The sequence below is a fragment of the Haliotis cracherodii genome, unplaced genomic scaffold (assembly GCF_022045235.1).
Source record: "Haliotis cracherodii isolate W230 unplaced genomic scaffold, xgHalCrac1.p SCAF_3, whole genome shotgun sequence".
NCBI lineage: Eukaryota > Metazoa > Mollusca > Gastropoda > Lepetellida > Haliotidae > Haliotis > Haliotis cracherodii.
Genome location: NW_027266286.1, coordinates 58,069,724 through 58,213,902, shown reverse-complemented (window position 1 = coordinate 58,213,902; position 144,179 = coordinate 58,069,724). Strand labels below are relative to the sequence as shown.

The 144,179-nt window shown below is 42.9% G+C and overlaps 7 protein-coding genes across 7 annotated transcripts; 5 read left to right on the top strand and 2 right to left on the bottom strand.

Moving 5' to 3' along the window:
• Positions 1-8,637: 8,637 nt before the first annotated feature.
• On the top strand, positions 8,638-46,101 carry LOC139475090 (ras-related and estrogen-regulated growth inhibitor-like). Its single transcript, XM_071258336.1, has 5 exons — positions 8,638-9,331; positions 32,802-32,858; positions 40,598-40,671; positions 41,453-41,660; positions 42,759-46,101. The coding sequence occupies exons 1-5, from the start codon at positions 9,193-9,195 to the stop codon at positions 42,923-42,925; spliced, it is 645 nt and encodes a 214-aa protein (XP_071114437.1). The 5' UTR covers positions 8,638-9,192; the 3' UTR covers positions 42,926-46,101.
• A 4,918-nt stretch (positions 46,102-51,019) lies between these two features.
• LOC139474112 (tubulin--tyrosine ligase-like protein 12) lies at positions 51,020-66,382 on the bottom strand. Its single transcript, XM_071256983.1, has 15 exons — positions 66,304-66,382; positions 65,440-65,612; positions 62,428-62,567; positions 62,017-62,181; positions 61,169-61,205; positions 60,247-60,406; positions 59,750-59,883; positions 58,929-59,122; positions 58,537-58,755; positions 57,251-57,362; positions 56,227-56,378; positions 55,829-55,910; positions 54,871-54,939; positions 54,047-54,185; positions 51,020-52,958 (listed from the first exon to the last, which is right to left on the bottom strand). Exons 2-15 carry the CDS (start codon positions 65,575-65,577, stop codon positions 52,807-52,809), a joined length of 1,893 nt encoding a protein of 630 aa, XP_071113084.1. The 5' UTR covers positions 65,578-65,612; positions 66,304-66,382; the 3' UTR covers positions 51,020-52,806.
• A 72-nt stretch (positions 66,383-66,454) lies between these two features.
• LOC139474813 (kinesin-like protein KIF25) lies at positions 66,455-85,079 on the top strand. The gene is made up of 14 exons (XM_071257937.1): positions 66,455-66,597; positions 68,581-68,769; positions 70,423-70,561; positions 71,070-71,173; positions 74,825-74,913; positions 75,013-75,055; positions 75,536-75,588; positions 76,765-76,839; positions 78,074-78,223; positions 80,476-80,637; positions 81,125-81,306; positions 83,125-83,295; positions 84,089-84,244; positions 84,847-85,079. Exons 1-14 carry the CDS (start codon positions 66,529-66,531, stop codon positions 85,077-85,079), a joined length of 1,815 nt encoding a protein of 604 aa, XP_071114038.1. The 5' UTR covers positions 66,455-66,528.
• A 2,063-nt stretch (positions 85,080-87,142) lies between these two features.
• On the bottom strand, positions 87,143-109,967 carry LOC139474562 (lysosomal acid lipase/cholesteryl ester hydrolase-like). The gene is made up of 10 exons (XM_071257624.1): positions 109,617-109,967; positions 102,057-102,252; positions 97,988-98,102; positions 96,563-96,713; positions 95,262-95,348; positions 94,401-94,556; positions 93,313-93,384; positions 91,783-91,854; positions 91,111-91,197; positions 87,143-88,585 (listed from the first exon to the last, which is right to left on the bottom strand). The coding sequence occupies exons 1-10, from the start codon at positions 109,809-109,811 to the stop codon at positions 88,436-88,438; spliced, it is 1,281 nt and encodes a 426-aa protein (XP_071113725.1). The 5' UTR covers positions 109,812-109,967; the 3' UTR covers positions 87,143-88,435.
• Positions 109,968-111,176: 1,209 nt separating this feature from the next.
• On the top strand, positions 111,177-118,998 carry LOC139474422 (uncharacterized). The gene is made up of 5 exons (XM_071257434.1): positions 111,177-111,262; positions 111,781-111,977; positions 113,279-113,647; positions 114,082-115,859; positions 118,849-118,998. The coding sequence occupies exons 1-5, from the start codon at positions 111,177-111,179 to the stop codon at positions 118,996-118,998; spliced, it is 2,580 nt and encodes an 859-aa protein (XP_071113535.1).
• A 9,099-nt stretch (positions 118,999-128,097) lies between these two features.
• LOC139473913 (hyaluronan mediated motility receptor-like) lies at positions 128,098-137,892 on the top strand. The gene is made up of 6 exons (XM_071256719.1): positions 128,098-128,413; positions 131,333-131,458; positions 133,331-133,425; positions 134,307-134,415; positions 135,072-135,160; positions 137,242-137,892. Exons 1-6 carry the CDS (start codon positions 128,098-128,100, stop codon positions 137,890-137,892), a joined length of 1,386 nt encoding a protein of 461 aa, XP_071112820.1.
• Positions 137,893-140,134: 2,242 nt separating this feature from the next.
• Positions 140,135-141,589, top strand: LOC139475570 (rhodopsin, GQ-coupled-like). The gene has a single exon (XM_071258761.1). It carries the CDS (start codon positions 140,135-140,137, stop codon positions 141,587-141,589), a length of 1,455 nt encoding a protein of 484 aa, XP_071114862.1.
• Positions 141,590-144,179: the final 2,590 nt, after the last annotated feature.

Genomic DNA, 144,179 nt, shown 5'->3' with positions numbered 1-144,179 from the left:
CACTCGATTGTCTGATTTGCTTCCAAACGCCATCGCATGGCAGGAATCTACTGCCGTGCTGCGTCAGGCAACAAACATACTTTTTTATGCAGATTGTATGAATGTTGTGTGCAACCGGTAGAGCAGAACATGCTTACCCTTTGCGCGAACACCTGGTAATCCCTGATTAGCAGTGATGGATTCCGTAATTGATAATCACCGCTATTGTGCCTTTTGCGTACGGTGGAATCAGTTTCGGCGCAAGGTCGTGACTGGTTATTCTCTGGCGTCGTTTAATATTGACTTGAAGGATGTTATAAAGATATTACCTGGTTAGTCAATTCCTTAACCGAATATTTCTCTTAATTATGTTACCGAAAGTGGCCAAATTGCGAAATGCCTGAACGGAATGCGGGAATCTGTTGTCCACGAAGCATGCCTGGGGCGCTTCTCGCCGTGTGGCTGTCGAGTGGTAGACTGTAAATCTAAAGACAGGACTGTAGATAGAGGGTGAGAAGAGAGCGCTTGAATACATGCAATCACAGGTATGTCTCCGAGGTATCAGGTAGTCCGGAGCAGCTTGTAATCAATGGCTTCCCAACTGTAAACAACCATCTAAACACGATCGTTCACGTTAGTTTGAAAAAGTGGACAGAAGTGATCTAAAACGATTGTGTGTGGATATGTTAACAGGCTATGATTAGGCGATAATTGTGTTAGATATACACAAGCGCTTTAGGAGATGGAAGGCACAGTTATCTCCCCGTGGTTATAAAACACAAGCCTTCAAGTCCTCTTACACAGAGCAGGTTTCTGTTACTTTGATAGGGCAGTCAAATATGGCTCGTCTCTGCCACTGATGTTTATACCAGAAATTCACGTATACAAGTCCTAGGCTTAATTACCCATTCTTATTTAGTATCATTATACTTGGGCTTACAATGAAAAAACACACAAGAAGGACGTTAAAGATGATGAATTTGATATTTAGTGCATAGGCTTAAAAGCAATTTACCTTTCTGTTTTAAGCCCATGGGCGAAGAAGGGGTACATTAAATACCGGCAAGGTGCAAAACATATCGGTATTTCTGTATCTCAGTCGACACTGTCACGATATGTAAAGAGTGGACAAGGATGTTCTCTGGGTGAGAGACTTTATTGGTATAGACGAAGACTATGCAGCTTATATTGTGATTAGCAGATGATGAGCATAGAAAAATACGACGTTGTAGTGCGTCATGTCCCATTTTCCCCCGTTTTGACAGGATGTGAAATGCATTATGGGGAATGACACGCATCATATGACCGCCGTCATATTGTTTTACTTCATGAAAATATATAATCTTAAAAAAAAAAAGAAACCCCAAACCAGATTTGTGTGAGGTAGGAAAATACATTTATACGAGGAACCGTACAAGGTATTGAGCCAAAATGTTGTGGAGAGAACACATGGTGATTGTAGTCATCTCAGTTATCGGTACATAGGAAAAGTCCAAGGTGAAGGTCAGCTACAATCAATAACGTGTATGTCCCCCGTTAGAATCGATAGCGGCCTGACATCTCCTTTCCATGGAAGAAACGAGTATGCGAATCACATCCTGGGGAATGGATGCCCATTCGGTCTGCAACGCAGACGCCAACTTCTGCAACGTCTGGGGTTGTGGTTGACGTCGGCGTAGCCGTCTATCCAATTCATCCCACTGGTGCTCTATCGGGTTCAAATCCGGGGATCTGGAGGGCCAGGGGAGAACATCAACGTTGTTGTTGTGTAGACAGGCTCTTGTGATCCGAGCTGTATGCGGTCCTGCTGGAATACACCGTTGCCGTTGGCTGCAGTTGTGGGGACGTGTGGTAGGGGAATTTCGTTGATGTTTCATTAAGCGGTAAGATTGCCCTGGATATGGACCAAACCTGTCCTGCCATGATGAGACATCATAACGCTACCCCCACCAAACCTGCCCACTTCCTGTACGCAGTTTCCGGCGTAATGTTCTGTAGACCCGTGCTCTTCCGTCCCCTAGACGGAGGAGAAATCTTGATTCGTCGCTGAACCAGACATCTCTCCATCGCAGTTGAGGGCCATACCCTGTGTTGACGACACCAATGCAGTTGTTGTTGACGATGTTGTCGACTCAATATGACGCGTCGAACAGGACGTCTTGCTCGTAGACCTGCGGCTCTTAAACGGTTTCGTACGGTCTGGTCGGAGATTCTGAGCAGTCCGGGTATTTGGGATGCGGTTGAGGTGGCTGTGGTCGTCCTTTCACGTAGGTGGCGCAGTCGGATGTAGCCATCTTGGGCGGGGATGGTTACTCTTGGTCGTCCCGACCGTGGCCGATCACGTGTTGACCCATGCTGCTGAAACAGCTGATCCGGATTCCCCTGCCAGCAAGCGGCCTATTTCTTTGCATTTCTGTTAATCTTGGCATGTTGTTGAACTGTCACTGTTCGACTGACGCAGATGCCAGGCAATCAAAAACCCTGCACTTTAATACCGTTCAAAGTGCTGCTCCATGGCCCTTTTGTTAATACACTGGGTGCGTTTTTCCGAATCGTACTTGTTTCCCGACTAATGGTTTGCATGTTCCTGCTGTGATCATTTTGATCCGTGAAATTTGTCACTGACACTATTAAACACATTAAACCTCTTCACTTTGCACCTTTTGGTCCACTAATTTTGCTTTTATGGCCAAAAATATAGTGTTTTTTTCAGTGTAGTGACGCCTTGTCATACCCGAGAAAACGCTAATTTAACAGATTCAATCGATCGTTATATCTCACTAATTTTGCCGAGACTAGTACTCTGTCTAAACACAAGTGCATATTAGACAAGACAATTGTTCATACGCAGCACACAGCGAGTTCCAGTTCAGCTTCTAAACATTCCATTTAGAGATCACCGAGTGCATCTGCTGTACATATCAACACAGTCACGGCTTATGAAAGACAAGCGAGAAATTTGCCAGTACATACATATATATTTACTGTTAGAAATGTTTCACCGACCGTGGAAGGTTCCTAAACGGCTTGTTTATTCGTCGTCTTCAGTCTTCTCTGACGCTGCCAACTTGGCATCTCGATATCTCGCTGATGCGTGATGTAAACGTCTATGTGTGTCAGGACCATGCGATGTCGTTTATCGTTTGTCTCCTTTCTATCTTGACTAAAGTGCGTTAAACTTTCTGAAAACGTACTTTTTCTCTTGCGCACTTATTCGGTACGGTGATGCGGTTATCGCGCATCATAACCACTTCAAAGTTATTCAAATTAACCAATCAAATTAGATCTTCCGTCTGTCATGGTAGAATGGTCATAAAAGATTAATATACAAATGGGGGCGAAACGTTTACTGAACATAGAGCTCCGTGCTGGCGGGCATTAGCGGTGAGTGCCAGTAGGTAGTACCCAACACAATAATGTTACAGCACGTGATGCTCTGCGGTGCTCTTGCATTTTGGGGAAAAATTGGTTTCTAACTTTGAAGGTTTGTGATTTGTAATTAATTTTATTAGATGTGAGAGGAACTTTGAAACCTCATCATAAATTACTCCTTCATCCCGACAAATGTTAACTGGCACACGTTCAGCGAAATTGATAATCAGCTGCTAAAGTGCTTCATCATTTCATGATAAAATTACAAGTTAAAATGACTTCAGTTTTCTTTTACATTTCGGGCGTGTTCTTGTGATCGAAATACGAACGAATGAATGTAACGAAAGAAGTTAAGGTTACCAATCAGCCAATCAAATGCCTAGATGCTGTTTAACGCCACACTCAGCAATATTCCAACTATATAACAGCGGTCTGTAAATAATCGAGTCTGGACCAGACAATCCAGTGATTGACATTATGAGCATCCACGCATTTTGAATACGATGACATGCATCAACCACGTCGCCTGTTACGACAAGCATGGGTTGCTGAAGACCTATTCTAACCCGGATTTTCACGGGACTTCGGCGTGCCTAAACATACGTTCTCTTCTTTGACATGAGGATGTAGATTATACTGTACAGCATACAAGACGAGGGGGCAAACTGTTTTCTTTTCAATCCAGAAGAAATATAACATACAACATCCAAGCTTTGAGACAGTACATTAAATACTAATAGCTACACTAAAATATACATTTGACAATTTAATTTTCAGCATATACAACCATGGCGATAAGAAATATCTTCGATTAAAAAAATGAATTACATTTTGATGTCGGTCTAGTCGAACTTTTCGCTACTCGTTTCCATGGTAGGGGTTTCATACAAAATATCAGTCCGTGTTATCAGGTTGTTAGTGTAGTTGGGTTTAACGACGCTTTTAACAGTATTCCAGTCATATCGTGGCGTGTCAGCTTAATGTGGGAGGAAAGTCTGAAGTGATGCAGGTCTCAGACTTTAACCACTTCGGTGAAACCTACGAGCACGGGTATGGTGCTGGCAAACCTAGAAACATAATCGGGGCGAACCGGGCCCCCACAAGGTACGAAGCAGTTCATGACGGACCCCAGGTGACGACCGCCCTCTACAAATATGGCGGCAGGGGAAAAAAGTCCAATCAATTACCTCTCCGCCTGCACGAGCGTTTCAACTATTCTGGCACGATGCCAACAGTCACTATTTAACGTGTAAGACATAGTTTTACCTGGTAGAGATACTCGTAGCACTTCGTTTGACATAATCACACGATCCCGTGCTTAGCAGACATGGCTATCAGCGACGTGTTAAAGAGTCGGTAAAATCCATGCACAAAAACGCGTACTACGCATTGTCTTGGTGGGTAGTTCAGACTGAAATCCTCAAACTGAAGCTTGTGTGTCCGACATGCGACATTCGTAAATATAAATGCGCATGCGTGTGTATGTGCGTGCGTGTGTGTGTGTATTTGTATAGAATAAATGGCAAAATAATTGTAAAACGACTGAAAAATTTGGCATTTTTGTAAATTGCCTTAGTGAAAATTTCGGTCATTTTACACTTGGACTGACTTTACACCTTGACTTTAACATTGATATATTTACCTTTCTGTTTCACAAGACCAAAAGATCCGGGGTAACATAGATGTTAGCCACTCATGCTTCCCATAAAAGGCGACTGCTTGTGGTAAGAGGCAACTAAGGAGGTGATGCATGTCATCGTATCCTAACTGTGTGGATCGATGCTCATGATATTAATCACTGGGTTGCCTGGTCCAGACTCGATTACAGTAAACTACGGTTATAACGAACTCGAGGGGGCCGCTAATTTTAGTTCGTAATAACCGTAGTTTGTTATAAGCATACATGCAACATATATACAACAAATCGTCGGGACTGAAAAATAAGTTCGTTATATCCGTCAGTTCGTTCTAAGGGTGTTCGTTATAAACGTAGTTTAGTGTATTTACAGACCGCCGTCATATAGCTGGACTATTGCTGAGTGGGGAGTTAAACAGCAAACGAAGTATAGCACTCTACTATATAACATTCTGCAACACTGTATAACACTATACTGTGCTATATAACATCTCTTCGTAGTGAGTCTTTGTTTTGGGTGAGTGAGTGAGTTGGGTTTAACGTCGCTTTTAACAGTATTCCAGTTATATCACGGCGTGTCAGCTTAATGTGGGAGGAAAGCCCGAAGTGATGCAGGTCTCACGGGTATGTTGCTGACAAACCTAGTAACATAATCGGGGCGAACCGGGATTCGAACCCACAATCATGATAGGTTTTCTGGTAACCAAGGGACGCAACTCTGCGCAGCGAATCGTGGCGCCTTAGACGACTGGGCCACCCGTGCCTCCCTTTGTTCTGAAATGCGCCCAAGGCATTGCTGTGGATGAGAACAGACAACTACTAACCCAGAGAGCGCAGACTGTGGGTTTGCAGGAACATGATCTACATGATCAGCTCTACGCTCAATACAATCCCTGACAAGACATGCCCAATGCTCCCCTACACTGCATGACAGTACAGACAAAAACCCTGCAAAATGTAGTACACCCATGTACCTGTATGACACTACAACTGTACGTGACACTATGCTATTACACTCTATAACGCTGTTTTGCGCTCTGGTATGCTATGTACATTCTACAACATCTATAACGCTCTACAACACTGTATAAAGCTCTACTATGTTAACACTATTCCAGTTATACCGCGGCGTGTCAGCTTAATGTGGGAGGAGCTGTTTTGCACTCCGTGATATAACATTCTACAACACTGTATAGTACTCTGCTATATAACATTCTACAGCGCTTTATAACTCTGTATGTTATATAACATTCTACAACGCTGTATAACACTCTACTATGCTATATAACATTCTACAACGCTTTATAACTCTCTATGTTATAATATAATAACATTCTACAACACTGTATAGGACTCTGTTATATAACATTCTACAAAGCTTTATAACTCTCTATGTTATATAACATTCGACAACGCTGTATAACACTCTACTATGCTATAGACCCGTGAAGATCCGGGGTAGAAAAGGTCTTCAGCACCCCGTGCTTGTTGTAAAAGGCGACTATGCTTGTCGTAAGAGGCGACTAACGGGAACAGGTGGTCAGGCTCGCTGACTTGGTTGATGCATGCCATCGATCTCAGTTGCGTGGATTGATGTTCATGATGTCAATCACTGGACTGTCTGGTCCAGACTCGATTATTTACAGACCGCTGTCATATAGGTGGAATATTTCTGAGTGCGGCGCTAAACAACAAACCAGCAAACAAAGTATATCACTCTACTATACTATAGAACATTCTGCAACACTGTTTAACACTCTACTGTGCTATATAACGTTCTACGACACTGTATAACTCTTTTCTACGCCCAGCAATACGCATGGCGACTGTTCTGTTGTAAGCCCTGAAACGCTGTTCGCCCTTAAGCCTGTCCGTGTTGGCTACACATACTTACAATGGTTCTTGTGATGGGGAGGTACTGACTGACGGTGTACATTCGGGGCGTGTTCGATTAGATGGTACTGACTGATGGAATGGCGGAGATTCCAGGACCGCCGGCTGCGAGGGGATCATCTTTCGTGTTACGTGTAGGAAATTACTTCACCAGCTGATTCCTAGCGGTGTGGGCCCCCTCGCAGACACTATCCACCTGAGTAATCCAATAAACAAATTGCCGGGCCCCTAATATTATAAAAAAATTCAAAACAAACTCATTTAAAGGTTGTATACTTCTATAACCTGCATCCCTTACCTCACCGGGGCGCCACCTCCTGTGTCTACTCTCACGAGAAGGGACAATTGAGCGGTAATTCCAAAGATGACAATGGCGCCAATGTCAGTTCGATTTAACCGAATTCTGGGGGGAGAGAGAGAGAGAGAGAGAGAGAGAGAGAGAGAGAGAGAGAGAGAGAGAGAGAGAGAGAGAGAGAGAGAGAGAGAGTTACCCGACTTATATATCACGGCATGACAAACCTACAAACTTAATCAGCGCCACCTGGGATTCGAACCCGCGATCTCAGGTTTCTGGGACGCCTAAAAAACGAAATACCGCACAGTGAACCTTAAAGGCGATTACGTGATGAACCCACAAAGAGCTGGGGCTTCCCTTCAACAACTGTGCCCCGCTACCAAACCCTCAATAAAAGCGTTCGCTCGTCAAGCCAAAGGCCCTGGGTCGACTCCCCTCATGGGTGTATTGTGTGAAGGACTATTGCTAAAAGCGGCATAAAAAAACATACTTGTCACTCACTCATACAATCATTTATCATTATAATCATACAGAAGAGTGGGTGTGAGGGGGAGGGGGGAAGGATGGGGTGCCATTGAGCATGGTATCGCCTACATTTCCCAAATATTGGGGCGATCGGGTAGCCTAGTGGTTAAAGCTTTCGCTCGTCACACCGAAGACCCGGGTTCGATTCCCAAAATAGGTACAATGTGTGAAGCCCATTTCTGGTGTCCCCCGCCGTGATATTGCTGGAATATTGCTAAAAGCGGCGTAAAATCAAACTCACTCACTCCTAGATATTGATATTTTCAGATTTTTCCCTATGTGAACTTTAATTGCTTAACGCCATCGCCAGGAAACAAGTGTCAGTAATGTAGTCAGTAAATATACTTCAATTATAATTATAGACGTTTCCAAAACATTTACAGCTATCTAAAACACGTGCGTTCAAGCACCAACCCCCTTGAGGTGCGTCGGAGGGTTTCACGGTATGAAGTTAATAAGTTCAATTCATCAATCTTTATATCATACAAATTACATCTGTGCAGCGAAATCCGATTGAGTACACACGTGATGGGAGATGCGCTACGACCATGACAGAGATCTTTTTCTTCATGAAAAGAATTTAATTAGATATCCTGATTTCAAGAAAAACATTTTTATTAAATCTTCAACCGGCTATCAGGCAGCTTTGTTTTTTTATCTCTTTTTTTAAACGACATTTCTGATAATTGTCTGAACAGTACAGTCAGTGTGTAATAAGGGTAGCTAACTTGAATTACACGGGTTTATGAAGTCAGGAAATAATCACAAGAAGTAATGTTGCATACTGTCTTCCAACCTAATTATTTTAAAGCGTGTTTTCATTCCGTAAGCCTCTCAGGTCTACTGTAAGCCCGGACGCATCGTTTGCTGCAGACAGGATTTCGCGCGTTTTGAACGTGCAGACGTAACACGAGGTCTTCGCTCGTGCGTTCACGTGAGGCAGTAGACAAGAGCAGAGGTTGGCTGGATGAGCGGTATCACCTATTTACTCGACCACGCGCAGCTTCATAAATAGCCGGAGCAAGAAGATGTGAGTGTGGAGAGAAGGTCTGTTGCACGACAACGAAGTGCTCCCATCTGCGTGTATCACTACGCTACCTCTGACTGAGAGATGAACATTTCCTCAGTGTGATAGAACTCACTGGCTCCACCTGTGATATGATGAATGTCAGAATTGGAATAACCTACACCTGTGTGCACCTGTAGACAGACTTACCTGGATATACGGGAGACAGATTTACCTGGTTTAGTCCGCGATTGGATCATATGTAAATGTTATGTTGGGAGATCGTATATTAAGTATTATATTCAAATCATAACAGTTTTGTTTTATTAACATCATCAATAGTTGTGATGAGTTTAATCAACAGCGATTAACGGTGTCACCTGTGTGACCAGTGTGAAGGCATCCCCACAACTTATGTCAAGACTCTCCATGTGACGCGGGCCGTGAGTACAGCGAGCTACATATACAAGACTGTCTGACCACAGGATGAGTGCGTCCAGCGGAATGTCCGAGCCGACCACGGTGAGCACCGGCCCCACCCTCAGGCCCTACCTGAGGAGGAAGAAGTCGTCCCTGGGGGAGACCAAGGTGGCAGTCCTGGGCATGGAGGGGGTCGGAAAGAGCGGTGAGTACGTCGATGGGGGTAGGGGAGATTAACGTGACTGTTGGAGGCTGTCGTAAGGAGTACGCCAGGACCGTCGCAGGTGATGGCCGGAGGGTAGGAGAGACTAACGGTATTTTGGATGCTGTCACTGTCAAAAGTACGACGTGCTTACTGAAAGTCCAGTCTGGTTCTCTCTTCAGGGGACAAAAGCGTGGTTTATATCATAACTACTAGTAGTTAAGAGTGCATATCGGGTTTCGCCAGGGTTCACTCATTGCCCCATATTTCTTGATATTTGTTTTCTATATATTCTGTTCTATTGTAAGGTTAAACTATTATTAGTATTATTTATTCGTGTATAATATACATCGTAATGAACTTAAGTAATAGATCAATATGCTGGTAATCGTATTAACTACACGATAGTATTTTGTGCATTTCTATTAGAGAATTCCCTATTTGTATGGGGTTTTACAAATGTCATTTTTATATTATATATTTCATTCCCCGAGTCGTGGTGTTTTTCTCCTCGGCTACAACATGTCGTGTGTCGGGGCGGCGAGTTGCAGGAGAAGTATGTCAGGGGTAAAGGTAGTGACTATTGGAAACACATGTTCCCCGTGGAGAACACAATATATCACACGAATTCTAGCTGGCGTGTGTAGTGGACTGGTTTAATGTACATGTTATAACGGTGACCGGCCAGCTGGCTTTAAACAACGTTATTTCATGCCCCGTGTCGGAGGGTATACCGGAGTTACCGCACTCCTTGATATGAATAGCCGTCTTCGTTTTTTATTACGTAAAATGTTGACTTGTGAGACAAAATAGGAATACGGGCATATACATTCTTGTTGGAACTTGTGCATCGGGAACCCTTCACTTCTCTCTAACCCCAAAGACAAGACGGTTTTAGTCCTACAGTTATATCGACAATGCCTATACTGACCGGTACCCACCAACGTGATGTAGTTATCTGCCATCTATAACCTGCCTGTCACCTACGTCTCTACTTGTTGTTACCCTGCCTGGCGCTCGTCATTAAGGGCCTAAGACAAGAACCATATGGTCGGCTCGGAGTATACTGTGCCTGAGTGGGGTATTCATGTAAAATTGCGGCATTGTATCTCAGTGGACAAGCACTATAAATCGGCATCAGTCCGGACTAGTACAAGCACGCACGCACTAACGCACACACACGTGCATGCACGTCGCTCTATAAGTGCAATAATCTCGGACGCGACGTTAAACCCCATTTCACCGCACCCTATGTCTCTCTCCTATGTCTCTCCCCTATGTCTCTGCCCACCCAGCTTCCAGTTCCAGTGCGTGGAAGGGAGGCCGATATATTCTGTACGTTCCAGGGGATGCAAGGCGCTTGTGTATTTAACACAAACCATATTGACAGCCAGGCTGTTCCCGATATATACACGTGTGCTATAGGTTAGACTCACTGACTCAGCACATACACGTGCACGGCACACATCACCACGCCAGGGAGACGCTAGGCACATGTATAGACATGGCGGGTCAGCCTGCCATTCATTCAGCCCTACCTCACATCACAAACGTGACAATCATTGTTTTTTAACATTAGATGCATTAAAAAGATCCGGGTTAGAAAAGGTCTTCAGCAACCCATGCTTGTCATAAAATGCTATTATGCTTGTCGTAGGAGGCGACTAACGGGATCGGGTGGTCAGGCTCGCTGACTTGGTTGGTCCATGTCATGGTATCCCAAATGCGTGGATTGATGCTCATGATGTCAATCACTGGATTGTCTGGTCCAGACTCGACTATTTACAGACCGCGGTCATATAGCTGGAATATTGCTGAGTGCGGCGTTAAGCAACACACAAGAAAAATATGTATCTAAACGTTGATATATTTTTTAATATGTTGACCATTTAATATTTCGGGGGTTTTGAAGAGAGGGGTTTGAAGATAGGCGCGTCTAATTTATTATCTTATACAGCACAATAATAATCGGATCATCCAGCGCACCAAGCGGGAAAATTTCATTTTCTAGTACATGTACTTTCTCGAACAAAATACTTTTTCAGACACGTCTTCTGAAATCTCTTTGATACCACAAGTCATGAGTAGACTCGTGTTAAAGCGTTGGCCGACGACGCAGGTTTGATTCCCCACATGGACACAATGTGTGAAGCCAATTCTTGGTGTGCCCCGCCGTGATATGGCTGCAAAATAATTCCAAACGCACTCACTCACTAACAGGCAGTTAACTGCTGGAAGATAGTGAATGGCGCCAATGCACGTGCCAGTAATTTTGTTATGATGCCACTGACTTGCTACAGGTGTTTGACTCTGTAGAATCTAGAACGGGTATACCGGCCACTGATGAGATATACAGAAGTCTTTGAGGCAGACTCTCTGCATGACGACCGGACATAAAACCCGCATTGCTCCCTGCTACCATAATCTGGTATGAAAGTAAATCTTCATTAGCAGAAATAAACTGCCAAGCATCCCTGTTCGGAACCATGAAACATATCACTGCTTTTTCAATAAATTAATCGTGTGACCGATATGTGTATCATATAATTTTCTACGTAAGTAAGATTTTAATATCACTGTTAACATCAGTTGTATGTATATTTAACTGCGAACAGTTCAATTTTAATGACGAGAAACACGTAGAAGACAGATTATTACAAGGCCGTAAATTGTGCGATCCCCATTTCTGGCGATGTAGTAGGTAGATTGTTGGAATGTTGCAAAAAACAAGTAAAATCAAACAAATTCTTCCAAATTACCCTCTCGAACAAAACCTCTAAACAACGTCCCGCATTTGTACACCTGGAGAAGGTATATGCGTAGAACGCCGACCTTCCAGCACACATATATAAACACTATCTGTAAGTTCCCTGCCATTATGAATTGATACCAGCACACCCGGGCTAAAGCGTTCACAATGAGTAGGAGAGATGTATTTCTACTATTCACGATGAACGTTAATCGAGATTTCGGCCAGGAAGGTGCAGAATCCCCCCCCCCCCCCAACCCTCCCTCCTCTCTCTCTCTCTCTCTGCCTGTTGCCGTAGATATTGCGAGGTTAGGTTCAACAGAGGGAATGTCCATCACGCGAAGGATGTCTGTTTTTACCTTTCCTTCTTCAACACCGTCAGGGAAGTAAGCGGTTGCTGACAGCCGAGTCAAAAAACACCATCACTAGCTGCCTGTGTACTGCCCCGGGGGGACCACCCTGACATGGACAAATACTCCAATCATATTAACCCAGGTCATCCGCTCAAGCCATGTTATTACCCCGGTGTCATCTGAATATGGGCTTATAATCAAACAGAGCTTTCCCTCCATTACCATCTGAACATGGGTTAAAGCGTTGGCTCGTCACGCCGAAGACCCAGGTTCCATTCCCAACATGGGTACAATGTGTGAAGCTCATTTCTGTAGTCCCCCGACGTGATATTGCTGGAATATTGATAAAAGCGGCGTAAAACCATACTCACTCACTCACATGGGCTTACTCACGAACCAGTGTATTACTCCGGGTACCACATCCGCATGGGCTTACACACGAGCCAGTGTATTACCCCGGGTACTACATTCACATTGGCTTACACACGAGCCAGTGTATTACCCCGGGTACTACATTCACATGGGCTTACACACGAGCCAGTGTATTACCCCGGGTACTACATTCACAAGGGCTTACACACGAGCCAGTGTATTACCCCGGGTACTACATTCACATGGGCTTACACACGAGCCAGTGTATCACCCCGGGTACCACATTCACATGGGCTTACACACGAGCCAGTGTATCACCCCGGGTACTACATTCACATGGGCTTACACACGAGCCAGTGTATTACCCCGGGTACTACATTCACAAGGGCTTACACACGAGCCAGTGTATTACCCCGGGTACTACATTCACAAGGGCTTACACACAAACAAGTATATTACCACCACGGAGATAATGTGGACTGGTCTACATCTCGTAAAGTCGTTCTCAATTGAGATCCTATTTGGACGGCAACATAGGTGAGAACATGTCATTGTCGAACTCTCGGACACTCGGTATTAATACCTGTGTTTCCCCTGGAGAGGGTTATTAAACTCGCGTATACATTTAATGTCACGATTATACTGGATTACACTGGCTATAACTGCTCAGATATCTTGCCATGCTTCAAATTATTTAATAACCTTTATTATATTTATCCCACCCGTGAAGATTCCGGGGTAGAATAGGTCTTCAGCAACCCATGCTTGCCGTAAAAGGCGACAATGCTTGTCGTAAAAGGCGACAAACGGGATCGGGTGGTCAGACTCGCTGACTTGCTTGATGCATATCATCATTCCAATTGCGTGGATCGATGCTCATCACTGGATTGTCTGGTCCAGATTCGATTATTTACAGACCGCCGTCATATAACTGGAATATTGCTGAGTGCGGCGTTAAACAACAAACCAACCAACTATTATATTTATCTTATAACTTATTATTCCAGGCTATTACCTCAAAGATGTTTGTAGATACGGTTAATTTCACATCGCATTTGCCATCCTAAAAACTAAAACTTCTTTTACGAATGCTGTCAAACGGGGAGAAAATTATACTTACGTTTTTAGAAAAATGTTCCCTATATCTTTCAAGGAATAGTAAGGGGATATGCTCTTGGGTGCACAAGGATGTTAGGTGTTACGTGAAGCGTGTTACATACGGGTGCTGCAGCATCACGGCATCACCTTGGAGGTTTAGAAACCTAATGTAGCCCAGTAACATGAACTGTATTTCAAAGAAAGTTCAGTGAAGGATGTAATCGTTTTCCTTTCATAGTTAATATTTGTTGAATTAATTAATACGCGGAGCAAATGTAGAAGCGACCATTTATATAAAATTACAACACTCAGTTTCCATCAATACTAAATCAAGGTTAAAACCAACCAACCGTAAATAGCCGTTTCACTTTCGAGGCCGTCGATATTTGAGAATGATATTGCTTAGGCTTGCCGACCGAGGTCGACCTTTATTATGATCTCTGATCCGTCAGAATATATCCATGTTTCACGCAGAATATACCCATGCTCACTGAAGTGATCAGCGTCCATGACTGGTTTTCGCCATGTAACTGAAATACTATTCAAAGCGGCATTCTGGTATTGGCCTTCAGTTATCTTCGACTGACAGCTAACTTTGCCCCAAGGCTGTACTGAAAGAAAAGTCCATGGATGTGTAGTAATTCTATCCTCCTAATAGGCAAGTCTAGATATGTGGAAGGACACCAGTCTCTTATAGGGACAACTTGTTCTCTTTATTTACATATTCTGGAGACCCGTGAAGATCCCGGGTAGAATAGGTCTTCAGCAACCCATGCTTGCCGTAAAAGGCGACTATGCTTGTCGTAAGGGGCAACTAAGGGATCGGGTGGTCAGGCTCGCTGACTTGGTTGATGCATGTCATCGTATCCCAACTGCCTGGATCGATGCTCATGATGTCAATCACTGGATTGTCTAATCCAGACTCGATTATATAAAGACCGCCGTCATATAGCTGGAATATTGCTGAGTGCGGCGTTAAACAACAAATTAACAATATACAAACATAATCTAGAAATTGTGATTTAAACTAAAATGTATTGCCTTAGAGACTTGTGCAAGTCTAGCTTGCTGCGGGTCACTACAGAGGCTGGTTGGCGCGTGGAAACCACCTCAAGGCTATGCAGTTGTGTCCGGTGTAAGGGAATGCCATTCTCCGTGTAGCAAGATGTAGCCGGGCTCGTGTCTGGAGCAATACTGTCAGCTGGGGCAGCGCGTTATAGGGGCCCTGCCTGTCAAAAGGCTAGTTAGAGAGCAGGAACCGGGTAGTGATTAGGGATGCTGACCACAAACATTAGCGTCGAATAGCAGGCTAATGCCGAGCTGGAACTAGGTTAACGTGGTGATGGATGTTTGTGGTGACAGCTTCACCTTTTTGTGGAGGTGCGAGCTTTTTGTAGCTTTTTTATTTTGACACGTGGATTGAATGATTGCTACTGAACGCGTAGATTAGAAAGAGTTGCTATTCTTAACAATACGGCTAGGGCCTGTTGCTTATTCCTGGTGCCACTTATTTCGGCCATGTATTACCTTCTTTGTCGTGAGCCTAAAACTGCGTGTTTAAATAAACGTACTGATTATTCATTGATCTTATGTGGTCATGTACCGATTTTACAATTTAGTTCTGGGCGAACTGATCTCCTGGTTCACCTTGCATTTCAATATGAAAATCACCTCCTTGATATAACTGTAACATTGATGTTTATATATATATATATACACACACACACACACACACACACACACACACACACACACACACACACACACACACACACACACACACACACAGCGGCGTAAAACCATACTCACTCCTTTGGCAATCACTATTACAGATTATAAGACATGAGTATTTTGATCTCCCCAATGAACTAATAATTACCGAATTATTTTATGAAATATTCCTCAATGTTCCCCATGTGTTAACGTTTCCTGGGAGGAGAACGCCCAAGTCGCCATGATGAACGCACAACCCAGTGAATACGGGCTGTATACACCAGCACACGGGTTGATCTAGTCCTGTATATCACTGCTTGATAACATTTGGTTGTGCACACCAATATTCCAAATCAGCGTTCTGCTGTTTGTTTATAATAGTGTCACAATGAGGCTAATATGGCTGGGGTATTATAATGTTTAGTCCCGAGGCACGGCGCCACAAACTTGCCAGACACCCACAGGTGCATTAATAACACATGCTGTACGTGCAGTAACATCGCCATTCCGACTTCGACCTCGTTGTGGCTGCACAGTGAGTTACAGCCGCGGTTACTGTTTAAAACTTCCTTGTCATCTGACCCTTGAACATCCAGGGTAGAATGGGTCTTCAGCAACCCATGCTTGTCATAAATGATGATTATGCTTGTCTTAAGAGGCGACTAAAGGGATCGTGAAGTCTAGTGGTCAGGTTCGCTGATTTGGTGGATACATGTCATTGTATCCCAGTTGCGTAGATGGATGCTCATGATGTCAATCACTGGATTCTCCAGTTAAGACTCGATTATTTACAGACCGCCATCATGTAGCTGGAATGTTGCTGCGTGCGGCGTTAAACAGCAATCAACATCAAAATCCTAGTCATCTAAACGCCAGACGGACGTCGAAAAGGTTGATGATATTTTCCACGATGAGCGTGTTTTCTTGTACTTTATGTATACCAATGCAAGTTATATACTGCTCTACATAATTAAGAGACCCGTGAAGATTCCGGCGTAGAATAGGTCTTCAGCAACCCATGCTTGCCGTAAAAGGTGACTAACGGGATCGGCTGGACAGGCTCGCTGACTTAGTTGATGCATGTCATCGGTCCCAATTGCGTGGATCGATGCTCATGAAGTCAATCACTGGATTGTCTGGTCCAGACTCGATTATTTTACAGACCGCCGTTATATAGCTGGAATATTGCTGAGTGAGGCGTTAAACAACAAACAAACAAACAAACATAGTTTAGAACCTCCCGATTCTTTCACATAGTTAATCTGTCATTCTATGAATTAAAGAAGACGACTATTTTATTATGGACAATATTAATGTTTCCATGACAGATTAATTATAGTAATATGAACGATGCCATTGGTATTTTTGAGTCGTATAGAAAAAAATGTATCAGCTAAAGGAAACTCTTTGACCTTATTTAGCATTCAAGTCCCAGCCTAATTTCCAATACACTTCTAACAGTAATAGCCTTGCAGTAAATAGAAAATTGGTCCTTATGTTGAAAATATAACAAGCAGGCGTGTTTTCTGGTGCAAATTAATAAATACGAAGCGGTTTGTGTCAGTGTAACAGGAAGTCGAGATTGCCAGCGCATACCTTAGCGCTTAGGAAATACCTGTCATATAAAGAGTTCTTCTTCTGTATCTCTGCAGACAGGTACCCAGTACTTACCTGCCAATCAAATCCTCCTCAAGGTAAGAGTCCCCTCTTCAACCTCTTGTGAGAGTTATCTCCCTTTAGGCCTGCACTCGATTCAACTCAAGGGTAATAAATATGCCATGAATGTATATATCACTTACTCAAACGGATTTTTAATTGAGATGTTTTGTGGTTAACGTTTTTATAAATCGTTTTGGATAGGCAACTGAGTAGGACAACTAACTCTTGTAAGACATCTTGTAGCTCTATTTTACGGCACATTGTCAGACAGATAGTATCTGTCACTAGCTATGTAGGGATAGCGTTTTTTTTTATTAATGAGCGTTTTCCCTATAATATATGCGTTTGTTACAAAGGCGGTATGTTTACGGTTCTTGCATCTCTTATCACAAAAGGCTTGACTTTTCAGCACATAACAGGTGTAATTAAGCATGACCATGTAACCATTTGTAATGACAATTACAAGTAGACTTACACTTGTTCCCTGAAAGGTAATTATCTTTTTTAAAAATAGATATTTACAAAATTTAGAAAATAAATTGAGCCAAGAGCAATGGTTAATTTAATATGAGGCAACCGAAGCTTCCCAAATCATTCTAGACTTGAGTTGGATTCATGTTTTAATATATATTCTCAAGGGTATCGGAGAAAGGCTAAATTATAAAGGCCAATGGTAGCCTCGTGGTCGGAGCGTTCATTCGAGTACCACGTGTGATAACCATCGCTTGTCCCTGTGATACTACGTAAAACCATACTCACGAACTCCACGGAATGACGTGACGTCTCTGGGACTGCATGGAGGAAAAAGAACGCATTGACACAAGTTTTATATGGACTGTGATTTGGGTGACCACCTGTCTGATGCGCTCGCTCGCCTCGCCTCGCCGAGGAACCAGGTTCGAATCTGAATTTCAATATGTCTTTTACGATATGCGGAGCCCATTCATGACGCCCCCCATACGTGATAGAATATTGCCAAAATCGGCATAAAATCTAACTCACATGGTGTGAAGAAGATGAGATGGATGATGATCTATCATGGTAAACGCCAGACTTCTCTCAAGAGCATGTATAATCAATTTGATATGCGACCCGTGAAGATCCGGGGTAGAACGGGTCTTCAGCAACCCATGCTGACAGTAAAAGGTGACTATGCTTGTCGTAAAAGGCGACTAACGGGATCGGGTGGCCAGGATCGCTGACTTTGTATATGCATGTCATCGTATACCAATTGAGTAGATCGATGCTGATGTCAATCACTGGATTGTCTGGTCCAGACTCGATTATTTACAGACTGCTTTCATAAAGCTGGAATATTGCCGAGTGCGACTTTAAACAACGACCAATTGGATGTGCAAATAGTGTCAAATTTAATGACATTATCAAACTTGATTTCTGAGATACGAAACCTAGTGTGTGGATTAACAAAGTGCGTTGGTTGTATTAGTGGGCGTTTTGGCGTCCATCTATGAGATAGGGGTGTATGGGTTTACCTTAATTTGTGCCACGGTACATATCGAGTCGCGAAATAATGCATGGCCACAAACATATATACCGTATTCGACGTAATAAGCGCCCCGCTCTAATAAACGCCCACGTCGATATTTGCTAATATATTGGCTAGTGAACAATCCAATTAGCACCCCTTCCGATTGATTAATGTACACAAGACTTATTTATTCGCATATAATACGCACTCTTTATATGCACACTTAATTATGGGCAATTAAATTCGGGAAAAATAATCTTTCGTACATAAACATTTCAGGCTGTCAGCATAAACCACGAAATTTATCTTTCAACTCACCTTTTTTTTCACCAAAATAATAATTATTCTAATTTTGAGAGCGCCCTGGGCGCTTATTACGTCGAATACGGTAAGTGAAGATGTGTAAAGGATATGCAACGTAATGAACAAGGGTTCTCAAGCCGCGTGCTCAATTGTAATGGCGGTTTTAGGTTGGGGGTCTTCTGAGTACGTTTTCTTAACAGATAACTATTTTGTATCGCACCATTTATTGTATTGCGACCTTGCAACTGAGATGCCCACCGTATAGCGACAAAGTGCATCGCCGGAGCCTACTTTGAGATAACCACCTCCAAATGTCTCCTTCCACAACGTACATAGTGCTCGGTTATTAGTGCTGTCACGTCACACCATGAGCGTGCACTAAGAGCTGAGTCGGCATATCTGCCGAGTGTCGAGAAGAACAGTCCTCGCGATTGATGGCGCTATGCTCGAGCACATGTGAAGATGGGCGCGAGGTGTCTGGTTGCTGGTGTTGAAGGCAGCCTCTTTACGACTGGATGTTATTGGCGATGTCGTCAGACATGGTAACTAGGTCATGCCATGAATCGTTTCCCTGATATCCTCCATTTTTTACAGCTGCTAAGGTATTATGGGCGACTGGTTAGCTCGGCAGGTAAGACGTTCTCTCATCACGCCCAGGTCTCGGGTTCGGTTCTGCAGATGGCTACGATGTGTGAAGTTCTTTACCCGCGTCCAAAGTTGTTGTATTGATGCAGTATAGCTAAAAGCACGCCAGTGGGTTCTAATCCCGGTTCGCCCTTTTTTATGTTTCTAGGTTTGTCAGCACCATATCCGTGCTCGTGGGTTTCACCGAAGTGGTAAACGTCTGAGACCTGCATCACTGCAGTACAGGTTGAGTGAATGTTATATAACGCCGCAGTCAGAAATACTCTAGCTTTATTTCGGCAACCTGTAAATAATCGAGATAAGATAAACCTGTGACTGAAAACACGATCAACAAACCATACCATGTGTAGTGTATGTAAGATGACGTCAGCCAGGTCACAGAACCTGGTGACAGAACGATGGTAGTCGACTCTTCGAACTGCACAGAGGCGAATGCTAACGAAAGGCAACTCCTTATAGACGAAGTGTTTTTTCTTATGGATCTCATCTTCCTAAGGCAAGGGCGTTAACTGACTATATAAGTCCAGTTTCCACCCTTGCCGGACTCGGCTGGAATTTCTGAGTTAAGTTTTGGCTGGACTAACGAGTTTGTATATAGTACGGACGATTCGTTCTCTGGTCGTCGTAAACGTGATGCAGTGCAAATACTACGAGTACAAATCCTTATATCGAGGGCTTCAAATATATAGCAGTACATCCGGGACGACCTGGGTAGGTAATGGCCTATACCATACGGAAACTGAGAACACCTCTACAATCAGAGACGCAAAGATCAATGGGGCGTCTCAACGAATGGGGCGCCGTCGATGTATCAATGGACGCAACAGACCCTTCAGTCGTCAAAATCTATGAAGCAAACTGTATGTGTCGGTGAAATCACACCCTGACCTAGACATAAGGCCAGTTAATAAATGGGAAATTTTGCAGCTTTAAGGGTCGTAACAAGAATGTTTTTTGACCTCCCGTAAGGTCCTTCCGTGTATCTTATTAGTCCAATCTCCCCGTCAATCTGGTATCAGCATCTTCATCTTTGTTCAATACGATAATGTTTGTCAATCAACACAGCTGAACATAATGATTTCGACCCGACTCAGACAAAACGAAGGAACACAATATCCTATCTCGGGAACAGCTGTTAATGTGTTCTTCGACTGTTTATTGCGTCAGGCCCGGGGAACGTGTCAATGCTATCACTTGCTACCTCTATCAAGGGTGTAAAACAATATACAGGGGAGGCGGGGAATGTGGGCCTCTGCCGCACTGCTGTACTGCCTCCGTACAGGATATATGTGTCTCTAAACAAAGTCTTGTTTACGTTTTTAATGTCAAAACTTCTCATGCAATAGGTACACGGTCTCTTCCCGTAGTCTCGGTTTCATCTCACTAGGGTGCGCTGCGACAGATACTAATAGGGTTAGACTTGCACACGTCTCTTAGGCAATAATTATTAGTTTAAATCATAATTTCTAGAGTATGTAAATAAGTCGTCCCTACAAGAAACTGGAGTCCTTAGATGTAGTGTCCACATATCTCGACTTGCATATTAGGAGAATAGAATTACTACACATCCATGGACTTTTATTTAAGTGGAGCATTGGAGCAAGGCTATGATAGGGTATGCGGCAGTTATTGGTTGGGATTGGGATAGGTTACCCGAGTCGCAGTTCTTCGCTGGCCTTTCGGCTAGCGGCTAACCTTTCCAGTGTTGGCTTTAAAGGGAGAAGCGCTCGTCAAGAGTGCAGGGCATATCGCTGAACCTGGCACAGTCGGGCACATTGTTATGCTATCGCGTGTCCAGAGATCTAAAGGAGACAAAAACTACATTTTTATGTATAAAAAACGCCGGATTGGGGTGACGTATGTTTGTGGATTGTCTGCACGTATCCTCTGAGGTATGCTGGTGCGGAGTCGAGTTATAGAGAAGAGCTGTGCCTATGTCTGTGTTGTTACTTGGGTTTGTGGGGTGGGGACGTATAAACAACATGTGTTGTTGTTAGTGTTGTTTGTATCACGGTGCAGTCCCTGACGTCGCACCTGACCTATTCTTTCTGGAATAAGTGAGTGTTGATTTACGGAACAGTCTCCAATGCCCTAACTATATCATGGCGGCCCGTCAAAAATCTGTCAATAGTTGATTCAGTGTGACGATGCACGCAATCGGGGTACGAAGACACGCAATTAGCCGTTTGTCCTCAGGAGGTTGTATATTCAACTGTATCTCAAACTAACAATCCCGTCAGAACAGGTCTCCGTCTTTTACTATTATCTCCAAAGCTTCCAATCTTCGTGTCCATGAACCATACTGCATAGTTCTTAGAAAACAGCATGAGACATGTCTGCCATGGCCGCCTTATGAGTCCTACTTCTGGGCAAAAGTTGTCTTCAATCTTTTTCCAGGACTTCTACAGGTGTTGTTTTTTGGCTACAGAATCTTATCATGGACTTGAAGAACCTGTATTGTGTAGTGAGTGTGTGCGACTGATTTCTTCTCCCGGACTTTAAAGGTACATGACCCCGCGACCTCGGCGATCCGCTCTAGTGTCAAGAACGAGTTCTTGGTTGTATTTCTGCGATCCGTACAGTGTGAAACACCAATTCTGGATCTCAAATACACCGTTTTCCATCCACCTGATACTCAGAAACCAGTGGTCCGATTACGACAACATTTTGTGTGTGTTTGGAGACGATGATTGTCGACTGTAATCATCAACTGCAGCCTCATAGCCTAGTCTTTCTTACAGACCTTGATACAAATATATATCAAATACAGCAAGTCTAGATTACTGCAGTATCAGGATGAAGAGTCACTGTGCTCCCATTTGTTATATTTATATTAAGATAACTGAACAGCTGTTTTTTTCTGTACGATATATTCATTTCAGAGACTAGATTTTAGTCTACCTCATAGCCCTGAAGACGACTACAGAGAGAGAAATAAAACATAATTTATGTAAAATAACATCTTTTAACCTATCGTTCTTATGCTGCCTCGAGAAGTTTAACAGACAGGTAGGATGTACGATATGTATGTACCATCTGAGTGGATATAGTGGAGGTAGCCCTAGTCTGGTATGTACTGACCAACTTAGACCATAGACTGGCATGGATGGCCCCGTCATCTAAGGTGTCGCGCAGAGTTGCGTCCCAACCAAACTCATTCACTACTAAACCGTCAGTATGTATGCCAATAGTTCCTCCAGTGCGGCGTCGGGTTGTACCACCTGATAGTCCAGTTGAGGTAGTTCCCCGGCACTCCTCTCTATTGCTCACCTTGGCCAGGTATTTACTCTGAAATTCTAGTAATGTTAGGATCGGAAATATAGAAACCTGTTGCACTTTTTACACATACCAGTATTGCTAAACTGATACACACCGGCTGTTCTTGACTTAAGAGATGGTATCCTTGGGGTTCCAGGAATTCTCAGAGTAGTTCATTGGTAATCACGTGCCTGGAAATTAGGGTAATGCCTTTACTCGCTGTATAATGTGTATAGCGTTGTAATACGTTCATACCTGTGTTCCCCGTAACCTCTAACACAACGTATGTTAACTATAAAGCTACAATAAGTGGAAAAATAGATGTGAGTGATGGTAATAAGTTTTTGTTTGTTTGTTGTTTAACGCCGCACTCGGCAATATTCCAGCTGTATGACGGCTGTCTGTAGGTAATCGAGTCTGGACCAGACAATCCAGTGATTGATACTATGAGCATCGATCTACGCAATTGGGTTACGATGACCTGCATCAACCAAGCCAGCGTGTCTGACCACCCGATCCCGTTAGTCGCCTCTTACGGCAAGCTTGGGTTGCTGAAGACCAATTCTAACCCGGATTTCCACGGGTTGGTAATTAGGTGATTATCCTTTGGAATGTTAGGGCGGTCGGGTAGCCTAGTGGTTAAAGCATTCGCTCCTCACGCCGAAGACCTGGGTTCGATTCCCGACATGGGTGTCCCCCGCCGTGATATTGCTGGAATATTGCTAAAAGCGTAAAACCACACTCACTCACTCACTTTGGGATACTTATCCTGGATGAGGCATACCGCCAGTGTGGTATCATCGCCTTAGCAAATATTCTTGTCCTATTCTATTTCGTTTTAAAAGTGATTTAGATATTTTATAGATCATAGGAACTGGCTTGGACGTGACACTGTCGTTGCATTATTACACACGAGAATCGATACACTATCACACTACAGCTACTATATGACTTAACACTTTATCTACAGTACACGGTTACTGGTCAGTTACGACCGCCTCCGTGGTCTAGTGGTTGAGCGTCCGCCCGGAGAGCGGAAGGTCCGGGGTTCGATCCCCGGCTGCGTCATACCAAAAGACGTTAAAAGATGGTACTTGTTGTTACCCCTGTCTTGCGCTCGGCATTAAGGGGCTAAAACAAGGACTGGTCGGCTCGGAGTCAGTACACTGTGTCTGAGTGGGGTATTCATGTTAAACTGCAGCATGGTATCACAGTGTGCTAGCACCATAAATCGGCGTCAGTCCGACTAGTACAAGCAGCCACACACACAAGTGCAATAATCTTGGACGCGACGTTAAACCCAATTTTCTTCTCACCTCACCTACTGGTCAGTTACGATATTTTTCTGAGTTGCCAACTCTCTATAAGATCTACCCGTAAAGATCCCGGTTAGAAGGGGTCTTCAGCAACCCATGCTTACATAGGCGACTATGCTTGTCGTAAGAGGCGACTAACGGGATCGGCTGGTCAGGCTCTCTGACTTTGTTGATGCTTGTCATCGATCCCAACTGCTTAGATCGATGATATCAATCACTGGATTCTCTGGTTCTGACTCGATTATTTACAGACCGCCGTCATACAGCTGGAATATTGCTAAGTGCGGCGTTAAACAACAAACAAACCATTCAGATCAGATCAGATGTGACTTTTTGAATTAACTTCATACAGTTACGAGCTACGATCTTTCATCACCTATATGCCAGCACCACCAGACATCTGTTCAATAATTCCGGGTTTTCCTCTTCTCGCGAAGTGGGCGGGGTAGAGCACGTGGGTTTGTTTACAATGTCGTCTTTCATCAAGTGCTGTAGTAGTGATAACACAGGGTCTTCCTGTATACAGACTATCTACTCTACGTCTTGTGTTACAGTCAGATAGACCCCAGCTGGATAAAGATGTCGGCTAAGTGGATCCAACAGGCCACATCAGTGGTAATTATAAGCCTCAATATGCCCTGATAGTTGCAAATACCGTCTTTCTGTGGAGTCTGAGACACAGGCTTCTTGCTGGGTTCTGCACAATGCGCAGTCAAATTCTTCATCTTCTTATCATTATTACTCTCGATCTTAACCTTTATGATTAAGGGGCGGTCGGGTAGCCTAGTGGTGAAAGCGTTCGCTCCTCACGCCGAAGACCCGGGTTCGATTCCCGACATGGGTACAATGTGTGAAGCCCATTTCTGGTGTCCCCCGCCGTGATATTTCTGGAATATTGCTAAAAGCGGCGTAAAACCATACTCACTCACTCACTTTATGATTAATGTTATAGCTCACCGGATTGCATCTCATGACTGATTGAACGTCATGAGAGTTTATGTCGTGGCGCGTTGTCTGTTTTCCGTGCGTCGTTAAACTTGCATTTTAGACATCTCCTCAGATACAGGCCTGTGGAGCTGAATCAATATGTAAATGTTCCTAGCTGTGATGCATCATTGTTTGTTTATTTAACGCCACACTCAGCAATTTTCCAGCAAAATGACGGCGGTCTGGACCAGACAATCAAATGATTGACATCATGAGCATCAATCTACCGAATTGGGATACGATGACATGCACCAACCAAGTCAGCGAGCCTGACCACCCGATCCCGTTAGTCGCCTCCTACGACAAGCATAGTCGCCTTTTACGGCAAGCATGGGTTGCTGAAGACCTGTTCTACTCCGGAATCTTCACGGGACTTGTGATGATGTAGTAAGGCCATCAACACACCCTATTGAGATAACTGACTTTTATCACCTTGTGACAGCATGTAACTCTTGATAAGAAAGGTGATAAAAAGGTTAAAAATCACTCCCCCTTTGTTTAGACACATTGACTGTGTTTACACGAGCGCTGCACACGCCACAAACAACCTCTGTTATGCCATAAACAGGGAGGCATGCGAACCATTCTGTGCACCAGATGTGATGTGAAGGCACCGGCTCTGTGATGATACCAGATCTGCAGGACCTTAAACAAAGGGGTGGGGGTGGGGGTGGGGTGGTAGTGGGTGGCTCTGAGATGGTACTGGATCTGCATGACCTTATACCGAGGGGTTGGCTCTAAGATGATACTGGATCTGCATGACCTTATACCGAGGGGTCGGCTCTGAGATGGTACTGGATCTGCATGATCTTATACCGAGAGGTTGACTCTGAGATGGAACTGGATCTGCATGACCTTATACCGAGGGTTTGGCTCTGAGATGGTACTGGATCTGCATGATCTTATACCGAGAGGTTGGCTCTGAGATGGTACTGGATCTGCATGACCTTATACCGAGGGGTCGGCTCTGAGATGGTACTGGTTCTGCATGACCTAATATAAGGTATAATGATATAAGGTAACTGTGAAGCGTTTCACATAATCCAGCTACTTATCAGAGTGAATGAAAACGTGAAATGATCATGGATGACACCGCCTAGGTGCTACGGGGGCGGCGCGGTAGCCTCGTGGGTAAAGCGTTCACTCGTCACGTTGATGTTCCGGGTTCGATTCCCCACATGGGTACAATGTGTGAAGCCCATTTCATGATGTTACTGGAATATTGTTAAAAGCGGCGTTAAGCCAAACTCCCTCAATTTCACACTACTTCTTGCCCCTCACCGGGTGAATGGTGGAACATATACGTGTTGAGTCATATATAGTCAGGGGGCACGGGGTCCCAGTCGTCTAAGGCGCCGCAATGCGCTGTGCAGAGTTGCATCCCTTGGGCACGCCAGAAACCTATGATTGTGGGTTTGAATCCCGTTTCGCCCCGATTATGTTTCTAGGTTTGTCAGCACCATACCCGTGCTCGTTGGTTTCACTGAAGTGGTGAACGTCTTAGACCTGCATCACTTCGGGCTTTCCTCCCACGTTAAGCTGACACGCCGCGATATAACTGGAATACTGTTAAAAGCGGCATTAAACCCAACTCACTCACTTACTCATATATAGTTAGGTTGTGCTTACATGACATAAGAGTAATGTACACGGTTAACCCGATAATAGTCTTAACGAGGTTGGAACGCCAATGTGAAAACAGTGGTTGCACTGTGAGGACCAACAACAGACATAACAACATTGTGACAATAACAACAGGAGTGTCTGTTTGGCGGAACTAAAACTCTTGTTCATAACACCGTGGAGTATTTCCTGGTTGGGCAGCTGCCCTGAGGCCTGTTGATGTCTGGTTTGTTTCATGGAATCCTTTTTCTTCCAATGGTTGATGTTTGTGTGGAAGATTTCGGTTCCTTGCCAGGATATTTCTCGGCCGAGATTGTGGGTGTGTTGAATGAATTAAAAACAGATGTCTTGTGTACTTTTGATCCTTGTGTCCACGGGACGAAATGTGTTTCCAATATACAGAGTTTATTTCATGTGTCTCGTGAAATATCATGTTTCTCTTGTCATCATCATCCTTTCACCCGTCACGAAAAAATATTTGAGGTCACTAAAATTCATATCATATATTTAGATATGATTATATACAAAATCAACTTAAAAATATTCTTGAAAGCTAGGAGACCGCTTTTAGAAGCGAAGGAATACACGCTGGTCAAGTAACAAAAATGGCGCGTTGCGAAACGACCAGTGTCGATTGTCGAATAAAATGAGATATTTACAGTTTATAACAAAACATTTTCAGGAAAATAATAACTGCAAGAAGCGATATTAACTCCATAAATGACCATCTGTCATTATTTTGCCTTGTTATTGTGGAACTAACGTTAAAGGAACGGCAACAGTTTCTGTACGGGCCAGACACTTGCGATAAAGGGAGACAATTTGCGGGGAGGCAACTCTTGAATGAGAATAGTTCTGTCAAAGTGTTGTGTTCACTGCAGTGAAACATTAAGTGTTATGTTCACTGCAATGAAAATTTCACTCTTATCAACCTCAGAAAACTCATCTCTTTCACATCGAAGTATATAATAAATGTGTTCCCACAGTCGAGATGTAATGTTTCTTCAACATGTGTGTCCACACAGTCGAGGCTTAATGTTTCTTCAATATATGTGTCACCACAGTCCAGACGTAATGTGTTTTCAATATATGTGTTCCCACAGTCGAGATGTAATGTTTCTTCAACATATGTGTCCACACAGTCGAGGCTTAATGTTTCTTCAATATATGTGTCACCACAGTCGAGACGTAAAGTTTGTTCAATATAATTATGTTGCACCACAGTCAAGACACAATGTTTCAACAATATATGTGTCACCACAGTCGAGTCGTAATGTTTCAACAATATATATGTCACCACACTCGAGACGTAATGTTCCTTCAATATATGTGTCACCTCAGTCACTTCCGGTAGGGGGCGTGGCATGCAGGGCGGGCATTTCACCTGTGAGATGATGTACATTGTCTTGCCAGAGGTTAATGATGCTTAACCTGCTCTTTAAGACATTGGCTCCTTGTATTTCTCCCATCCACTCAGTAACCATGGCGATTGTAAACACATGTTAGTTCTTGTTTCTGCTAAGAGGCCTATCTTCAGGAACAAGCTGTGCATAGTCCGACTCATGAGTAGCATAAGTAGCATACACTTGAGGAACACAAACGTCTGACTGCATCCCTGTGATAGCCTGTCCATGCATCATGTAGAAACTGGTTAACATTTACAGCAGACTGGCTGACTGAAGTCACAAGATAACCAACGTATCTCTCTATAGTCAATATGTGTTATTCATAATACTGAGAGGCCATTGGCCTACAGTACATGTTATATAGTAATGGGTGCATATATATAAGGTAACACATTTGGAACTTCTTAGCCTTACAGCATGCAGTATGTTCATTGACAGCGTTTTCGTTGTCACTACATTCTTACTTGACATTAACGAAACAAATTTCTGTAAACTGGGATATCGGATATAATATTCATCAATGAACTGTTTTCTTAGGTCAGCATACAACGGACAAAGAAGTAAGAAATGGTATTCACTTTTAACATTATTGAAATCACAAATCTGACAAATGCTGTGCTCTAAAGAGTTCGTGTGGACCAAATCTGAATCTTGCAAGCGCAATTCGAAATGTTTCTAGCGTTTTTGATATTTAAGTACTGCTCTTCGCAGAAGCTGTTTTTAAAGAGGGAATAACATAATAGTTTTTTGGATACTGATAAGGAAAAATACCATTTTGAATGTACATATCTTTCAGGGTCGGAGTAAAATCATTAATTAAAATGATATGGTATATACGTGTCCTTTTCTGTCCATATATTACCAGAACAACATGAATAAAGCTGATGCTTAACAGATGATGCCCAGTCAGTCTGTCCGTGTTGGTCATAGAGTAATAACATGTTAGAACATTTCCATGGATATCTACAGGCATTTTAACTAATTTAATCCAGTATGTTATCGTCTTTAACTTAACAGAGTTAATGGGTATCGTCCACATTCTCCATAGACCGGGGGCACGGGTGGCCCAGTCGTCTAGGGCGCCGCGATTCGCTGTGCAGAGTTGCGTCCCTTGGGCACGCCATAAACCTATGGTTGTGGGTTCGAATCCCGGTTCACCCCGATTATGTTTCTAGGTTTGTCAGCACCATACCTGTGCTCGTGGGTTTCACCAAAGTGGTAAACGTCTGAGACCTGCATCACTTCGGGCTTTCCTCCCAAATTAAGCTGACACGCTGCGATATAACTGGAATACTGTTAAAAGCGGCGTTAAACCCAACTCACTCACTCTCCATAGACCATTATATTAGATGTAATGGGTTTCACACCAAGGAATCGTTTCCGTGTATATAAATGTACTTTTTCTTTAACATCAATCATTTCTAATCCCCAAGCGTCTGTTCCATATAACTTATAAATTGGGCTTAATTTTGTATTGGAAATCTTAAAGAACGTATTATAGGATAAATTTCCAAGAACTTTCCTATGTTGAAGACTTCCAATTAGGATCTTCTTAGCTTGTGCGGCAGCTTAATTAGCATACATCTTCTATGACAATCTATTTGTAAAGTATACACCTACGTACTAATAACGATACAACATCTAATGAATGTCCCTGATAAAACCATTCTCCCTTCCAGCTAGTGTTCCGCCATTTTTAAAAACAATAACTTTTCTTATTCTTGTTGACGGAAAAATACCATTCTTTGCAATAATATTCCAGCTGATTAAATTGCCTTTATAGTCCAGGTATTGTGCTTGAAACCATTACTATATCATCGGCAAGCAAAAGAAGAAATAATTTTATAGTTTCCGGGTGAAGTTTACGGGTGCCATCAGAACTGTTCTGCTGAAAAGGGTTGAGCCAATTCGTTGATAAAGAAGGAGAATGTACCCTTGTTAACGCCAATATTGCTTTCAAAGATGTCAGACACAATACCGTTATTTCGCTCGCAAAATTGGGGCGGTCGGGTAGCCTAGTGGTTAAAGCGTTCGCTCCTCACGCCGAAGACCCGGGTTCGATTCCCGACATGGGTACAATGAGTGAAGCCCATTTCTGGTGTCCCCCGCCGTGATATTGCTGGAATATTGCTTAAAGCAGCGTAAAACCATACTCACTCACTCGCTCGCAAACCTTTACACTCTGATACATACAGCATATTAACTTTCTAATTTTACTGCCAAGACATGTGCTTTGCAACGTGACCATAATTTATTTCTGCTCACATTAGAGAAATCTACAAAAAATGCGTATAACATACCACCCTTTTATGCTGGGCACTTTTGTATTATTGTTTCCAACATAAATATATTAAATTAAATCTCTCTAAACATGACACGCATCTTATTAAACTCTGGTAGTTAAAGGAGTACGATGATCTTATTTGTTTGTTTGTTGTTTTACGCCGAACTCAGCAATATTCCAGCTATATGACGGCGGTCTGTAAATAATCGAACCTGGGCCAAACTATCCAGTGATTGACATCATGAGCATCGATCTACGCAATTGGGATACGATGACATGCATTAACCAAGTCAGCGAGTCCGTCCACCCGATCCAATTAAGCGCCTCTCATGACAAGCATGGGTTTCCGAAGACCTATTATAACCAAGCAATAAAAAACAATTTGGGGAACTAAAGTTCATTCAAAGGACATATTTGCTACAGCCCCGGATGAACTTTTCATTTTCTGACCCTGCATAAAATCGCAAAACCATATATGTTGTTTGTTTGTTGTCGTTTGCTGAAATCTTCAGTCAATCAAACCTTGGCGGAAAGTGTTTTGTCGAAGAGCTGTACTAATTGTTGGTCTAACAACCCGGGGTCATAATATTAGCCACACATCTTGTTATACCTGGTGTCGTGTTTCTTGTTGGTCAAGCTGGTTCACGTCCGTGGATGTTGTGAATGTAAACGGCCGCTACATTAGGCACATTAGGCCCCGGCCTGTCTGCGTGACACTATCTTGTCTTGTACATCTTGATAATTTCTTGGCTCATTGCACTCTAGTAGAGTGTTAAAGACGTGGAAACCTTACTTTGCACCCCTCCCCAACCCCCAACCCCCAACCCCCAAACCCCCACCCCTAAATAGGGATTATAAGTACCCGTCGTACGTGGAGTGAGTGAGTTGGTTTAACGTCGCTGATTCCTCAGTATTCCTGTTATATCATGGCGTATCAGCTTGATGAAGGGGGGAAACCGGAAGAGATGCAGGTCTGAGACGTTTACCACCAAACTTGGTGAGACCCACGAGCACGGTTATGGTGCTGACAAACCTAGAAACATAATCGGGGCGAACCGGGATTCGATCCCACTATCATAGGTTTCCGGCGTGCCCTAGGTCCGCAGCTCTGCACAGCGAATTGCGGCGCTTCAGACGACTGGTCCACCCGTACTCCCGGTACTTGAATATCAGTTGGATATGTGGACTTTCTACTCGAGCTGCACTCGTTTGCTTACTGTCGTTATTCTAAAGCGTGCACAGGGTGAACCAATCAGCACTATTCCAGTGAAATGACATCCTACAAGTGACCTTGTCTGACCATACAAACCAGTGGTTGATAACACGAGCACCGACCCATACCATCGCTGTACTGACTGATCCTTCATTTGGCTCTTACGAGAATGACAATGTTACCAGGGATCTATTCTGTCCCGTGCTTTTCACAGACACAAGCAATTATCGGGTATTGAAATGTCATTTTTTCCCCATTGGCAGGGAGCGGTCGCGTAGCCTAGTGGTTAAAGCGTTCGCTCGTCACGCCGAAGACCCGGGTTCGATTCCCGACATGGGTACAATGTGTGAAGCCCATTTCTGGTGTCCCCCGCCGTGATATTGCTGGAATATTGCTAAAAGCGGCGTAAAACCATACTCACTCACTCACCCCATCGGCAGGTTTTGGGCGGTAGTCTGTGTATCCGTAGAAGAAACGATCGCCTGGTTGCAACTGTCGTGTTTGGAATCCAATCAGAAAAAAACACTTTATGTATTCGAATCTCAGGTTCTCTCCTGCCATGGCCCGTTTTCTCGAAAGAAATGTTTATTTGTTCCGTACATATTGTGGATGTGCAGAGTTGTGCCCCTTAGGTGTATCCGGATCTAATAATCGTAGCTTCGAATCCCAGATTCACCTTAATTACGAGTGTTGGTTTCTGAGCACCATACTCATGCAGGTTGCTTTCTCCAAAGTGGTAACGACATGTTGACCTTCTGGCTTTTCTACAGCTTTAAACTGATAAACTTAAACTTGATACAATTTAAGTACTGTTCAGTAAAACCTTACACACAACGCACTCATGCCATCCACCAGGCCCATAGCCAGATATGGTAAAACAGCACAGCACTACTTTGAGGTATTGATGGGAATCGGAAGACTGAAATTACATATGTTCCAATGTGATGTCTAAAGAGTATATTATGTCCAAACATTTGTTCTGACACTGATGTGTTTTCTTTGCAGCTCTGTCCGTGAGGTTCCTGACAAAACGCTTTATCGGGGAGTACGACCAGTCTATGGGTGAGTAGCATCCTCTCATCCTTGTCCTCTATACTGAAACTCACCGGAACCCCGATAGTCCGGAACCCCTACATACCGTACAATACACGTATATGCTTGTGACGTGGATATACTCAGTAAACATGACTAAATAGATTTGCAAGTGATTTAATTGGCTATCCAAGTATCTCTTTTTTCGAAACCGAAAAGGAACTAGGTCACACCCACTAGCGGACTTGTGTTTCGATCCTGCACGGCTGATAAAAAGCATGTTGTGTTCTTTATCGGAGGTCAAAGGTTAAGCCAGTTACTGAAACTGTATGATTGATGTATCGAGAAATAATGCATAATTTCTTTCACGTGATGGATTTTTTCACGGATTTTGTGCCGATACACCAATCAGACAGTTCAATAACACACAGATCCCACAGAGTTGGGAGGCGTGCGTGAGGAGAAAAAGACGAAGCATGATAAGGGCTTTGTTTGGCCGACTGGAATTGCATAATTCAAAACAATGAGCAAAACCTTTGAAAATAGTAAGACGACAATCAAGTTGTATTTTCAAGAAAGTATTTAAAATAATAATTTTGTTATTGTATTGACTATGTAAGTCAGCGTGTATGTAGAGACGGAAGGTCACCACGATTACTCAAGGTAGGATGTTAGGGTGATGAAGATAGAGACGAACAACTCATAATTGATGTGGCATGGCGGCCGCAGAGATATATCCCGATAGCACGTGTTTATTGGTATATTTCCGGTTCGTACTAGTCAGGTATAACAGTATCCAGACCGGGGATCATAGTGTTCTGTGACCTTGATGCACTAGACGTACTAGGATTGGTAAATCAAAATAACCGTGTGAGTTACCACAGTCCCCAGTAAACTCATGCTTGTAAGAGTCGACCAAATCTCATGTGTGACGTCACCTGTTAGAGAACGCGTTATCAACAAGAGTTTTGCCTGTCCAAGATTCCAAGATTTGTTTCACAGCCGCCATGATGTAACTTAAATATTCCTGATTCCGCAATGGTATAACTTTAATAATGCCAATTCCGTCGAGATAGAACTATGAAATTGTTCATTCCGCCTTGGGTGCGGTGGGGTAACGTTGGGTAGATATTGCTGGAATATTAATAAAATCGGCGTAAAACCATACTCACTCATTCTGCATTGATAGACCTTGGATATTGCTGATACTGACGTGATATAACTTGGATATTGCTGATACTGACGTGATATAACTTGGATATTGCTGATACTGACGTGGTATAACTTTGATATTGCTGATTCCGCGGTGATTCACTTGACATAGGTAGACAATACTATCCATAGTTTCCAGATACAAATGTAGATTGATGCAAAACAATTTGGCGATATCATCAAGGTCGGTAATTGAGGTGTTGTAAAAAAATGAAGATCAGGTCTCTCCATCAGGGTGATGTGGTCAGCACTTCTCAAGGGACAGCTGATAGTCAGGATGTGCTGGGTATCTCTGAGTAACCTTCACCGTCACATTTCAACACGTGGGATTCCGTGGATAACTTGATTTTCATCAGCGTTGCACCTCTGTCCGAGTCATTCTGAAATAACAAATCGTTATATTTGTGTTACAAGGCTTTATATTGAGCTGTGAAGGATCCGTGGTAGACTTACCGCCACTACAACACACTACCGCTACAACACACTACCACTACAACACACTACCACAACAACACACTACCACAACAACACACTACCACTACAACACACTGCCACTACGACACACTGCCACTACAGCACACTTCCACTACAGCACACTTCCACTACAACACACTGCCACTACAGCACACTTCCACTACAACACACTGCCACTACAACACACTACCACTACAACACACTACCACTACAACACACTGCCACTACAGCACACTTCCACTACAGCACACTTCCACTACAACACACTGCCACTACAGCACACTTCCACTACAACACACTGCCACTACAACACACTACCACTACAACACACTACCACAACAACACACTTCCACTACAACACACTGCCACTACAACACACTTCCACTACAACACACTACCACTACAACACACTACCACTACAACACACTACCACTACAACACACTTCCACTACAACACACTACCACTACAACACACTACCACTACGACACACTACCACTACAACACACTACCACTACAACACACTACCACTACGACACACTGCCACTACAGCACACTACCACTACAACACACTTCCACTACGACACACTGCCACTACAGCACACTACCACTACAACACACTACCACTACAACACACTACCACTACGACACACTGCCACTACAGCACACTACCACTACGACACACTACCACTACAACACACTACCACTACAACACACTACCACTACAGCACACTACCACTACGACACACTGCCACTACAGCACACTACCACTACGACACACTACCACTACGACACACTGCCACTACAACACACTGCCACTACAGCACACTACCACTACAACACACTACCACTACAACACACTACCACTACAGCACACTACCACTACGACACACTGCCACTACAGCACACTACCACTACGACACACTACCACTACAACACACTACCACTACAACACACTACCACTACAGCACACTACCACTACGACACACTGCCACTACAGCACACTACCACTACGACACACTACCACTACGACACACTGCCACTACAGCACACTACCACTACGACACACAATGCCACTACAGCACACGACCACTACAACACACTGCCACTACAACACACTGCCACTACAGCACACTACCACTACAGCACACTACCACTACGACACACTACCACTACAACACAATGCCACTACAGCACACGACCACTACAACACACTGCCACTACAACACACTGCCACTACAGCACACTACCACTACAGCACACTACCACTACGACACACTACCACTACAACACACTGCCACTACAACACACTGCCACTACGACACACTGCCACTACGACACACTGCCACTACGACACACTGCCACTACGACACACTACCACCTCAACACACTACCACTGCAGCACACTACCACCTCAATACACTACCACTACAACACACTACCACCTCAACACACTAACACTACGACCCTTTACGATAATAAATCTTCAGCGCAACCAGACTATAGCTATCTATCTACTATCTACAGATTAACTAGTCATATGAGAACAATCAAGTGTTCTTCAACTTCTTTTGAGTAGCATATATTTAAACACTATACATGGGGACATACATAGCGTGGGTCACTACTAAAAGTAATCAACCGCTGGTTATGCTTCTCTAGACGCATAAATCAAGTCGCATTGAAATTGCTGTTAAGTTGCCGGATGCTGGGTTTACAAGACTCTCCTCAAGACCATTAAACCAGTATTCGTATTTTCTATCTTGGATGTTAAATTTAATAAGATGCCTAATAAAGGTTGGCAGTTATTACCTTAAATTACTCGAGCTATGCATACCAATTCATGCAACAAAAATATGTTAAAGAAAACGCACCCTCCAACACTCCCCCGTAAACGTTGACAACGTCGTCAGACAGACAAATATGCCATAACACTTCCAAGAATTCATCAGCCGAACAACCACGGCTCAGATTTGGCTCAACATGTCAGATCATAATTGGGCCTGAGGCGTCTTTGATGTAGGTAGCTTTCGGCTGTCAGTTCCTATCAAACATTACTGTTTGATACTTACATGGTGTTGTCGGGGCGGTCGGGTAGCTTAGTGGTTAAAGTGTTCGCTCGTCACGCCGAAGACCCGGGTTCAATTCCCGACATGGGTACAATGTGTGAAACTCATTACTGGTGCCCCCCCGCCGTGATATTGCTGGAATATTGCTAATAGCGGCATAAAACCATACTCACTCACTCACTCTCGTTACAGATGTTCTTGAGTTCTATCTCTTCATGTCCGTTATGATAGGTCTTATTTCATGGATTTATGGCAAAAGTAACCTTTCCGTGTAATTTCTTTGTTGAAGATGTTATCGTGATTTCTATAAATTTCCCTTGGCAGCATGGTTCAAAGTTCACATGGGCAGGTCATGTATACTGCTCACAACAAGTAAAAGTACACCGACAATTGTAAGGTTGTTGCATTACCCACAGCGGATTATAGATAAATTTTAGTCATATGATAAAATCGAGTGCTCCTTAAGTTCCTTTGAGTAGTATACATGGTCGGGCGTCATTCAGCCGTCTTTGAATCCCGTCCCACAGGACTGAGGGCAGGTCACTGCATGGTTCTAATGCCATTCTGCTGGAGGAAGTCTCTTGTTGCTCTCGCAGTGTGGTCATGGGCGTTATCATGCTGAAACTCGTGGTTGCGGCGACGTGCTAAATGAGGTATGGCGTGTGGTCCCAAGACTTGATCATTGTACCGATTTGCTATGGCACCATTGCCTCTGTTCTGGAAGACCACAGGGCCGACTCTCTGTGCAAGACCAATTCCACCCCACACCATGATGCTCGGACCACCCCACGAGTCTCTCTCAACAACACAAGCATACGTATAACGTTCCCCACGGCGTCGCAAGACTTTCTCTCTCTCTCTGCCATCTGCAGTTGAGATATAGTAACGGCTCCTTCAGAGATGAGGACTCTTCTCCACTGCTGGTGGCGCCAATACTGGTGCTGTGTTGCCCACTGAAGACAGTCCCGGCGATGACGTGGTGTCAGAATGGGTCCTCGGTGTGGCCTGTGACAGTGGAGGTGTCTGCTCGTTAATCGTCGACGCACGATGTCCGCACTAATGTGTCGCTGGTGTGTCCCAATGGTCTGTGGAGCAGTTTCCGCAGCAGTAACAAAGTGATCTTGAGGATGCTGTCGCACAATCTCACGATTGACGTCGGGTGGTGACCCTTGGTCTTTCACTACGTGGTCGGTCATCTGTAGTTTTGGTGGTCTGGTACCGTTGCTGGAGCCTGTATATGGTCCTTACGTGGACTTGATATGCATTGGCTAGTTGCCGGGCGGTTAGTCCAGCTTGAGATTGACCAAGGGCTTGGTGTCGCTGATTTCTTGTCAATCTTGGCATTTGGTAGCAATTCAATAACGAATGAATGTTATCCGATCTGAGTGGATTTTTATAGGGCAAGAAATGGGGGAACGCCTGTGCATTTCAATTTGCACGGAACTCACGTGCATCGGGTTACCATGGGCGTTGCCGTGATCCGTTTCGGCGATCGGTTTTATTGTCATCTGCTGCTTTTTTGTCATCAAATTACATTTTTCCAGACAAGGTAATGTTAAATTTGAGGAACTTTAACAAAAATTACCCAGATATTTAAATGACAACTTTTCATGCAGTGTTATTTGGGGTGACGTTTCTTTTGCGGTTCAGTATATGTAGGTAAAACTGTACAGACAATGCTGAAACAATCATGCCCTCACTCGAAAACTCATCCTTTTCACTCATTCAACAATTCATTTGTAGTTGGTCATTTTGTAAGTTGAAGAATTAAAGTGAGGATAGTTGTCACTTGAACTTGGCTGATAATGTTAGCAACAATATGTCTGCAAAAATAGATTTTCCGGAACTTTGAAATTGACATTTCAAACGCACTAGTAATGGCCTTTAATTGTACCGACTGCTTCCCAATTAGGGCTATAAAATATCTATAACCTAATATTAGATAAATGTGAATATTGACTCGCTCGTGCAGTACACATCTGTATGATAGATAGTGTGAGATACGGACATGCGCGGAACAAAAACCTCACCATTCCATGCAGGGCACCATGTCTCTTCTTGCAGGAGAGCGAATTCAGGAGCATTCCATTGACAGCTGCAGCGATCAGCCCGATACCTCCATGGCTATCCATCCCAATTTTTAAAAAACCCTCAAGGAACAAAATACATTATTACATGCCAATCATGCCAGACTGGGTTTTAGACTAGGTGAAACTGATTGTTGCATGTAAACGTGTTTGAACTTTCAGCTGGGGTAATTAGAATGGCGGAGTATTCCCAGACTTCAGGGGAATTGAGAGTTAAACTTGTCTCACGTCAGTCAGCAATATTTCAGTTCTGTTACCGCAGCCCGAACATAACCTGGAACTTACGGTCAAACTAGTGGTCGAAAGCATGATCAATCCGTGTACGATGACACGATCAGCATGGGTCACAGACCCGTGAAGATTCCGGGGTAGAATAGGCCTTCAACAACCCATGCTTGCGCTAAAAGGCGACTATCGGGATCAGGTGGTCAGGCTCGCTGACTTTGTTGATGCATGTCGTCGATCCCAATTGCGTGGATCGATGCTCATGATATCAATCACTGGATTGTCTGGTCCAGACTCGATTATTTACAGACGGCCGTCATACAGCTGGAATATTGCTGAGTGCGGCGTTAAACAACAAACCAACAACAACAACCAACAAGCATGGGTCACACATTGTGAACACACGTGTCTCACATGTATCGTTTTTTAAGACAAGCACGGACCCCCTCGTTTTACCGATACATGACATCCAGTTTCCACCCTTGCCGAACTAGGCTTGAACTTCGGGGCTGGTTCGTAGCGCCACCAGTGGCGATTACAAGTTATGTCCCTTCTAAGTCCCTCCTATTTACCAATCAGATTCCACCTCTCATGTCGCTTTCATTTGCTTAAAAAAAAATGGCGGCGCCAAGACAATACGATCTGATCAATATTCAAGGTCTTTTTTGGGGATAAAAAAACAGAAAATATCTGTCCACACCCAGTTGACGGTACACATGCTTTGCATAGACTCGTTAATCCAGCCTAAACATAACTCCATAATTCCAGCCAAGTTCGGCAAGGGTGGAAACTGGACTTTCATAATCAGTTAACTCCCTTGCCTCGGGAAGATGTTCCATCGATAATATACACCTGGGTACCACCGATTATAGCGTTAGGGACCGACCATTTGATATTCTGACTGGTCTGGGATTTTGTCTATAGATAAGATATTTTGTCAGCTACAGTTACAAAACCAGATATTTAAAACTATGAGCCTCAATCTCATTAAAATCAGATCTTAGTTATCGCTACCGCTAAACAAAGATCTGAGGACATCCCATTACGGGTCACGTCAGACCGACCTTGCGCGAACTTTGACCGACCAATGGAATGACCAATCAGAAGGCAGCTTTCTCGTGCTTTACGGCACAAATTTCAAACTGGCGACTACGCTTCGAAACATATTTTGACAAATTCTCGATTACAAATTTGAAACCTGAACAAAAAACATTCTGGAATGGCTAACAGATGGTCTAGATTGTAAGGATTCAGTCGTTAAACCCGTAACTATCGTTCGGAATACCCCATGTTAAAGTTTTCGAGATTGCATGATTAGAAATCAAGTTCCCACTGTCACGTTCATAATGTAGTAAGCGACGCACTGATTGGTCGGATGAAAGGTCGTTCTGACGTGACCGCTAATGGGATGTCTTCAGATCTTTGTTATGCGGTAGCGAGAACTAAGGTCTGATTTTAATGAGATTGTATGAGCCTGAAACACGCTGCAACAATGTTATTTTTGTGGCGGGCAATTTCTCAATTGCCCAACAGTTTAAAGCATAATTATTTATTTCATATCTTTCGAGAACAATTTATTTATCGATAAAATCCCAGCCCATCATGCTGACCCGGTCGTGTTCCCCGTCATGCTGTTATTGGAATTAATAAAAGCGGAGTAAAACCGCCTTCACTCACTCACTATCACCTCATTTTGTTCTGCAGAGACCAAGTACAAGTGCACCACAAGCATAGAGGGGGAATCTATAGCATTTGAATTGCTGGACACTCGATCATTTGTAAGTAGACTTAATCGTTACGCCTGTGATTTCTTTTTTTTAAAAAGACCGCCTCCGTGGTCTAGTATATAGGTGGTGAGGTGAAATGGGGTTTAACGTCGCGTCGAAGATTATTGCACTTATATAGCGACGTGCATGCACGTGTATGTGTGTGTGTGTGGCTGCTTCTACTAGTCCGGACTGATGCCGATTTATAGTGCTAGCTCACTGAAATACCATGCCGCAGTTTAACATGAATACCCAACTCAGACACAGTATACTGACTCCGAGCCGACCAGTCCTTGTTTTAGCCCCTTAATGTCGAGCGCCAGACAGGGTAACAACAAGTACCATCTTTTAACATCTTTTGGTATGAAGCGGCTGGGGATCATACCCCGGACCTTCCGCTCTCCGGGCGGACGCTCTACCCTTAGACCACCTCTGTGGTCTATCTAGTATAAAGAGCGTCTACCCGAGGACAGAAAGTCTGTTGTACGCCCCCCTGGCCACGTCATAGTAAACAACGTAAAGATATTTGTTGTTACCCTGCCTGGAGTTCGGCACTAACTTTGTTGATACATGTCATTCTTTCCCAATCGCGTAGATCGATGCTCATGATGTCAGTCACTGGATTGTCTGGTCCACATTCGATTATTTACAGACCGCTGTCATATAGCTGGAATATTGCTGACAAAAACAAAACCTCAGTGGGGTAGAATGTATGAGGACATTCAAGTTAAAGACGTCAATAACGTGTATTCTGGGTACCATGTTTAAATGATTGTGTGTGTTGTATTCCCAGAACGATGACCACGGCGCGAGAGAGGAGGTACTACGTTGGGCGGATGGATTCATGTTGGTGTACTCCGTGACCAGCCGGAAGAGCTATGATATACTACAGGATGTGCGGAAGAAGATAGAAGAAGCCAAGAAAGCCGCCCACGCCCCTGTCATCGTTGTCGGGAACAAAGCTGACCTTGCTCACGTGCGCCAGGTCACACAAGATGAAGGTCGGTGAAACGATTATCTATTATATATCCCGATACTGAGTGAGTGAGTGAGGTGGTTTAACGCCGCTTTTAACAGTATTCCAGTTATATCGCGGCATGTCAGCTTAACGTGGGAGGAAAGCCCGAAGTGATGCAGGTCTCAGATGTGTACCACTTCGGTGAAACCCACGAGCACGGGTATGGTGCTGACAAACCTAGAAACATAATCAGGGCGAACCGGGGTTCGAACCCACAGTCATAGGTTTCTGGCGTGCCCAAGGGACGCAACTCTGCACAGCGAATCGCGGCGCCTTAGACGACTGGGCCACCCGTGCCCCCTCCCGATACTGCACCGTCAGTCGCCATAGTACGTATCGTACGTATAGTGGGTCATGGCAAATAGCGGAAACAAAACGATCCATGGGTCTGGCCTTCAGATCCATGTTTCCTTGTAAGACGAATAACCTCGTGCACCTGATAGATCGGTTGTCCACAGCGTCTCTAGGGACTATGTTTGTCGTAAAAGGTTACTAGGCTTGTAAGAGGCGACTCAGGTATCGGGTGGTCAGGCTCGCTCACTTGGTTCATACATGTCATTGTATCCACATTGTGTAGACCGATGCTCATGATGTCAATCACTGGATTGTCTGGTCCAGACTCGATTATTTACAGTCCGCCGTCATATAGCTGGAATATTGCAGAGTGCGGCGTTGAACAACAAACAACAAATTAACCACAATGTCGTTGTGTAAGACCACCACACGGCTGTGACGATGTTATCGTTCTGCTGCAGCGTGGATCCATGTCACTGATTAGTTATTTGTCACATGTTGCATGTGTGATATTGTCGAGTTTTCATCATATCCCCTTTCCATGAAGAAAAATACCCTGGACCCGTTCGCCAACGTAGCCTCTTCCGGAAAGTGACGTTACCATCTTATGATCCCCTTGAGTAACCTCCCACAGAATTTCTTTCGCTCATAGTCGTAATTTGAGTGGATAGCAATTTTAAGCTTCTCCTATTTCGAATCGGACTTAAAAGGAAGTGTAGGTATTTATCTTAACAGAGATAATCGAGGATGCAGATTTGAATCCACCCATGTTCATCTCTTGTTCCAGGGCAGAAGCTTGCCGCCGAGTTCAGCTGTGCCTTCCTGGAGGTGTCAGCGTCCGAGGACGTCCTCAAGGTCATCGAAGCCTTCCATACCCTGTGTAAGGAGATCATCGAGTTCAAGCGGCGGTCCAGGACATTCTTAGACAGAGTGTTTGGCCTCAAGAAATCATGACGTCACCAATGTGTGTAGAAACATCATTCCATTAGCGGCTACGTCGTGACGACCAGATGCCGGGCACGTGCAATTAGCGGAATATGTGACATCGTGGGTACTGTGTACAACATGATCTGTCCTAGGGTCTATAGTGTGTCGGTTTTACAACCTTACCAATATCCCAGTCTTGACTTTAGATTTGGAGTCATAAACAGATAGTCGTGTCCGAACCGTCCATGTTTACTACCACCAATGATCCAGTATGCGGACTTGGCAAGGTCAGTTGTGCACCACTGACCACCAGCAGATATTAAGTAATCACACAGAACGCCTACAGATACAGTGTTTAACATGCAGGCCGCCTACAGATACAGTATAACACGCAGACCGACTAAGGTTACAGTGTATAACATGCAGACCGCCTACAGATACAGTGTATAACACGCAGACCGCCTACAGATACAGTATAACACGCAGACCGACTAAGGATACAGTGTATAACTCGCAGACCGACTACAGATACAGTGTATAACATGCAGACCGCCTACAGATACAGTATAACACGCAGACCGACTAAGGATACAGTGTATAACACGCAGACCGACTAAGGATACAGTGTATAACATGCAGACCGCCTACAGATACAGTGTATAACATGCAGACCGCCGACAGATACAGTGTCCAACATGCAGACCGACTAAGGATACAGTGTATAACATGCAGACCGCCTACAGATACAGTGTATAACATGCAGACCGCCTACAGATACAGTGTATAACATGCAGACCGCCTACAGATACAGTGTATAACATGCAGACCGCCTACAGATACAGTGTATAACATGCAGACCGCCTACAGATACATTGAAAACATGCAGACCGCCTACAGATACAGTATAACTCGCAGACCGCCTACAGATACATTGAAAACATGCAGACCGACTACAGATACAGTATATAACATGCAGTCTACCAACAGGTACAATGGTGTATATATCCATAAACACATCTTCGGGGCAAGGGAGTTAACTGACTGTAAAAGTCCAGTTTCAACCTTGCCGAACGCAATTTTCATTGGACTATGCATAGACTCGTTAGTCCAGCCTGAATATAACTGTAAAACCAACCAAGTTCGACAAGGCTGGAAACACGACTCACTCGCCTCTCGAAGATGCCATGTACGATCCACGAACATACGATGGAAGGCCCACCGACAGCTAGGGTGTATCTCAATGTGCAGTCTACATAAGGAACAATGTATACTGGGTGGGTGAACCCACAATGAAAGGGATTATTTGTTTCACCGCCATCAACGCTACTTTTTGTTCTGGTAAGCTTTATAACGTGAATACACGTTCCCCCGGAAATATTTCACATCACAAGGTCTGAGAAAGCACAAAAACCTCGAGTGACTAAATATACTACTCAAAACAAGTTAAGGAACAACCACAGTTGGAAGGCAACACCCACCAGCCGTGGCAGATTAACTATAGTCATGAAAAATAAGGGTGTTCTTTAACTTCCGTTCAGCAGTATATATGTAGTGCATGCAGCTTACTAGTAGTTCATGACAGGTCGTTACAATTGGCCACACATAATAAGATGGATATGTACTCGTGATAAATAACGTGTTTGTTATTTTGAGACAAATCTCCGCCAGATGGGCGACAATGGTGGGGGAACAACTGATGTAGGTGCGGTCAATCACCGTGCAACACAGACATCGTGTGTGTGATGGAACGTGTGTATGTGTACACGGTGTGGTACAACTCGCTGGGTGGTCTGCGGTCCACAGTCGTTTGCCTCGTGTGTCAGGTTTTCACAGCGTATTTACGATCATGCAGTAGCTGTCCTCACAGTGTGGGTGGACGGCCATGTCCAAGTATTACTAGCGTGTGTGGACGTCCATTTTTCAAGGATTACTGGCGTGGGTGGACGGCCATGTCCAAGGATTACTGGCGTGGGTGGACGGTAATTTTTCTAGGAGTACTAGCGTGGATGGACGGCCATGTCCAAGGATTACCAGCCTGGGTGGACGGCCATGTCCAAGGATTACTGGCGTGAGTGGACGGTAATTTTTCTAGGAGTACTAGCGTGGGTGGACGGCCATGTCCAAGTATTACTAGCGTGAGTGGACGGCCATATCCAAAGAGTACTAGCGTGGGTGGACGGCGATGTCCAAGGATTACCAGCCAGGGTGGACGGCCATGTCCAAGGATTACTGTTTCAAGATGATTGAAAACCCTATTCAGTTCTCACCTCCTTGTGTTAGGACTGTATTCGGTCCTGATTAACTGTGTACTGTCTTCTAAACACAAGCATTGTTAGTGGGTTTGATTCTGTGTATTGAAAAGTGCCATGTGAAGTTTAATTATGTTTACTGAAGTTCAGTTACGTTTAATGAGTTCTTATCCACACATTATGAGGGACCTTTTGCAAAAGAGTGACTTCCGAATATAGCCCCTGGATAGCGCCGGTCCCTGCTGTGGAGTGTAACAATGAATATATACAACTTCTCCTTCCCGTCCTCGATTGTCAAGTGTATAATATCTCCAAAACTATTACGACACAAACCCTGGACCCATTCGCCACCATAAGCGTTGTATCTGAATTGACAAATTAGGACAGACTTTCTCTCGCTCAGGATGTTTAATTCGACAACCAATCAACATACCTCTTCTGAACACGTATTCAGCATAAAGCTACATTCATTCGTACGAACGAACCCACGATGTATTAAATCAACATATATACACTTGAAAATTGGATTTTCCCCCAAAATTACCAAAGGTATCGAAACGTTGCTAGGCTGAAAAAAGTTGCCGAAACATTGCAAACAAACTTAAGGTCCAAAACACAACTATGATACACGTATTAAATATATCGCCATCGAAAAACCATTTCGTGTTAGTTTCAAGAGCATAAAAGCCGTGAAATGTGTCCTTTGCCCAGCAGTTTTCATTGATGAGACGTCCATTTTTAGCACAGTGTCGACTAGGTGTGGCGGCGATGGGCCAAGGGTGTTTATAAGAACTCGTATATAGTACACTGGATCATCGAGGAATGCTCGTCCCCGGATCCTGTGTTATAAGGGGAGATAACTTGGACAGTCGGTGTGAAGTTTGTAACGGGCAACCGTGTCAAAGGAAACAAAGAGTTTTAAAGAAAGGACTGGACTAGTTTACTAGTACTTGTTTCATTAAACACTTGAACACATTCCGTCTTCTGTGTTGTCTTGTTGCTACATGGTCCTCGGTTGTCGCAGTGTTGGAAGCAAGAGGTGGGGTAGCCTAGTGGTCAAAGCGTTGGCTCGTGACGCCGAAGACCCGGGTTCGATTCACACATGGGTACAATGTTTCTGGTGTCCCCTGCCGTGAAATGGCTGGAATATTGTTAAAAGGGTCGCAAAACCATACTCGCTCACTCACTCAGTGCTGGGACCACCTCCAGGGTCCAGTGGTAGAGCGTCCGCCAGGAGAGCGGAAGGTCCGGGGTTCGACCCCCGGCCGCGTCATATCCAATGACGTTAAAAAATGGTACTTGCGTTCGACATTAAGGGGCTAAAACAAGGACTGGTCGGCTCGGCTCCTGGTTCTTGGGCGTCATTTAAGAACGAATGTTCAGGCTTAGGGACTCCAATGATTGTGAGGATCGTAAATCACAACAGTATACCTCCGCCAGAGGCAACTGAAGGACGTGTACAAAATGGTGGCCAAGTTAAGACTCGTGCAACCACTCTAAGATTATATTGTATCCGTGAACAATAAGAGACTGACTGGATGCCGCCTCCTGCTTTATCAAGACCTTTAAGGATGACGTATTGCTCCTAAACTAGGCACTTACTATGCTAGTTCTGACACTCGTGATTTCTCTGAGGTATAGAGCTCGTGCACCATTCACTTCCTGTCTGTCGACCCCTGAAGATCCGGGGTAGCATAGGTCTTCAGCAACTCATGCTTGCCGTAAAAGACGACACTTGTCGTAAGAGGCGACTAACGGGATCAAGTGATCAGGCTCGCTGACTGGGTTGATGTATGTCATTGATCCCAATTGCGTGGATCGATGCTCATATAGCTAGAATATTACTGAGTGCGGCGTTAAACAAACAAACAAACAAACAAAACTTCCTGTCTGTCACAATGTGGATATACATACGGATGATGTGATGAAGTCATTTATTCAAATCAACACAGGGCCAAATCATTTACTTGGCATTGTAGTGATAGAGAGAGAGAAGTTAAGGATACCCACTTCATTGATATCATTGTTAATCTGTGATGGCATGACGGAATAACTATAGCAATGGCACAACAAATTAATTGTATAGTAACAGTAATAACGTCTTTAAGGTCGCTCGGAGTAGTATACTCTGGGTAGTATGTACATCCTATGCCACTGTATATGTGTGGGCGACGTATTTCGTGCACAGTTTTTAGTACTAGAGATTAGAGTCTCTTATGTATTACAGATAACATGTACTGCTAATGGGTTGTTTCAAAGAACCCATGATAGACGTAAAGTTTAGGGTAATTTGTCTAAATAGTTTGGAGAAAATGTTTATTGCAGGAACATACAGACATGATGAGCGTATGAAAATAGATCAGGTTCGGCACACAAACAAGTGAGCCAATATTGTTTACATTGTTTGTCAGCAATGTTCAGATGGCTTGTAATAGAGTCCAGGACGGGCAAAGTTATGGATTTTAGCCCGAGGAACTATCCATGGATACGATGACACATCGAGTGAGGGCACCACTAGTTCCCCCTCGTATTAGCAGACGCCTCCTCGTCTCAGCAGACGCTACTGATGGTGCCCCACCCTCCTTCCCCAGTGGTTCCTCCCACGTCTTACGCTACTGAGTAATGGTGCCACCCTCCTTCCCCATTCACCTCCCCCCTCCCCCGCCCCCCTTCTCGTCTCAGCAAACGCTACTAAGTAATGGTGCCCCACCCTCCTTTCCCAACTCTGCCGGTACATGTCTCCCACTTCATCAGCATAACCAGACAGTAGTTTGCCGCCAATATATTCCCACCGCCAAAAGAAACGCGAACCGTAGAAACATAGAGAAGTATGTACAACGTGATGTACTAACGTGTACCACTTAATGACAAAACTAACAATCAGCCAAGTGTTACCTCAGAGTGTCTTTATTCTTATCACCATATGCTGCACGTGGTTTCCAGTTATGGATATATGACGTCACATGTGATGTCTTCATGGGCATCGGTTCACACAACATTCCAGTATGTTCGTTTGTGCATTGAACCAATATAATATCTCTTGAATATGAGTAATTCTTAATATTTTAATCAACATGTATGGTATTCGCGTTTCTTTTGTTGGTGAGTATATAATTACAGGAGTTGAGTGAATGAGTTGGGTTTAACGCCGCTTTTAACAGTATTCCAGTTATATCGCGGCGTGTCAGCCTAATGTGGGAGGAAAACCCCAAGTGATGCAGGTCTCAGACGTTTACCAGTTCGGTGAGACCCACGAGCACGGGTATGGTGCTGACAAACCTAGAAACGTAATCGGGGCGAAGCGGGATTCGAACCCAATCATAGGTTTCTGGCGTGCCAAAGGGACGCAACTCTGCACAGCGAATCGCGGCGCCTTAGACGATTGGGCCACCCGTGTCCCCTTACAGGATTTGAAATGGGCGCAGTAGGTGTATGTAAATTCACCATCTCGTCATTCATTTATTCTGTGAATAATTCAGCTCATCTATACTATGATGTTTGTTTTTTTGTTTGGTTGTTGTTTACAGCTATATTCCCGCTATATTACAGCGGTCTGTAAATAACCGAGTCTGGACCAGATAATCCAGTGATTGACATCATGAGCATCGATCCACGCAATTGGGATACGATGACATGCATCGACCAAGTCAGCGAGCTTGACCACCCAATCCTGTTAGTCGCCTCTTACGACAAGCATAGTCACCTTTTACGGCAAGCGTGGGTTGCTGAAGAACGTTTCTTACCCGTATCTTCACGGGTTCATACTCTGAACCAGGGATGGGGGATGTTGATGGAAGAGAGGTGGCTGGACTTAGTGATACAGTTAACACACGAGTGAGTGAGTGAGTGGTTTTACGCCGCTTTTAGCAATATTCCAGCAATATCACGGCGGGGGACAACAGAAATGGGCTTCACACATTGTACCCATGTTGGGAATCGAACTTCGGCGTGTCGAGCGAACGCCTTAACCACTAGGCTACCCGACCGCCCCCACGAGTTAGTGAGTAAGTTGATAAGGTCGCTTTGAACATTTCTACCGTAATGTCACATGTCTGCTTAATGTTGGCGGAAAGCCGAACGACCGTGTTCCCGAATCATTTACCTTTGAATACACCCAAACCTTTCCACTGGTTGTTATACGAGTTCAGACATATCCATGGGTCGAGTTGACTGTCTCGGCCTGTTTTCACAACTTATGCAAATGTATTTCCATGTAAAAAGGTATGACTGTATTTGGATAGAAATGGTTTGGGAATGCGAGGGTACAGTAACAGTAGGCACCGCCATTATCATATCGAGTGTTTATCAGGTGCACGTTCATAATACCTGGTCTTTATTAGATGGTTTTGGCCGCATACAAAACAAACGAATACTCAGGTGTGATTACGCCCAATCTAATTTACATCAGATGTTTTATTCCGATACGATACCTCTGTGTGTGAAGAATCTCTCTGGTTGCAGAAACTCTATTTTGGCACGCAGAGAGGTATCCTAACATCTGATTTTAATGAGATTTGTTTTTGGCCAAAAATGCTGAAAAAACGACTATATGTTTATCATACTGATCTGCTTGTTAATGTTGAAACTTGAACCACATGTACATATCCCCGAATCGCATTGAGCGTATATGTCTGTACTTACCTACCCTTGAGTAGAAACAACAGCGTGCAACAAGAGAGAAAACCTTGATGGGAGGCATAACACAGCGCCAAATTCAATGTCGTAGTGTTGTAGTTTGTAGTTGGTTGTTAACGCCGCACTCAGCAATATTTCAGCCATATGAAGGCGGTCTGTAAGTAATCGAGTCTGGACCAGACAATCCAGTGATTGACATACTGTGCATCGATCCACGCAATTGGGATACGATGACATGAATCAACCAAGCCAGCGAGCCTGACCACTTGATCCCGTTAGTCGCCTCTTATGGCAAACATGGGTTGCTGAAGACCTATTCTTCCCCGGATCTTCACGGGTCCAATGTCGTAGTGAGTGACTTGGTTTAACGCTGCCTTGCTTTGTTTGTTTGTTTGTTTAAAGCCGCACTCAGCAATATTCCAGCCATATGAGGGCGGTCAGTAAATAATCGAGTCTGGACCAGACAATCCAGTTATTGACATAATGCGCATCAATCCACACAGTTGGGACACGATGACATGTATCAACTAAGTCAGCGAGCCTCACCACCCGATCCCGTTACTCGCCTCTTACGACAAGCACAGTCGCATTTTACAGCAAGCATGGGTTGCTGAAGACCTATTTTCCCCCTGGTCTTCACAGATAGCTGCTTTGAACATATTTTAGTTATATCACGGCGTATCAGCTAAATGTGAGAGGAAAGTCCCAAGTGATGCAGGTCTCAGACCTTTACCGCTGTGGTGAAACCCATGAGCACGGTATGGTGCTGAGAAACCTAGAAACATTATCGTGTTGAACTGGGATTCGAACCCACAATCATGTTTCTGGCATGCCCAAGGAACACCTTAGACGAGTGGGCCACCCTTGCTTCCTTCAAAGTTACATGTTGAATAGACAATATTTCTGTTCCAAATGCAGAAATATTGAGTCAAAACGCCTTCAATCATGTGGACCTATATGACAACGCCTAGTCTACCATGACCCTGTTATGTGACGCTGAGTCAATGAATTAAGTGCAGTCACAAATATGTCTCCCTTTAATTATTGTCACTTGGATTCAGTGTGCATTAATACACTTATTATCGTGTATAAATAGACTCCACATATACAATATATTGCACGTCAAACCAAAAAATAAAAACACGTTTGGAATCAATTGCCAGCGCTTTATTTCTCATTCACTAACACACAAGCCCATATGGATTTTCCTGGATGGAATACAAATAGAGCAACAGTGCAATTACCGAATGAAAAGATACAGGCACCAAATAAACTGCTAGGAAAAATAATATATATACACCGGAAAATTGGATTTGACCTAGATAACAAACGTTAACATAACGTTACAGTCCCGAAACACTGCAAACTTAAGGTCCAAAACATTACTATGATACATCTATAAAAATTTAATATACAGTAAACTACGGTTATAACGAACACGCTTATAACGAACTGACGGATATAACGAACTTACTTTTTGGTCCCGAATTTTTGCTGTAATTATGCTGTATATATGCTTATAACGAACTACGCTTATAACGAACTAAAATTAGCAGTCCCTTTGAGGTCGTAATAACCGTACTTTACTGTATCATCATATATTTAATTAAATTATATTTAATATATCATCATCGAAAAACTATTTTTTGTTTGTTTCATTTTTAGCCACCATCAAACATGGGTGTATACTTTATTTTGCCCACTGTGTTTTTGACCATTGACCACTCGATTGATGAGGAGTGGTAGATATACATGTTAGTCACCTCTTACGCCAAGCATAGTCGTCTGTGACGGCAAGCATGGGTTGCTGAAGACCTATTCTACCCCGGATCATGCGTGAAAAAGAAGAGTCGTAGGATGAATTGTATATGACAGGCACAAGTGCAGTAATCTGTTTCTTACACACCCTAAAATTGCACTATCTTTGCATCGAATTGATTCACATTTTGTCTATCCCCATGATGCATTGGCACATTTATACATAGCACAATGGTCATGAGTGACATCATCCAGCTCACACCTTGTGGGACCCTCCACAAAAAGTTTCAGCCATATCAAAACGATGATGATTATGCAAACTAGATAATATCAAATAACAAGGAACACTCTTAATACATAAAGTTTCAACACAGATGAAGGTGAATTCGACAGAAGCACGAGAAACTCATCAATGAATCACAATCAGGGAAGTGGTCCGTCATATTTTGACCTGACGTCATCACGATGGAGTAGCCAGTCACAAACCTTGAATCTGATCTCACATGTTTGATACCAGATATAGCAACCCACAAGTGTTAAGTAAATGAAGAAATCTGTCTCTGGAGCAGGAGGACATGCACCTGTTAATTTTATTTGTTTGTTTGTTTTTTAATGTTGCACTCAGCAATAATCAAGCTAAATAATCAAGTCTGGACCAGACAATCCAGTGAATGCTATCATGAGCATTGAGCCACTCAATTGGGATACGATCAACCAAGTCAGTGAGTCTGACCAACTGATCCCGTTTGCCACATCTTACGACAAGCACAGTCGACTTTTACAAAAAAATAGACATTTGGCCCAAAACAGCCATTCCCTTATTACGCTTATTAAGCTAGTATGAAAAGAAAGTTGGAGACGGATACGATCACTACCCAGACACAGCTATGCTAACAAATTGGTCCAGATGATAATCATAACAGGATGTAAATAATTCGTCTTGATGTCAACAAGGAGAAACTTGGGCCCTTGGGATCATTGTCCGCACACATACTACAAGAATGTACCACAGAAACATATCTTGGTACAAATATTCTCAAGAATAGTTGTGTCTCTAGGTAGCACCCCTTTACATGGGATGTCTTATGAGAAAGGCTATTTCAAATCTTTCAGTAAACACCTCAGGAAATACAGTTCATCCAAGAATAGCTGGGGAATCACATGACCTAGTATTTCTGAAGAGTTTGAGTTAAACAGTCTTCACCCTCTCACAGTCTCTTCTCTGATGAGTGTTGCTAGTTTTACAATAAGACACAATGGCCGCCATCATGACACAAGGGTGACGTGTTTGTCGACTGTGTCGTCAAGGAGGAGCACGCTCATGACGTCATTGATGAAGAAGGGGTGATACTGACAGGCTCGGTTACAGTCAGGGCTGAAGTTCACCTCACAGATCTGGGGCTGCATGTACCGCTCACCTGAAATCAAGCAAAGAAGAGGCCCTCAAACAAGAACTATCGGAACTTACCTGGACAAACATCACATGAACAAAAACGGTTGCGTAATCTTACAGTCCTTACATTGACATCTGTTCATTGGCAGAGACAGAGTAGTCGTGACACTTGTACAGATATATCCTCCATCTGTGTTCAGGCGCCAATATGGTCACAAGTCAAGAAGAGTTGCTTCCCTTGGATGAACATATCTAATAAGACCAGTACTTTCTGAAGTTTCTGTTTAGCAGCTGATGGCATAGATGCATGCACTCACACACTACACACAGATGCATGCACTCACACACAAGTATACACACTCACACACTACACAGAGATGCATGCACTCACACACTACACATAGATGCATGTACTCACACACTACACACAGAGATGCATGCACTCACACACTACACACAGAGATGCATGCACTCACACACTACACACAGAGATGCATGCACTCACACACAAGTATACACACTCACACACTACACACAGATGCATGCACTCACACACTACACATAGATGCATGCACTCACATACTACACACAGAGATGCATGTACTCACACACTACACACAGATGCATGTACTCACACACTACACACAGATGCATGTACTCACACACTACACACAGAGATGCATGCACTCACACACAAGTATACATACTCACGCTACACAAGATGCATGCACTCACACACAAGTTTACACACACACACTACACACAGAGATGCATGCACTCACACACAAGTATACACACTCACACACTACACACAGAGATGTATGCACCCACATTTACTTACAGACATGCATACACACAAGTATGCACACGTGTGATCACACACAAACACATACACACTCACATAGGCAGGCGCACATGCATACCTACACAGAGACACACAGATACACAGAGACACACAGATACACAGACACACAGATACACAGAGACACAGACACACAGGGACACACAGATACACAGGGACACAGGGACACACAGACACACAGGGACACACAGATACACAGACACACAGACACACAGGGATGCACGTACAAGCGCACGAAGGCAACAACTTACCTTTTTCATTCTTGTCCCACTTGAGCATGAGGTCAATAGCATACATGGCCCGGGACTGGGGGGAGGGGCAGATGCCCTGGGGTGGGGGCAGGGCGGTGGCAGCCTCAAACAGCTCCCGGAACATGGTGAAGATATCTTTCTGCAACACACACAGATCTGGGTCAGCTCACAGCAAGCGCACAAGACTGTCTACATTTGGAGATAAATGTGTACTTATTCAGCATAAGGATTTTTCAAATACAAAGTTAGTGCCACTAGTGATGCTATCATTGTTATTATTCAAATAGTGTCTGCATAAATGAAGGGAAACTAACACTAAAGGTGATTTGAGTGAGTGAGTGAGTGAGTGAGTGAGTGAGAATGGTTTTATGCCGCTTTTAGTAATATTCCAGCAATATCAAGGCGGGGGACACCAGAAATGGGCTTCACACATTGTACCCATGTCGGGAATCGAACCCGGGTCTTCGGCATGACGAGCGAATGCTTAAACCACTAGGCTACCCGACCGCTCCAAAGGTGATTTGAAGAAAACATGAAATCATCATAAGGAGATACATACAGGCCCAAGTTCAGCTTAAGTGTAAGTCAAAATTTAAAACATAGCAGAAAACATACCATATATATCTTCCACCCCTCAACTAAATACACGTTGAAATCGATCATGTGATAATATTCTAATCCTGAATGAATCCTGCATGTTGAATGAATCTTACAGCGTGCATCTGGGGGTCAGACTTGGGGAATTTATCTGTGTGACATACATAGGCATTGTGATGGCCACAACAATAACACTGACACCACACATCGTCGGCCTCGTCACTCACCTCCACATCGGCCCAGCTGAAGTCAGGGTACTGCTTCTCAAACATCTTGATGTACTCATCGTAGTGAATCTGAAAACGTCATCACAATTAGCCAGGTTTTGATATGGAGGCCATCATGAGCATGCTCCAGTGTGACGTGATGTTCAGACCCTAGCTGTGACGACTGACACACATTAGCATGACACACACTAACATCACCTCTAGTCTGCAGATTGGAAAGTGTGTGTTTGTTATTTACTTTTCTAAAGCTAGATATCACCCAAATCATCACATCCTGCACTGTGGACGGGGATAACTCTATATTCCATACCCAGTATATACTTTTTATTTGTTGGATCAGACAGATCGGTACTTCTTCCCTGTGACAGGTTTGTGATGAGAGTTTGTTTTGTTTGTTTGTTGTTCAATGCCACACACAGCAATATTCCAGCTATATGATGGCGGTCTGTAAATAATCAAGTCTGGACCAGACAAAATCATGCTTCAATCTATGCAATTGGGATACAATGACATGCATCAACCAATTCAGCGAGTCTGACCACCTTATCCTGTTAGTCGCCTCTTACAACAAGCATAGTCACCTTTTACGACAAGCATGGGTTGCTGAAGACCTATTCTGTACTTGGAACTTTCCGGGTCAGATTGGCAAAGAATTCATAACCTCAACCTATGTACGTGAAACAGTTCACAAGGATGAGGGGCATGAAACAACTGACGCTGACACACACTCTCCACACTCTCAGACTTTTCTCACTCTCCATATGACGCCCCTCCACTGAATAGATTTTCTAAGAAAGATATGCTTATGAAACAATTATTGTCTTATTACCATCCTGTCTAGAGAAACATCTAATCAATGTCCTTATTACCTTTCTGATAAGAATCATCAGTCGTCATGGCAGCAAAAGATATCAGACATGCATATACAATATGCCAATGTACATGTAACCATGGTTACCTGTTTGAGCGGGGACTCCTCCCGGTAGTTCATGACGGTGAAGTGTTTGTCGTAGTCATCGAAGTGGTCGAGGGAGTAGGGCCTGCAACACACGTCACAATGTCACTCCCCTGCATGTCAACATGACGACCATGCTTACTACCATGACAACGGTCACCACACATAAATATCTGTTACATCTTAAAAAGCCAACATCTGCAGCGTGCAACGTAGACTACACAACAAAACACCCATCATTCAGCAGTGAATGGGTACCCGGTAGGACTACTAAAAACAAGGAGCTAGACCACTCATGCGTAGGATGGATCTAATAATTCCATGAAACAAGGTGAGTGTACTGGTCAGCACATCTTCAATGTAACCATAGCAACGGGGCTAAAAGTGGACTTTTTACTCACTTGTTGGCGAACCGGAGCCAGAACACATTGTAGGCAAACAGTTTGAGCGGCTTGACGCTGGACAGCAGTACAATGTACCGGATGTCATACTTGACCAGCCCCACATCATCACGAGAAAACAACACGGGGTCCTCGATGTACTTACACACCACCTGCAACACCATACCGCGAAGTGAGGCCACACTACCGCCAACAATACTCCAGATATGTCATAGCATTTGAAAACTTACTTTTCCCAAATCATCACATTCTACACTGTGGACAGTGATAACTCTATATTCCATACCCAGTGTATACTTATTATTTGTTGGCTCCGACTTATAGGGGTACTTCCCTGTGACAGGTTGAGTGGGAGTTTGTTTTTTTGTTTGTTGTTTAACGCTGCACTCAGCAATATTCCAGTTATATGATGGCGGTCTGGAAAGAATCGAGTCTAGACCAGACAAAATCCAGTGATTGACATCATTAGCTGCAATCTATGCAACTGGGATATGGTGACATGCATTAACCAACATGGACTGAAGTTTTTGTGATTTTCATTATCATTTTTATATCATGTTCTTTTCTGTAGTAACTGATTTTGTTTCTCTAACTATGAATACTTTGGCCCACATGCACAAAGAGATCTTAGTGCTAAGATGATCATAACTCCCATACTTTAACAAAGGCTTACAATGTTAAAATCGCTTTGTGCGAGTGGGCCTTGGAATATTGCTGCTTAAAGCAACATTTACTCACTCCCACAGCAAGGGACACAAAGGCTTCAGACATTTAGTGATGTGGGGGGAATCGTCTTGGCATTGTCTGTGAGATTAATTGTTTGATAGACATTACTTAGAAGTTGACGGATGACAAAGTAGACACAATTTATGGATAACAACTTCTTTAATACTGTAAAGGCGATGTTTCGGTATAGATCCTTATACTGCTTGACAATGGTATGAGGATCTATAACGAAATGTCGCCTTTACAGTATTAAAGAAGTCGTTATCCATAAATTGTATGTCTGTGAGATTGTCCCTACCTTGGGTCCAGTGTCTGGAAGTTTGACGATGTGGTCCAGGTTGTCGGTGATGTCCATACCGAGCCCACGTGCCAGGTTCCATGGTTTACAGATGAACGTGTTATCGAGTCCCCTGAAGCACAGCAGATCTGAGAGTGACACACCAACAAACAGCCATGACAGACAGTAGAGTACAAGCAAGGGACTCACACTAGTCTTCAGGGAGGGGGGCCAGGAAAGAGTATTTTTCAAACATACATTTGCCTCTCTGAAAGGAGGTCATGCACATGTTTCAGATCATCCAGCATATCCAATGAACATTGATGTTTTCTGTACAAAAATTGAGGACATCTTATGTGTTCCAGTACTTTTAGGACATAGCATATTAATATAAAATATAATCCCAAGTCCCCTGCCTGACAAAACGTTTACCCTTAAGGAGCTGCCATTTGATTATCAGAAGGGGATAGGTGGTGGGGGATTAAATATTTTGAAATATATAAAAATAGAAAGAACGGTCTGTATTCTTAGGACACTGTTAACAGTCTACTGTACAGGATGGTCAGGTCACAAGTCAGGTTACAAGTCAGGTTACAGGTCACATGTCAGGTCACAAGTCAGGTTACAGGTCAGGTCACAGGTCAGGTCACAAGTCAGGTTACAGGTCACATGTCAGGTCACAAGTCAGGTTACAGGTCAGGGCCCCATTCCACAAAGCGATCTTAGCGCTACGACTGTCGTAAGTCAGTGTTAAAGAATGGGAGTTACAATCGACGTAGCGCTAAGATCGCTTGGTGGAACGGAACCCAGGTCACAAGTCAGGTTACAGGTCACATGTCAGGTCACAAGTCAGGTTACAGGTCAGGTCACAAGTCAGGTTACAGGTCAGGTTACAGGTCAGGTCACAAGTCAGGTTACAGGTCAGGTCACAAGTCAGGTTACAGGTCAGGTCACAAGTCAGGTTACAGGTCAGGTCACAAGTCAGGTTACAGGTCAGGACACATGTCAGGCCACCTTATTTTTTTCCTACCATGGAGGCATATGTAAAAACATATCTATAAAAGAGGGGCTTGATTATTTTGGGGAAAGAAACCTGCCACCTCCCATGAAAATCAAATGGTTGCACTCTGAGGACTTATGGCATAGAAACTTTAACTTCTTTTTTGTTTGGGAACAGACATACCTCTAGGCATTCAGGAACAATGAAATATCATGTCTACTTTATATTTGACACATAAACATGCTATTCACTTTGTCTGTCACTGAATGTGACACTGAGGCCAGTGGAGTTACCTCCCTTCACTTACTGAGCTTCCCTCTGCTGGAAGTAGGACACAAACTTCGGCAGTTCTGTCTTCAGGTTGTAGGTGACTGGCAGCCATTTTGGACTTGGTTGAGATGCATTCTGGGATTGGCCTTTCTTGGCTGCACGTCGTGAGACAATGGCAAGGAGGTCTTTGATTGTCACAGTCATCTCAAATGGGAACTGGTTCACAAACTTTTCTGGAAATTCTTCACTTAGTTCCCTGTGGAGAGGCAGCAACAAAGTTGCAACAATTAAATGGCAAACGAGATAATGAGAAGCAGTATGTATATATAGGTGATGAGGAATGTAGCAAACATATCAATGATACCATATTTTTAACGATTGTTTGAGTTCTTCATCTCACTGTCCGAGGAGTCAGAAAGTCGACCTTACTTGAAGTCCTTATAATGTCGGTGTGTCCAGATGACGTCTGCCTGTGTGATGTCGTCCACCAGCTGGAAGCGCGGGTCAGTGAGATGGTCCTTCAACATTTTGCCATAGTCCATGTACACCTTCAGGATCCGGTCACGCGACACAGACGGGAACTCCACGTCCAAGTCTGGCAAACTCTCATTCTGTCGGTAAGCCTGAGGAATAACACAAATAGGGTACAACACAAAACACCCAAACACGTTTTCTGATACAATGTTCACAACCTGTTCTAAAACAGGACTGGCCAGTATGCTGGAGTAATTCAGATGCTCTGTAAATGATCCTTCTTGAATGAGTTCCAGTACAAACCAATGTAATTTAAAGATTTGGCAATTAGCATTAAGTAATTTTGTTGAAAATATTTCACTAAATGAGTTAGTGATAGTGTTATTAGATTTACCTTCATCATATCATTCCACCTATAACATTCCGCAATGTATACATGTTAAGTATGCATCAAAGAATCGGAGGGTGGGGGACCGGTCTAAATCGGCCCCATCCCCTGCTGGTACCCCCTCTCTTGCTGGTTCCCTGTGCTAGATCCCCCTCCCCTGCTCCTCATCCCCCTCCCCAGCTCCTCATCCCCCTCCCCTGACAGGTCCCCCGCCCCTGCTGGTCCCCCCTCTCCTGCTGGTCTCCCCTCTCCTGCTCCTCATCCCCCTCCCCTGACAGGTCCCCTGCCCCAGCTGGTCCCCCCTCTCCTGCTGGTCCCCCCTCCCTGCTAGATCCCCCTCCCCAGCTAGATCCCCCTCCCTTCCTGTACCACCCTGTGAGCAGGTTACCTGGAAGTAGGACATGTCCGGCTCTGTCTGCTCACAGCTCACATCGGTCAGATTGTCATCTATCCATGGGGTGAGTCGAGCTCGTCGCTCCAGAGGGTCTGTGACATTCGGGAGATAGTCTCTGGTCACCTCCTCTGTGCAACAACTATCAACATTGTCACAACATCCACTCCAAGAAACATTATTTATCGCATCTATCTACAGCAAACATAACTTGATAAAATAGAGAATTTTTTCCCCTCTACATATTTCAGAGAAATTTCACTTACACCATGCACATATTTAGATATTAGAAAATCATATTTCATAAAAACACAATATAAACAGTAATGCAATCACAAAGGGTCTCTTGAAATACACAGAGCTCCAGATAACCTTTTGAGCCACTGAGTTTTTACTCGAAGGTTTCTATTTTAATTGGGTTATTACATTTTTCATTGGATAACCAATATGAACTCGTCTGCAGGACAGAAGAGGCAGTGAGACAGTCTACAGACCTCCATGCTCCAGATCCCTTACAGGCCACATGATGTTGAAGGCCATCTGTCTGGGCAGGAAGTAGAACGGCACTGTTCTGAACGAGGGTTCGTCCGCGTGCTGGATGCGGGAGCCGAATTCGTCCATTATATACCAGATTGGCATGGAGTCCTCCGAGCCCTGCAACACACGACTTCCATGTATCGTTTAGGACCATGTCATTTATTCAACCACGTTGTTATTGGGCTGGTATCAGCTCTCCACTAATGCTACACGAACTTGACAAAAATAACGACCTGACAATTGAACCCCATCGTTTGCATAATCCATGTTCAATCCAGCTCCTGTTTACTCCTCATTTTCCAACTGTTCTTTCGAATCGCACTCAACCCAGCAAATATAATTGTGTGCAAAATCTACTCATATTTCTGCTAATTTTAGTGAGCAAAATAGACAAATAGCAAACACATATCTATGTTTTTTTAATACATATATTTTCTGCCATGGCACATTTACACAACAAATGGAGCATGAACTCTACCATAGTCCCCTGAGTGAGTGAGTTAGTGAGTGAGTGAGGGTGGGTGTTTGGGTGGGTGGATGCTGAGTGAGTGAGTGAGTGAGTGAGTGAGTGTGGGAGGGAGGGAGGGTGGTTGGGTGAGTGAGTGAGTGAGTGAGTGAGTGAGTGAGTGAGTGAGTGAGTGAGTGAGTGAGTGTGGGAGGGAGGGAGGGAGGGTGGATGGGTGAGTGAGTGAGTGAGTGAGTGAGTGAGTAAGGTGTCAGAATTTTGTCATCTTTAGAAATCAAAAGCTTTGGCTGTTGTGCTGCTGCAACTGTGCCTGACAAGGCCACAACCTGACATTATCACACAACCTGACATTACCACACAACCTGACATTACCACACAACCTGACATTACAACGCATGCTGACAGTTTCTTACCTGTGATAAATGCCCAAAGCTGTACGTCTGTGTGAACCTGGAGTTGGGACAGACAAACTAGGTTAATCACCATGGTTACATGGTCACACCTACCTCATCACATTGCAGGTGAGGAACCAGATGTAACTGGTACAACATGACACGGAAACACATGAGGATCATAATCTCTTTATCATATAATGTCCTTCTTAAAAAAATGAGATGTTTCCGTTGAAATTCACTCAAGAAGTAACTTTACAAACCCCTTATGTGAACAGCACAATTATCATATAGTACCAAATATATCTGTGTCTAGAAACATGGCGTCGTATAGAGAAACACATATCTATCATTAGTCAACATTTTATTGAGAATTTAAAGAAGGCACTATGTGCATGGAGGTTGAAAGTAGTGCCTGATAGGCGACATTATTTGCATATATAAGATAACTAAGTGATAAATCGCAGAACAATGAAGAACGAAGTGTGGTATATCTCACGATAAAACTGTGTTCTGTCATGACCTAATTTCTGGAGATTCAAATAAGCGCTCGGAATTTCATAACGTTATCTACTGGACAACATTATTTTTGAGAGGGAAATGTCAAGTAAACTGTCAAGACATAGCTGGGTTACACAGATAAACGCCATGGCCGATGACGTATCCAATAGGCAAGATATGACAATCAGGTATTGGGAGAAAAGGTACAGATAGTAGACCTAAGGATTGTGAGAATATGTGCCTATCATGATTTATTCTCCTGCAGTGTTTTTTTGTATGATAAACAACGACCACAAGTCTTTCATTTCTTAAATATATATTAGCTCATGATACCCAGATTATCAGATAATAAATATATCTTCTCTTACTTCCACATGGTGTGGAGAACGGCCTCAATCTGCTCCTCACGCGACTTCCCTGCTGTGGCCACCTCCATCAGCCCCGTCATCCGCTCCAACAACCCCGCCACCTCCTCCAGGTACTGCCTCGCATCACTCACACGGAACGTCCACGCATGGTCGATCAGGAAGATGCTGAAGTTGGACAGTCACTGTTGAGATGCAGCCAGTTTCTAGTGTCTTCAACCAACTGATATAGTTTATGTGAGATGGAATTAATCTGTAAATATTTTACTGAACTCGCAAACTGACTACCCTGATATTCAGGACGTCCAAATTCTACATCATAATTCGATCATGGTCACCTGCAACTGAAGGAATGAATAATTGATTTACATACATCAACATAATGGTAACAAACAAATATCCATTCCAACTTACTTTTTTTCATCTCTGTGAGAAATACCATCTTCCGTGTATGCAATAATCTTCCATCCGTGATCTTCTCCACCATCATTGTCAGCGTCCTCTGTGACGTACTGCTCACAGATGATCTGGAAGCTGTCTCCTGCATCATACACCTGCAACACCACAGTGTCATTCACTGGAATACACAACATGTGGTGTGAATGTAAGAGGGAATATTATCCTACATTATTTTTTATCACGGGGATGAAATTCTCTAATGTCAGGATGATTCTCCCAACCCATCCAGTGTGGCACTAAGGTAGGATACTATACTCTAGAGTAAAACTACCCCGGGATAATATTTAGGTAGGATATAATCCTTGCTTACATGAACAGTATCATGCTCCAAAACGTTCAAATGGTACATACATATAACAGACATGAAATTCTTCCATGACATTTCATGTACTGAAAACCTAATCTACATATTTCAATTACCTAAACAGATATCACATTTGAAATGTTTAAATTGAAAACATGATTGGTTTATCTTCTAACTGAAGAGGATCTGAAAACAGATAACATGGCTCTAAGGTTGTCTACACGCTTCCCACACTGTCTACACAGCTCAAAGACTGTCTACATGACTCTACGATTGTCTACAATGGCTCTAAGACATGTGTACAGTGGCTGTAAGACTGTGTACATGGCTCTTAGGTTGTCTCCACGGTTCCATAACTGTCTACACAGCCCAAAGACTGTCTACAATGGCTCTAAGGCTGTCTACACAGCTCTAAGAATGTCTACAACAGCTGAAAGACTGTCTAAATGGTTCAGTGATTGTCTGCATGACTCTAAGACTGTCTGCACAGCTCAAAAACTGTCTACCAAGGCTCTAAGACGTACTGTGTACATGGCTCTAAGATCGTCTACACTGACTTTCACAGGGCTCTATCATTGATCACATTCATTCACACATACTGACTGACTACTGGGTAACTCGAAGTCAGAAGAGATTCAGCAATATTTAACTACTGTTATAATCAACAATTATATATATTTAGAATTTGCCAACAGTTATAATATTCAGACTTCAGATCTTCCTCATCGGTTTTCTGTGTTAAAATTGGTTCTCAGCAACCTATGCTGGTCGTAAGAGGGGTTCGCTGTGCAGAGTTGCGTCACTTAGGGATGCCAGAAACCTATGATTGTGGGTTCAAATCCCGGTTCGCCCCGATTATGTTTCTAGGTTTGTCAGCACCATACCCGTGCTCGTGGGTTTCACCGAAGTGGTAAACGTCTGAGACCTGCATCACTTCGGGCTTTCCTCCCACATTAAGCTGACACGCCGTGATATAACTGGAATACTGTTAAAAGCGGCGTTAAACCCAACTCACTCACTGGTAAGAGAGGACTATATGGATAAGGTGGTGAGACACAGTGACATGGCGTGAACACTGTGACCTGAAGCCCAGTCAGTGTTGGTGCATTTTCTGTTTTGTGTGAAACCTCACCCTGACCTTGATGTCTCCAATAAAAGTCACTCAGACAAAACATGAGGCATGACAACACCATCGCCTGTCCTAATCAGCATACTCTAGCCATGACTAAGTTGCTTCTCTGACAACGTTCCTCTGAAGTGGAAATACAGGAACTGCAACTCTACTACTCCATTTGTGATGGGGATAATCAGATGCCATTCTAGTTAAACATACACTTGACATATTATGACAGGGATTTACCTAGGATTCCAAACTAAGTGCCCTTAGCTGTTAGCAGGCAACATTGGAAAAATAGTTCTATTGTTAAAAAATGTTTTTTACTGTTCATATTTTCATAAATTCTGAGGTATTAGGACATTTACCATATTTTCTTGAATATAGTGCGCACCCATGTATAATGCGCACCCCCCTCTAGCGGATTTGGTATTTGGTAAAAAAAATTCAAATATTATGCGCAGAAAAAGAATTACACCATACCCAATCTGCAAATTCCGGTAAATGAACAGGTGATAAGAAACTTGATTAGTACAAATTTAAAATTTCAGATAAAAAATCACTAGAAATGTTGATTTACTGTTTAAATTTGAGTTTAAGTTTGAATAAAATTAATGAAATAAGTTACAAACATAAACCCAGATATACAAAGAACACTTTTTATAACCGACCTGTGAAGATCTGGGGTAGAATAGGTCTTCACCAACCCATGCTTGCCGTAAAAGGCGACTATGCTTGTCGTAAATGGAAACTAAGAGGATGGGTCGGTCAGGCCCGCTGACTTGGTTTGATGCATGCCATCGATCCCAATTGCGTGGATCGATGCTCATGATATCAATCACTGGATTGTCTGGTCCAGACTCGATTATTTACAGACCGCTGTCATATAGCTGGAATATTGCCGAGTGCGACGTAAAACAACCAATCAACCAACCAAATTTTTATAGCCAGACAGTGTAATTACATGATTAATTTGCGTACTTTAGTATGGATTTGTTGACATGGCATTTCCGGTGCTACGTGGTCACGGTAATGTCTCTGCATTGGGGGAAATAAACCCATAAAAAAAGTGTGCACTATACTCAAGAAAATACGGTAATATTCAATTTGGGAGACTTGGGGCCGAGTATCGGCCTCTGAGCAGGTCAAGATAAATTCCTGTATATGGACATCAGTCTTGTGCAGCATGAGAAGATAAAAGTATCCCAATACAAAATGGAGTAGTCCTATAAAATGCTTTGTCAAGCGATACACTTCACTTCGATCCAAACAATGACATCATAAATAAATAAGAACTTTATCATTTTCAATCATTTCACAAATATTTGAATCATGGACACTTAATACCTCATCACTAGGTTTTTTTCAAACCAAGTGTTGCAGGGCCTCTCCGGGTGACAACAATTGTGGTTTTTGAAGCTCAAAATACCCTTTTGTATGATTCTATAAGAACACAGCTGAGATTTACTTCCTGATAAACACAAGAGACATCTCAGCAAAACAACTGATACCATCCTGTTTAAATTTTAAATAAATTAATAAAACATACCTCATCTTTGAGCTTTACAAACAAAGTGTTCCAGAACCTCTCAGGAATTGCTGACCCCAACAGTTGTGGTTTGTGAAGCTCGACAAAATCTGAAAACGACATCTCCATTCCCTGTGAGTCTCCTGTCGTCATCGGCATTCTTCGATCCTGACTCTCACAACTGGTCCAACAACCTGGAAGTGAAACATTCGACTATTGCTGTCAGCTGAGAGGCAGGCAGGGTCCTGTCTTGACTGTTCTACCACTCCCAGCGACTACTGGATAAACAGTAATCTATATATATGGCTGTTGCACATGTTCACTGTTATTTGATGAAATTCAACAGTGTGAATGTTTAATTTGTTGAAGCACTGTAGAATCTACCTGATGTAGATCACACGAATTCGTACCTGAATATAAAATAAAAATAAAAAATGGGGGGACTCTTCTGGTACAAAGGTCAATAAATAATTTCTTTTAGCGTACAGCTACGAACTCTTGTGAAGGCCAAAAGATCTATCTATTTTCCTCACTCGTGCATAATTTATTTGTGTTTCTTTATCAAGGATAATCTACACTGGATATATAACTAACAAACACAATGGCATTTTCCTAAAGTTTAACATGTTGCTTGTGAAACTTGAATTTCAAGAACACAGATATTTTTACAACTGCTCACTGTATAACATTAACAATGATATTTCCTCAAAATATGACTTTGAAGACGTGAGTGAGTGAATATTGCTTAACGCCGCATCAGCAATTTTGCAGCTATTCGCGGCGACTTTGAAGACGTTCGCAGTGAAAGAAATAGTACGAATCACGCTTCAACAGTCGTCAGTATATTATTACAAGTTGTGAAGAAAACAGTTCTTTGAGACTTACCTAGTAAATACTTTTACCCCAACTTAAAAAACGAATTAGAGAATATTTACAGTTAATACGATTTTCGCGTGTTTTCTCTTATAAACATTTAGAGTTATCTCCCTTCTTAGTTTTCAGTCTGGAAAGACGTAAATATCCGCTATGGCGGCGAAATCCGAAATTGTCTGAGCTTGTCAGATTCACAATATTTGAGATACTCGGCTTCGTTCACGTATTTAAACGATCATGCCTTTGGGATTAGACAGAAGTCATTTTCTAACGGGGAAAGTGAAAGAACAAGACATTCAGTTGAGAGTGAGTACCAATCAACCTTGGTTTGCAACTTCTACTACAGGTTTTCCGCTGAAGCTGGTTTGAGTCTTGACCACTGTTGACATAAGCTACGATCACTTTGACAGCCCTTCCGTTCATCGTTAATTATTTTAACTACGAACTACCAACTCACCACCTTACAGGTGGTCGTGATGAATAGCCAGATTAGGATACAGATACCTGTTTATACACGCAGTTTTCTAGACTGAATAAAACCAATCAGAATGATATGAAACTGGATTTTTAAAAATTATTAATGACATGGAGTACTGCAGTTGACTGGGTGCACTTTTTCAGATCCAATTACCATTGTGGGGACTCGAACGCGCTTTGTCGGCTCACTGGCTTGGCTAATTAATGCATTAATAAGCCGACGCTGGACCACGTGCATTAGGCCTATCACATATGTAATCAGTGCTCGTTTAACGGGTCATTAGTACCTCTTTAACTCGCATTTGCAATTATATAAACAATACATTTTTCATGCGTGGGACATCATGCTCCACCCTCCCATTCATTCTTTTCTTGAAGCCACACCTGCCAAAGTTTAAATCTATCAACATGACAAACTAATCGTGCAATGCTATGGTGTATGACGATGTGTTTCGCATCCCACTTGATGTGATAACTCTCGTGATTACTCTAATCGAATTACCTGGATTGACGCTTTGAAAAGGTAAGAATTTATGGCTAACCCTTGCCCTAAGCAGGCTAACCCTAAGGATCGAAAAGGGATATTGTATCGTAAAGGCGTGAGCCACGGTAACGGAATAGTGAGACAGCGGTCGCGCTCTAATGCGGTAATTGAGCGGATGGTAGTGCTCGGGCTCTGCCCGGTAAACTGCATAGTTGCCTAAAGACACAAAAACTCCGAAAACAAATAGATAATATCTTGAATATTTTTAGAATGTCCTAGTGTCATTTGTTTTCCTCATAATTATTGTGGATTCTCCTAATATCTCCTTCTCAGGCATCCTCATTGGAATGTTTGATATTTCCCCATGTTGGTGTCTGCCTATGAGTTGGTTGGTTGTTCGATGCCGCACTCAGCAATATTCCAGCTATATGATCGAGTCTGGACCACACAATTCAGTGATTAACATCATGAGCATCACAAAAATAGGAGACATCTTCCGCCATTTTTCCTATGGGATGTGCACAAGCTCATTCCTTAGTAACAGTACAAGTTTTCAGATGCCATTTATTCACCTGGCTAAAATAACAAGGGGTTTGGGGGGCTTGCCCTCCGCTCAATCGCTTGAATGAAATGCTTTCGGATATCTCCCAATGAGGATATCTCCCTATGTGGAAATCTGCCCATGTGGAAATCTGCCGATGAGGGTATCTCCCGATGAGTATATTTCCTAATGAGGGTATCTCCCCAGAAGCATAGCTACTTCCCTATGACACATGTGAAGATCCGGGTTAGAATAGGTCTTCAGCGACCCATGCTTGTTGTAAAAGGTGACTAACAGGATCAGGTAGTCAGAGTCACTAACTTAGTTGATGCATGTCATTGTATCCCAATTGCGTTGATCAAAGCTCATGATATCAATCCTGGATTGTCTGGTCTGGACTTGATTATTTACAGGCTGCTTTCATATATATATGCTGTGTGTGGTGTTTAACAACAAATGAACTAACAAAACCTCCCTATGAGGATATCTTCCTTTGAGAAGGTTTCAATATTCTTTTGTTAAATGGGTAATGTATTCCACAATTTTTTGCAAGGTGGTATTAACAAGGATTCAGAAATCTTTGTGTGTAAATACTATAATAAGGGCTTGGTTATATTATGAGCAGTTCTAAGGTTGCATGTTATGTTTGCCCCGACAGAGTGAGGTACTAGATCTTTAAGGTTTGAAAGTATCACATCGTTAAATAGTTTATAAAAACAAACACAGTTTACGTTGCCCTGTAGGATATGTGCTCATGATTTGTGTCAATGACATTTCTTTCTTTCAGAAAAAACAGGAAAGAATAGCTTCACTAGAAACAGAAAATGCTATGCTGTACCTGAAACTAGCTCAGCTGAGGGGGGAAGTGCAGAGCTCCAGGGAAGGGCTGACAGATGTGGCAGCAAAGTATGACGCAGAGAGAAGGTTCAGGAGTCAAGTGTCAGAAAAGGCTTCCAAGTTCAAACAGGAAATAGACGTATGTAATTTGGACTACTTACTTACCCTTTCCGATAGAACCAGGAACAGGAAGTAACCAGAGAGTCACCATTTGTCATTAAGGGGCTAAAACAAGGAATTGTCTCCTCAGAGTCAGTATTTAGTATACGAGTGGAGTATCCATGTAAAACTGCGGTATGGTATCTCAATTGGCTGGCACTAAGACACTGGCATCAGCTCAGACTAGTACAGGCAGCTGCACACATGTGTACACATCATATACAAGTGCAGTAATCTTGAATGAGACGTTAAACCCCATTTCACCACAACTTAACACCAGGTACAGTCCCTTTGACTCCAAATGAGAACAATGAATTGCCAAATCAGGAATAGTCTTTCAAATGTCAACATGGCAATGAATACCCTGTACCCTAAACTATCTGTTGTTTGTTACTTTTATTCCCATCACTGGAAAAAATTGTTTAAAGGGGAAGTGTACACGCAAAAATCACTTTCTTTCTTTTTCTAAACAAAACGCAATTTTAGAATTAGTTAGTATCTGTGTTTGAAAATATACACTCATTTTTTTCACAGTGAAAGTAGGAAGCTCACAATAGTGTGAAAGTGATATGCCGTTATGAGGCCTTCGTTTTACGAGCGAAATAGGCCTGAGTTATCCCCCTTAGATTATGACGTAATTGGTGCCAATTCAACTGGGTCCCTGTCTATTCTCAACGCAAAAGATATCAAGGACCAGTTTGCGGTAAAACAACATGGTCTACGACACACTCGGGCGCAGGGTGACTCAGCATAACACAATTCTGGCTGGCATCTGAGATGCTAGAATCACAAAACTGTACCTACACCACGTGAAGCGGCTCTAACAAAGCATGATGACGTCATAATGTTTATCAATTGGCACCAATGACGTCATATTGCAAGGGGCATAAGCCATGGTGTTTTTGTTATGGAAATAGAACACTTGGTAAATGTGAAAAATATAAATCGTTTTAGTGCAAAAAATATGTTAATTAAATATGATGTTTTTATATTTTTGTCTATGACACTTCTATGTTAACACTTTTAATGTGGAAAAAGTACAAGAAAAAATGGTTCATTTCCGTGTGAACTTGACCTTTAAGAAACTGTTATGTTCAAGTTGACACGTTGAACGGAGGGGGGGGGCAATGGTAGGAGGAACAACATTTCTGTTGTCCCCCGACGTGATATTGCTGGAATATTGCTAAAAGCAGCGTAAAACCACACTCACTCACTCACTCACTCACTCACTCACTCACTCACTCACTCACTCACTCACTCACTCACTCACTCACTCACTCACTCACTCACTCACTCACTCACTCACTCACTCACTCACTCACTCACTCACTCACTCACTCACTCACTCACTCACTCACTCACTCACTCACTCACTCACTCACTCACTCACTCACTCACTCACTCACTCACTCACTCACTCACTCACTCACTCACTCACTCACTCACTCACTCACTCACTCACTCACTCACTCACTCACTCACTCACTCACTCACTCACTCACTCACTCACTCACTCACTCACTCACTCACTCACTCACTCACTCACTCACTCACTCACTCACTCACTCACTCACTCACTCACTCACTCACTCACTCACTCACTCACTCACTCACTCATTGATCTCTGCTGTAGTTGCTGAGAGAGGGGATGGGCCAAGTGATGAATGTAGCCAGTAGGATGCCGGAGCAGTTCCAGTCTCACATCGACCACGCCAGTGCTGTCGTCAGACAACACAGACAGGTGTACCAGGATCATTCCTCTAGTCTCTCAGGTAAACTCTCTCACTTGTAGCTCGGCTAGGCACTTAAAGCTTAAGTAATCACTTGTAGCTTAAGTAATCACTTGTAGCTTAAGTAATCACTTGAAGCTCGGCTAGACACATTAAAGCGTAAGTAATCACTTGTAGCTTAAGTAATCACTTGAAGCTTAAGAAATCCCTTGTAGTTTAAGCAATCACTTTTAGCTTAAGTAATCACTTGTAGCTTGGCTAGGCACTTAAAGTTTAAGTAATCACCTGTAGCTTAAGTAATCACTTGTAGCTCAGCTAGGCACTTAAAGCTTAAGTAATCACTTGTAGCTTAAATAATCAATGAAGCTCAGCTAGGCACTTAAAGCTTAAGTAATCACTTGTAGCTCAGGTAAGTAATTATAGCTCAGGAAAATACTTGTAGCTCAGGTAAATACTTGCAGTTTAAGAATATCCAAGTGTAATTTCTTTTACAATGACGCAATGTTACCATGGTTACCAGGATAAATGTGTTATAGATGTATGATAACAGTGTTACAGGACCAGGTTTTGGTGCTTCAAGCTGCACTGCAGGACGTTACAGACAGGCATGGGAAGGAGAAGAAGAGGAGACAGGCACTACACAACACACTCATGGTGAGGCACTACACAACACACTCATGGTGAGGCACTACACAACACACTCATGGTGAGGCACTACACAACACACTCACGGTGAGGCACTACACAACACACTCACGGTGAGGCACTACACAACACACTCATGGTGAGGCACTACACAACACACTCATGGTGAGGCACTACACAACACACTCATTGTGAGGCACTACACAACACACTCATGGTGAGACACTACACAACACACTCACGGTGAGGCACTACACAATACACTCATGGTGAGGCACTACACAACACACTCACGGTGAGGCACTACACAACACACTCGTGGTGAGGCACTACTCAACACACTCACGGTGAGGCACTACACAACACACTCATGGTGAGGCACTACACAACACACTCGTGGTGAGGCACTACACAACATACTCATGGTGAGGCACTACACAATACACTCATGGTGAGGCATTACACAACACACTCATGGTGAGGCACTACACAACACACTCGTGGTGAGGCACTACACAACACACTCACGGTGAGGCACTACACAACACACTCGTGGTGAGGCACTACTCAACACACTCACGGTGAGGCACTACACAACACACTCATGGTGAGGCACTACACAACACACTCGTGGTGAGGCACTACACAACATACTCATGGTGAGGCACTACACAATACACTCATGGTGAGGCATTACACAACACTCGTGGTGAGGCACTACACAACACACTCGTGGTGAGGCACTACACAACACACTCACGGTGAGGCACTACACAACACACTCACGGTGAGGCACTACACAACACACTCACGGTGAGGCACTACACAACACACTCGTGGTGAGGCACTACTCAACACACTCACGGTGAGGCACTACACAACACACTCATGGTGAGGCACTACACAACACACTCGTGGTGAGGCACTACACAACAAACTCACGGTGAGGCACTAAACAACACACTGACGGTGAGGCACTTAACATCACACTCATGGTGAGGTGCTAAAAAACACTCATGGTGAGGCACTACGCGACACACTCACGGTGAGGCACTAAACAACACACTGACGGTGAGGCACTTAACATCACACTCATGGTGAGGCACTACACAACACACTCATGGTGAGGCACTACACAACACACTGACGGTGAGGCACTTAACATCACACTCGTGGTGAGGCACTACACAACACACTCATGGTGAGGCACTACACAACACACTCGTGGTGAGGCACTAAACAACACACTGACGGTGAGGCACTTAACATCACACTCGTGGTGAGGCACTACACAACACACTCATGGTGAGGCACTACACAACACACTCGTGGTGAGGCACTACACAACACACTCACGGTGAGGCACTACACAACACACTCGTGGTGAGGCACTACACAACACACTGACGGTGAGGCACTTAACATCACACTCGTGGTGAGGCACTACACAACACACTCATGGTGAGGCACTACACAACACACTCGTGGTGAGGCACTACACAACACACTCACGGTGAGGCACTTAACATCACACTCGTGGTGAGGCACTACACAACACACTCATGGTGAGGCACTACACAACACACTCGTGGTGAGGCACTACACAACACACTCACGGTGAGGCACTAAACAACACACTGACGGTGAGGCACTTAACATCACACTCGTGGTGAGGCACTACACAACACACTCATGGTGAGGCACTACACAACACACTCGTGGTGAGGCACTACACAACACACTCACGGTGAGGCACTAAACAACACAGTGATGGTGAGGCACTACACAACACACTGACGGTGAGGCACTTAACATCACACTCATGGTGAGGCACTACACAACACACTCACGGTGAGGCACTACACAAAACACTCATGGTGAGGTGCTAAAAAACACTCATGGTGAGGCACTACGCGACACACTCACGGTGAGGCACTACACAACACACTCATGGTGAGGCACTACACAACACACTCACGGTGAGGCACTACACAAAACACTCATGGTGAGGTGCTAAAAAACACTCATGGTGAGGCACTACGCGACACACTCACGGTGAGGCACTACACAACACGCTCATGGTGAGGCACTTAACAACACACTCATGGTGAGGCACTACACAACACACTCACGGTGAGGCACTACACAAAACACTCATGGTGAGGTGCTAAAAAACACTCATGGTGAGGCACTACGCGACACACTCATGGTGAGGCACTACACAACACGCTCATGGTGAGGCACTTAACAACACACTCACGGTGAGGCACTACACAACACACTCATGGTGAGGCACTACGCGACACACTCATGGTGAGGCACTACGCGACACACTCACGGTGAGGCACTACACAACACGCTCATGGTGAGGCACTACACAACACACTCATGGTGAGGCACTACACAACACACTCATGGTGAGGCACTACGCGACACACTCACGGTGAGGCACTACACAACACGCTCACGGTGAGGCACTACACAACACACTCATGGTGAGGCACTACACAACACAGAGTGAAGTGTAACAAAGACATTTGTACTTTTATCAAATCAACCATACACTGTTTCCCCATGTTTTTCAAGAACTATACCCCTGTGTGTGAGATATACATTGTTACTCAGTTCTCCATTGTGTGTGAGATATACGCCGTTAGTCTGTACTCCTGTGTGTGAGATATACAGCGTTAGTCTGTACTTCTGTGTGTGAGATATACATGATATACACTGTTAGTCTGTACTCCTGTGTGTGAGATATACAGCGTTATTACTTGCCCGTGAAGAGATCACCCGTTTAATAAACATACAGCTGTATTACACATTGTGTAATACCAAAACGCGTGCTTATGTACTCACGGAACACGTTTCACGAACAAATATTGAAAGCTCTCAACATCCCTTGGCTTATTCAACGACATTGCGTGTGGAGATGATAGATCACTGAGAGGAGCTTATGCACATGCGATGACCCCAGCAACCTTGTTGCTAGGCTGACGTCACATGGCATTGTTTCGCCGATGGATCTTGAAACAAAATTCCACAAATTACGTCATCGGGTTTTGTGACGTTATTGTAAACTTTGAGGTGCAAGGCCCGTTCCACAAGGCGATCGTATTGTAGCGCAACGACAGTCGTTAGGTCTAAGTTAAAGTATGTGAGTTGCGATAGTCTTAGCCCTACGATAATTTTGTGAATTCTAAAGGTGGACCGTTGAAATCCATACGTTTCAACTTTTGACGTGTTTGAAGTATTATTCTGTTAAACTCAATTGGACTATGCCATGGATCGTGTAGGTGTGTCAGCCTATTCATACTCAACAGTATATTTCTAAAAACGTTATAAATGGCAAGTAATAAATAAAATACTAAACTCGCTCCCGTGTAAAACCAATTTTATGAAACTTGTGAATAGTCATGGTATCTGACTCGCTTTCGCTCGTCAGATACCACAACTATTCACTCGTTTCATAAAATTGGTATTACACGGGAGCTCGTTTAGTATTCTATATTAGTCTGTACTCCTGTGTGTGAGATATACACCGTTAGTCTGTACTCCTGTGTGTGAGATATACACCGTTAGTCTGTACATCTGTGTGTGAGATATGCAACGTAAATCTGTCGTCTATGTGTGAGATGTCCATTGTTTCCCTTTGTTTGTCAGGAACTGCGAGGAAACATCCGTGTCCACTGTCGGGTCCGACCACTCATGGAGTTCGACTGCGGAAATGAAGATGTGTCAACTCTTGGAAGGTAAGCCCTTTCATCATCAATAACAGTAACAATTTAAGCCATGCACTTTTTGATGTAAGTTTTGTGTATACTGAAGTATGTTTGTTTTGTTTTCCACAGGTCTGGCGCAAAATCAGAAGTTGTGGTCCACTTTTATGATGATGTGAGCATTGAGAGTGTATTTATGGGAGTGAAATTGTAAATAGTTGCTCATGTCATAATGTTTCCAGTAACACGGAGACTGACATTCTAACAGATGGCCCAGAGGAGTAGGAGGGTGTTCATTGTGTCGTTATCTGTATGCTAATATCTTACAACATGTATCATGATATAACTTTTTTCATATAAGGCCACAATAAATTAATTATCCTTAGTTTTCGAAAATTTGAATTGGAAGGCAGTTTTGTTTTTGTTTTGGAAACAACCATTTTTAAGGTATCTTTGTACGTTAACAGCTGACAGATGTGATTCGGATGAAAAGTAAATGTTTGGGCTACAGGATGATATATTTTGTGAAGGAGACCGAGAAATGGACACACAAGAGGAGGATGAAAGTCTTATAATTACTTTTTTATGCCAAATATCTTACATGCAATATCTTATACAGTATCTTATATACATGCAATATTTACTCTGTCTACAGGAGAATGTGTGTATTAGGACAGCTAAACACAACAAAGTCTTTGAATTTGAAAGGTACGTGCCTTCTTACATGTTTAGTCGAAATAGTTAAGATGTGTACAGTGTTTCATAAACTGAATTTATGTTTCTTTTCATTAATCTTACATAGAACTGTTAACCTGTCTTTGATGGAGAGAAATTGATGGGTCCATATGGCACATGAATGGCCCCAAGTGATGGAGAGAAATCGATGGGGTTCATATGGCACATGAATGGCCCCAAGTGTTGGAGAGAAATCGATGGGGTCCATATGGCTCATGAATGGCCCCAAGTGTTGGATCTGATTCTCACAATAACTGGTACATGTCGGTCAAGCTGAAACATGAGGTTTGCATGTATATGCTGTGATGTGGTGATTACTCTATAGTTAGGCTGTAACGATTCACTGATACCTACGATATCATCGATACTTAGGTGCACACTATACTTGAATGGGCAGTATGTGAGACCAAATTACGCTATAATAGAACAGGAACTAATAGAGTTACCTCCCATAATGGCAGAAGTAGTATAGCGCCACCTGTAGGCATGGCAGACCACGAGGACATGGGGGCTGAGGGGAAGCCGACTAACTTACATATAATACCATCCCTTCATTTCAACTTGTTTTTTTCTTGTGGTTTTCTTTGTTAAAGTTTTTGAGATAACAATAAATAAATGTACGAAGAAAGAGGTTTTAGAGCTGTATTTCAGTGATTTCATCATTTCTCCCTATTTGATGTGGTGTGATACCAATAGTATCGTCAGTCTGTATTGTGATATGAATCGTATCACAAGATGCGATACTCTGCTCTGTAGTGATTGTTTGTTTGTTGTTTAACGCCGCACTCAGCAATATTACAGCTATATGACAGCGGTCTGTAAATAATCGAGTCTGGACCAGGCAGTCCAGTGATTGACATCATGAGCATCGATCCGAACAATTGAGATACAATGACATGTTTCAACCAAGTCAGGGGGCAGTCAGGTAGCCTAATGGTTAAAGTGTTCGCTCATCATGCCGAAGACCCGGGTTCGATTCCCGACATGGGTACAATGTGTGAAGCCCATTTCTGGTGTCCCCCGCCGTGATATTGCTGGAATATTGCTAAAAGCAACGTAAAACCATACTCACTCACTCACTTCAACCAAGTCACCTAAGGTGAGGTGTATGATGGGTGTACTGACAATTTGACTTTCTTCCATTTTCAGGGTATATTCCCCAGATGAGAAACAAGCTCATGTGTTTGATGAAGTTCAGCCCATGCTGACGTCACTGCTTGATGGGTGAGTTGATTGCACAGACTTCCTGGCTCTCATCAACATCAGTAATTCTACCTCAGCCGTGAATTTCTCCTGTTATAGCCATGTGTGTGACAGCCTCCGTGGTCTAGTGGTAGAGCGTCCGCCCAGAGAGCGGAAGGTCCGGTGTTCGATCCCTGACCACGTCATACCAAAAGACATTAGATGATGGTACTTGTTGTTAACCTGTCTGGCGCTCAGCATTAAGGGGCTAAAACAAGGTCGACTCGGAGTCAGTATACTGTGTCTTCATGTTAAACTGCGGCATGGTATCTCAGTGAGCTAGCACTATAAATCGGCATCAGTCCGGACTAGTACAAGCAGCCACACACACACACGTACATGCACGTCGTTATATAAGTGCAATAATCTTGGACGCGACATAAAACCTCATTTCACCTCACCTCACCATGTGTGTACAATGGAGCAGTCTGAAGCAGTGTTCCATTCTTTTCTAATTTGTTTTGATTGATTTGATTCCAATCACGTGCATGATTAGAGTAGATTCCACAGAGAGTATTAATGGGTCGCAGTTAAACAACTATTTATTTGACATGATTAATTAACAAATAATCTGCTAATCAATGAATTATCTTGAATATGGATTGATAGTGCTTCAAAGGAACACACTTGATACAGGAATGTTTGATATTAGGAACTTGGTAATGATTTGAAATATTCTTGATATTAATCATGTCACAAACATAGAATTTTACCTTGCCTTACAAAATTAGGGGTCCAGGAGTTGTCCTGTAATGTAATGAAATAGTACAGTGTCCTGTACTGTAAAATTTAATCATGACATTAAGTACAGGAAGTGTGTATTTTTTGTCAAGAGTTTGGTACAATGAATATTATTGTGCAAGCCTCGGGACACAAAATATATTTTTTGCGTCCATTCTATACATTTGTGCGTACTGGGAGCACATTTCTACTTTGTGTAAAACCCTGCACATACACCTGTAGTCAAATACTGTGACATACATATCACACTCAGTGGGAACAACACTTCTGATTGTACTATTTATCACGTTCATATCAACAGGATATGTATAAATTTTTGTGTGCAATAAAAAACATACAGTTTATCAAAAATGTGTGTTAGTATAGAGGTAGAATTCAGATTGACTCAGTTGGGTGTGCTGATATGTTTTGATTGTCCACTGAGGACTATAGAGCCAAGTGTGGAGTGTTGATTGTCTCCATTGTTCTGCCACAGCTACAACGTGTCCATCATGGCGTACGGTCAGACTGGCAGTGGCAAGACACACACCATGCTGGGGAGTCACCGCAACGATGACTACCACCCATCTAACGACATGCACCCCGACGAGGGGGTCATACCCAGGGCCACACGCGAACTCTTCAGGTAGGGACATCGTGCATAGGGGGAGCTTATCGGGTAGGGACATCGTGCATAGGGGGAGCTTATCAGGTAGGGACATCGTGCATAGGGGGAGCTTATCAGGTAAGGACATCGTATGTAGGAAGAGCTTATCAGGTAGGGACATTGTATGTAGGAAGAGCTTATCGGGTAGGGACATCGTGCATAGGGGGAGCTTATCAGGTAAGGACATCGTGTGTAGGAAGAGCTTATCAGGTAGGGACATCGTGTGTAGGAGGAGCTTATCGGATAGGGACATCGTGCATGGGGGGAGCTCATCGGGTATTGACATCGTGTGTAGGAGGAGCTCTTCAGTTAGGGACATCGTGTATAGGAAGAGCTTATCAGGTAGGGAAATCGTGCATGGGGGGAGCTCATGAGGTAGGGACATCGTGCATGGGGGGAGCTCATCGGGTAGGGACATCGTGCATAGGGGGAGCTCATCAGGTCGGGACATCGTGCATGGGGGGCGCTCATGGTGGTACGAACATCGTGCATGGGGGGAGCTCATCAGGTCGGGACATCGTGCATGGGGGGCGCTCATGGGGGTAGGAACATCGTGCATGGGGGGCGCTCATGGGGGTAGGAACATCGTGCATGGGGGGAGCTCATCGGGTAGGAACATCGTGCATGGGGGGAGCTCATCAGGTCGGGACATCGTGCACGGGGGGAGCTCATGGGGTAGGGACATCGTGCATAGGGGGAGCTCATCAGGTCGGGACATCGTGCATGGGGGGAGCTAATGGGGGTAGGAACATCGTGCATGGGGGGAGCTCATGAGGTAGGGACATCGTGCAAAGGGGGAGCTCATCAGGTCGGGACATCGTGCATGGGGGGAGCTCATGGGGGTAGGAACATCGTGCATGGGGGGAGCTCATCGGGTAGGGACATCGTGCATAGGGGGAGCTCATGGGGTAGGAACATCGTGCATGGGGGGAGCTCATCGGGTAGGGACATCGTGCATGGGGGGAGCTCATCAGGTCGGGACATTGTGCATGGGGGGAGCTCATGGGGGTAGGAACATCGTGCATGGGGGGAGCTCATCGGGTAGGGACATCGTGCATAGGGGGAGCTCATCAGGTCGGGACATCGTGCATGGGGGAGCTCATGGGGGTAGGAACATCGTGCATGGGGGGAGCTCATCGGGTAGGGACATCGTGTGTAGGAGGAGCTCATCAGGTCGGGACATCGTGCATGGGGGGAGCTCATCGGGTAGGGACATCTTGTGTAGGAGGAGCTCATCAGGTCGGGACATCGTGCAGGGAGGGGAGCTCATGGGGGTAGGAACATCGTGCATGGGGGGAGCTCATCGGGTAGGGACATCGTGTGTAGGAGGAGCTCATCAGGTCGGGACATCGTGCATGGGGGGAGCTCATGGGGGTAGGAACATCGTGCATGGGGGGAGCTCATTGGGGTAGGGACATCGTGTGTAGGAGGAGCTCATCAGGTCGGGACATCGTGCATGGGGGGAGCTCATCGGGTCGGGACATCGTGCATGGGGGGAGCTCATGGGGGTAGGAACATCGTGCATGGGGGGAGCTCATCGGGTAGGGACATCGTGTGTAGGAGGAGTTCATCAGGTCGGGACATCGTGCATGGGGGGAGCTCATCGGGTAGGGACATCGTGCATGGGGGGAGCTCATCAGGTAGGGACATCGTGCATGGGGGGAGCTCATGGGGAGGGACATCGTGCATGGGGGGAGCTCATGGGGAGGGACATCGTGCATGGGGGGAGCTCATGGGGTCGGGACATCGTGCATGGGGGGAGCTCATCGGGTAGGGACATCGTGCATGGGGGGAGTTCATCAGGTAGGGACATCGTGCATGGGGGGAGCTCATCGGGTAGGGACATTGTGCACGGGTCGAGTTCATGGGGTTGGGACATTGCGCATAGGAAGGATTGACATCGTCTCGTGTTTTATCTCCTGCAATTGATAGAGTTAGACAGAAGTCCTAGTGAGACGAAAATTTATGCAGTACTTGTTCAACCAATATCAGCAGTATTGTTATTTAATATATCTTCATAAACCACGAAGACAGATATTTTATATTCCAACAGGATGATAATCATGATCATGAGTTCTAAATTCATTGATTGAGTTAAATATATTATCAGAGTTATATTTCTTTTGACTGATATCTGAATGATGTTTAACGAGATTGATATTTGAATTATTTTTAACTAGAATGATAACCAAGTATTTCCCTTGACTTCTATCCAAGTTATATTTCCCTAGATTGATATCAGAAAAGCCTCCTGGAACACACTCCCTGGAGGTATCGGTTGTGGAGATCTACAACAATGACATCCGAGACCTACTGAGTCGTGACACCAATGTGAAACATGATGTGGTCACCGGATCTGACGGTCTACTCAGCCTGCCCACCATTACCTCCAAGTAAGTTGACTGTACCGTGTCATGACAGAAGATTTGTAACAAGATTTGTAACTTAGGGGACATGACATGATACTTATGGAAATGATTTTCTCTGGTAATGTGTTTTTATGTTAGAGTGGAGCGGGTATTACTGATGATGTGGCATTTTCCGATGGATTTATAAATCCCATCTTAAACATGTTAAACATACACATTTACCATCATAAATATGCATGTCAATAGTTAGTATACTTTCTCTTCCGGAATGAACCTTCGATTGCCAAAAAGTACGTACTAACAATCGATGTGCGACATGGCCTCCTTGAACTCTGACCCCTAACAACCCAATCCCATGGGGTAGAACCCGGAATCCCCAATGGGTGGAACCACGAATCCCTACTTAGTGGAGGAGATTATCACAAGCTGGTCATGTCACTCTGTGTCCACTTCTGTCTTCTTCTATGCTTAACAATCATAGTCCTGTTATTCTGTTTTTGATGTGTTGTAGACAAGTATCAACAGTGTATGATGTGATGTGCTTGGTACAGCGAGGTTTGCGGACCCGCCGTGAGTCCGCCACAATGGTCCACGAACACTCGAGTCGCTCCCACCTGGTGGTCACGCTGACACTCATCAGTCAGGCTCCCAGCTTCTTCGCAGTCGGTGGCGGACCCAAGTCGGATGCCGAAGGTATCAACTTCATGTAGTTTGTTGGCTGAAGTATACATGTCATCAAGACTTGGAACTTTAGGGACTGGGCATTTATTATAGGGATGGGTGGGTCAAAGAGAATCAGTCATAAAAAATAATATATGTATTTGGGTAGGGTCATGAGGAAATGGGTGGGTCAAAGAGAATCAGTCATAATAAATGATATATGTATTTGGGTAGGGTCATGACGAAATGGGTGGGTCAAAGAGAATCAGTCATGATAAATAATATATGTATTTGGGTAGGGTCATGACGAAATGGGTGGGTCAAAGAGAATCAGTCATAAAAAATAATATATGTATTTGGGGAGGGTCATGACGAAATGGGTGGGTCAAAGAGAATCAGTCATGATAAATAATATATGTATTTGGGGAGGGTCATGAGGAAATGGGTGGGTCAAAGAGAATCAGTCATGATAAATAATATATGTATTTGGGGAGGGTCATGAGGAAATGGGTGGGTCAAAGAGAATCAGTCATGATAAATAATATATGTATTTGGGGAGGGTCATGACGAAATGGGTGGGTCAAAGAGAATCAGTCATGATAAATAATATATGTATTTGGGTAGGGTCATGAGGAAATGGGTGGGTCAAAGAGAATCATTCATAATAAATAATATATGTATTTGGGGAGGGTCATGACGAAATGGGTGGGTCAAAGAGAATCAGTCATGATAAATAATATATGTATTTGGGGAGGGTCATGAGGAAATGGGTGGGTCAAAGAGAATCAGTCATAATAAATAATATATGTATTTGGGGAGGGTCATGAGGAAATGGGTGGGTCAAAGAGAATCAGTCATGATAAATAATATATGTATTTGGGGAGGGTCATGAGGAAATGGGTGGGTCAAAGACAATCAGTCATAATAAATAATATATGTATTTGGGGAGGGTCATGACGAAATGGGTGGGTCAAAGAGAATCAGTCATAATAAATAATATATGTATTTGGGGAGGGTCATGACGAAATGGGTGGGTCAAAGAGTATCAGTCATAATAAATAATATATGTATTTGGGTAGGGTCATGAGGAAATGGGTGGGTCAAAGAGAATCAGTCATAATAAATAATATATGTGGTTATGAGGAAATGGGTGGGTCAAAGAGAATCAGTCATGATAAATAATATATGTATTTGGGGAGGGTCATGAGGAAATGGGTGGGTCAAAGAGAATCAGTCATGATAAATAATATATGTATTTGGGGAGGGTCATGACGAAATGGGTGGGTCAAAGAGAATCAGTCATGATAAATAATATATGTATTTGGGGAGGGTCATGACGAAATGGGTGGGTCAAAGAGAATCAGTCATGATAAATAATATATGTATTTGGGGAGGGTCATGACGAAATGGAATTTGGTAAAGAAGATATAAAGTTCTTTAGCATTTTGTCTTTTCAGGTAAGGTCATGAAAAAGATGTACAAGGACATGGGGAAGGTCATCCATAAATATGACAAACATAAGGGGAGGGTCATCTTATTTAATGTTTGTAACGTTTCAGGGCTACTTCATGCCCCCTCAATTATACACGTGAAAAGTCACCTGATGAAGGGGCAAGTAGCAGCCCTGAAATGTCATTACAATCAGTAAAGAAGTTGTTATCCACCAAAGTTTCATGTTTTCATGTTCTTCCAACTCCTAAATTCCTATCAAAGACTTGTACATGTCATCATGGTCATTGAGATTCTTTTCTGAACACTTCTCAGTTCACCAGCTTGATATTTTCTTTTCCAAATAAAAGACATAAGAGAATAGTGAAATGAATTAGCCCTGTTGCTTCCACGGTCTTCTAGAATCTGTGCACCATAAGAAGAGCCGGTCGCAGTCCTTGACCCACTCCTCACTGACTGCAAGTGGTTGGTCAAGTCCTGACCAATCAGGTGCCTCCTCCCTGCCATCCAATCAACAACCAGTCATCCGTACCAAGCTACAACTAGTTGATCTAGCTGGGAGTGAATGTGTTGGTGAGTAGGTTTGTGTCCTATTTGGTCGTGTCTCACATATGGCATCTACCTAGAGGTTACTTATGACATGTGCTGAATGTATCAATTAATTTTGAAAGCATGTATGTATTGGTGGAGGTTCAGATTAAATGGACTAAGTATGGATCAAGTAAATCAAGTAAATGGGGTGTCATATGTGTTTAAGTGGGATCAATTACCCCGTCCCCTGTTAAATTGGGCTTCAATTAACGAGCCATCCCTGGTGTAGAGGCTTCAATTACCCAGTCCCCAGTGGTAGGGGCTACATTTACCAAGTCCCCAGGCGTAGTGGCCTCATTTACCAAGTCCCCAGTTGTAGAAGCTTCATTTACCCAGTCCCCTGTTGCAGGGGCTTCATTTACCCAGTCGCCAGTTGTAGGGGCTTCATTTACCCAGGGCCCTGTTGTAGGGGCTTCATTTACCCAGTCGCCAGTTGTAGGGGCTTGTTACCCAATTCCCTGTTGTAGGGGCTTCATTTACCCAGTCCCCTGTTGTAGAGGCTTCATTTACCCAGTCCCCTGTTGTAGGGGCTTCATTCACCCAGTACCAATTTGTCTACTATCAGTGTTTCTCTTCAATCAGCGTTTTTCCTACTATCAGCTGTTTTTCTACTGTCAGTTGTTTGCCTAATATCAGCTGTTTATCTAGCATCAGTTGTTTGCCTAATATCAGCTGTTTATCTAGCATCAGTTATTTGCCTAATATCAGCTGTTTATCTAGCATCAGTTGTTTGCCTACTATCGGCTTTTTGTCTACTAGTGTTGTCTACTTTCAGGGATGTCCGGAGTGAAGGGAGCAGCTCTGCGGGAGGCGTCACACATCAACAAGAGCTTGTCTGCATTAGCCGATGTGCTCGGTGCTCTGTCAGAGAACAGGACACATGTTCCGTACCGGAACAGCAAACTCACACATCTGCTACAGGACTCCATAGGTAAGTCTGAACCTTATCAAATCCAAGCAATCGTACTACTCAAAAAAGTTAAAGAACACCTGATTCTTTCATATTACCATAGGTAATCTGTCATGGGCAGTTTAACTCTAGCAATGTGAAAGAATCGGTGTCAAATACCAAGTTAGTCTAGTTTCATGAACTGTCTGAAAATGCAGCCAGTTGGTAAATAAGATTACTTAAAAGTAATAACGCAATCAGTCAGAAAATTTCGCAACTCTTATAATTAACGCAACTAGTTATTTTCAATACCCGTGAAGATCCTTGGTAGAATAGGTCTTCAGCAACTCACTCCTGCCGTAACAGGTGACTATGTTTGTCGTAAGAGACAAGTAACGGGATCGGGTGTTCAGGCTCGCCGACTTGGTTGATGCATGTCATCATATCCCAATTGCATGGAATCACTGGATTGTCTGGCCCAGACTCGATTATGCCGTCATATAGCTGGAATATTACTGAGTGCGTCGTTAAACAACAAAGTTATTTTCAAAAGTCTAATGAGCAAGCATGAAGAAATGGTTATTGTTTTGAGAAACAGAGAAGATATTGTTTTTCTTCTACTCCCTTGTCTTGCTGTCCCTCAGGTGGTGATGCCAAGCTACTGGTGTTGCTGTGCGTGTCCCCCTCCCAGCGCTATATTACCGAGTCACTGCAGTGTCTGGGCTTCGGACAGAGAGCGCGCCAGGTCCAGCGAGGCCCCACCAAGCGCCGACTGCCGACCTCCGCCGAGAAGGTCCACTATGAAGCAAGGTCGAACTCCCCTAAAGCCAGATCCTCCTCAGCTTCAGAAAAGATGATTACAAGCCAGCGATTCTGATGCTCACGAGGGGGCATGGCTGAATCAGTCGTCTAAGGAGCCGCAATTCACAGAGTTGTGTCCCATGATTGCGGTTCACCCTGATTGGTTCAGCACAATACCCGTGGTCATTGGTTACACACCATTGTGGTAAACCTCAAATCTGCATCAATTTGGGCTTTGTTCCTCATCAAGCTGTTGTGATATAAGTGGAATACTGCCACTTTTAGCCTAACTCGGGCGATTGGGTAGCCTAGTGGTTAAAGCGTTCATTCGTCATGCCAAAGACCTGGGTTTGAGTCCCGACATGGGTACAATGTGTGAAGCCCATTTCTGGTGTTCCCCGCTGTGATATTGCTGGAATATTGCTAAAAGCGGCGAAAAACCATACTCGTCAATTAACCTAACTCACTCACTCACTCACTTTGCTGCTGATGCAGTTCTTCATTTGGAGGAGTGAAGGGGCATGAACAGTTGGTGATGACTTGTCAGCTGTTGTTATGGATAATATGTAATCAATCAAATATTGGCCTTTTGACAATCCTTGCAATAAATAGTTGTTCTTATGATCATGATATGGTTTAAGAAACATGAAAGAAAGATTCTCCTGGGCAATGACTGTAGAACATCGTATTTATTTGTAACTTTTTTCACAAGGAGTGTCCAGATTAATGGGGTCTCATTGTATATGTTGGGTACAGTTAAAAGGAAGACTGCATCAAAGTAGATCCATTTCATGTTTGTCTAGTATTGTGCATATTTATATCCCCACAGAGAAATGTGCATGGTTAGTCCCAAGATATATGCACAGGCAATCTTTACATTGTTTACCAGCATATTATTAACTGACTTCTTTCTCAATTGAATTTTAAATTGACATAATGGGCTATTGTACTTTCTCAAGTGAAGTTGTGTTACCGTATTCAACGTAATACGCGCCCCGCTCTAATAAGCACCCACAGCGATATTTGCTAATATATTGGCTAGTGAGCAATCCCAATTAGCACCACTTCCGATTGTTAAAGGTACACAAGACTTATTTATTCTTGTATAATACGTGTGTTATATGCATCCTTAATTATCGGAAATTAAATTCTGGAAAAACATATCTGACGTATATTTACATTTCAGGCTGTCTGCATAAACCATGAAAGTTACGATCTTTCGATTGTATTTCAACAAAATAATATTCTAATAAGAGCCCCCTATTTCTAAGTTTGAGAGCACCCTGGGCGCTTATTATGTCGAGTACCTTAAATTTAAGCCTGTTTAATCCAGCTTTGCTGAGTTGTTCTGGCATCTGCAGTAGGTGTTTAATGAGTTGATTCAGTGACATGGTTCTCATGATGATGATGTCACATATGTTACGGATGGTGGTATTGTGTCATCTGACAATTATCCACACACTATCAGTTAACAACAATGACATTTTGGAATGCAGAGCAATGGCACGACTTCAAGTAACAGCCAAGTAGGAGGCTTAGAGAATTTTAAAGTTTAATTTAAATTTTATAAAGTCAACTAATAATTTTTCAGTTTCCATTGAATATAAATTAATTTCACTACTTCATGAAAATTATACCATAATACAATGTAATCCAAATTTTATATCTGTGTTGAGGTAATGATCTGTTGCATTTAAGATTTACTCTATCTGGTCTTTGAAGGTGTGTGTTAAATACCCAATGTGATGTGTACGGCTACTGACTGTGATACCCACAAGGAAACTGTGATATGTTATATTACCCATTATGATAATAAATCCTATGTTTCATACCTGTGTGAAAGTTTTGTGGATATCTATCTCTCCCACATACATACATACATATCTATCTATCTATCTATCTATCAGATATCTGCTTTATTTTTTTACCCGCTTTGAATTGGAAAAGTCGAGTTTAATACAACAAAAGTCACACCGAACACAAATATTCACCTACTGTGAGGTATCGTATTCAGAGAAAAAGATCTGCTATTAATGATATCTAACTGAACATTACCAGTGGAAATGCATAGAAGCTCAGAGTTTGAAAGGTCACAGATAATTTTTTATTTTTTTATTTTTTTTATTTTTATTATTCCATTCCATATATATTGTTACAAGTGTAGGTATTAACATGTACATATAAGACAGAATTAACACAAGTTATAGTTTTCATAGGTGAGGGATCACAGATAAATTAGTAATTATCAGCATAATTTATTTCATGATGTATAGGATACAAAACAGACTCTCACGCTATATACTTACAGGGTCACTAATATATCTTGAGATAACAAAGTGTTCATGAAAAAAGGGATCATGAATAGGAACAATAGGTTTTTGATAACAAGGAACTGCAAAATATCATTCATTACAGGTATGTCAAAAGAACATAGGAACATCCCGACATGAAAAATATAAAGTCTCCCTGATTTCATTTCTTCTCTGCAAGTGAAACAAACCATCACCGTATCTGAGTCAACAACACCGTCAACAGCACACATCAGTCAATTACATATCAATCAACAACACCGTTAACAACAGACATTAGTCATTGACACAGTCAACACCACACCTCAGTCAAAGACGGCCATTCTGCATTTTGATTAACACACCATGAATTAAAGGCACATAAGGCAGTTTCTTACACGTATGCATATTCTTACATTTTCTTCCTGCCACAATATGAGTGTGTTTGATATGATACCACACTTTATACATGTAAGTGTTACCAGCAGTATTTGTCCAGAAGATGGGGGTTTCTGGGGTAACAGGGTCTGGACAACAAAGGTTTCACTGTATTTGGATTGATGAATGACTTGGAAATATACCCCTTTTGACAAAGTAAGCAACAACCTCTGAACCTCATGTGAAACCTGATGGAAGCAGGTAGAAGCCCCCCCCTCCTGCAATATAGAAGCAACACTGTTTCCCTCCCTCCGTCTACTAACAATCCCGTTAAACTACAATGTTTTACGCTAATACGATACCTCTCTGTGTGAAAATCTAAAAACACAATCATTAAAGATTTTATCAGGTGAACGTTGACCAATATACATGAGGATGTTTTTTAGCCAATCAGATTTCAGAATTCTGAAACAATTCAGTTTGATTTGTAAATTTTGATTTTGACATTTGAAAACCCACAGAACAAATATTTATTTGATGGTACTCCCTCTTGGTGCTCAGGATTGACAGGGTGTGTTAAAAATACATTAGATAATGGCCCCATCTTTTTTATCTACATTCGGAACTTGATGTCTTGGTTTGTTTTCAAGATACAAATGTCAGATATAATGGTGTCATCAGATCTTCAAGCAGAGTGGTATTGTATCAAAGTAACAGATCTAATATTAATTAGATTAATCTGCCATCACCTCCCATCTGCCACTCACTACGGTGTCTTGATAATGTCAATGATTTTCTTATACACAACGTTAACAGCATCCACACCCCAGATGAAGTCAAGATGATTCCACTTCGGGATGTAGAAACTCCCCTGCAGCTGACCACGAGTCAGCTTGGACATCAGCAGCTTCACATCCTGCAGACAAAGTAATGTAGTCCCCATCAGCAAATGTTACCCAATACAGGCCATGTCAACAACTTTGGTAATGATATGTAATGTTAACCCAATACAGGCCTTGTGAACAAGTCTGGTGGTGATATGTAATGTTAACCCAATACAGGCCTTGTGAACAAGTCTGGTGGTGATATGTAATGTTAACCCCAATACAGGCCTTGTGAACAAGTCTTGGTGATATGTAATGTTAACCCAATACAGGCCTTGTGAACAAGCCTGGTGGTGATATGTAATGTTAACCCAATACAGGCCTTGTGAACAAGTCTGGTGGTGAAATGTAATGTTAACCCAATACAGGCCTTGTGAACAAGTCTGGTGGTGATATGTAATGTTAACCCAATACAGGCCTTGTGAACAAGTCTGGTGGTGATATGTAATGTTAACCCAATACAGGCCTTGTGAACAAGTCTGGTGGTGATATGTAATGTTAACCCCAATACAGGCCTTGTGAACAAGTCTTGGTGATATGTAATGTTAACCCAATACAGGCCTTGTGAACAAGTCTGGTGGTGATATGTAATGTTAACCCAATAAAGGCCTTGTGAACAAGTCTTGGTTTTATGTAATGTTAACCCAATACAGGCCTTGTGAACAAGTCTGGTGGTGATATGTAATGTTAACCCAATACAGGCCTTGTGAACAAGCCTGGTGGTGATATGTAATGTTAACCCAATACAGGCCTTGTGAACAAGTCTGGTGGTGAAATGTAATGTTAACCCAATACAGGCCTTGTGAACAAGTCTGGTGGTGATATGTAATGTTAACCCAATACAGGCCTTGTGAACAAGTCTGGTGGTGATATGTAATGTTAACCCAATACAGGCCCTGTGAACAAGTCAGGTGGTGATATGTAATGTTAACCCAATACAGGCCTTGTGAACAAGTCTGGTGGTGAAATGTAATGTTAACCCAATACAGGCCTTGTGAACAAGTCTGGTGGTGATATGTAATGTTAACCCCAATACAGGCCTTGTGAACAAGTCTGGTGGTGATATGTAATGTTAACCCAATACAGGCCTTGTGAACAAGTCAGGTGGTGATATGTAATGTTAACCCCAATACAGGCCTTGTGAACAAGTCTGGTGGTGATATGTAATGTTAACCCAATACAGGGCTTGTGAACAAGTCTGGTGGTGATATGTACTCACAAATAAGGGCAGATTACTTGAAATAAGCAAACAGTTTCTGCAGGAATTTTGCCATCTATAATGTTTTGGAATCACACATTTCCAACAACACCAGGTATATATCGAGATGTATGAGAGACCGAGACCGGTGTAGAGCAGGTAGACATATGTCCAAGTTGTTGACTTACCTGTAAATCAGCTAGCCAGTCGTTCTCTGCATAGAACAGGTAGACAGGTGTGTCCATGTTGTTGTCTTACCTGCACATCAGCCAGCCAGTCGTTCTCTGCATAGAACAGGTAGTCAGGTGTGTCCATGTTGTTGACTTACCTGTAAATAAGCAAGCCAGTCGTTCTCTGCATAGAACAGGTAGACAGGTGTGTCCATGTTGTTGACTTACCTGCACATCAGCCAGTCACTCGTTCTCTGCATAGAACAGGTAGACAGGTGTGTCCATGTTGTTGACTTAGCTGTACATCAGACAGCCAGTCGTTCTCTGCATAGAACAGGTAGACAGGTGTGTCCATGTTGTTGACTTACCTGTACATCAGCCAGTCGTTCTCTGCATAGAACAGGTAGTCAGGTGTGTCCATATTGTTGATTTTACCTGTAAATCGTCCAGACAGGCTTTCTCTGCATAAAACAGGGAAGACTGGTGTGTCCATGTTGTTGACTTACCTGCACATCGTTCAGCCAGTCATTCTCTGCATAAAACAGGTAGACTGGTGTGTCCATGTTGTTGACTTACCTGTACATCAGCCAGCGAGTCGTTCTCTGCATAGAACAGGTAGATTTGTGTCCATGTTGTTGACTTACCTGTACATCAGCCAGTCGTTCTCTGCATAGAACAGGTAGTCAGGTGTGTCCATATTGTTGATTTTACCTGTAAATCGTCCAGACAGGCTTTCTCTGCATAAAACAGGGAAGACTGGTGTGTCCATGTTGTTGACTTACCTGCACATCGTTCAGCCAGTCATTCTCTGCATAAAACAGGTAGACTGGTGTGTCCATGTTGTTGACTTACCTGCACATCGTCCAGCCAGGCTTTCTCTGCATAGAACAGGTAGACAGGTGTGTCCATGTTGTTGACTTACCTGCACATCGTCCAGCCAGGCTTTCTCTGCATAGAACAGGTAGACTGGTGTGTCCATGTTGTTAACTTACCTGTACATCAGCCAGCCAGGCTTTCTCTGCATAGAACAGGTAGATATTTGACCATGTTGACTTACCTGTGCATCAGCAAGCCAGTCGTTCTCTGCATAGAACAGGTAGATTTGTGTCAATGTTGTTGAATTACCTGTACATCAGCGGGTCGTTCTCTGCATAGAACAGGTAGATATGTGTCCATGTTGTTTACTTACCTGTACATCAGCCAGCCAGTCATTCTCTGAATAGAACAGGTAGACAGGTGTGTCCATTTTGTTGACGTCATACAAAGGTGGTGTCGACTGAAGCAAATTTGAAATTTTATTGAGTTAGTGAGTGAGTATGGTTTTATGCTGGGCAGTGATGACTTAGCATTACACCACTGCCAAAGGCTAATTTGCATATCATGTGACCAAACTTTTGTCTTGATTGTAAACAAATGCACTTATTCTGAAATCAGAACAGGCTGGCCTAATGCAAACCTTTTGGTTTTTAAACACGTTTTTGCATAATTATAGAGATATACTACAACTGCAACAGAGACAGTATAGCTTTACACATTAAAGTGACCCTATCACTAGCTATCCATAAGGCTTTGATGTCTGCACGTGGAGCCATACAACCAATCTAAACAAAGGATAGATATGCAAATAGAAATAATTTTCCACATTTTCCATCAAAGTTAAAATATGTCTATCTAAATGCGTAGATAAAAAAATAAAATAAAACAAATGAAAACATATCCAACATCTTGAAAGGACTGAGTAGACGTTAAAAAATTGTCACATGTCATTGGGCTCGCCGCATGGAATTATGGGTAGGAGATTGGTTCTAACCCAGGGCTGTGCATGACAACAGGACATCAGTGGTCAGTGATGTGATCTCACCTGGTTGTAATGCTTCTGGTTATCTGTCGCAGATCCGTAGTCGTACATCTGAAAGGCCTTGGTCCTCACACCCTGCAGTGAAACATGGCGTTCTGAGGGACAGGCTATATATGACAGAAGTCGCATCAGCAAGTGAATGGAAGACTGTTTGTTTGTTTCTAAGGCCACACTCAGCAATTTTCCAGCTGTATAAAGGTGGTCTGTAATAAAGCTAGTCCAGTGCTTAGTACATTTCACTGTCAGAATATTGCCATTTTTCCATCTACATACACCATAAAAATGTTCACGTTCCACGCATCATTACTATTCGTTATGAGGTACACACTAATCTTTGCGACATGCAAGAGAAGAAAATATTTGAAACATATTTATCTAACCATGGTTACCAAATCAAATTATAAGGCCTTTTAGAGGTAAGACTGCCAAATTGAATACTTTTTCAAGCCTGTAGAACTTGATGAAAATCTGCAGTCTGTGTTCGAATTTGAAGAGTCTTGGGGCCTCAAGTCTCCTGTCTGTATGAATCATAGGCACCTGCTATTATTCTATTATCTACTATGAATCTATCATCTACTATTAAACTATGAGAGTGAGTGAGTTGGGTTTAACACCGCTTTTAACAGTATTCCAGTTATATCACGGAGTGTCAGCTTAATGTGGGAGGAAAGCCCAAAGTGATGCAGGTCTCAGATGTTTACCACTTCGGTGAAACCCACGAGCACGGGTATGGTGCTGACAAACCTAGAAACATAATCGGGGCGAACCAGGATTCGAACCCACAATCATAGGTTTCTGGCGTGCCCAAGGGATGCAACTCTGCACAGCGAATCGCGGCGCCTTAGACGACGGGGCCACCCATGTCCCCTATTAATCTATGATCTACTATCAATCTATTATATACAATCAAATGTTCATCAACTTGTAGATTCATTGACCACCCATGCCCCCTATCAATCTATGATCTGCTATTAATCTATTATATACAATCAAATGATCATCAACTTGTAGATTCATTGACATACATTCCCAATGTCTGTACGTCATAATCATCATTCTGTAACACACCGAGTTGACCTACAGAGGAAGCACTGTATGAGTATAATGTGTAAGTTCCAGGCACTCCCCACTGTCATATGAGTCCAGCGATTTATATGGGATTCGAAACCATGTGCCCTTGCCAGGCAAACTGGGAATAAAAATCAATATTTGTTCAACATTGGGATTTCTAACAAAAATTTACTTTCCTAAATTCTATTTTTTTAGCATTGTTTGTTAAAAAAGCATTGAAGCCTCTTCCTCTTTATTGATGCTGTTATCATGTGAGAAACAGTGACCTCGGCCAAGCCACAACGTTGGTTAGTTACTTAGTTATAGCTGTACTCACATGAAGTGGGTATCTTTAATTTCCTACTTCGGATTGTCATAACATTTGCTCCAGATTTGGGGCCAAATATCTGCCTCTGAGCAGGTCTAGAAAAAAGGTTTCCGGTTGTACATCTGAGTATTGATAGCTTACCCCTCCCTCCTTACCTGGGCAAAGTGTACCATGTCCTGTACAGAGGTGCCTGCTGGCGTGTGGCTGATGTACACCGGGAGCCGACTCTGAAACAATATGTCACTGTCTGTACATATAACATGATGTTTTACTGTTAAAAGGGAGACTCGCCTGGTTGATGTTCTACATGGAGACTGACCTGATTGAGGTTCTACGGGGATTCTGGCCTGATTGGTGTTCTATAGGGAGACTGACCTGATTGGTGTTCTACGTGGAGACTGACCTCACTGATGTTCTACAGGGAGACTGACCTGATTGATGTTCTACAGGGAGACTGACCTGATTGGTGTTCTACAGGGAGACTGACCTGGTTGATGTTCTACAGGGAAACTGACCTGATTGATGTTCTACAGGGAGACTGACCTGATTGATGTTCTACAGGGAGACTGACCTGATTGATGTTCTAGAGGGATACTGACCTGGTTGATGTTCTACAGGGAGACTGACCTGACTGATGTTCTTAAGGGAGGCTGACCTGATTGATGTTCTACAGGGAGACTGACCTGATTGATGTTCTACAGGGAGACTGACCTGATTGATGTACTACAGGGAGACTGACCTGATTGATGTTCTAGAGGGAGACTGACCTGATTGATGTTCTAGAGGGAGACTGACCTGGTTGATGTTCTACAAGGAGACTGACCTGGTTGATGTTCTACAGGGAGGCTGACCTGATTGATGTTCTACAGGGAGACTGACCTGATTGATGTTCTAGAGGGATACTGACCTGATTGATGTTCTACAGGGAGACTGACCTGGTTGATGTTCTACAGGGAGACTGACCTGGTTGATGTTCTACAGGGAGGCTGACCTGATTGATGTTCTACAGGGAGACTGACCTGATTGCTGTTCTAGAGGGATACTGACCTGGTTGATGTTCTACAGGGAGACTGACCTGGTTGAGGTTCTACAGGGAGACTGACCTGGTTGATGTTCTACAGGGAGACTGACCTGATTGATGTTCTACAGGGAGACTGACCTGGTTGATGTTCTACAGGGAGACTGACCTGATTGATGTTCTAGAGGGATACTGACCTGGTTGATGTTCTACAGGGAGACTGACCTGGTTGAGGTTAGACACATCGTATCCAGCAATGAGGAAGAGGACGTTCGAGCACAGGAAGCGGGTGTGCTTGTCCTGACACACTGTGTCGGCCAGGAGCTGCAGGATTTCGTCGTGGGGCAGGAAGTCCCTGTGCTTGAACAACTTATATATTTCCTGAAACACACACAAAGAGGTCACAGGTCACAGGTCTCAGGCCACAGGTCACTGGCATGTCAGAAGTTGCTGCAAAATGCAAAAGCATGGTAAAAAGGAACCAAGAACAGTTCCTCTACCTCATCTGCTCTCAATTTTCAGCCTTACAGCTGTTGAGAGTGGTTTGAGATATGTAAGGCCAAAAGACCTCTTGCACTAAGAGGTGAACACAGGTAGGTAAGTAGGTAGGTAGGCAGGTAAACATTGGTACAGAGGTAAAGAATCATGTTTTTTTCATGATGACAAGTTACCATGGTTACATATGTGCAAAAAGATTCATGTCACATCTGAATGATGTTTTGTCTGTTGTTTAACGCCGCACTCAGCAATATTCTAGCTATATGACAATGGCCTGGAAATAACGGAGTCTGGCCCTGACCACCTAGTGATAGATATTGTGAACAACGAGCCATGCCTGTACAATGACACATAATCAACCATGTCACCAAGCCTGACCCCGATCCATTTGGTCGCCTCTTACAAACGGGGCTGTGAATGATGAATCAATCAGATTCCCGAAAGCATTTTTTAAAATCAAAGAATATTGTAATCTTGTCGTGTTCATGTTCAAGTGAATCAGGTGTAAATTAACGCATTCAACATAACCTTTGGGTATCTATACCAAAGTGTAAACTATGACTGACATCACATGGACTGTCAACTCACCGAGTCGGAGATATCTGACAGGTACTTGAGTGGACTGATGATGTTGCCGACAGTGACAACTGGACCCATTGCAAAGAATTTCTTCACCTTTGAATATTGAAATGACACGTAAATGAACATGAAGATCAACACCCTCGTGACGAACACTGGGCATCACGATGTCTATGCTACAGATTCAGTTAAGTAAAGATTCATTAACCAAACTGAGACAAGGAGTACCTCAAGTCCTGAAAGTCAGGCAAAGCTCATGTAAAAATGAACCGTGTGAAACCGTGATAACCTGCATAACACTGCTGCTAGTGGACCCAGCAACATATTCCTATATTAAGGAATCCTGGTTCTGCAGACTCTGCTACAGGATTTCGGGGCGGTTGGGTAGCCTAGTGGTTACAGCGTTTGCTCGTCACGCCGAAGACCCGGGTTCGATTCCGGACATGGGTACAATGTGTGAAGCCCATTTCTGGTGTCCCACGCCGTGATATTGCTGGAATATTGCTAAAAGTGGCGTATAACCAAACTCACTCACTCACTCACTCACTCATGATTTACACTACTGTCCTGCTCCAGGAGTTCAAACATTTGTTTATACGACTTGTTTGTTTGTTATTTAACGTCACACTCAGCAGTATTACATCTATATGACGGCAGCCTGTAAATAATCAAGTCAGGACCAGACTATCCAGTGACTGAGCAACAATCCACTCCATCAAGGTATGATGACAAACAATCAACCAAGTCACCAAACCGGACCACCAATTCATTTGGTTGCCTCTTACAACAAGGGGATTGCTGGGGATCTATTCTAACCCAGAACCCACTTGGGAGATCAGCAGAAGTTTGCTGGGGATCTATTCTAACCCAGAACCCACTTGGGAGATCAGCGGAAGTTTGCTGGGGATCTATTCTAACCCAGAACCCACTTAGGAGATGAGCGGAAGTTTGCTGGGGATCTTTTCTAACCCAGAACCCATACTGGGAGATGAGTGCAAATTACTGGGCACTGTTCTAACCCGTACCATGATAGTTCATGCTCATTGGAGGCAGGGTTGCATCCCTTCGGCATGCCAGAAAACTATGAATGTGGGTTTGGATACTGATTCCCCTCAATTATGTTCCAAGGTTTGTCAGCACCATACCCGTGCTCGTGGGTTTCACCAAAGTGGTAAACAACTGAGACCTTCATCACATCAAGCTGACACACCAAGATAAAATGTAACACTATTCAAAGCTGCATAAACCCAACTCACTCTCACTCACCCAAAGCCCACTCATTCACCCTTCTTAACATACTGCTCTCGTACCTTTTTATTCATTTCCGGATACTGAGACAGAGCGGCAAAGGCTTGCAAGGTACCCTGGGAATGACCTACATAGTAGAGGTCTGATTGCCCAGACTGCTTGAGGGCGAAGTTCAACTGTGCCGGGAAGTCATACTTGGCAAACTCATCCCAGCTGAATCATACAAGGGAAAGTAGTGGAGGAAATATTTAGAAATAATAACAACCCACACTCCGGCGCAATACAAGAGGTGAGGTGAAATGGGGATGAACATTGCGTCCAAGATTATTGCACTTATATAGTGAAGTGCATGTACGTGTGTGTGTTTGTGTGGCTGCTTGTACTAGTCCGGACTGATGCCGATTTATAGTGCTAGCTCACTGAGATACCATGCCGCAGTTTAACATGAATACCCCACTCAGATACAGTATACTGACTCCTAGCCGACCAGTCCTTGTTTTAGCCCCTGGCAGGGTAACAAGTACCATCTTTTAACGTCTTAAAGTATGACGCGGCCGGGGATCGAACCCCGGACCTTCCGCTCTCCGGGCGCACGCTCTACCACTAGACCACGGAGGCCGTCTGCTTTACAAGAGTGAGAACAACCCTCACACAACACAAGAGGAAGAAGATTATGTCGAACCTTGCAGGATGATTACATGCATATCTTCCTCATCAACACCCAGTCATAGAAGGAAAAGCAGATGAGGAAACTGTGAGGCGGAAGTGTCAACAAACATACCAGGCCTCAAACCAGATGGTTTACACTTCCTCCTGATAACTCCAGGACCCATTGCACAAAGTGATCTTAGCGCTATGACTATTGTATGCCTATGTTAAAGAATGGGAGTTACGATCATCTTAGCGCCAAGATCGCTTTGTGCAAGTGGGTCCTGTTCATTAGCATAGATTTACATGGCATTAAGATAGCTTTTGGGACATGGTACTGTTTCACGAAGCAAACTTAGCACTACGACTGTCTTAAGTTTACTTGCACCATGGGGGATGTGATCATCTTAGCGCTATGACATCATAAGTTTAGCTACACGCATCTTCCCGAGCCAAGGGGAGAAGATAGAATATGTGATCGTCTTCGTGATATGATGGACATGAGACTAGTTACACCATCAGATAAGTAATTGGCCTAGTACTAAGGCTGTCATAAGTTTAGTTACACCATGGAAAATGCAATCTTAGCTCTATGACTGTTTTAAATCTAGTTCCATCATGGGAGATTAGCATCTTAGCGCTAGGTACACCACAGGGGGATTTGATCACCATGTGACAAAGATTGCTTTGTGGGATGGCCTAGGACACTGAACTGAAGGTGTTAATAGTTTGCTTTGTGTGATCAGTTTATTCAAGTATGACCGGAATGGTTTCCCTGTGCGCCGTGTCCGTTCAGCAAGACACTGACTGCAGCTGCAGGTTTCGGTGTCTCTACATACCTGAACTCCCAGAATGCATCTTGATCTGGTTTCAGTGAGACATGTCGGAGGGAGTAGGAATTACCGCGGTTGTTGCCAAGCCAGACGTCGAAGCCAGCATCAGCCAGTATATACGCTGGTAAGATAAATGTAAGACAAATGTAAGATAAATGTAAGATAAATAAACTCTTGTATGAACACAATGCAGCAATAACCTGTTTCTGATGTCAACAGTGAAACAACTGATTTACAAACTCATTAATCTTTTTTTGTAAACCCATGCTACAAACTAATGTTCTTATAAAACAGAATCATGTAAACTTAGGTAGTACAGCTCTTAAAAGCCAAATTAATGGCAGTAAAATGGAAACCCATGTCATAATTGCGAATTACACGAAACAGATTTTATTCCTTTCACAATTGGGACTACTGATCATAAAAACAATATACTGCATTCATGATGAAGGCAATATTGTTTTCGGTTATCGCCCCAATATCTTGTTTGTTTGTTTGTTGTTTAACGCTGCACTCATACAGCAATATTCCAGCTATATGATGGCGGTCTGAAAATAACTGAGTCTGGACCAGAAAATCCAGTGATTGACATCATGAGCATCGATCCACGCAATTGGGATACGATGACATGCATAAACCAAGTCAGCGAACCTAACCACCTGATCCCGTTCGTAGCCTCTTACGACAAGTATGGGTTGGTATTCTATCCTGTATCTTCACGGGTCTCCCCAATATCTATTGGCCTGAGTTTCTGAAGATGCTTCATAGCCTGTTGTAAGCCTGGCATCAGGAAGACAAGATACTAGAACATTTTTGTAAATGTTTTTAGCATGTTTATGGAACCTACTTTATGCATAGTATCTAGGTAGGGTACAATATTTCTTGTATTACAGTGCTTTTACATTAGCTTAAGGGCACACTTAGAAATCAAATTTTTACCTACAATACCTTGTTAATATGTTTAGTATTTGTTTTGTTTGGTTGTTTGTTTTTAACGCCTCACTCAGCAATATTCCAGCTATATGACAGCTGGCTGTAAGTAATCGAGTCTGGACCAGACAATCCAGTGATTGACATCATGATCATTAATGTATGCAACTGGGATACAATGACATGCATCAACCAGGACAGCGAACCTGACCACCCGAACCCATTAGTCGTCTCTTAAGACAGGCATAGTTGCCTCATAGTCGCCTCTTATGACAAGCATGGGTTGGTGAAGATCAATTCATAGTTTAGCATGTGAAGCCAGTGATAACATTTGTCTCCTTTGCTCAGCAGAACTGGACGAACTGTGTGTCACAAACCTATTTCTGTTGTTTAAATGAAAAGTATTCATCCTGTTTGAACATTTAAATCGCAAAGGACACATCTAAACATATTTATGAGTGCCTTGTGACCCATTTGAAATAAGCTACATCTTTATCCCTGTACATATCCTCTATGACATAGCAAGTCCAACACACGATTCCAACACACGATTCAGAGGGGGCATGGGTGCCCCAGTCGATTGAGACGTCACAATTTGCTTGCAGAGTTGTGTCCCTTGGGCACGCCAGAAACCTATGATTGTGGGTTCGAATCCCGGTTCACCCAGATTATGTTTCGAGGTTTGACAGCACCATACCCGTGCTCGTGGGTTTCACCGAAGTGGTAAACAGCTGAGACTTGCATCACTTTGAGCTTTCCTATTAAGCTGACACACCATGATATAACTGGAATACTGTTAAAAGTGGCGTTAAACCCAACTCACTCACTAACTACACAAGATTCAGGCACAAACCAAACTGACAAGTCATCGGACACATTGTTGTGTACTTAGTCAGAAATGTATGACTGGCATATTTTTCTTCCCAGTACAAAGTCCATGTGACCTTCAGAAACAACCTTGTGGCTAAACAGAAACACAAAGTATACATTCTCTGGTAGTTAGGTTTGAAAAGTTGGATTGGGCAGGCAGAAAGTTTTCCTTGTGTGTAAAATAAGCCATTAACTCAGAAGTAGGACGATTCATCTGTCTCATAAAGATACACATTATATGGGAGTTTTGAACGTAATGTCAGATACTGACAGCCAAATAAATACTGTGACAGTCAAATAAATACTGTGACAGCCAAATTAATACTGTGACAGCCAAATGAATACTGTGACAGCCAAATGAATACTGTGACAGCCAAATAAATACTGACAGCCAAATAAATACAGTGACAGCCAAATAAATACTGTGACATTGTTTAATAGAAGCACACTATGTAACTGTTCTTGATACAGTCAGGGTTTGAATGGACTCGAATCAAATATACTTACCGCCAAGAAACGTGAATACCAAACATGTTGGTTAATATATGAAGACTTTCTCATATTCAAGAGATATTAGATTGCAAAGGAGACAATTTTATGGATAACAACTACTTTAAATAGTAACGACGTCGTTTTGGTATAGCTCCTTATAACATTGTCAAGCAAGACTGAATCCGGAGGGGCGGTCGGGTAGCCTAGTGGTTAAAGCGTTTGCTCGTCACGCCGAAGACCCAGGTTGGATTCCCGACATAGGTACAATGTGTGAAGCCCTTTTCTGGTGTCCCCTGCCGTGATATTGCTGGAATATTGCTAAAAGCGGCGTAAAACCATACTCACTCTTTCACTGAATGAGGAACATTGTACAGAATATATATAGTAGGTGGAGGATTAACAGTAACAACAACTGCATACATGAGTGGGATAACATGAGTATGTAATGACAACAGAAGGATAATATTGTCAGAACATGATGGACAGAAAACACATTGGTGGAAGCCAATGAGACATGAAGCCAATTGAACAGGATAAGTTACATAGGTGTGGTGATTATTGCTTAATGAGTTCATAGTAGGCAGATGGGATGAAATAGCCTTGATCTCTGTTGACTGAACTACACCAAAATGTCACCTTCATGGTACACAAAGCCAGCGATCTGACCCACTCAGCCACCAAGGCTTCCACAAAATGAAAGTTTGACAACTGGTAGTCTAGATCACGTACTTTGTGTACCCCTCTGACAAGAGTAAATTGGCACGTATTCAGTTTTATTATAATTCCTAGTAGATTCTCAAGTAATTTGCATTATTTCTACTAAATCAAGACACAATTTGTCTCTTACTTGTCACGACTTTCCAATGTTTATTATGTCTGAATGCGGGCAGGTAACTTTGAAGATGGGTAGGCAACATACAGTCAAGTCTCATTAATCCGACACTCGTTAATCTGACAATCGGCTTTATCCGATACTAATGATGGGAACCGATTAAACCAATGCTATTGAGACCTGTTAATCCGACAGTCTCGCACTCCGACTCCGACACATCTAATTTGCAACGAATTACCTAAATTACTCATTAATCAGTCTCGTTAATACGACACAGTGATCAGCGTACTCCGTGGTTATCTGCCCACGAATACACAGCCAGTGGTTTGATGCGAGGCGAGTCGGCTGGTAGATGCATATTACAAAGCTGCTGAGATAAACTTTGCTTAACAATAAACAATTAATGTTTTAAATAAAGAAGACAGGATTAATCACATGCTTAGATTACCTCAATCTCATTAAAATCAGATACAAAGTCACGCTATCACCGATGACATCCCATTACAGGTCACGTCAGAAGAATCTTTCGCAAACTATGACTGACGAACGTTGGTAGTACTTAATTTTGTTTATCCGACATAATCATATGCAATCAGCCATGTAGGATTAACAGGACTTGACTGTATATGGGTAGACTAACATCTAGTCTCTGAAATGAACACATCTTACATAAAAAAACCGTTGTTCAGTTATCTTAATAAAAATATAATAAAAAGGAGCCCAGTGACTCTCTTCATTTTCAGACACTGCAGTGATCTAGACTTGCCAAACTTTATAGACTTGCATGGGCTGTATTTGATATATATTTGTATCAGGGTCTGTAAGACAGACTAGTATATGGGTATCAGGACCTACTGTCTTGTTGGCTTTTAAAATTATTTCAAACACTGCTGGGTACTATTTATTGTGAGGCTGCCCATGTGGAAAGTACTGGAAACAACAGTTGTGTACCTAAGCTTTCATTGGCCAGATTCGTGAGGAAGTTGGTGGTGGAACACAGCAGCCCGTGCTGGAGGAAGACCACGGGCCGGTTGGGGTCCTTGTTCGTGACCCCGTGTGGTATCCGCTGCACCCCCAGGAGGTAGCCGTCCTCCGTCTGTACGCTGTACTCCTCATACGGGTAGCCCTTGCTGGTAATCAGCTGGCTCTACAACACAAGGTCACGACAAACATTTGGAGTGTGACGATATATCAGACTGTTGCTGTATAGGAGCTGTTTGCCTTGTGATAGTATCAGATCTATAGGAATTTTAAAATGCCAATAGTATTGGCGAAAGCATGCACAACAATCGATCGTTTCAATCATGTTAATAGTCGCAATTAGTAATAAACAAAACATAAATAATGTGAATTTCAGACAATCACATGCCTGTGTGTGGGTTTGCAAGGATTATACAACAAGTTCAGAGTATTGTTTGATAGGCATTACTTAGAAGTTGACGGAAGACAAGATAGACACAATTTTTTTATGGATAACAACTTCTTTAATACTGTGAAAAGCGACGTTTCGGTATAGATCCTTATACCGGTGTCAAGCAAGGCTGAATGGGGGACATAGTGCAGAATATATATAGTAGGTGGGGGATTAACAGTAGAGGATTAACAGTAATTGTTAATCCTCTACTGTTAATCCCCCACCTACTGGTAATCCCACACCTACTATATATATTCTGCACTATGTCCCCCTTTCAGTTTTGCTTGACAACGGCATAAGGATCTATACCGAAACGTCGCTTTTCACAGTATTAAAGATATTGTTATCCATAAAAAAAAATATTAAAAATTGTGTCTATCCAGTCAGAGAAGAGGTTTTTTTTCTTCCCTTTGGTTGGTGGAAAATGGCTGACTTAGAGAATGTCAGCAATACTTGATAAATTTCTATTACACTGATTAATATATTCATCCATCTTCCTGAGGCAAGGGTGTTCACTGAGTATAATAGTCCAGTTTCCACCCGTAAAGTGGGTTTACAACTATTGCAATAGTTAAAATAGCTCCAATAGTCATCTTTAACAAATATATTCATTTTTTACAAGTTTACTGAAAACAAAATGCCAGTTTTGGCCAATATTGGCTTTTGAAATGCAATTAATACAAAACTAATACCAAGACTTGTTTTTAATTCTTCGGTCACTGTTAGGGTCTCTATTACCTGTATGTTTGTACTGTGATAGTTAAAAACACTAATGCAATAATTAAACATATATATATTGTGATGCTGATAATTGCAAATACTACTCAATACTGCTGTAATAATCATATCACAATGGAGTTAGTATTGTGAGAGTTAAAAATACTCTCTTGATAATACTGCAACAATAATACCATTGTTGCCATTGGTAGGGCGAGGCAAATGGGGTTACATTGAGGTTACAATTGTTACACCTATATACAGCTCCATGCTACTAGTTCAGACCTATTATCATCTTTTGACAGGATGGGGCCAAGGGATCAAACCACTGACTCTCTGGGGAGACACTCTATCAACTAGACTATGAAGGTTTTGTTTGTTTGTTTGTTTGTTGTTAACGCCGCACTCAGCAATATTCCAGCTATATGACGGCGGTGTGTAAATAATCGAGTATGGGACAGACAATCCAGTGATTGACATCATGAGCATTGATCCACGCAATTGGGATACAATGACATGCATCAACCAAGTCAGCGAGCCTGACCACCCGATCCTGTTAGTCGCCTCTTACGACAAGCATAGTCGCCTGTTACGTCAAGCATGGGTTGCTGAAGACCTATTCTACGACTATTATTACTTCTTGTGATATTATGGTGAATACTTTTTCTTGCCCATTCTGTAGACCTCCTGGCTGTAAACAGTTTATCCATTACCTATGTCAAGAAGTGACTGTGAGTGACTGATTGGGTTTTAACAGTACTCCAGTTATATCACGTTATGTCAGCTTAATGTTGGGGGAAAGCCTGAAGTGATGCAGGTCTCAGACGTTTACCACCTTGTTGAAACCCATGAGCTTGGGTATGGTGCTGACAAACCTAGAAACATAACTGGGGCGAACCGGGATTCGAACCCACAATCATAGGTTCCTGACATGCTCAAGGGAAGCAACTCTGCACAGTGCATTGCAGTATCTCAGATGACTGGGAAACCATGCCCCTTCCCCCCTCCCCCAATGTCCAGTAGATTGCAAGATACACTGTTTAGGTAACCATGGTAACTCTGACAGTAGTCTCAAAAAATGTTTTGAACAAGGAATGGATGCGCAGCTCACTTCGTACAACCCTGATTTTTACAGGATCTAAACTACTATGTCCCTTTTTATTATCAAACATATGAACACTATAGCATGTCTTGTGCTGGATTGATATTTCTGGTCATTAAATGGCAATATGTTCAGTCATCAATATATTTCCTGTGACTGATGCTGCTACAATCCATCTCCCCATGTTGTCAGCATGACTTTCAGGTTTCAACATCTCCAACTAGGTCACACCTGTTTCAGTGACCATCACATGATCACATGGGCTGGGCATTGAAATTGTAATTAATATCTATGGAAAATTACAAATTCAATTTCTGGTAATGTCAAGCTGAAGATATGAATACTTTACGATACACTGAATATACTGAATCTGCTTAAGCATTGATCACCAGGTCACAGTTGAACCAACTACTTCACAACACACAAGTATAAATATCACCAGGAAATAACTGCCCTGCTATTTCTACTGAAATGCACTGATGTCAAATATAATCAAATTCATTTACCACCAGTTTGTTGAATTACTTTTGTCAGCTGTCATGAAGCGAAGACCAACAGTTCAATAAAATATACTTCTCTCTCCTAAAAAATTGAACTTCTAACTGAATATTTTTGTAATTCCTAAAATGTTGCTTCTTCTGTTTACAATTTTTTCCTAAACTCTTTCTGACCTTTATGGTTTTGAAATATGTCTACACAGTTTTGTGCATTTGTGCCTGTTTTAGCCATCAATTATACACATATTTGCTGATAGTAGTCAATTTGTGATAAAAAGTATAATCTCTTGTGCAGTGTCCACAAACTGTTTGTTCAGGAATAGTAATATACACTAATTATTGTGTAAACAAAAATATATACACAACAGGAATAATTCATAAAAAGTACAGTGATCCCTCGCTACAACGCTATCTCCGGGGTCCAAATAATTGATTAGTGTTACAGATGATCAGCGGTTTAACAAAGGTCAAGTCATACAAAACAGTATACATGCTCTGCCTACCTAACACGATCTACGTTGCACATTTTAGAGTTTAAAAAAAAATTAGAATAGGCGTTGTTTATGATTCACAGTGTAAAAAAAGATTTATCGAGTATTAATATGTGCTATAAAAAAACCACATCACATCCTTCAGCTAATTCAGATGAATAACAAACTTGGTCAATAAAAGTATGAAATTTGATATAAAACATCATTAGACATGATGATTTACCATTGTTTTAAATGCAGAGATTAAGATTACCGTGTGTATGTGACAAGTAATGGTTATACCACGCCATGTGATCAATTATAGCCCATAAACAGTCAAGTGTCAAGTGGTATAATCAACTTGTACCACCCCCAATCACACTCCGCCCATTAGTTGACCTGACGTGACGGAGCAAGAAAATGCGCGAAAAGGTACCACCTATTTATTACGTCATTTTACCGCCTACATCAGAGATTTTGAACTTTGAATTGGCATTGGCAGAATACCCCGGACCCACTGTTACCAGTTATACTAAAACACCAGCTCTGAGGACCATGTGTGTATATTTATGATTAATTCCATCATAACTAAAAAGGACTTGAGCAAACAAACTGACTTGTGATTTTGAGAGCTACCTCATCCCACGAACCAAGAAGTGGTTGATAAGTAAAAGGGAACCAAGGGAGAAGGATATAGTACCCAACACCCCTAAGGTTACATAAGATCCCCACAGTCCACATACAGTGCCCCACAGAAAGTCAGTGCCAATTTTCGTGTCCCAATTTTGATTTAGAAAGTGACAATTGAGAAGGGCGACAAGAATATAATTATTGAGATCTAAGTTTATGGAACAATGACCCAGAGAGGACAAATTGCCTCACAATTTCTAATGTATTCAGCGTTAGAAACTGTCACAAGTCCTGTAGTCCTTGCCAAGGTGTCCAATAGTTAAGGTATGATAAGAACAAGTAGAGTTTTGTCCTTTTTTAAGGGCTTTGCTATATGTTATCATTATAAGGACTAGTGGACTAAAACGGTTAGTTTCTACCACTTGACTATTCTGTCGAAAGTTTTCAGAAAATATACATACTGTATTCGACTTAATAAGTGCCCTGCTCTAATAAGCCCCCACGTCGATATTTGCTAATATACTGGCTAGTGAACAATCACAATTAGCACCCTTCCGATTGATCAATGTACACTTATTTATTGGTGTATAATAAGCACTTGTGTGTTATATGCAACCTTAATTATGGGCACTTAAATTCTGGAAAATATACCTGTCGTGTTTGATACACACAGACTTTTCTTCTGTATTATTGCAGGCTTTCAGCATAAACCACGAAATTTACAATCTTTCAACTCTGTTTTTTTTCTTACCAAAATTATATTCTAATAAGAGCCCCCTAATTCTAATTTTGAGTGCGTCCTGGGCGCTTATTACGTTGAATACGGTATATGTTCAAGTTATCAACTACTAGTACACTGTAGAACATTTTTGCGTTCATTGACATTTGCCACACACAGCCAATGAGTGAAGAGTTCGATTTCTCTCTACAAGCCTTGTCACAGAGCTCCACCCACTTTCATAGACCACAGGGAGCTACGTTTACAGCATATAATCACAAGAAATATAGCATTCCCATTGGCTGAAGCTTTTGGGTGTGGTCCAAGCTTTGTTGGACAGAGGAATATCAAACAAGAACCAGGACAAGAAGCAACTGACAGTATCTGAACACACAACATATGCATATATCATAGGATTTATTTCAGGGAAACAAATGTAATTTTGCGCAAAATTATCATCATACATGACTTGTTTAAAAGTTCACATTTTCTAAAATTCTTTGTTTTTCTCGCTAGGAAAATGCTGGTAATGAAGTCAGAAATCATATTAAACCAAAAGTGTTGTTAACATTGAGTATCATTTTCCATGAGTTTGTAGTGTCTAGAATCATTTATGTTCAAAGTACATACATACTAAATATTCTGCAGTCCTACTAAGCGGAAACTTTATATGTTGATGTTGACCAAAGATTGTAATTTAATCCAAAACAAACCAATGTACATATATCTTGCTACATCTCTGTACTGCTCAGTGTTCAAGATTGTGTATTAACAGATCATTGCTATTGCCATAACTCCACATCACATGCCAAACCAAAGCTAGCATGGGTTGTTGGCCTAGACACCATACGATACAAAGAATTGTGTTTAGAAGACTCACAAATTACACTACAGGTTCATCAAGATGCTCACAATCTGTACTCATACTACAGGTACTTCAAGATTTACACAAGATATATCAATACTACATATACTTCAAGATGTACACAATCTGTACTAATACTACAGGTGCTCACAGATTACACAATCTGTACTAATACTACAGGTGCTTCAAGATGTACACAATCTGTACTAATACAGGTGCTTCAAGATGTATACAATCTGTACTAATACCACAGGTACCTATAGATGTACACAAGCTGTACTAATACTACAGGTGCTGTCCCACAATCAAAAATATTTACATAGTTATATATAACAGTACATACAAGTGAGCCACCTGTTAAGGGTTACGATAGACTTATAGAAATATATCACAGTATATACAGCATAAATATAATACTGTAAAAGGAGTACCATATTTGACGTAATAAGCGCCCACGACGATATTTGCTAATATATTGGCTCGTGAACAATGCCAATTAGCACCCTTTCCGATTGATCAATGTACACAATACTTATTTATTTGCGTATAATACGCACTCGTGTGTTATATGCACCCTTAATTATAGGCAATTAAATTCTGGAAAAATATATCTCTCGTATATAAACATTTCAGGCTGTCAGCATAAACCTTGTAATTTTTCTTTCAAATCTGTTTTTTTTCAACAAATTAATATTCTAATGAGAGCCCCCTATTTCTTATTTTGAGAGCACCCTGGGCGCTTATTACGTCGAACACGGTATTTAAAATATAATTCCGGTCACTCGACATGTAAAATATGTAGGTTTTGGCTGTAAAATATACATAATATTTAACGTATACACTACTGGCTGGCAACCAGTTATCGCCAAGTTCCAATTATCGCCAACTTCCTGTTACAGCCCATCTCATATTACTCTGGCTCTTTTTCATTGGAAGAGAGAAATATTTATCCGAAAAAAATGAATGAAACGGACTCTTCTGAGGAAATATTTTAAAAAAATAAATAAAAATAAACTTTCTCAAATAACACTTTAAAACGTTTTGTCACTGCTTTCTATCTGAGCCATATTTCCTAAAATGCATATACATGTATATATCGTGGAATCAATAGTACACAGTGCTAAGGATAAGCATGTGTAGATCAAATTTGGGGAACATTGTTTTTTGTCACTTTACATGTAAACGACAAATTGATAATAGCATTTCTTATTCAATTTGATGAATAAAACAATTGAGAGTGATACCTGAGATACTAAAAAATGTAATTTGTATAACTGAAGCAGTGTGCGTGATCACATAGCACGATAAAAAGTATATAAGTTGACAGGAAAGATCTATTTCCACTTTTTTTTTATTCCCTTTTGTAGCATTATAACAGAAATCTGTAGCAGACAGAAATAAGAGCATTTGCTCAAAGTTTCACACGAATTAAAGTTATTGGTATAGTCAACTTTGTTCACAGAATATCTCAGACATAACATGAAGAAAATGGTGACAACTGGTCAGTGACCAGCACAGGTACTCATAGGTGTACACAAGCTGTACTAATACTACAGGACTTTTAGATGTACACAAGCTGTACTAATACTACAGGACTTTTAGATGTACACAAGCTGTACTAATACTACAGTACTTTTAGATGTACACAAGCTGTACTAATACTACAGGACTTTTAGATGTACACAAGCTGTACTAATACTACAGTACTTTTAGATGTACACAAGCTGTACTAATACTACAGGACTTTTAGATGTACACAAGCTGTACTAATACTACAGTACTTTTAGATGTACACAAGCTGTACTAATACTACAGGACTTTTAGATGTACACAAGCTGTACTAATTCTACAGGACTTTTAGATGTACACAAGCTGTACTAATACTACAGTACTTTTAGATGTACACAAGCTGTACTAATACTACAGTACTTTTAGATGTACACAAGCTGTACTAATACATCAGGTACTTCTAAATGTACATGGGCTATACTAGGCCTAATACTACAATACTTTTAGATAAATACAGCAGTCCTTAATACCAGATCACATTTGATTATCATTGACATGACCAGCTGATGACAAACATGTTTTTACTCACAATATTCATGTTGACCTCTGGGTCTATTTTTGGCATGCGATAACCCATTTTGGTGACACTCAAATGCTCCAGCAAGGCTCCAACATCGTCTACGACGTAAGATTGTACAACTGTCACATGTAGACACGCAACTGTCGTCAGCAGCCATAACATCACATTGACCGGCGCCATCGCACGCTTTGTATTCCTTGACATTATTCCGCGCTCCTACTACTACAGCCGACCGGTCGGAAATGCTCGTCAGATGACCATTCAGAGACCTTATCTCCCTTCATTGTCATGTGATCAAGCCACCTCTGTGTGTCAAACTGACATATTATTCAGCCGACGAACAACACTGGACAGACCGACCCTTGGCCCCAAATAAAACTAGAGTTATTTCCCTTCTCAATGTAGACTTGCTTTCAATCGTAAGTTGCATGGTTTGCCGACAGGTTGACTTGCTGTGTGCCTTTTTCTTGAGGCTGGTTTTATGAATGACTGCCTCCGTGGTATGTAGATCTAGAGCACCATCGTTATGAACAATGAAAATATTAATATAAGCCTTTACTTCCCAATGTTCATTTTTGCGATTTCATTGTCTTTGTTTCTTGTTCACACGGAAATGAACCATTTTTTCTTGTACTTTTTCCACATTAAAAGTGTTAACATAGAAGTGTCATAGACAAAAATATAAAAACATCATATTTAATTAACATATTTTTTGCACTAAAACGATTTATATTTTTCACATTTACCAAGTGTTCTATTTCCATAACAAAAACACCATGGCTTATGCCCCTTGCAATATGACGTCATTGGTGCCAATTGATAAACATTATGACGTCATCATGCTTTGTTAGAGCCGCTTCACGTGGTGTAGGTACAGTTTTGTGATTCTAGCATCTCAGATGCCAGCCAGAATTGTGTTATGCTGAGTCACCCTGCGCCCGAGTGTGTCGTAGACCATGTTGTTTTACCGCAAACTGGTCCTTGATATCTTTTGCGTTGAGAATAGACAGGGACCCAGTTGAATTGGCACCAATTACGTCATAATCTAAGGGGGATAACTCAGGCCTATTTCGCTCGTAAAACGAAGGCCTCATAACGGCATATCACTTTCACTCTATTGTGAGCTTCCTACTTTCACTGTGAAAAAAATGAGTGTATATTTTCAAACACAGATACTAACTAATTCTAAAATTGCGTTTTGTTTAGAAAAAGAAAGAAAGTGATTTTTGCGTGTACACTTCCCCTTTAACCATAATAGAAAAAAATGCATAGATTCTGTTTATCAATTTAAACGATTCCGGAATAATTTTTTATATCACTTTAAAGAAAGTCTGACTGCCACAAATGTTGACATGCGTTAAGTCTTTCGTCACAACTCAATTTTTCCGTAACCAAGATGAGCACAAGAAGGAATGTCCCGAGTTGGTCGGCACAATGCTTGACGCCACATTGAAGTGTACTGTGGTTCTCTGACGTCATAATGATGACGTCACACAAGAGGTGTGGTTTTCCGGAAGCGGATGTCGTTATTTTTAGAGAAATATAGAAGATGTCTGATACAGATGAGAGATGGGAAGGATACTATTGTTCTTAGTACTCGGTGCTTTTATCTTTCAGCAGATCTCAACATGTACAGATGGGTGGTGTACACATAAGTAAGTCGTGACTATCTTGGTTGCAGGAAGACGTGTGTGAGATGTAATTAAATTCATGTTAACGGACTCCTAAGAACTTTGGCCGCTCCCTTTATCTTGTCACTGAAGTAGAGTCTAGGCCCCTATGTGCACAATCAAATTCTTTGCAATGCTAAAACATACAGATTATAATAAATGTGCAATGTACAACATGTATGGGGAAAGTGATTATTATTAATATTGATGCGTTGCAGTTTACGGATCCTTTCTACATCACTCTATTTGAGAATCCTCTAGCCTATACACTGGTCTTTTAAGATTTAGATCCGAGATACAAATCGCTGCCACAGAGCTCACGTGCATCAATTTATTACAATAACGCCATAACGAAAACTGCAATGTCCAAGAGTTTTGTTACTACAATGAAGTGAATATCATTTCCTAAAAAGGGTACACATGCATAACACCGGACACCTCCATGCCATATGTTTTGGAACAGTACAATTAAGTTAATCCCACGCATTATGCTTTCTTATTAGGGGCATGGGTGAAGACGATGGGGCTTCTTTCTTTGAGAAGATCTGGGATTATGTGATCTCATTTATTACCTGGTTCGACAAAGATGGATATGACGTGTTTGACATGTGCCCTGAACACCCCGAGCCGGACTGGGATCTGTTTGAGCCGGAGGAAAAACGCTGCCGAAAACTGTCGGAGATTATGAACCCATATGATGGTGAGCAGCGTTTACTTTCAATAATGCTATTTTAATAGCAACTTGTAAAAATGGTGTTCAATATTAATCAAACCAGTGTATTGGGTACAAACGTGCATCCTTATCTGGATTTATCTGCTGTCACTGTGCAAGGATTTCACGGTTAACCATTTCGCTCTTTAAACACGTTTTAGGGCCAACTGCAGCATTTGGTTTACCACCTTCGGCTTTTTCCGTAATCTTTTTCACGTTTCCACGTTTCGTTATACTTTCTTGAACACATGCAAGTCTTAGCGGGCTTAAAGAGTGTTTGGTACATTTACACCATACCGGATACCTGTCGGCCATATCTGTTTGATGCTTCTAATACAGGGACATCCGACAGCGTGGCTATTTGAAGACCCGGTGGATAAGGCTGCAAATAAGCTGACAAAATGACCCCGCATGCATTTATATGGTTTAATATGATTAAAAAAGGAAATTGAACATCAAAGCAATTTATAACATCGAACATCAGCATCAACATAAAAAAACTAGCAGTTCCATCATGGCGTGTAGCAGCCTCATCTGCTACATATACATCGCCCTACATCGGGACCACATTTCAACATGTAGCATGTTTTATTAACATTGGGGACTGGAATCGAACGAAAACGTTTAACCCCCCCCCCCCCCCCCCCCCACACACACACACACACACGCCCTTTTGTTTTGTACATTTAGCTAGACGCCTTAAAATGGCGGCTGGAAAGCTAAGAAACTTTTACTAAGGAAGAAGTTCGCGCGCACCCCTTACCAAAATGGCGGATGGTATCCGTGGGTGTCTGGATATACGGTAATCCAGTCCGTGGGTGTCTGGATATACGGTAATCCAGCCGAGTTTGTGTATCTATAATCTTTATATTTATAAAAAAAAAAGGAAGAAATAAAGCATGATATGGTTTATCGCGGTTTATCAGGTTATCGAGGCCCGAATATTTTATATATACCTTTTCAGCATCAGATAAGTTTTCCGCTTCTCTCAAACGCAATAAACTAATCTCCCATTACTTATATTGTCCATGATACAATAATATATTGTTCCATCGCCCATGATCCGATTATCAACTTACATCGCCCATTCTGTACCGGGGGCGGTGGGGTACCCTTGTGGTTTCACTCGTCACGCAGAAGGCCCGATTTCGATTCCCCACATGGGTACAATGTGTGAAGCCTATTTCTGGTGTCCCCCGCCGTGATATTGCTGGAATATTGCTAAAAGCGGCGTAAAACCTCACTCACTCATTCTGTACCAAATTTGTAACCTCTTCATGGTCTCACAGACTACTGGACAAGCACGCATGAAAGCCTTCACGCCTGCCTGCCTGACCTGACCCCCTTCAAGAACGTATTGCAGCATCTTTCGAACCGGGGCAGCTTTGAGAGCATGTTCTCCTCTCTCCCCGACCTGTCCTTCTGGAGAAGTGTTCAGCATTACCTGTCAGATCTAGCAATTTGGGACAGCATCAGTGTCCACCTGCCTTACTTTAACCTGGCCACCCTTACCAGGGCAGAGAGCTGGAGCAGTGGCATGTCGTACCTCTCCACCTGGGCCTTCTTCAACCCCACTTCCGTGTATCTGCTGTCGGCTGTCGTTTGCCTCGTCCTACTCTCCATTGTCAGCTGGCTCTGGTCTGATGACCCCACGTCCGGTACGTATTGTTGAAGTCACCAGCCATGTTACCATGAGTGAAAGGTCATAGTTACTTGACCTGGGTGCCGTTGTACAAAGCGATCTTTGCGCTAAGGTGATCGTAACTCCCATACCTTAACATAGACTTACGACAGTCGTAGTGCTAAGGTTGTTTTGTACAACGGTACCCTTGCTGATTGATTGTGTGTCATGAACGTGGATAGTTGCTCGTGGTATCAACCACTGGTTTACCCACCTATGACTCGGTTGTTGCTCAATCTGGCATAAAGCGACAATAATTTCCCCTCACTTCTAAATGAAACCTTTTTGAGCAAAATAGTTTGTCATCTTCTTAATATATTCAAAATAAATGATAATAATATACGTTTACTGAAAAAATGATAAAAACGATCTTAAGTAAAAGCATAAAACGAGCCTCTGTTTCCATTGCAGAGAAGAGAGTAACGTTTTCAAACATCTGTCCAAGTAAAGAGAGCTCTCAGGCACGATCCCGACGGCTAGCGCACCTGAAGACGGATCACCCCTCCAAGAAAGACCGGCAGAGAAAGAAGAAGAAACAACGCCAGAGAGGTGCTTCCCGGTACCGTTCCTCCGACACAGACGACTACCCGAACGATGGTGTTGACCGCGCGGAGGAAGACCCGTGCAATTGTTACCCACGGTCGTGTGAGACTCAAGATGATGCAGTAGATGTTGACGACATAGATGAAAATTCTCTCAGATATATTGCCGGGTTATCGTCAGAATATTCTCTCGATAATATCAAAAAGCGGGTGCAAGAAACTTTTCGACGTATCTCGGATGAGGACCATGATGCTAGCTGTTCGCAGAAGCCGAGATGTCCCAAGAAGAGCGATGGGAAGGGCCGAGAAGTTAAGACTGACCCAACCATTACTGTGTACGACATCAGATACAAGGACACCTTGCCGCAAGATGTCATGGACGTTCTGTTTTGTATTGACCCCTATTGTGAACACGATCATGAACGGTATGAGCTGAGAGGCTGTCAGATCCTGGTCAAGCATCCCTATCATCTTGAAATGGGTACTGACGATTCCTCAAAATACAAATGTTTTAAGACAAGCGCGTATCCATATGAGGACACGTCCAGGGAACAGGCTGCCCGTAGTAGCGGTGCTCAAGAAGTAATAGTACCTGACGAAAATGCGTATTCGACAATAGATGTTTCACCGACAGAGGTACATGTGTGGGGGAAAGATGATGATTTTGTGAAGAGATATCACGAATCGTTGTCAGGACATGACCTGATGCATGGTGCGGTGACGGGTAGCCAAGTGAGTATAAGCGACGAGTTTACAAACACTCTATCGAAACAGATTCGCGGCCCCGACGCGCTGGATACAGATATTTCCCAAGTGGAGTCCTTCTCGGACTGGCAGGCATCTGTGTTTCACGACTGCCCATACTGTAGAGAGCAGTCGTCATCCAGCAACGGACATTCCAAAGTAGGCACTATAGGTTGTGCGGAGCAGAAAGTGACAAACAGTAATCCTGTAAGTTCAGGAAGCACCAGAGATCAATCCCCCGTGCCCGGCTGTAGTGGGGTGTCTGGGCTTAACCCTCCAAGGATAAAACAGCAGTTGGTCGAACTTCTCGGGGATGCTCTTTTACAAGAAACTATTGGTCCACCGAGAGCCAACTCCAGTTTCCAAGAGGAGGGACACATTTCAGGATGCTCGAAGGAACCGACTGGACATGACTGGGACGGTGGTCAAAGGTCAGTCCGCGGTCGCACTACCAGGAACCGGTCGCAGACTTGCCAGGACAAGGATTCAGCCCCGGCCTCCGATCGTCCACATACAAGACCGCCCGGCCAAGGAGGTTACCGTCACAGGCAGCCGCGCGTGTACCAGTCACCCACTTCCAGGGATAATCCAAGGAACGGAGATGCGTTCCAAATGTATAATTTTAATGGACCTGAAATGATGTATCTGCCCGATATGGCGTTAGCGCGAGCCATAGAGAGAGCTGCTTTGTCCCCGGCAATGCGTGAACCAGTTGGGGGAGACGCAGAGGTCGGAGAGGTTGTCTCCCTTGATGACCTTCCTTTCGACTTTGACTCTGACCCTTCTTTGGATGAAAATGATATCAACATCAGCGAGGAGTTGCAAAATTCATCCCTCACTGAATCACAGGCATCCGTGGACCTTGCAGAGCTGAACAGAAGCCTCGGCTTCTATGGTGACGTTGTAAGTTCAACTTCTCATTCTCTTCTAAGGCTAAGTCCTCAACCATGAACGTCTACAGTGAAGTGTGTGATAGGGCCTTGGTTGTCGGAAGCATTGGCTGATCCAGAGGGGGCTCTAGGGATTTTGATAGTTTGGACCTTCCCTCCTTGGGTTTTACGAGTGTACTAGTGGGCACAAGTAACCGTGATCATTTATAAGCACTGAAAACAGTGACGATTGGCTATTACTCCAGTTGTATACATCACGAATCTCGTGGTAAGGTACCCCTCGGCCCCTTGATGTCATTTTGGCCGTATTGGGTTAAAAAGAGAATTTGATTTAAAGCTTGATTATTGTTTCATATTCGCTGTGCGGAGTTGCGTCCCTTGGGCACGCCAGAAACCTATGATTGTGGGTTCGAATCCCGGTTCGCCCCGATTATGTTTCTAGGTTTGTCAGCACCATACCGGTGCTCGTGGGTTTCACCGAAGTGGTAAACGTCTGTGACCTGCATCACTTCGGCCTTTCCTCCCACATTAAGCTGACACGCCGTGATATAACTGGAATAGCGTTAAAAGCGGCGTTAAACCCAACTCACTCACTTATTGTTTCATTTACTTTTGCTTACTCTTGATTGATTTTAAATAGTGGAACAGTTTACGAGTCCCATAACCAGTTCAGTGTTACGTCAGGGCGGACGTTCTTTAATACAACACAAGTACAGTTTTAGGCAGTCTCAAACCAGCCAAACGCCCGAGAGGGTTTCAGTTAAATATTTCTATGATAATCACAGTATGATAAATAAGAGTGAGTAAGTAGTGTTTTACGCCGCTTTTAGCAATATTCCTGCAATATCACGGCGGGGGACACCAGAAAAGGGCTTCACACATTGTACCCATTTGGGAAATCGAGCCCGAGTCGTCGGCGTGACGAGTGAACACTTTATGCACAAGGCTACCCCACCGCCCCCCCCCCCCCCCCACACACACACATATGGATTCACACACTTGAAATAGAAAGATTAGAAATCGGTTAACATAAATCCTTCTGCCCCTCTTAGAGCTACCTCGTGCTTTAGTATAATAGTTGAGGGCAAAACTACTAAATATTACACTACACATGGAGGTAGTGCATATTTAAAATCTTTTCAAAGGTGCCGATTGTAAGACGAGCCTTGTATTTTATTGGATATGGGTCCAGAGACGTTGAGATACTTGATAAGATGCTATTTCGGGTTCAGCCTGTGGTAATTAAGCATCACGTGAATCTGGGGGTTCCTTATACTTATTGTATCCTTCCCATTAAAACCTGTGTATATCGGTGTGAACTGCGCATGAAACACATGGCCACCCTACCACTTCACAAATGTTTGAAATGTTTTCCATAAATGATATGCCCTATATAAATGTAGAAACATGCTGTAAAAGGCAACTATGCTTGACATAAGAGGCGTCTAACGGGATCGGGTGGTCAGGCTCGTTGACTTGGTTGATGAATGCGATCGTATCCCAATTGCGTGGATCGATGCCCATGATATCAATCACTGGATTGTCTGGTCCAGAGCCCCGTCATATAGCTGGAATATTGCTGAGTGCGGCGTTAAACAACAAACAAATCTCGTGTGAACGATCGCTGCCGTAGGTCACGTGTCTTAAAGACAAGCAATCAGTTTTTGTGAGAAATGTTAAGGAGATAAACATATTGTGTTTTCACAATATAGAGCGTCCTATGTTTATCTCCATGCTACCATGACTAAATAAAACGCGAACTCTTTGAGGTCATCAAACACATTGAGCGAAGTCCGGTGTTTTGAGTGGGTGGTCTAAATGAATTACGGAATCACCGACAACAACCTTTAAAGAAATATGACGCTGTATAAATGCTGAAGCAGTTTGTTTAATACTTCATTCGAACATATGACAGACATTAATAGCAAATAAGCACGGCAACTTGGTAAACTTGGCACCCCTAAAGACAACTAAGCAAACTTTGCAAAACTTTCGTTCTACACAGCGCTTCACCATTATGATGTCATATCGCTCATTGTGACGCAAAAGATATGACGCCACAGTCGTAAACAGAAATGCTCCAAATTCCAAGCTCTCGGTTGTCCCCCAAACTTGAAATACATAGTGAGTGAGTGAGTGAGTGAGTATGGTTTTACGCCGCTTTTAGCAATATTCCAGCAATATTACGGCGGTGGACATCAGAAATGGGCTTCACACATTGTACCCATGTCGGGAATCGAACCCGGGTCTTCGGCATGGCGACCTAACGCTTTAACCACTAGGCTACCCGACCGCCCCTGAAATATATAGTCCTTTGACGAATAATCGTCACATGGCGCTGGCCTGTGGCAGAGGTACTATCCTGGTCGCATGGAACTCTGGGTATGAGAGTGGGGGTTTATTGTGATTTGACAACCTCTGACTGACTCAGAATAAAGTCATTTCAAAATTTATGGTAGAATATTTATTGACATAGCATGTTGAGATGATAGATCACCGAGAGGATCTTATGCACACTCGATGATCCCTGACGTCACAGGGCATTGTTTTGCCGGGGTATCTAGTAACACAATATCACAAATTACGTCATAGGGTACTATGTTTGAAAGGTTTGTGGTACTGTATTCTAAAGGTAGGCCCATTCACAGAAGATAAATTGAATTATTCGAGAAACTATATCACCGATCGATAATTGATGTAGATGCGCTATTTTGCTTGTGACAGAAATGAAAGGACGATATGTGACCAAGCATACGCTAGATCACAGGGGAGGTAATTTGAACAGCGTCATGACTCAGACCATTATGACGTAACTCTAAAAGTATACATTATCGCAGGATAAAGTATAGTCGGCGCCCTTGATCGTTTAGCGAAGCGTCTAAGAAAATCAATTATATTTTATTGGGGAGACACACTTTAACAAGCACATGCCTGTCTCAGGGAAAGACGACCATGAACACCAGTACACACACACACTGTAGACGACGATGTCTCTGTTTCAGTCGATGGTGGAGCTGGCGGCCTCTTGGATTGTACAGAATGTCTTCGAGAGAGTTGGGAGGTATCTGTCGGGGGTCCCTGGCGAGAAGATCAAGGCCACATTGTTGGACATCTCCACTGAGATCGCGGAGACTTTGAACCTCATAGAGTAAACCCGGGACATGTATACAAATGTCAGTCTTACAGTAACAGCATAACTATATGTGTCAGTCTACTGTAACAACATAACTATATGTGGCAGACTGCAGCATCAACATGACTACATGTGGCAGTCTACTGTAACAACGTAACTATATGTGGCAGTCTACAGTAACAGCATAACTATATGTGTCAGTCTACTGTAACAACATAACTATATGTGGCAGTCTGCAGCATCAACATGACTACATGTGGCAGTCTACAGTAACAGCATAACAATATGTGGCAGTCTACCGTAACAACGTAACTATATGTGGCAGTCTACAGTAACAGCATAACTATATGTGGCAGTCTACTGCAACAACGTAACAATATGTGGCAGCCTGCAGCATCAACATAACTATATGTGGCAGTCTGCAGCATCAACATAACTATATGTGGCAGTCTACTGTAACAGCATAATTATATGTGGCAGTCTACTGTAACAGCATAACTATATGTGGCAGTCTGCAGCATCAACATAACTGTATGTGGCAGTCTACAGTAACAGCATAACTATATGTGGCAGTCTGCTGTAACAATATAACGATATGAGGCAGTCTACTGTAACAACGTAACAATATGTGGCAGCCTGCAGCATCAACATAACTATATGTGGCAGTCTACAGTAACAGCATAACAATATGTGGCAGTCTACTGTAACAACGTAACTATATGTGGCAGTCTACTGTAACAACGTAACAATACGTGGCAGCCTGCAGCATCAACATAACTATATGTGGCAGTCTACAGTAACAGCATAACAATATGTGGCAGTCTACTGTAACAATATAATTATATGTGGCAGTCTATTGTAACAACGTAACAATATGTGGCAGCCTGCAGCATCAACATAACTACATGTGGTAGTCTACAGTAACAGCATAACAATATGTGGCAGTCTACTGTAACAACGTAACTATATGTGGCAGTCTACTGTAACAACGTAACAATACGTGGCAGCCTGCAGCATCAACATAACTATATGTGGCAGTCTACAGTAACATCATAACAATATGTGGCAGTCTACTGTAACAATATAATTATATGTGGCAGTCTATTGTAACAACGTAACAATATGTGGCAGCCTGCAGCATCAACATAACTACATGTGGTAGTCTACAGTAACAGCATAACAATATGTGGCAGTCTACTGTAACAACGTAACTATATGTGGCAGTCTACTGTAACAACATAACTATATGTGTCAGTCTGCAGCACCAACATAACTATATGTGGCAGTCTACAGTAACAGCATAACAATATGTGGCAGTCTACTGTAACAATATAATTATATGTGGCAGTCTACTGTAACAACGTAACAATATGTGGCAGCCTGCAGCATCAACAAAACTATATGTGGCAGTCTACAGTAACAGTATAACAATATGTGGCAGTCTACTGTAACAACGTAACTATATGTGGCAGTCTACTGTAACAACATAACTATATGTGTCAGTCTGCAGTAACAGCATAACAATATGTGGCAGTCTACTGTAACAATATAATTATATGTGGCAGTCTACTGTAACAACGTAACTATATGTGGCAGTCTACTGTAACAACGTAACAATATGTGGCAGCCTGCAGTATCAACACAACTATATGTGGCAGTCTACAGTAACAGCATAACAATATGTGGCAGTCTACTGTAACAACGTAACTATATGTGGCAGTCTACTGTAACAACGTAACTGTATGTGGCAGTCTGCAGCATCAACATGACTACATGTGGCAGCCTGCAGCATCAACATAACTATATGTGGCAGTCTACAGTAACAGCATAACTGTATGTGGCAGTCTACTGTAACAACATAACTATATAATTTTGTAATTTGAAGTTTCCACGATATACGGCTTATTTCCATTGTACGAGAGATCGGTCAAATGACTGCGAATGTGAAGTTCATTTGAGAATTGACATTCACTTTGTGTGAGTTCATTGGCGTATAAACCTTCATAGAGTGAGAACCAAACTGTATGAACGTCGGAGCTTGTTCCTATTTAACTATCTTTCCAACCCCCTTTCAATGATCAGCCTTTGATCAAGGATGACTAACACTTGTAAACGCTACAGATTCATCAACAACTTCGGAAATCTCTTCGTAACGTTTATCGTGTCGGCTATTTTGAAATCTTGTACTTGATGTAATGTATTACGACGCACCGTCACTGTGACTGATTTATTGAGGCATTTCTTAACAGACCTTTCTCATCTAATATTGATATTATTTGAACATATGTACTGTAAAAAAACTATATAAGATGTCACTGTGAGCATACATACATGCCACCTCTCCCTTTGGGGAACTACATCATTCCGCGATACAGGTGGTGGTTGTATGGCTGTCAGTGTAAACAAGAAGTCACGCGTACTAAATAGAATTGTGTATAGAGATCTAGGTCCTTCGAGGATTAAAATAGTGACATAAAAATTATAAGAATTGACTTTCGCTTTGTGTGAGTGAGGGCCAAACACTGTATGAACGTCGTCGCAAGATCCGACCTTCATATAGTTTGGCCCTCACACTATGAAGGTTCATACGCCAATGAACTCACACAAAATGAACGCCAATTCTTCACTGTGGCAGTCTGTAGCTACAACATGACTATATCTGACAGTCTTCAGGAACAACATAACTGGCTGTGTGTGTGTGTGTGTGTGTGTGTGTGTGTGTAAAATATCATTGCCTTGTGATAGTGTTGATGATTGAAGGACTGAACGTGCGTGTATAGCATTGAGCTGCATGTGTATATAGTAATGACTGTCCTTGTGTGAGTACGTGTTGTATAGACATACATGACATGTAAATAAATATCATCATATCGGTGATATTCGTTTTTGTTGTTTTTACACACCCGTATGCTCTTTGTCACCTGACTGGTGGCGATCTGTACGACAACCGACACTCTGATTAACTGGGCTTTTCCCGTCACCTACAGCACACCTCGGGCGACACTGGAGTAGTGGCAGCATATGATTTACATGTGTCGTACCGCCAAACTATGGCAACGGTTTAAAAAGCCTGTTTATCGTGTACCTAACAAGAAGTGGGTACATAGTTTCATTTATCATATAATGGGTAGGTTTCGCGGCAGGATAAAGCCAACGGATAAAAACGATATCCGTTGGGGTCATATGCGGATAGAGATGCAAATATCAAAGGTCAAGTAGGGACTACTTTCACTGTTTATGAACAAACATGACGTCGCCCTTGTCATTCGGCGATCGAGTCAGAATTAACCATCGGGAATCTGGATAAACTACAGAGATAATTGCTATCATTATCAAAAGAACAGCCTAATATACTGAAAATCAGTGTCTAACTGTGACGTATCGAAGGCATTATAAGTTTTTGCAACCTTGGAGAAACAATTTTGCGAGGGCACGAGGCCAAGCCAAGCGGGATCAGTAGCCATGTCTGTGCTTGTAAACCTCTGCGGCTTGAAGCCTTCTCCACAAAATAAAATAGTTGGATTTGGCCGAAATATGTTTGAATTGTTACCTTGTTTCGTTTTGTCGCTGTGTGTACATCTGACTACACTGCTTAACGTTATGACAGGACAGACCGACTGTCAAGAACGTCTGACTATGGCCGTGACATCTCGTAGACTAGGTTTAGAGTAGCTTCCCTTTGACAAAGGGCAGTTACTCTAGCGGACAGACCGATGGATTGCCGCGAAAGGCAATTAAAACAATTGTTGTTTTGCGTATATATGTTGCTTCGCCACTGTATAAGAAACAGATTTCAGTTGGAACTATATTGGCTACTGTCACTGTCCGACTGACACATCACTTACCCTGTGACGTAATAAATATTAATGCGCGCATTCCAGGAAAACTCGCAATGTTTCGGTAATGTCTATGAGAGAGGTAAAGCGATTTTGAAGCACAGAATTAAAGAATGACATTATATGATAAAGAGGTTATCACGCTTGTGTGTTTGGGAATGGTAAATATCCTGTATCAGGAGTAAACACAATGTATTTAGCTCGCCAAGGCTCGCTAAATACAATGTCTATTCCTAATGCGGGATATTTACCAACCCCAAACACACTCGCGTAATAACCTCCATGTACTCATTATCGTATTCAACATGCTGGAAGGTCTTGACGTCACGTGACAGTCATGTGAATATCCTAGTTCCAATATGGACTCCTCCCATTGCTGGTCGACATCTATGGGCTAGATACGGCGTGCCGATAGCTGTTTTTCGCACCTTAAAGTCTACAATAACATATTTTCCAACCTTTCTTGAAATGACACTGTTTTCAATGGACGATAACTGGATAAATATGTACTGTGACAGGTTAACATAGTATTTCTTAATGTATTATACTCTCAGAGATGAATAAAATGGACAAATATTAACAAAAACGAAATTCATCTTCAAATTCATTATTACTACCTTTATTACAAAACCTTTCATTTCTCGGTATTCTGTTACTACCATGATGCTCACCAGTTTTAATAGGAATGCAATAGGAAGATAATCTTAATATATTATGTGATTACACCTTATGTTTATGTTTATAGTTCACTATTTTACAAGTACATTGTTCAAAATCAAATAAGTCTTGATATATTTATAAAGAACAAGCGCCGGTGAGTGGAGCTAGCTCTGATGCCACAAGGTGGTAGAATTACTCGGCAGGTGTTGCCCTAATGCGCGTATGAAACACTCAGGATCCAGCCAAGCATACTGTAGTCCAGTCGTAGGCGTTATCTTGTCCTATTCCATTTGGTTGGTTTGTTTTACGCCGCTCTCAGCAATGTTCCAGCTATATGACAGCGGTCTGTAAATAATCGAATCTGGACCAGACAATCCAGTGATTAATATCATGAGCATCGATCACCAAGTCAGCGAGCGTGACCATTCGATCCCGTTAGTCACCTCTTACGACAAGCATGGGTTGCTGAAGACCTATTCTACCCCGGATCTTCACGGGTTCTTTAATCCCACGGGTAGCCTTCGAAATTGGTACAGACCTCTATGACATCTCCATGACGTGTATGGTCGAGACTCTAGATCAATATATACTTGGTAAAACCCACTTTGTAAGTCAAGGTCGTGAAATAACTGGATTCTCAGTTCCCAGACTCTCAAGCGCATCCTCCGTAGAAGGTAGAGGGTGAGACCCATGAAGATCCGGGGTAGAATAGGTTTTCAGGAACCCATGCTTGCATAAAAGCGGCGTTAAAAAACTAACAAAGAAAGAAAGAGAAGGTTGAGGGTGAGCATCCACAAGCACACATTCGTTCAGGCGGAACTCGCACACAAAGCAACAGGATTTTTTTCACGTTTAGCAATTAGTAAGCATGGTGCTGCCCAAGGGCTTGTAGGCTCTTCAATAATAATATCTTGATCGAGTATATCACGTACCACATCCATCAGAACATTTTTCTGTTTCTGTCCAAGTTTAAAAAGCTCTCTGATAAATTGGTTGTTGACCTAGACTAATATCAATGTGGTGTTCAAGTATGTGAGTGAGTGAGTGAGTTAAGATTTAACGTCACATCGGCAGCATTTCAGCCATATCGTGACGAGTTCGTTAAGTACATTAATAAGACATGTTCAAGTATGTGAAAATGACCCAAATTGGTGTCCTTCTCAACAAACAAGGATGTATATTCATCCAGTTACTCTTGAATCTGCTCCGACTGATCCTGGGAGAAAGTATTCGAAATGTTGGTCCTAACTGGGTAAGGGCAGGACGCATGGTTTATCCGTGGATGTTGAAGATCATCCAAACGCCGAAAGAGTCAGTGAAATCCTGTTCAACAACAGGTGAAGACTGCGGAATATCCGATATAGAATCCTTTGCTGACAGGCACACAAACTTTCCAATAAGAGATCTTTTCGTAACTGTTATCATTTCATCAGTGAAGTAACAGACAGATTGGAACACAGTACCATCATGAACACGGGACAAAGATTTACCTTTAAGTAATCCAGTTGCGTTTAGTACATCTGAACCGGTCACTAATCCATCAACACCATTTGAAAGTATAGCAACTTTAATACATGCCGCTTTAACAACTTGTCTCTTTGCAGGAACAATACATTCTTCTGTGGTAACCAAGGGACGGTGAGGATCCAATGAGAGAGTTTATATTCCAAAGTTTGTAATTATAACATTGTGTTGTTCAAGAAAGTCACAGCCCAAGAGGGGGGCACGGGTGGCACAGTCGTCTAAGGCGCCGCGATTCGCTGTGCAGAGTTGCGTCCCTTGGGCACACCAGAAACCTATGATTGTGGGTTCGAATCCCGGTTCGCCCCGATTATGTTTCTAGGTTTGTCAGCACCATACCCGTGCTCGTGGGTTTCACCGAAGTGGTAAACGTCTTAGACCTGCATCACTTCGGGCTTTCCTCCCACATTAAGCTGACACGCCGTGATATAACTGGAATACTGTTAAAAGCGGCGTTAAACCAAACTCACTCACAGCCCAAGATTATATTTGGTTGCACATTTGGCACTACATGAAACAACACTTTAATCTGAGAATTTGCAATTGTGAAATGAAGATGAGGTGTTCCAGTGATTGGGGCTTTAACATTATTGGCAGTTAATGTGTATGTTGGCGTTTTGGCTTTTAACTACGGTGACGCCAAGCTTTTGGTCAGTTGATTCATTTAAAACACAAAAGTCGGCTACAGTGTCAACTAAAGCACAAGTTCGGGTCAATCTAATACTGATAGGGATATCAACAAGTTGGTGGAGGTGTGAAATGATTCGCAGAGTATAACCTCTGGTACACGCACGCCCCAGAGTTGACTCATTCACTACTCTCGCGACCTCTGCCACGTCTTGGAATTAAACTAGTCTATGTTGTATTACCGGTACTCGTATAGATGGCGTAAACTCCACGAATAAATAGCTGATAGTTTTTCACTGTCTGTTTTATTTAAACGGGCACATTTAAGTTCAATGTCTGTGATATACGTTTCCAGGTTTTCAAATTCTGACATTATCCTGTCCCACAGCTGTTGTTCGAAAAGCCATAGAGGTTGGTTTGACAGTTAATGTATTGAGAGTCTGTTTTCAGAAAGTCCTGCCCAGAAGTGTACCAAATCTGCACGACAGACTAGGCCTAAATCGTTCTAACCAAATACGGGCGTCCTCCGTGGGTAATCCAAAGAGTGGCTCCAATTTCAGATTGGAAGAAGCCATGCCCATCATATGTTGGGTTGTTGGACTTAACTTTTGTCATAATTCTAGAATTGACCACATATATCTAAACACAGCCGTCGTAGCCATTTTTTTTGTCCGACCTTCATCCAAGGGCAGATAATTTCAAACGACTTTTAATTTCAAACCACCAGAAATTAAATATTACACGCTTCTCCGTTTTTGAAATTTACATTAAAATTTACTCCTAAAAGTACTCCGTTTTGTTACGCTACAGATGCACCAATATGGTTGTCTTGTTGACGTGACATCACACGTGGACGGCCGGCCCACGGCAAGTCAAGAGTGTTGTCCTGCTGTAGAATGTTGTGTTTCGATAAACATCAAAATGTCTCGGAACTTCGTTTTGCGCCATTCCAGTTTGCAGCATACCCACGGCGCGTTGACGTTGATTATCAACATTGTGAACGTTACTTGTGCCAAAACAAAAGTATATTTTTTATGAGCACCTGTTACATCAACAATCATTGTGTGCTGTTCACAAATAAAAACACACGTGTATGAGTATTATGCTCTCAACAATCGCGCAAACATCCACATTGTGCGCCGTGCATTAACATGCACGTGCAAATTGTGAATCACGACCTTCAAGTCGAGATGTCTCAATGAAAATGTATTGAAAGATGCTTTATTTAATTTCAGTGAGTGAGTAAGTTTGGTTTTACGCCGCTTGTTAGCAATATTCCAGTAATATCACGGCGGGGGACAACAGAAATAGGCTTCACACATTGTACCCATGTCGGGATTCAAACCCGGGTCTTTGGCGTGACGAGCGAACGCTTTAACCACGAGGCTACCCGACCGCCCCATTTAATTTCAGAATAAACTTATTTATATTGAATTGTATATGAAGCACAGTTACTTTTTCCCGTTAGCTTACTGAGAAGTCACTGATGTTTAGCATCAAGTTTATTACTAGACTTTTTTCACAGAACAATGTATAAGGCTGAAGAACCTCTCACAGCTGAGAGTATAACAGCTGCATTGATGTTTGCATTTGGTGTAATACAACAATAGTTGAATTTATCTACAATTACAGTAGGACATTTTTGTAACAAAATTGTAGTTTTTATGTTTTGCACGTGTGTTCACCCACATTATGTTAACAAAGAATGGTTTAACCGAGTATTTTATCGCCAAACAAGTTTCGACCGAGAGCCGGCCAGTGGATGTTGCCCATGTCGTTTAGCGGTCCTGATCGTAGTAGAGAGATTCCATGGGATGTTTCAATATAGGATTTTTCTGTCGGGATTGAAACCCATTTTAGAGATGGCTCTGGGTTAGAAAGACTTCTGGATTAGAGGGGGTTCTGGATTAGAGAGGGTTCTTGGTTAGATGATTTTTGTTATTAAGGGTTCTGGATTAGAGGGGATTCTGGATTATAAAGGGTTTGGGGTTAGAAGTGGTTCTATTTATTTTAGACTTTTATTTGAGTGTACATACATTTAAAATAAATAATTGAACAGTGTTCACATTTGGCTCATAAGGGCTTAAGTGAACGTTTAACTTACGTGAGAACGGAAATTGTGTAAAATGTGTCCTTTTGACGGCATAACGCGCTGATACATTACTGTTTACCACAGTGGCATAAGTCAAAGACATTATTACTTTGGTGAAACTAAAGGGGACGTGTTCCATGACAACAGAGCAAGAGTCATTATTCGTACCAAAGACAGGAATTCGCACAGCTAATTACGTCATAGCCCACTGGGAAACTTGTACGCTCTATAGCCGTCACGTGATCGTGTCTATGACGTCACATCCTAACAACGCCAAGGACACAATTACAGACAACGTCAAGAGCTGCATATGAGCTGAAGTCTGGACGATAATCTTCTTACCCCATTCCACTTCCTGTAGTCTCCCCTTTGTTTTCTCGCCATGGCGTTGCAAGCAGGGGTTTCGGTCGGCGTGCAGGCCTTCGGTAGAGCGGTGTCACCGTCACCGGCTGCCCTGCAAAACGTGAAGCTCATAGCCCAGGCTATGGCGGAGACTACTCAGATATTCCGGCAGAGTCGGGACAAGGTGCATCAGTGCTGGGACAAGTTGACCAAGTCCGAGCAGCTGGCGGCGGATATGGTGGACAAGATAATGATAACAACGAGGCGCGTAGAGCAGCTGAATGACACGCTTCAGAGTCAAAAGGCAGCCGTGGCGAAGAAGAGGAAGCTTTGTGATGAGCTGCGTGAAATCACTGGTGAGACAGCACCCAACAATTTTACTTAAAGTAATTTACACTTGTCGGAGGGGTACACAAAAATTGTGATCTAGACTACCAGTTGTCGGACTTTCATTTTGTAGAAGACTAGGTGGCTGAGTTGGTTAGATCGCTGACGCTGACTTTGTGTGCTGGCGACTATAGGTGCCTCCTCTGGGAGTGTGGGGTCGAATCTCGGATGGGACCCAACCCCCCAAAAGTACTACAATTTGTACTTAACTGAGAAGGTGTTGCTCATTTGTTACAATTTTACATTAGATTATACAGTATATGGTCCATGCACATTTCAGTTTCTGATATATTACGTCGAGCTGTAGCTGAACCTTGTCGTATACTTGCATCGGAAAATGTCATCACGTATTGATTAATAGTGTTGTGATCGTAGTGATGAATGACACGTTATGAGTTCTATTTGAAATTGTTAATTGTATACCACTGCGATTAATTAATTATTGATCATTTGACAGTAATTGCTTTGTTTGTCAGAGTTTCGCCAGGCCCTTTTGATAAATGACAGACAGTAATAATTACGCCTATCCCTGGATACACCTCTTTCGATTTGATTGCGTTGAACCACAGATGCGATCCATAGGGGTGGGTGACAGCACGATCAGAGCGCTCACTGGACAGAACGGACAAAGTTCCATTGCCCGATATGATATTAAGACACATTCTCATTACGCTGCCTATTAATCGAAACATAATTACGTAAAATTAGCTCATATTTGTGTCTGATATTACAGCTCGATATTTAGTATTGAGTAAAAAACATTAGGCTAAAGGTGCATGACTACAAGCGTTCAAGTTCTCATCTACGTCTTGAAACAATCAGGAAACTCACACAGAATGCATCAATAAATATAATAAATATGGGACTATACATGCATGACACTTTTTTATGCATTGTAACTTCTTTTCAAAATATACAAATACCAATAGCAACACGAATAGCAAAGGTTAAGATATCCCAAGTACATTCACGACAATGTTCACAGCTTGGTGTGTGGACGCCGTCTGGCTTACTTGGTATGTATATCAGTCCACACCACATTTGGAAAGAGGACGGCTCTCTCAGGAGTAGAGTGGGCACTAAAGCGCCACTAGTTTTACAAAACCGACGTATTACAGTTGTATTTAGTCGTTGTAACAGATCCTAGACCATATATTTGATACAATCATCACCTCCATTCAATTCTCAGTTCGCGCCGTACGTCAGTCTAGGTTGTATTTAGCGTCATCGGTTTTATTACAAACATATATAAATATATATAATCAATATTATAAATGGATGCTACATTTCGATTATTTATGTATTTTACCAAATAACTCTGCCTAGGCCTTCCTATTCTACATGTCTGAGCCTTAAACCACAGCAACTCCGTGTCCTAGTTGAACCCACCAGCCATTGCTGACCTATTTTATTTATCTCCATGTGTAATTCACAAGCCATTGCTGATCTATGTCGAACATTTAGATTAACTGATTGAATATACATATGAACATATATTGCTAGAATAGTGTCAAAACGGGCCGAATAAATAAGATCTGCACAAGAAAGCAACTTGGTAACTTTCTAACATATTAAGCTAAAATACGTGTACACATATAGACTAAAACGTATATATATCTGCCTGGTCGTCTTGAATCACATTCTATATGCTTGTTACCAGTTCTGTTTGTGCTCTTGTACAACTGATGACTGTTATTGGAGAAATAATGTAATCTTGAATCTAAAGGTTGTTAACGTTCACAAGCTGCGTCGCTTTACTCCCCCCATCCATTAATCTGGCGCATCATCACATCCTGAATTACTGTTCAAAGTCGCACATGTACAGATCACACATTGTAATACATGTGTTTAGAATGTTAACACATACAAGACAAGTTTCGATCTTAATAGGGGCGGTAGGCTAGCCTAGTGGTTAAAGCGTTCGCTCGTCACGCCGAAGACCCGGGGTCGATTCCCGACATGAGTACAATGTGTGAAGCCCATTTCTGGTGTCCCCCGCCGTGATATTGTGTTTAAATTCCAAACGGAACACACATTTAGTGTGTTCTATCTGATCACATTTAGGCTCTAAACATATGAAATGAGCAATCGTCTCAGCCCAAACACCATCTAAACACAACATCGCCATAATCTAAACTCGTTTACAATTTTAACATCTTGAAATACTAAACATGTTCAGAATTAAAACATGTTTAGTGTTTTATCATGTCTAGAATTTAAACATCGTTTAAACATGTTCAGAATTTACGCGTTAAGAATTTAAACATGTTTACGACAAAATGCATATAATTATGTATCATCCTAATACTCTAAGCATGTTTAAATAGTGTGCATATCATTGGGAATTAAGTTAAATGTGGATAAAATGTCTTATGTATAATAAAAGATATGCAAATAAGATTCACGGGCACTTGCATAACGCAAATACTTCCAGGGCTTATAACGAACCGTGTACAATATTTACATAAATATGTACAATGGACCAAGCTTAGTTAATGGAGACTAGAAAATTGATATTTTGTTTCCGTAGCACAGGTGGTAGCGTGAAGGACTACAAGTCAAGGGGTTGTAGATTCGTATCCCGCCGAGGTTTTAAAAGAGTTGTGTTCATGAATGTCTTGTTGCTGCATGACTAATATTTTTTCTCTTATACAGGGAATTTTAGTGAAGACAATGAAAGTATATCTGATTACTACGATAGACCATCATAATTAGGAGACAATGAACGTGTGTAGGTTTGTGTCTAGGATCTGAACACATTTTGACAGCGCACTCATTCAGTATATTCCCCTGCATGTTTGTGAACTATTCTGCATAATTTAGCCCACGGTAAATATTGTGAAAAAGTTTGGAAGTAATCGAGATAAAACTGATTCCACTCGTGGCAGAGTTCAGCAGCAGTCGTCTTGGGAGCTACGCCAAAAAGGCGGAATGGAATGCCTACCACACAGTCGAGATGGACAGGAGGGTTGCTGGAAACACTGAGCAGATTGAAGACTTAAAGCAAGCGCGAGGTAAGCTGTCCTCGGCCCCGGGGCATGTTTAATCATACAGGAGAGGGGTAAGCTGTCCTCAACCACCGGGGCACGTTTAGACATACAGGAGAAAGGTAGGCTGTCCTCACCCCCGGGGCACGTTTAGACATACAGGAGAGAGGTAGGCTGTCCTCATCACCGGGGCACGTTTAGACATACAGGAGAAAGGTAGGCTGTCCTCACCACCGGGGCATGTTTAGACATACAGGAGAAAGGTAGGCTGTCCTCACCACCGGGGCATGTTTAGACATACAGGAGAAAGGTAGGCTGTCCTCACCACCGGGGCACGTTTAGACATACAGGAGAAAGGTAAGCTGTCCTCACCACCGGGGCATGTTTAGACATACAGGAGAAAGGTAGGCTGTCCTCACCACCGGGGCATGTTTAGACATACAGGAGAGAGGTAGGCTGTCCTCATCACCGGGGCACGTTTAGACATACAGGAGAAAGGTAGGCTGTCCTCATCACCGGGGCACGTTTAGACATACAGGAGAGATAGGCTGTTCTCACCAAAGGGGCATGTTTAGACATACAGGAGAGAGGTAGGCTGTCCTCACCACCGGGGCACGTTTAGACATACAGGAGAGATAGGCTGTTCTCACCAAAGGGGCATGTTTAGACATACAGGAGAGAGGTAGGCTGTCCTCACCACCGGGGCACGTTTAGACATACAGGAGAAAGGTAGGCTGTCCTCACCACCGGGTCATGTTTAGACATACAGGAGAGAGGTAGGCTGTCCTCACCACCGGGGCATGTTTAGACATACAGGAGAAAGGTAGGCTGTCCTCACCACCGGGGCATGTTTAGACATACGGGAGAAAGGTAGGCTGTCCTCACCACCGGGTCATGTTTAGACATACAGGAGGGAGGTAGTTTGTCCTTACCCCTGGGGCATGTTTAGACATACAGGAGAAAGGTAGGCTGTCCTCACCACCGGGGCATGTTTAGACATACAGGAGGGAGGTAGTTTGTCCTTACCCCTGGGGCATGTTTAGACATACAGGAGAAAGGTAGGCTGTCCTCACCACCGGGGCATGTTTAGACATACGGGAGAGAGGTAGGCTGTCCTCACCCCTGGGGCATGTTTAGACATAAAGGAGAGAGGTTGGCTGTCCTCACCACCGGGGCATGTTTAGACATACAGGGGAGAGGTAGGCTGTCCGCAGCCCCGGTGCTTGTTTAGCACGCTGTCTAAGCATAAGGTTAAAGTTCCGCTCAGAAACAATCTTGATGACTTAGAGAGGCATTAAATTTAGGAGTAAGCACGTAGGAGCTTTTGTATCGCAAGGTAGACTGTCCCCAACTCAGGAGAAGAATAGCTATCAGAAGGTCACGTCAGTAAGTATTTAAGCACATTAATAATATACTAGCAAATATTAGCTGATTGGTAGCATTGACGACACGTTACCAGTCCTTGGCACGTTCTGGTAAAGCCGTGTGAAGGAAGGATCCCCTTAAGCCCCCCCCCCCCCCCCCCCCCACACACACACACACACACACACCCTTCCCCCCTCTCCCCTCTCCCACCCCCTACACACCCCAAAGCCCCACCCCTACCCCAGTCGATGCCTAACATACACTTACTGAAACGGACGGGACATAACGAGCGAAGCATTCTCTTGGTCCATCAGTGTAATTAAGGCTGGTGAGTCACTAGGATGGGCCACTGATTTCAATAAAACACTGCTTTCTCCTGGTTATCTATTAATCGGTGTTCTTCATGGGAATAACGTTTTGTTATCAATATGTGTCGTAAGGCCTAATCAGCCTGTTAAGTTCCTCTAGATTACACGTATAACAGTTTTGTCATGGCCACACATCCCCTGTCAAGTAAAAGTGTGTTTCTTGCAGGAACTTTGCATTCTCGTCTGAGGGACATCCTTGTGGAACTCAAGAGCGTCAAAATTCAGCTGGAGGACGCTGATGAAAGCGTCCGCTATATCGAGGTATTCGAATTGATCAGGTTCTCCATAGAATAGCGTCTTATCTTTAGCCAAACTTAGGTTTCTGAAAATGGATTTTTAAAGGAAAAAGAAAAAAAACATCAAATATCAGACTGAAGACACTGACGACAGCATCCACTATATCGAAGTATTCGGATTGTTGAGGTACTTCATAGAGTAGCGTCTGAGCCAAATTCCCTTTTTCCTGAAAAAAAAATAATTAAAAGTATAACAAAACCACCAACTATCAGATTGAAGACACTGATGACAGCATCCGCTATATCGAGGTATTCGGATTGCTCAGGTTCTTCATAGAATAACGTCTTATTTTTAGCAAAAACTCATTTTTCTAAAAATAGATATTTGAAAGAAAAACATCAAATATCAGATTGAAGACAATGACGACAGCATCCGCTATATCGAGGTATTCGGATTGTTGAGATACTTGATAGGATGCTATTTCGGGTTCAGCCTGTGGTAATTAAGCATCACGTGAATCTGGGGGTTCCTTATACTTATTGTATCCTTCCCATTAGAACCTGTGTATATCGGTGTGAACTGCGCATGAAACACATGGCCACCCTACCACTTCACAAATGTTTGAAATGTTTTCCATAAATGATATGCCCTATATATATATATATGTAGAAACATGCTGTAAAAGGCAACTATGCTTGACGTAAGAGGCGTCTAACGGGATCGGGTGGTCAGGCTCGTTGACTTGGTTAATGAATGCGATCGTATCCCAAGTGCGTGGATCGATGCCCATGATATCAATCACTGGATTGTCTGGTCCAGAGCCCCGTTCTATAGCTGGAATATTGCTGAGTGAGGCGTTGGACAACAGACAAACAAACAAGCAGCAAACTTCATGTATATCACAGAAAGTCCGGGGCAGATTCGAGGAAGAACAGGAAGAAGAGATTCTGAGTCTGAAGGCGGCCATCAAAGAAGCGTATGTCACCAGGAACACAATGATGTCCTTCAAGCCAGGTGAGCCACCAACATATGAGGGTGCCACCCCCATCCCCCTTGAATCCCGAACACCATCTAATTTGTCACTCTGAGTCTCCTAACTCACCCTGGATCCCGAACACTACGTAACTCAAATCTCAAAAGCATTGAGAAAATGGTGAAATTTGAAGTTAAATTACTGAAATAATCATAGTTCAATGAGAACTTTTAAGAACACCATAAATATTTTTTAAATGTTGAATCTGCGCACTAAGTACGATAATTGTATTTGCGTCCTTCGTGCCGCATTGCTGAGTCCCTAATACCCTCTAATCCCGCGTACCAAAAGGAGGTTGGCAGCCTCAAATATGAATCGCTAGAAATCGGTAAGAATATCCCAGTTAAGTATTTATATAGCCGACGACAGAAAACAAACCTTTAGTTATTCCCCTCGATTTATCTCATTCGGAAAATATCGTAAATATCGGGAGAATGGAGCTACACATATTTAATTCGAGACACAAAATTGCGGTTGGTATATGTTCCAAAGGTAATGCCAATACAGTTCGAGCTCGGCAGTTCGAGCGAGGATCATTAGAAGTGTACCTTACATGATAGCGGGTACATTGAAAATAATAGGTCTCAGCCATTCGACATTCATGTGTAAAGTAAGTTAAAATGTGATGTTTGAACAGACGCAATGTCGAGTGCCGTCCAGCAACTGCTGCCCAGTGATGAGGAGTATGAGCAACTAGTAGCAGAGACGGAGGATCTCACCAGCAAGGTAACAGTAGCCAGCAGCGCCCTACTTGCCTCTAACAGGAACACAATAATCCAGTTCCATTTTCCATCTTCCCGAGGCACGGGCGTCAACTGACTATAAAAGTCCAGTTCCCACCCTTGCCGAAATAGGCTGCAATTATGGAGTTATATTTAGGCTTGACTAACGACTCTGTGCATAGTCCAATCAAAATCGCGTAACGAAATCGACATCCGGTTCGTAAACTCCCGTGCAGAGTTCGGTCGATTACAGGATTTGCAACACATGTGTACCGCCAACTCGATGTCAACAGATATTTTCAAAATCTTTTCACGGTTTTTATCTAGATGCTCACGTGATTTGATGCACTTAAGACTCTTTTTATTACATTGTCAAATAGATCTTGATTATCGATCAGATCGTCTTCACAGGGCGACACCATTTTATTTGAAACAAATGCAAGTGATCTGAGAGGTGGAATCCGATTGGTCAAGAAAGGACATAGACGGGATATAACTCGTTATAGCCACTGGTGGCGTTTCGATCGAGCCTAGAAATTCCAACCTAGTTCGGCTGCAGTCAGTTAACTCCTTTGCCTTGAGAAGATGGCAGTTTCGGTAACAGATTATTCCGAAAGAATAAGATCCGAGCTCCACCCAGAAAATCAAATGGTCGGGCCTTACAATCATACAGAAAACAGCTCGATATTAAAGAGATTGCATGTTTGTCTTAAATTCCACATTCTTATCACATCAATTAAGGCGTTTTGCTTGGGCAAGCTCATTTATTCTGAATAATACTCTTCAATGACATCATGATCATTTTGTAGAGAAAATGCCGATAACGAGGTTCTGACACGCCCCTATATGCATGTCATCAGTAGGATGCACACGATGAACCCTCGTGACTTTTAACCACCAACGGCGGCGTCCACATTGGCACGCGTTTTGTTCTTGGGAGATGGGTAAGGCGAGGTGAAATGGGGTTTAACGTCGCGATCAAGATTAGTTCAATCAAATGTGATGTACATGTACGTGTAAGTGTCTCTGCTTGTACTAGTCCGGAGTAATGCCGGTTTTATAGTGCTAGCCCACTGAAATGCCATGCAGCAGTTTAACATGAATACCCCACGTAGACACAGTATACTGATTCCGAGCCGACCAGTCCTTGATTTAACCCCTTGATGCGGAGGTGAGGTGAGGTGAGGTGAGGTGAGGTGAGGTGAGGTGAAATCTAATGTCCTGTTCAAGGTTATTGAACTGATATAGAGATGTGCATGCATGTATTAGTGTCTCTGCTTGTACTAGTCCGGATGACGGCGGTTTTATAGTGCAAGCCCACTGAGATACCATGTAGAAAATTAACATGAATACCCCACTTAGACACAGTATACTGACTCCGAGCCAATCAGTCCTTGTTTTATACCCATAATGTCCAACGTCAGACAGGGTAACGACAAGTACCATCTTTTAACGTCTTTTGGTATGACGCGTCCAGGACATCAAGCCAGTGCTCTATCCACAAAACCAGGGGAAAGAACTCTTGCAGAGAACCCGATGAAGGTCAATGTATGTACCTCTGAACATTTGAGGGCAGGTTAAGTGCTTAGCTGTGGGTATAAGTTGATTTCTGTTGTTTTGTCTTTGCACTAGGTAGAGCCACGTATGGATTGCGGGGTAGAATATGCCCCAGCCCCAACTACTCCTTACTACTACTACTACTACTACTACTACTACTACTACTACTACTACTCCATCGCCTGTGACAATCCTGGGCAGACCAGGTTCCTAGATACCAATGCTTGTCGTAAAATCTAAGTGAAATAAGGAGTGGATAGCTGTAACGTGTCATTGTATCCAAACAAAGTGGGTCGTTGCTCGTGCTATCAGCCTCTGGATTATTTACGGCCGCGGCGATACAGCTGAAATGTTAGTGATTGCGACATAAAACAACATTCACTCACTTTCGGACTGAGACATTGAGTGAAGCAGTTTTTTTTTACCTCCTTAAGCTTGTATTTAAAAACAGACGTGTGTAAAGGGAAATGTATATTTAATATGAGATACGGTGTACATGTGTAACTCATTGAATCCTTTTGTCAACAGTGCTCCATGCTGAAGAGTCAGCTTCAAGAACAGTCAAAGGAGATGCTTTTGTATCACTCGAAGAATTATGAGCTGTCTATGAAGATCAAAGAACTCGCCGCAGCTCTCAAGGAAGAGCGACAGAAATCTGGTTGGTCCACAGACGAAAATGCACATGCGCAAACATTGCAGAAGCCTCCAATCACGTGGTTCGAAGCTCCAATCACCAGCATCGAGGCAGTGAAGGACTACCTCATCCGGCATCATGGTCGGGGGAATGAAACGAGGGTTGTAGAGTATCTTGATATGAAGGCAAGGCGAGCCACAAGATGGCACTCACAGATGTTTGAGAAGGATTTTACAGATTATGACAAAACATTAGAGATCTTGGCAGAGAAAGTCTGGAACACCGCCGGTAAAGAAGATCTACAGGTCAAGGATGGCGCAGGTACCGAGGAGAATGCCCAGAATGTACCCACAGTTGCCCCGGCCACCGACAATCCAGCGGCTCAGCCTCTCACAGAGTCCGAGCTCCAGCTCTGCGCAGCGCTTGTGAACGATGGTCGAGCGGGGCAGGCCCTTGTAGATAACATTGATAACCGGGCACCTGTCAATACCAACACTTCTCGCACGAGATTCATGCGCAGGCTGCAGAGGCTGTTTAGACGATAGGGAGTATTGTAGTAGGTAGAACTGTTGTCAGTGAGTATGAGTGTGGAGGCATGATATTGGCTCTGGACATTGTAGCTGGGCATTCATCTTGGAAAGTATCTGTGAATTGTACGTTGTCAAAGTCGCATTCATTAAAAGAGTTATGTTCACTTTTCATTTGTGATTGACTTTAGTTATATTGCAATCGAAAAACGACACATCCAGTTTGGTAACGAACATACAGTACAAGACGACTAGCAGATCTCAAGATGTGTCATTTACTCAACAATGTGCACACGTGCATTTGTTATGTTATATAACTACATCTATGTCGAGGTTAGTCCCTGGGCAAAGATTAAAATATGAATCCAATTAATGTTTAGAATGATTTGGCAAGTGGTCTCAGCTTCTGGCCTGAAATTGAGCATTGTTCTGGGCTCCATTTGGATTGTATTTCGTAATTTTGTAGATCTATATTTTTAAATAAGAGAACTTTATTTCTGGGACTTAATGTTAGTCTAACACATCTTCGATGTTTCTACTTGTCAAAAGCAGCCATTAAACAAAACGATTTCTTTAATTGGCAATAAAAACGTAAATAACAGGGCGGAAATAATTAACATCTGCGTCCACTTACTCGTATTATCTGGACAAAGATAAACTGACTCTGCACCCTACAGACGATGACGCCGATAATTCCAAACACATGTTCCCCCTGTAAAGATCCGTGTTAGAGTTCTTCAGTAACCCTTGGTTGTCGTAAGAGGCGACTAACGCTAACTTGTTTGATGCATGTAATCGTATCGCAATTGCTTAAAGCGTCACTCATGATGACAATCACTGGATTGTTTGGTCCAAAATCGATTATTTAGAGACAGCAAACATTAAAGATTAGCAACAATGTTACGTATTCACGTAGCTACGCAATCACAGAAGATACGGTTCAATGATACATATTTGCACAACACCACAATCATTGAAGATGATTCATTCTTAAAATAAAAGAAAACAAGGGAAACTGAATTAGAAACAACAGAAAAAAAGTTTGAATAAGACAATGAAATTGGTAGAAACACATTTTAAAGGAAATATAAAATGTGAAGAAAACTTGGACATGAAACATAGTCACAGAACGTACGGTATGTGGATAAGATCTGGAGGCTAAACGGATTAAACATGAAGAAAGCCATACAAATACTTTATAAAATTAGACTAGGTATTTTCTGAAACAATATTTGGAAAACAAAGATGGCACTGTTATACTTAACAGAGGAAATACTTAACGATACGAAGTTGTTTAACGAAAAGTTGTACACTGTACAAGACACTGTACCAATTGATGTGGTTGATGAACCGTGAAGATCCGGGGTAGAATACGTCTTCAGCAACCCATGATTCGGGAAATCACTTTTGTCCCCTGTAGCTCTAGTAACGGTATTAAAAGAAGCAATGTAGGAATATACTTAATATCATTGAAAGGCTTTTAGAAGTGATACACATAAGGAAGAAAATATATGGATGTCAACTTCTTTATTATGAGGAACACAACGCTTCGGAGGATATGCTTACTCCTTCATCAGGCAGATACTCCGAAACGTTGTGTTCCTCATAATAAAGAAGTTGACATCCATATATTCTCTTCCTTGTGTCTGTGTGTGTGTATATCTGCGTCTACAGCAGTGTCGATCATCACTAAAACAAACGATAGAAGAAAGAGCTGTACGGTGCAGAGTGTGTTGTTAATGCTGTAAATGAGTGCTAATCAGACCGTAGAGTTATTATCCACACTTTGCTGGTCAAATTGTATCAATCTTCATCCCACGACAATCACTGTTTGTAATCTTTTGTGCCATTAGTACACCCTATTTCACCAATGTTCAGCAGTACATTCATCAAACAAAACTGCCTCTACATTGTCCCATTTCCTCTCAACAGTGTTAGCCTTGTATCTATCATCCAGAAAAAAATGAATGGAAAACGTCAAACCTAGACAAACCGTATCTCTACAAGGTGCTGTATATTGATTGCTAAGATGGCAATTCCACTTTGCTTTCTTCATCTCAGCAACAGACCTTGACTGGCATCGATGTGTGAATGCGATAAGCATATGACTTATCGCTGTACCTTTCAATTATACGTTATTGTGTGATTGGCACTTCAAATTAATTGTTATGTTGCACTTACGTCCATAAAGCGTCTCTGGGGAAGGGTATAAAGCTACTCAGCCATACGACTGAGTCACTTACTGTGTTCAAGCGTCACCATGGCTGAACGTAGGGTGGCCATCGTTGTCGTTGTGGTGATGTTGGGGACTGTGGTGGGTCTGACTACGGATGGCCACATACAGACAACATCGTCTCCTGGAGTTCAGCATGTGACAACAGCATCTCGTTTCCAAGGAAGTTCTACAAGGCAAGACTTGAGGAGTGGTGCTGGCCTGGACAATGCCAGTACGGGTTCTACTCCAGTGAAATTTACCGTTGGTGGAAGTCCAACTGGGAATAATGCCTCTGATGCCTGTGTTGACGATCCGAAAGACGACCCAAGCAACAACACCGACGCCATTGAGAGCAACGTTGTGGTGTGTAAAGAAGAGGGCGAAGAAGGTAACATAACTATTTGTAAAACAACGAACCCTAAACGGATTTCAGTCATAACTCTGGGTTCTCTCAGCAAGGCCAATTACATAATAGCGGAGAAAATATGCAGATATATCTATTACCCACTTCTGGCCAGTGCAGTTCTCCTCAACACCTTCAACATAATGGTGTACACCGCCCCCGCCATGAGGAGTCCCACCAGCACCTACCTGATAGCTCTTGCCACTGACGAACTCCTCTTTGCATGTTTATCCACTTTGAGATCGACTCTCAAGGCTGTTTACGGTGTCGACGCTGTAAAGAAACAGCTGTATCTCACATTCGCCATGTACGTTTCTAACTTCGTCTTAGCAAGTCTCCGTGTCCTCATGTACTGTCTGACTGTTCTCGTCTCCCTGGAACGTTTCCTTGCTGTCGCCTTCCCGCTAAAGTCAAGAAGCTTTCGTTTAATGAAGTCACCTCTTATCTTCATAGTAGCGATGTCCGCGATTTGTTTTCTATGTCATTTACCAGGAGCTTTTAAATACAATGTTGTCCCCAAACCCAACTCGACAGACTATACCATCAAGCCATCGGCGATGTTCATTGATAACAGGGACCTCCTACTTGGTATTGGAATGGCCAACAGAATCCTCTACACATACATCGTCCTCATCTGCGGACTCATCATGAACCTGTGCGTCCTCCTGGTTCTCAGGATGCACAGCAGGAACAGACAGAAGATGAACACGACAGTTGACGCAGAGAAGGCGGCAAAGCGAGAGAGGCAGACGACAATCACCATCCTGACGTCGACATTCCTCTTCACAGTTCTGGCACTCCCTCTGGCGACAGACTCATTGGTCCAGACCTTCGTGGCTGACTATAATCTCTACAAAAAGGAACATTACGTCAACATGCTGATGAAAGATGTAAACGGTTTACTTATCACGATCAGCCTGTCCACCGACTTCGCCTTCTATATTGCATTGAGCAAGGCCTACCGACGAACCTTCTTCAGACGACTTCCTTTCATGGCGACGATCTGCAGACGACAGCAATATGTGCGAAACTCATCAGGGAGTCAATCTCAAACACAGGTGTCGACGGTGTCTGAAACATCCAGTAAAGGTACTTAAACCTTAAGATGAGCAACATGGTAAACGGCGATAATTATTATTGGCCTGTCAGCTGCATACCGGTGATTCCATCCAAAATTGTCATCGTCTCCAGCGCGTGTGATTTAAGGCCACCATTCGACGCTGTGCCGCTGCATTACTGTTTAAAGGGAAGTTACTGTGGGCTCTCCTTCGACACCGTGCCGCTGCATTACTGTTTAAAGGGAAGTTACTGTGGGCTTTCCTTCGACACCGTGCCGCTGCATTACTGTTTAAAGGGAAGTTACTGTGGGCAATCCTTCGATGCTGTGCCGCTGCATTACTGTTTAAAGGGAAGTTACTGTGGGCTTTCCTTCGACGCTGTGCCGCTGCATTACTGTTTAAAGGGATGTTACTGTGGGCTTTCCTTCGACACCGTGCCGCTGCATTACTGTTTAAAGGGAAGTTACTGTGGGCTTTCCTTCGACACTGTGCCGCTGCATTACTGTTTAAAGGGCGGTCACTTTGGGCTTTAATCTTTTCTTCGACACCGTACCCCTGAAATACTGTTCAAGTCGATGTTAGTGTAGGCTGACTTTCGACGCTGAAATACGGCTCTAGACAACATTACTTTGGGCTTTCCTTCGACGCTGTAGCGCTGAAATACTGTTCACGGCAACGTTACTTTGGGCGTTCCTTCGACGCTGTAGCGCTGAAATACTGTTCAAGGCAACGTTACTTTGGGCGTTCCTTCGACGCTGTAGCGCTGAAATACTGTTCAAGGCGACGCTACTTTGGGTGTTCCTTCGACGCTATAGCGCTGAAATACTGTTCAAGGCAACGCAACTTTGAGCGTTCCTTCGACGCTGTAGCGCCGAAATACTGTTCAAGGCAACAGGGCGTTCCTTCGACGCTGTACCACTGAAATACTGTTCAAGACAACGTTACTTTGGGCGTTCCTTCGACGCTGTAGCGCTGAAATACTGTTCAAGGCAACGTTACTTTGGGCGTTCCTTCGACGCTGTACCACTGAAATACTGTTCAAGGCAACGTTACTTTGGGCGTTCCTTCGACGCTGTACAGTTAAAATACTGTTCAAGGCGACGTTACTTTGAGCGTTCCTTCGACGCTGTAGCACTGAAATGCTGCTCAAGGCAACGTTACTTTGGGCGTTTCTTCGACGCTGTAACGCTGAAATACTGTTCAAGGCAACGTTACTTTGGGCGTTCCTTCGACGCTGTAGCACTGAAATACTGTTCAAGGCAACGTTAGTTTGGGCGTTCCTTCGACGCTGTAGCACTAAAATACTGTTCAAGGCGACGCTACTTTGGGCGTTCCTTCGACGCTGTAGCGCTGAAATACTGTTCAAGGCAACGTTACCAGGGGCGTTCCTTCGAAGCTGTAGCGCTGAAATACTGTTCAAGGCAACGTTACCAGGGGCGTTCCTTCGACGCTGAACAGCTAAAATACTGTTCAAGGCAACGTTACTTTGGGCGTTCCTTCGACGCTGTACCACTGAAATACTGTTCAAGGCAACGTTACCAGGGGTGTTCCTTCGACACTGTACAGCTAAAATACTGTTCAAGGCGACGTTACTTTGAGCGTTCCTTCGACGCTGTGCCGCTGCATTACTGTTTAAAGGGAAGTTACTGTGGGCTTTCCTTCGACACCGTGCCGCTGCATTACTGTTTAAAGGGAAGTTACTGTGGGCTTTCCTTCGACGCTGTGCCGCTGCATTACTGTTTAAAGGGATGTTACTGTGGGCTTTCCTTCGACACCGTGCCGCTGCATTACTGTTTAAAGGGAAGTTACTGTGGGCTTTCCTTCGACACTGTGCCGCTGCATTACTGTTTAAAGGGCGGTCACTTTGGGCTTTAATCTTTTCTTCAACACCGTACCCCTGAAATACTGTTCAAGTCGATGTTAGTGTAGGCTGACTTTCGACGCTGAAATACGGCTCTAGACAACATTACTTTGGGCTTTCCTTCGACGCTGTAGCGCTGAAATACTGTTCACGGCAACGTTACTTTGGGCGTTCCTTCGACGCTGTAGCGCTGAAATACTGTTCAAGGCAACGTTAGTTTGGGCGTTCCTTCGACGCTGTAGCGCTGAAATACTGTTCAAGGCGACGCTACTTTGGGTGTTCCTTCGACGCTATAGCGCTGAAATACTGTTCAAGGCAACGTTACTTTGGGCGTTCCTTCGACGCTGTAGCGCTGAAATACTGTTCAAGGCAACGTTACTTTGGGCGTTCCTTCGACGCTGTAGCGCTGAAATACTGTTCAAGGCAACGTTACTTTGGGCGTTCCTTCGACGCTGTACAGTTAAAATACTGTTCAAGGCGACGTTACTTTGAGCGTTCCTTCGACGCTGTACCGCTGAAATACTGCTCAAGGCAGCGTTACTAGGGGCGTTCCTTCGACGCTGTACCACTGAAATACTGTTCAAAGCAACGTTAAGTAGTTAAAGGTTCAAAGATCAAATATGTTCTTGTTCTTGTTTGCTTATTTTAACCTATATTTTCTGTACGGTTGCATGTGCCTGTTTACTGAAGTTAACGAGTTCTTTCGGTATAGTTGTGCGTGCCTGTTTACTGGAGTTAACGATTTCTTTCGGTATAGTTGTGCGTGCC

Coding starts and splice junctions, on each gene's coding strand:
- LOC139475090 (XM_071258336.1), top strand. CDS start 9,193: ATGAGTGCGTCCAGCGGAATGTCCGAGCCGACCACGGTGAGCACCGGC. Junction 9,332..32,801: donor GGAGGGGGTCGGAAAGAGCG/GTGAGTACGTCG, acceptor TTTTCTTTGCAG/CTCTGTCCGTGAGGTTCCTG. Junction 32,859..40,597: donor GGAGTACGACCAGTCTATGG/GTGAGTAGCATC, acceptor TTTGTTCTGCAG/AGACCAAGTACAAGTGCACC.
- LOC139474112 (XM_071256983.1), bottom strand. CDS start 65,577: ATGCCGATGACGACAGGAGACTCACAGGGAATGGAGATGTCGTTTTCA. Junction 59,884..60,246: donor AAGGGATCTGGAGCATGGAG/GTCTGTAGACTG, acceptor GTTGTTGCACAG/AGGAGGTGACCAGAGACTAT. Junction 59,123..59,749: donor CGGACATGTCCTACTTCCAG/GTAACCTGCTCA, acceptor GTTATTCCTCAG/GCTTACCGACAGAATGAGAG.
- LOC139474813 (XM_071257937.1), top strand. CDS start 66,529: ATGCCTTTGGGATTAGACAGAAGTCATTTTCTAACGGGGAAAGTGAAA. Junction 68,770..70,422: donor AGTTCAAACAGGAAATAGAC/GTATGTAATTTG, acceptor TCTCTGCTGTAG/TTGCTGAGAGAGGGGATGGG. Junction 78,224..80,475: donor GCCACACGCGAACTCTTCAG/GTAGGGACATCG, acceptor ATATTTCCCTAG/ATTGATATCAGAAAAGCCTC.
- LOC139474562 (XM_071257624.1), bottom strand. CDS start 109,811: ATGTCAAGGAATACAAAGCGTGCGATGGCGCCGGTCAATGTGATGTTA. Junction 98,103..102,056: donor TCTGGCCAATGAAAGCTTAG/GTACACAACTGT, acceptor TTATCTTACCAG/CGTATATACTGGCTGATGCT. Junction 88,586..91,110: donor ACTGGCTGGCTGATGTACAG/GTAAGTAAACAA, acceptor CTTTGTCTGCAG/GATGTGAAGCTGCTGATGTC.
- LOC139474422 (XM_071257434.1), top strand. CDS start 111,177: ATGGGAAGGATACTATTGTTCTTAGTACTCGGTGCTTTTATCTTTCAG. Junction 111,978..113,278: donor GATTATGAACCCATATGATG/GTGAGCAGCGTT, acceptor ATGGTCTCACAG/ACTACTGGACAAGCACGCAT. Junction 113,648..114,081: donor GTCTGATGACCCCACGTCCG/GTACGTATTGTT, acceptor TTTCCATTGCAG/AGAAGAGAGTAACGTTTTCA.
- LOC139473913 (XM_071256719.1), top strand. CDS start 128,098: ATGGCGTTGCAAGCAGGGGTTTCGGTCGGCGTGCAGGCCTTCGGTAGA. Junction 131,459..133,330: donor AGACTTAAAGCAAGCGCGAG/GTAAGCTGTCCT, acceptor TGTTTCTTGCAG/GAACTTTGCATTCTCGTCTG. Junction 134,416..135,071: donor AATGATGTCCTTCAAGCCAG/GTGAGCCACCAA, acceptor ATGTTTGAACAG/ACGCAATGTCGAGTGCCGTC.
- LOC139475570 (XM_071258761.1), top strand. CDS start 140,135: ATGGCTGAACGTAGGGTGGCCATCGTTGTCGTTGTGGTGATGTTGGGG.